Source organism: Lepeophtheirus salmonis, chromosome 8 (assembly GCF_016086655.4).
Source record: "Lepeophtheirus salmonis chromosome 8, UVic_Lsal_1.4, whole genome shotgun sequence".
In the NCBI taxonomy this organism is placed as follows: Eukaryota; Metazoa; Arthropoda; class Copepoda; order Siphonostomatoida; family Caligidae; genus Lepeophtheirus; species Lepeophtheirus salmonis.
This window is the reverse complement of record NC_052138.2, coordinates 4,737,770-4,881,948: the sequence shown is the minus strand read 5'-3', so window position 1 is coordinate 4,881,948 and position 144,179 is coordinate 4,737,770. Positions and strand designations below refer to the sequence as shown.

The window sequence follows — 144,179 nt, the reverse complement described above, 5'->3', positions numbered from 1 at the left end:
ATAGAGATTTTCAATGCATATTACTTTGAAGATTCAAATATCATTGTTTATCTTTGGAATCAAGTAGTATTCAATTCATGTATTAAGTCAATTTTATGTTGTAAAAATGATATATATTCGAGCTCCCAAGAAGGTGTTTCCTAATCCCAAATCAATTATAATATTTTTATTTAAAAAAAAAAAAAACATTTTAGAGAGATTTTCAGTAGATTTTATTACATTGATTAAATTATAATAACACTGTGTTTAATATTGACATAAAGTAGTATTATTCAATGCAAGTGTTAAGTCTTTTTTAGTATTCTTAAAGCCATTTGATGAATTTTCATGGAAATTTATGGGAAATTCCACCATTTTATTGGATGTCTAAATGGGGCAGACTATCAAAAATATATCCCTCCTAGTACTTAGTTTCATGATAAAGTGTAGTTCTATTAAGCGTTTGTTATATTCTCTGATCTCATCCCACCCCCTACAAAACAATTTTACTATAGATACACAATAATGGAGAGTAAATCCGGTACGAATGTTACAATACCATGTTAGTTCCTCATTATCCTTCCTTAGACAAAATACCCTGGTCTTCTTTTAAGGTAATCAAAAACAAAAACATTGTGCACTTTTGTACAATTTAAATGGTAAAATAGACAATGCGTTTTTGGCTAAATTGGTCGTCTAAAAATTCAGAAAACTTGTCAAGTAGGATGGTGAGAACCCACAGATGATGATTTAGCACTGAGGTATTCTACCAAAAAGTGACCAATATCGTCCAAAATCCTGATTTGTTGAGGAAAATAATTAAACAAATTGAGAAGAATCCTAGCCAATCGACGAATGCGATCGTTGACAGCATCGACACAGCGCCTTGTTAAATTACCCATAGTGTCATCATGAAGACCTACGGTAGCACAGCTATGTATGTTGCAAGAAACAACTTCTAACGCCATCAAACAAGGACCAAAGGGTACCTAAATCAAGGTCAATATCAAACCCTAATATTTATTCTAAAATATCTAATTAGATCTTTATGCAATCATATTTCTTATTTTAGACTGTAAATGAACAATTACAATGGAACAAATCGATTATATCTCTTTATTTTCTGTACTTTTATCGTCCCTAATCGATCTTAAACTAAATTAATTGAACAAATCAACCCATTTTCAGTGAATTTTAGTAGCCAAAGTTATATTTAATTCTGACATCAGTGTTTGTCATAGCTATCAAGAAGTATTCAATGAAGAGTTTTTGTTATAATTTAAACACTTAAAGCCATTTGATGGAGTTTAATCAAGATTTATTGGGAATTTGTTCATTTTATGTAGTAAAGATATGAAGTATGACGTCAGTGAAAACTCTTTATACCAACATAGATCATTCTTATTGACGTCAGAGATTGCATCATAAATTGAAAGCCGAAACCATGGTAAGGGCATAGTCTGAGTCGGTCATGTTGCATAGATATATTTCTGTCAACAATTTATCCTTATGAGCCTTTTGAGTGTGCCGCAAATTGCACTCCTTAAAGTAGCCAAAATTGATCGTCACTTTAAATCAATGATAAATTGATAGGTTTTATATATTTGAAAGGTGCTATCTCGGGGCGAATATAAGTTTTATTAATCAAATAATGATTTGAAACTATAGTTAAATTTCTTGGCTGTCTTAACTCATCCCAGTAATTTAAATAATAATCCTATAATTGACTTAAATATCCCTATGAAATATTGGGCTGTATGCCTATATCAAGTACATACAATAATAAATTGGGATTTTCTCATTTTCTTGATTTGTATTCAAGATCGTTTTTATGTTGACGTATCATTTACTTAAATAAATACAAAATTTCTTAATTTAAGCATAATTACGAAATATTTTTCGTTAAATGACTCATTATTTAACAAATAAAAAATGCCTTAATTACTTGGTGGTTATAAACCATTTGAAACTACTCATAAACGCCTAATTTGATAAAACATATGTAATTATAATAATATCTGCTGAGAGACAGGCTTCTTTTAACGACAACACGGCACACGTATCAATGGTGATATGTGGTATTTGACTTGAGTCAACGGTCAGAAAAACAAAAATATATATATTTAAAAAAGCAAGACAGACTTCTACTTCTTCACGGTTATCTTAATTTAGTGTATAATTTACCTACAAATGCTAATGTTCTTGAAACCAAGGTCAGGAGTATGCTTGGTAGACCATAATTATCCAAGTCTCATATTATATGTATAGAACCATATACATATATAATATTAGAGTGCTCCGTTTTCGGGTTGATACTATTCAACACCCGCACAAAAGCCTTTTCTGCTAGGGACAATCAAAAACAAACTTAGAGATAGTTTCAGGCCTTTCAGCCATATTTTTAGAGTGTTACGAGCCATTAAATGTATTTTTAAGTATTTAATTAATATGTTAAAAATATTGTGCATCTTATTTAAAAATAACTTTGGCATGGTTTCAGGCCTTTCATGGCCATTTTAGAGGGTTATGGGCTAGTATGTATTCTGTAGTATTTTGTTTATATGTTAAAAATAGTGTGAATCTTATTTAAACCGAACTTTGGCATAGTTTCAGGCCTTTCAGGCCCATTTTGGAGTGTTATGGGCCATTAAATATTTTAAGTATTTTGTTTTTATGTTAAAAATATTGTGCATCTTATTTAGGGGTACTGTTGTGTCAGTCCTTGTTAAGGACTGAAGACTGCGGTACAGTCAAGTCTGGTCTCATCCAGTCCCAGTTATCGCTCTTTAAAGAAAGTCAAATGATACCTCATGTGGTCATTGAGGGTTTTTCCTTCTTTTATTAAACAGGAGTTAAACATAACTTCTGTTCAACTTCGTTGGTCGGCAGTTCTAAAAACCGGTCCGAAGGACTGACACAACACTATTTATGGGATCTAAGATATGCTGAATTTATATAATATATTTATATTGGTAGCACCAGAACCCTACAGCCCGAGGCTCAAAGTTTTAGGCTTCTCATACCATTTTTAGTGGGACACAAACCGTTTTATTTTTTAAAATAGTATGTTTGCATGTAAATTGACCCTTTTTGAGTATCTTGTAACGTCCAAAATGTGATGCTATTTTATTTTTAATAAAAAAAATATTTCTCAAATTTGGCATTTATAAAAGAGAAAACATTGCAAAGGCCAAATTATATCATTATGACGTCATCAGGGGTGAACTCAGGATTGAAGAAGTGAGCTTTTTCACAAAATAGTCTTAGTTTTGCAATCAATTTAAAAAATCCTCAAAGTTGGGGTAAATGTTCCCTTGACTCTTATGCTTCCAACCTCACACGAATTTGCCTCGTACCACTTGTAAATACCCTTGATACAAATACCTTTTCTCCTGGGGACAATCAAAAATGTACTTCGTCAAAATTTGGGTACTCTCAGACCATTTTTGACATGGTACAGGGCACTTTAGTTTGGAAAAAAATCCTTTAGTAGTCGGATAATCAGTTGAAAAATTCAAAATAGTGCTTCGCTTTATTGTTCAACAACATTTCAACTATGGTTAAATTTTAATATGTTATGTTTGATGAAACAGGCAAACTGCTAATCGAAATTGAGCACATCTTGGGCCTCTTAAAAGTGGGACTGGATGCTATCAGACTGTACTTTACTGCGGTCCTCGGTGCTAAATAAAAACCTCCATAACTATTCCCTTAAATGATTAAAAACGATGGGTTTACTTATGCATCAGAATCGGAAAGAATCGTTTTTTTTAAGTATCGGAATCGTCTCAATAATTTTAATTCCACTGATACCTTTGCTTATTTAATTATATACATTATTAAGCAAAAAACAAATCTAATTATATTTTTTCAAATGGTCCACCAGTAAAAAGAAGTGAGGATCATAGTTTAGAATAACCTAAGTTCAAGACTAGGGACTCTTGTCCTTTGGGACAATAGATAAAATTATCTTTTCTTCAACTTTTATTTTAACATATAAGAAGTGCAACAGACCCGTATATAAATAATTCAGGGCAGGACATGTTTCAGGTCATGAAATCACGTTTATTAAAACAAGAAAATGACCTCTAAGGGATCCAGGCTTGGCCTTTAAAGTCTTTAAATAAAATCACGTTTTTAGCTACATTTTTATGATTCAAAGATATATTGTACCGTAAAATAACCATATAGACGGAAATATAAGTTAGTTACGATTGATCAATAACATATCAACATTTTAGAACTGATATATGTATTTTCTAGTGAAGCCCTAATTAATAAAAAGTTAAGCTGTAAAAAAAAAGAATATGATTTTGTTATTTGCTTATGTCAGAGATGTCCAACCTTTTCAAATGAGGGGCCATGTTGACTCTTGAAATATTTTAATGGGGCATAGAAACTACATATTAAATTAAATTTCATCAAAAACAAATTTATAAAAAATACATATTTATTTCAAATTTAGGGCAACTCTTATTTATTTAAAGCCAATTACAAAAAAAGGATAGTATGGCAACCCTGATCAAAAATCCTACGCTACATTTGATCGAATTATCTTCTATTTTCGAAAAGAAATACTTAAAAAATATTTTCTTCTTGGGTTTCTCAGACTTTTTTTTTTTCCTTTTTCTCATAATTTTTTTCGCTCCAGAGTAAGGATTTTTCCAAAAATACTACTTGAAGTGAAAAAGAGTAGTGGGAATCACCTAAACATTAAGTGGGCCTCATTGCAGGCCACGTGTTGGACATCCCTGGTTTTGTAATGCATTTTTACATAATAAGGAATCGGTATCGTTCATAAAGATAGTTTCGTAATTTGAACTGAAATCGGCTCAAATGATCTATTAAAAAAAATGATATATAATCATTTTAAAGTATAAACCCAATAATAAAAGATATAAAATGTTCTGTACTGCCACAAAATTAGGGATGAGAGACTACAAACTTTACCAAAGTCAGTTTTCTGGTTGTCTACAGCAGAAAAGGTATTTTTGCAAGGGAAGAAAAATATATACTCAAAAAAAGGACGCTCTAATATACATTGTAGACTCAATCTTTTCAAAGAAGTGGTATAAAAGGTATTTTGTAATCTATTCCCATTTTATTTTTTTACTTTTTTTTTCTTCTTCAATTGAATAATGTGTCAGAAAGTTGAGCTAAATAATACGTAAAAAACACAACAGATTAGAAGAGAGACTAATAAAATTGAAGCATCAGTATTTTGACATGCAACCCATAAAAAACCACCAGAGATGACCTTGAAAAAACAACAACCCCACAAACAATGACCATATAAAAGTAAGCAAAAGTTAACCCAATCAACAGCCCTTATTATAAGAAGTTAACCGTTTTTATTATATTTTGTAAAGATTTTGAATTTTTGCACTGGTTCGTTTCAAATCATGTTACTACAACTTAAATATGAAGCACCAATTACAGGGGCGTCCACAGGATTATATATATATTTGTTTTGTGAATTTTAAAATAATCCAAAAATTAACATATTTAGGATAAAAATCGTAGAAGTAAATTTTTAGGAAAAAAATTTCAACACTTAAATTGAAAATATGACCAGAAACTTAAATTTTTTGGAAAAAATTTCAAAAACCCACAGTTATTTCCAAAAAATTAAATTATTTGGTAATAAATTTCAAAAATTAATTTTGATATATTAAATTTTAGAAAAATAATTCAAAAATCCACAGCTATTCACTAAAAAAATTAACGAATTAATACTTATTCGCAAAAAATAATTTTTTTAAAAATTAAATTGCAAATATGAACAGGAAATTAAATTTGTTTGAAAAAATTGCAAAAATCCACAGCTATTAACAAAAATTAAATTTTTGGAAATAAAAAAAATTAATTTTGATATATTAAATTTTAGAAAAATAATTCAAAAATCCACAGCTCCTCACTAAAAATTTAACAAATAAATACTGAATCGCAAAAAAATAATTTTTTTTCAAAAAATCTCAAAATCCAAAGATGTTGACATAAAATTAAATTTTTATCCTAAAAATTTTAAAAATTAAATTCCAAATATATAATTCTTATGAGAAAAAGTTCAAAATTCAAAGTTATAATTAAATTTTTTGGGATTTAAAAAAATTGAATTAAATCTAATTTCAAATATAAAATTTTCTAGTAAAAATAAAAAATTATTATTTAGGGGGGCATACAACCCTTCCAGCCTAACCCCTGTGGACGTCCCTACGCTGGACTACTACACTTGGTTGCAAATTGAGTTCAAAACCTGTCGAGTACGCCATAGTAACATTGCCTATATCTAGTTCTTTGTGAATGAAGTGTTATAGGAGATGAGCCGCAGCTTTTTGGTACGTGAGGTGTTTGTACATACCCGTAAATTGTATGGCATTTATTGTTTCTTTGAATTAATTATTATTCTCTGTTAATAATTACCTATTAAGAATGACAAAATATCCACGGCATGGAAAATTTTGTTGTTCTATTTATGATAAAATTGTTCATTCATTTACAATTTAAAGTTTTTTTTTATATTATTGTTGTTTTTTTTTTAATCATGCATTGAGGGGTGAATTATTTGAAATCTCATTTCTATATAGGTAGTCATCCCAAAGGGGTTTTAACTCCCCAAGCTCTTTTGATCCCAAATTATAGACCTTAAGCAAACATATTAAGCAGGTAAATTGAGTCATAAATTAAGGAATTGATAGTAAAAAAGCCCATAAATATTTACTCCGCGTACAAAGTATATAATTACGGATTGGAAGACTATTTTTTAACCATAAAACCAGGTTGTTGTTTTTTCAACAAAAAATATACCCCACAAAAAAACTATGCTACTATTTCAATTCTGAATAAGAAAAGGGTTAACGTATACGTTGTTCCTATTGGTAGAAATGTAAATCGTAAACATTTTTGGTGTGTAAAAAAAGAAACTGTAATTAAGAGTGGAACCTTGACAATTTGAAGAATGTTTGAGTGGAGAGGAACTTATTTCTCATGACATTTCCTAAAATTAACTTTGAGGTAAAGAAAATAAACACAAGTTCCACTCCAAATCAAACAGGCCTCGATAGACACGCTACCCTGCGACTTGTAAAAAAGGATGGGCTAGTGCAGGGTGGTCTGTATCTAGCCATTTGGGCTAGGCAATGCAGTAGCTTAAATACCCTATAAACTCAGGCAATTTTGGGTTCAAATCATAAGGATTACCTAGTGTCAACGTATCATAGAGTCGAACAGACATTGAAAACAAATATTACGGGTGATTTTGTAAGTAAAATGTAATTTTTCCTGTCAGCTGTCGATGTCTCCACTTCTTTTCTCTTAATCAGTGTTCTGAACGTTGATTAACTTAATTCGAATTAGCCTTGATTGGTGAATGAATTATTCTCAAGATCGAGTAATACCATATTTTTATCTTATCCACTTTGACCAGAAGAGGATATTTTACATTTAAAAATAATTTTACTATTGTTTACAAGAATTGTCTTACTACTAGCTGCTCTTTCCTAAACTTGAATCCTTAGCATTTTTTAGCCAGGGAGTTTTTTGGTTGATGGCAAATTCAAGAATGTTTTTATTTATTTTATTAATCTGTTATTTATAAAATTTACTTCTTTAGGAGAAAACATATGAATGATTGAGTAACTACGTGTGAGTGTGCTCGAAGAAAAACGGAGAATAACACCGGGGATTTGTTTGGGGATTCAATTTAGTGGATTTCCTTTTCTACTTTATACAAGCTATTGTTCAAACCGGATTGAAGATTTGGTCGCGCTCATAAAAGAAGGAGAGTTGCCTGATGATTTGCTACGGAGTTATGATTATAAGCCCGTTTAAATTTGGAGTAGATTTGAAGATCGACATCCAAATGATTCTTGCAAATCTTCTAGTTTATTTCATTCTTCCCCTCGTTACAGCTGCTTGTAGCTGATTTAATAGAACGTCATGACAGCTAAGCTGCTCTCTATCATAACATTCTTCAAATTCTCAGGAGTTTCTTTCGATTTCTTTCTTTTTTTAAAGCTCAAAATTCTTCCAATCAGCATCACTGCTTATAACTCATCAGAATTACACATTCTCGTGGTTACATTTTATACTAAGGCTTTAAAGAATTAAAGAATAATGATAAAAACTGTAGGAAATATAAAAACTGTTCAGGTTGCCAAGAAATTTCGCACTCTAAAAAATGCTGCCGATTTACAATCCTACTTAAAAATACTGGCTAATTTCGTTTGTCTATTAAGACTTATATGTTTCTATAATTTAATCATAGAAACAATTCATTTATAAGATTTCTTAGACATCAACAAATAACGTTATCGTCAATCACTGATCACCAATTTTTATAAGAATAATCCAATCATTAGAGGAACAATGGACCATAAAAATTATCCAATAAATATAAAGCGTTTTTTTAAGGACAAAGTCGAGTCATCAGCCACCCCTTAAGCCCTAAAGCGTTTTCGCGTAACGTGTTCACGTGTTTATGTCGGCCATTTTGGGAGAGACCAAAGGTCAAACTGGACCCAGAGGAGTTAAAGAAAACCGCGCAGGGCAATCCTCTCTCCAAGTTCATGGGGGTCAAAGCAAGAAATCTCTAGGTTTCCCGACAAACTGTCTATAAAGCTATAAAAAAGAGGGTGTAAAGAGTTTGGTGAGGGTTAAGAAGCCACTTTTGTCACCAGCAGTGATACAAAACCATCTCTTCCGTTGCAAAATTATTTTGAACTCTTGTTGACCCTTTTGGCCCTCCTGAAGCCCTGATGTTAACCCCCTCGACTATAACCTTTTGTGTGCATGTTGAGGGGAAGACTTGCAGTGCCCGTCATTCAAACACCGACTTACTCAAAGCTACTGTCAGCCAGTACTGGTGCGTCATGACAGAGGACTACATCCGCAGCTGATGACATGCCTTCGCCCTAAACGCTTTCATTGTCGTTAAGGGTGACATCATTAATGATTAAGAGAGCTCAGATACACATCTATTTATAGTTTTAATTTTGTTGAAATTCTATTGTTTGTTAATAAATTATATCTTGTGGAATTTAAAAATTCAAATTGTTCAGACTTTTGTTGAACCACTCGGTATATATCAGACCCTACAATGTATGTATTACCTTATTCAATCGTTATAATGTTATTTCTAAGATATTCTTCGCTAATTATCGTACTTTTCTCGTCCTTAATTATCATTTTTTAAGATCGAATCTAAAGTCCATGAAATGGCTTTTCAAATGATAAAGACTTTACATCTATATTGAATCTACTTGATGCCAATAATAAACACTAATATTTAAATAAAATCAAAGTCATATGTAATGAAAATCTATTGATCAATTAAGGACGAGAAAAGTAATTTAATTATTAGAGAGAAATAGCTTAATCTTTCCATGGGAATAGTTAATTTTTAACCACAATATGGAAATAAGATTATCTACATTAGTTAAGCAAGGACTGTATGAATATTTGAACAGACAGTAATACTGAAGATGAAAAAAAAAAGATTAAATTTTTTCGACATCAATTTCATAAAATCTACAGCTGTTCACTAAAAATTAAATTTTGTGAAAAAAAAATTCAAATAAAAAATTTTTTTTTTGAAAAAGAAAAAAAAATCAAAATCCATATTTATTCACAAAAAATTACTTTTTTTTTAATAAAAATTCAAAAATCCATATTTATTCACAAAAATTATTTTTTTGGAAAAAAAAATCAAAAATCTATAGCAGTTTACAAAAAATTAAACTTTTTGGAAAAATAATTTTGAAAAATGAACAGTTATTCACACAAAATTCCAAAAATTAAATTTAAAATATTATTTTTTTTGGAAAAAAAAATCTAGTAAAAATCAAAAAATCCAACAATTGGGATGTGGGGTGGGGGGTACAGCCACTACAGCCCACCCTTTACAGACGTTCCTTATTAGGCAATATGAGGATATATGTATGTACTTTTGATAGAGGGTAAAGGTTTAAGCCCTTTTATTTGTTAATCCCAAATAGACATGATCCAATAGTTGACCATTTCTTTAATATTAATGAAAAAATGGGTTTTCATTGTTATAAAGCTTCTTAGTTTATTCCTTTTCCAAAATGGCCGACTTCAACAATCCTGACGTCACCGTGGAAACGCTCGATCATATCATTTCAAGCCAAATCGATCACTCAAAAACAGTACCATCTTTGATTTCTTTCCAATTTGGCACATAATTTAATATAAGGTAAAATCTCCAAATTCCAAAATTTCAACCTTTTTTGTCTTCCGGTTCAGGATTTAGAGGCTTCCAAAGTTTTGGCCTTGAAACCATCTACCCTATTTTTAAATAGCTGTATTTTGAATGTTTTTGAAGATATCGATCAACTTTAAAAACCATTTCATAGATAATTGTTTTACTATTTTTTTATATATTAGAGTATTAGCCAACAATATGAGTTTTTACCCATCAGGTCATGAGGTAAATATTTTGACCTCAAAAAAATAAAGCATGCCCATTTTCACTCAAGTTTTTTTATGTTAATTTGTAATATATCAAAAGCATATACAATAATTTTTAGAGGTGCATTCGATTTACTACAGATGAAAATGCGTGAATATATAATTAGTTTACATACAGGTTGAGGAATCTAAAATTTTAAAAACCATTTTCACTTCTCCATATTTTTATTTTGTGCCATTTTTATGGCAAACCTTTAAAACAAAAGTTGGTAATTTAAGAATTTTCTGGAAAAGCTGGAAGTCTGCCGGTCAGAAGGCAGCCATGTTCTCCCTGCGTAAATGCTGCACCTTCTTGGACGTGTGTGCCGGTGCGCCGTCTTGGGTAAACACATTGTTGCCAATGAGGGACGAGCTCTTCAACCATGGCAAGACATGTTACCTGATGACCTTGTAGTAGACGTCCGTATTGATTTTCTCGTTGGCATTGAAGAAGTAGGGAGCCATTTTCTGCCGTCGGACGAAATGACACCGAGGACCATGACCTGAGCTGGAGGTTGGCCCTGAAGGGTCCCTCGACCTGAGCTCTTGATTCAGCCAAGAAGTGATCATTTATACCATTCAGAACAGCGTCAACTTGTCGACTTGTGCACGGAGGCGATCGCAAAACCTCTGCCATTTTGCTTGTTGCTCGGGCATTTTTGATTGTAGAAAAACAAAACAAACATCAAATTGTAGCTTTTTGTTAGTTCTCTCGAATGGCGCCAAGTAAAAAAATTTCAAACTTTTGGAACTGAGGCTAGACAGCCTCGACGAGGATACTAATATTTGAGTCCTTATCCTGATTATACAGAAATTTTGGATTTTTTAATTTTTGAAAAAAAATGGAATATGTACCAAATTTGAAAAAAAATGAACTTGGTGCTGTGAAAAATGTCGGTTTTTTTTATTGATTTCACCTTTCACAGAACAACACTTGTTTGATATAAATTTTGTACGTTTTTACTCAAATACAACTTTTGAAATAATAAAGGATTAATGGATATGATAATTATCAGTTATGATCAGAGGAGTTTATCTAAAAGGGGGTTAAGTATTATAGGGGCGTCCGCAGGAGACGGCTGGAGGGCTTGTAGCTTTACAGATATCCAAATTTCAAAAAAAAAAAAATCTAAAGCTATGGATTTTTGATTTTTTTTCCAAAAAATATAATTTGGATTTATGAAAATTGTCTGGGAAAAAAAAATATATTTTTAAATAAGTATGGATTTTTGAAAAAAATTTCCAAAAATTTTAATTTTTGAAAAAAATTAACATTTGTAATATTTTTAAGGAAATTTTTTTGCAAAAAAATGTAACTTTATTTGAATAACTGTTGATTTTTGAATTTTTTTTCAGACTTTTGAAATTTTTTCCCAAAAAATTTAATATTTATAATTTTATTTTGAATTTTTTTCCCCAAAATAATAATAAGTCATGAATAAGTATGGGATTTGTAATTTTTTTGGAAAAAAATTAGAAATTCCAAGACGCCCAAAAAAAAAAAAAAAAAAAATATATATATATATTTATAATCCTGCGGACGCCCCTGTATTATGTATGCGTATAACAAAAAGATGCTGGACCTAAATGGGTATAATTATCCGTCATTTTATTCCACTTAATAAATCGTTGTTTAAAAAAAAGGAATATAAAAATCACAAATTAGAATGAGTTGCATTTATAAGTAGAGGAAATTGATTTTTCAACACCTAGGTTGTAATGAAGTGTGGAGCTCAGAGGGTGGTCCAACTCTACATAGCGCTATACTTACCTAATTATTGCTTTAAATTTATATTAATGAGTCACTTTTGGCAACTCAGCACATATATAATTAAGCTACAATTACTTGTCCATAAAAGGGACTATGTTATTTGAGATTCTTTTATTAACAAGGAATAGCAATTATAGAATGGATACCCAAACTTGCAGTAGTATTTCATTACGATTTAATCCCCGTTATTTTTAATTACGATATTTCATTATGCAACCAAACAACAGCTGAAACAAAAATAAACACGTTTTGTTTATTTTCTATGGCTCTGAGTGTTAAATTGGCTGGGCAAGTTTGTAGTAACAACATGACCTGACTTCATGTGGCCTTCCTCCAGCCATGACCTTAAGCACCCTGGAGTTTGCAATTTGAGATGTCTTGGAGAAAAATATATGCCACAACTCTCATCCAAATTTGGATTCGCTCCGAGCTCCCATCATGACAGCGTTGTACGCCATCATGGACGTTAGCAGTGGGTTAAAATGATAGTAAATAAAGGAATTTTTGCTTTTTTCAGTAAAATTTAATATTGATATTAAAATTGCATTTTGAAATTTTTTTACAAAAAATTTAATTTTCTGTTAATAGATATGAATTTTTGAAATTTTTCGCCAAAAAATTTAATATATGAAATTGTTTGTGAATAACTTTGGATTTTTGAACTTTTTTCCAAAAAATATAATTTTTTGAGAATAGTAATTGATCTTTGATAAAAATTACCAAAAAATTTGATATTTGTTTGTAAATAGCTGTGGATTTTTTGGACTTTGTATTGCAAAAATTTTAATAACTGAAAATTAATTTTAGAATTTTTTTGTAAATAGATTTTTACCAAAATATTCTATGATTGGAATTTTTTTCCAAAAAGTTTACTCGTGCAAATTTTTTTCAAAATTTTTTAATTTCGCAATTTTTTTCAAAAAAATTGCAAAAACTAAGCCCCTACCAAAAATATATATATATATAATCCTGCGAAAGCCCTTGGCCATGGACACAGCCTTCATCGACAAGAGATCCCAATCTGTTCATGAGCGTGTGTAGACCTTTATTGCTTGTGAAAGAGTATATATTAACCATTAAATAGAGCTAAATTTAGATAATAAACATATAAAAACTATTGGAATCCCTCAAAAACAGTTTTTATCCAAAGAAGAAGATTTTTGACAAAAATAAATGATTACTTTCTTAATGATTTAATGTGTAGCTTTTTCTATGTTTGAGAAAAGGGCCGGAACTGTAACTGAAATGATTTTGATTAGCCCCATGGGAGTAGACCAAAGGCTAACATCTGAAACAAGTCTACAGGGAGTTATCAAGGCCAAACATGCAGCTTACTTTTCCCAGTCTCTCATATAGGATTTTGTTAGTGATCAAAATGTAGGGCATACTTTGATATGGTGGGTTAATTTTTACTACTTAGAATTTTTTTTTAAATAGTCATTTATAAAGTAATTGATTAATCTAAACATCCTGTACAAAAAAAAAAGTGTATATAGAGTAGACCAACTCCATTTTTATTCACTGATCCTTCATTTGTAATAAGTTTGTTCAGTATACAGTTATTAGAGGGGGGATTTTAAATCCGGAATATTTATTTTCTAAAATTAATTCAGCAATTCTTAAATCTTTTTCTCTTACATGACGGGATCCATAGTAAAGTCAATCCCTCAAACCAAGCACCTTCAACTTTAACAGCAGCATCCAACCTGAACCTGCTACAAGCCTTGACGAGTAACTCCTTGTACATGTTGGTTACTGCCTCGAGAATGGTAGCCTCCAAGGAGTCAACAGTTTATTGTGCATGTTTATTGGACTGTGTAGGGTGTATTTGAGAGAGATGTTTCAAATCTGCCGAGATATGCGGCAACATTTCCTTTCCCCCTTTGCGCCAGGAAGTCTGGAGTGCGTTTTTTCCTCTCAGAATGATGATGAGTCGTCTTTGCAGGTGTTCACTACCAATCAAACTCCTTGAAAGCCTTGGCAACATTGTAAACAGTTGATTTGAGCAGCTTCGTAAACACAATAATCTCATTGGGCATACCACCAGTACGGAGGCATACAATAATGGCCGTACAGCGTTCATATTCAGATGATATCTCAAGGTTTTTATATTTTTGCTTATACAATTTTGTAAGCTGAGTCTAATGGGAACCCTTTCATTAACATAGATCTAAGGGTTGCTAAGATATTGATGGAACCGGTTCATGACGCTACACTTTGTCAAAAAAAAAAAAATGTCCCACTGATGACGTAAATCACAGGACCGCCCCACATTCTACGAAAAAATTTATTAACATTGACAAAGCATTAGTGTGCAGCGCTCAAAAGCTCAGAAACTTGAGAAACCTTTATTCAAATTCAAGCTAATTATCAGGCGTAAGTGGACGACATTGTAAGAAACCTCGTAAACACATGTCCCCTAAGAGAGTGCTTCCAAACTCTTCGTGCCCAATGCAAAAAAAAAAGACGAATAAAAAACTTTGGACACACCTATTTTAATTTGACCAATCATTTGGATTACTATAAGCTATTGTCCATAATGTATGGTTGTCACAAATCGTACGGCACACTTGAACTTACAATATATTGAATTTAATTGCAAATATAAAGAGTTGTCAAATTCAAATACACTCATACGAGCAAAAAAAAAACTGCTCATTTTTAAATGAGTGGGAACGCGTTCAGGATGTCTTGAGCGAACTAATGCTCAAGTAATTATTGAAATATTAAAACTTTGTCCAGTCTAACGGTTCAAAATGTCAAAATTTTCGTTAAAAAAAGTATCACTACATATATATATAGGTACGGGTTCGAAAATATTGATAATGTGATAACACTAATTTGTAACAAAGTATTTTCAATTGGTATACTTTTATGCATCTTTTGTGCAGTTCTGTTTGTTGAAGTATCTTCCATCAATGACTGAGTATCTATTCAAATATAAGTTTCATTCTATTTTTACTGACTTGGCAAGTTTCCCAAAGAACCTTGTACAATATAGAGTTCATCTAAGCTAACAAACGTAGTTTTGATGAACAATCCTTTCAGGGTATTTCATATATCACAGCAAACTACTATAATTACAGTTAGAGACCTCCCAGCTGTTATAATATGAAATCCATATTAATAAAACGAAGTTTGTATATCTATTTGAATGGTTGAAAATGTTTCATTTATACATTCGGCAAGGAAGTTGAATGATGGTTATGTTTTTGCCTCACTTGCTTCAAAAAATCATCATGGTCAGTGATACTTTGGACGTTATAGTTAGGGATGAGAATATTGTTTAAATCGAGTTGTGCGTAAATTTAAAAAAGATATATATTTTGCTAATATGGATAATCTTATTAATTATTCATCTTTGTTTTGAGAATTCTAACGTATTACCAAGCAAGGTGCACTATAGTTTATAGTAATATTTGTCAGTAGATATATCTTTTTAGTGATGGAAATTATATGTATTTGTATTTTGGGCATGTTAATAAAAAAGAAACCGAAAATTAACATAGTCATCCAGACAATTTCAAGAATATTTTAGAGTAGAGGAGCTTAGCTCTCATCACGTTTTGTTAGATCAGCTACAAGCACATCTGACAAGGAAGGAGCCAGGAAGGAGGGGGATAAGGAAATTGTTGTGTCTGACGAGGTCATGTGACACAAACTATTTTAAGAAGGGTCCAGAAGGCCGAATATGACAAGTTATTATATTCCATTAACAAATATTATACCACTCAGTACAAACTACTCTGACAGTTGCAAGGTAGTCAGCCTATTTATACTATAAAATAACAAGGTAGTACCTAGACATATATGTATACATATGTATTAAATAATCATAAGAATAATAAGGAGAAGGGGTTAAGAAAATGCGTAGGATCACTAGTGCATTAGAATGTACCGGAATGACAAAAATTGGGAATTCGGTATTCCCGGATATTTTTATTTTTCATTTCATTCCTCTAAACAAGAAAATACCCATTTAACGTCCAAAGATAAAAAAGAAGAATGGTCCTTTATGGACGCGTTTTGATTTCAAAATCTGTAAAATTTAGAAGTAGAGGAAATTTTGTTGTTGTTCAATTAAAATTATCGATTTGAATCGAGTTACAGAATATCATATATTTCATATTTGGAATTAGAATACTTATACCATGAGGTAAGTTAGAGAAAAATATTGTTTCAAAATATATATTTTATCTATAATACTTAATAAAATAAAATTTATGTAACTCGATTCAAATCGATAATTTTAATTAAACAACAACAAAATTTCCTTTATTTTGTAATTTTACAGATTTTCAAATCAAAACGGGTTCATAAAGGACTATTTTAATATTTAACGTTTAATGGTTATTTTCTTGTTTAGAGGAATAAAATGAAAAATAATAAATATCCGGCAATACCGAATTCCACAATTTTGTCATTTCGGTAGAGTCTATTGTACATACACAACAGAAACAAAAAAGAATATTTGCTTGAATCACTCCGATGTTGATCCCCAATTCTACTCTGAATCCAAGTGGAACTTACAATTATTACTTTGCAACAAATCCTCAGGGGTGCGTTCGGTCTTTTATGAGCACACACGAATGTTCAATCTGGTTTTGAATATATTTCTATGCAGTAGAAAAAGGATGTTCACTACTCAAGAATTAAATAGTAATGACAACAGCTAAGGACTAGAAAATTCATTCTTCAGATTACCAATTCTAAAAAACAAGCACTCTATAAAACACATTATACAAAATTGTATCACTCTGTCGTCTTCGAAGAGTTATAATATCTTTTACGACATTATCTCTAATCAATCATAGTTTTAGGGTTATTTTTCCGCAGATATACCGAATTATTCGAGACTATCAGAGCTACTACAAACTAATATTTTAGTATTTCCACAATTATGTCGGTTCATGATGGATTTCATTATTAAGAGTTACACTCTATGACACGAATCCTGATCCATAGGTCTATTCATAAATTGGAAAAACATAGTGAGACACAATTTATAATCATTAATTCCGTAACCAATCATTATTTTGTTTTTCATTAAGGGAAAGACAATGGACACTTACCCACCGTTCCGGCACCACTGCTTTAGGGCCGGTTTTAGTTTGAACAAGGGCTATGCAGTCGATTTCTTTCATCTATTTAGGAATAATTTATTTTTCATTTTTTTCTTTTAATAAAAAATATTAAATGACCTTTTTTTGGCCTTTTCTAATAAAAAGAGGGCAATCCTTATTCTATCATTATCATCATTTTTAAACGTCTTCTTTGTTTATATATTTACCTATTCCTTACAACACCGGGCCCCAATCAAAAGGTGGGCTAAAGGTAAGTTCCTACACTGTTGTAACTTTACAACAGTTGACTGACTGTAGGGGATATAACCCCCTCCCAATTTTAGGAATTTTTGATTTTTAAATGAAGTTATTTTCGATGGATTTTATGATTGAAGGGGGGCATATTGGTCTGAACATACGCCTCATGAATCAAATAAAGGTTCTAAGCTATACCTAAAATTCTGGGCTATCTTAAACATTGTTATGGGATTTTCTCCTTTTCTTGATTTATGTTTGAGACTGTTTTTATGTGGACGCACCATACATATATCTTCCTCAGATCCAACTTGATCTATATTCAGAGCAATCTAAAAAAAATTGAATATTAAAATGAGCTGGATATTATATGTAGCATCAGTGGTAATTTAATCATGTAATAAAAATATTATTTAATTACCAAATTAATTTTAATCAATTAGTGATGACAGAATTGACTGACTCTTTAATGAAGTATATATTTTTGTGTCCATTAGCAGGTGGTTTTCAGAGTCAATGACGTCTCAATATTTATGGACATGTAATATATATTATGCATTCATTGACTTATTCTTTGATCTATTGAGGATCAGATAATTACTAGACACAACTATGTTGTGTTCAGAGTAGAGAACAAATACTAAGTGGACTGACAATAGGATACATTAGGGCTTCAGGTTCCGTTTAGTCTTTTTGTCCCTTATTAGTGATATGATTGAACTTTAATCGACACAATTGGAAAAAGGAGAGATTGTCATTTTCAAAAATGTTTTTTCTTTATTTTCGACTGAAAGGTAAGAATATTTTTTACTAAAAACTACATGTAGTGTTCTCCATTTACGACCAACCGCTTCCCAATCCTCTCCCTGACTTTCCACAATCCTCCCTGACCTTGTATGCCTCCAAGACAGAGCACAGGGTTCTGATGATATTGTCCTGCAAAGTCTGCATGTTGGTATGATTGCTTAAGTTGGACACTGCCTCTACCACCGACAACACTTAGAAGTCAAGAGGGATGGGATCGGGGAAGAAGGAAGGCCACATATTCTTTGGGTAGAAGATATCAAGCCTTTTGTTCTGGAACCGATAAGCCTGATAAATCTTGGCGGTGTGTCACAGAACACTCTTCTGCATCAGGGCCACCTTCCTCTTCCAGTTTGGTCCATACTTTATAGTGATCCCGGAGAATTTTATGCATTAAAAACGGTACTATACTAAACTGATGGTGGAACCCGTTCATCATCACATTGTAATATAAATTAATTATTTTTTTTTTCGTTGGAAATAGCCACCCATTGCCAGGATTACAAAGCGGAGACGAAGAGGCACTTAGCAAAGGTAGCACGGACAAAGATGTCCACACCAACTGAAATGACTGTGTTTTAGACTAGATAATTGACAGCATCCCTAAGGAGCACCGCATCATCCTCAAGTGCCAGAAGCACCCATTGGCATGGTCAGGGCAGTTATAATGCCAGACAGGCAGAAAATATCCCTCATATTCATTAAAGAGGGAGTGAAGATCAACCAACACGTCTACAAGGTCATGTTGGTAGACAAGATCCTTTCTTGACTTCTGGACACAGTTGGTGGTACCCCTTACATCTTCAGCCGAGACAGGTACTCTTTCACAGTGCAAAAAGTGTGCCAGATTAGTATAAGTCCAATTTCAATGGCTTTTGCAGAAATAATATATGGCCTCATGTATCCCTGACTTGAATCCAAGCACCACCCAACCAAAGACAATCATAAGTGGGCCCTCATCCAAAAATGGGCCTATATATCTGAAGAAACTGTCCGTGCTGCCTCTGCCCAAGTGCCTCTTTGTCTCCACCATATAATCCGGGCAAAGTTTTTTTTTTAAATTAACTGATATTATAATTTGATCATTTTCATAAAATTTTATGTTCATTAATATTGAATTAATAAAATTACACATATATTGACGATCTTATTTAGGGATTAAAGTTATTAATTATTTAATTATCCAGATCTTAAAATCATGGAGGGAGGAAAGGGGAACACGAATCTTTGTCTTTTTTTTCTTTATTCTATGACCACTTTATGGTCAGGCAATGAACAATATTTCCAGTCGATTGACTGCGTATATATACCCCCCTTGAATGAGAGAACTATGTATGTTAATTAAATAAAGCTAGAAGCACTCCCTGGACCAATCCATTGCATAAGTACAATAAGTACTAATTTTATTCTGGCTAGGGTGGGTAGTTGCTTGTCTTAAACAATGGGACAAAAAGCATGGCCTTTTCTTTTTTATGAAATATGTATGTGCACACACACTCTGTATAACAACTACAGAATTGCAAAATGGCAGATGTTATTTCTTGAATCATCTCACAGTCCCTTTTCTTGATGGAAGAAGGATCTCCTTTTGTCCCCCTATTTTTTTATTTATATTTTATTCTTTCCTTTCAACGTGTTTTTCATTTCCAAAAAGAAAAACCCTGGGATCTTGGTTATAATATTCATCATCCTCAAATTAGTTAGGACTTGGATGGGAACTGAAACTCAATGTTTCAGTCTCTTCTTGGAGTCAATAAACCCTCACGCTTATATCTATCAAATAGCCTACAATATACATATGTATTTGTACAACATATTTTGATTTGCCCTTGGAAATTCGACCCCTGTCACCTAATTCTTCTCATTTTTAATGGCACAAGCGTTCAGTCACAACAGCAAAGACTCATAATATTGGAGTTACTTTTTTATATGAAGCCTAAGGATATTAAATATATATATATTTTTTTTTTTGGTTAATGAAAGAATATTTTCATCTTTTTACGGATATTCTAATGAATAATCATAATTCATAGATGTCTGCCTCAAAAAATGAAGAATTAATTGACTTAAAAACCTACCAGTACTTGAAGAATTAGAGTCTCATCAAAAAATGAAATTACCAACAGGTTATAGTTTATATTTTTATTGGTTTAATATTGTCCATCAATCAACCAATATCTCACCCTATGTACTTGTCATTTTTTTGATCAACTTGGTGGAATGCCTCCTCACTGGCGGCCAGATAGTTTGCACAACATTTTCCAGAATATTTGTAACCACAGATGCCGTCAGGGAGACTTTGCTCAGCCTGGAAACTATATCAACCTTCCTCTTGACCATATATTGCAAAGTCAAGAGGATTAAGCTAAAATAAATTTTAGGGTTAATTTGGCGCCGATATGGTCCTATTCAACCATGGAATCTATCCATTTATAATTATGAAGATAAATTTTGGCTAATTTAAATGCAATTTACAACACAACTAAAGGATTAATGAAAACAATTTATTGATATAGAAATTAACGATAATTATTCGTGGAAGAATACAAATGTAACAACACAGATTCCTTTTAAAAAACAAAACAATTGTGGATTAATTTTGTCTTAACGGCCACATATAAAGAAAATTAAGAAAAGGAGATATGGCCAATATATATTTTTATAAGCAAATATTTCATAGACATATTTTGATCAATCATTTGGGCCTTTCTGGGATAAGCTAAGATAGCCAAGAATTTTATCTATAGTTTAAAACTTTTATTGGGTTTATGGGTGCTATATTGGACCCGCTAAGACCTTTCACATAAAGTCCCTCAATTTCTAATTCTTTTATTTTAATGTGTAATTTGCGACACTTTCAAAAATTAATCCGCAGATTTTTTTTTTAATAAAAATTGTTCATTATTATTCCACAAAGAATACAAAAGTAATATCCCAGACTTCATTTTAAGAAAAACTATTGTAACATGATTTTTTGATGACATATGACCACAAAAGATACTAAACAATCCATTTTTCTGTGGTTATTGTTTTCCGTGGGCTACTTTAGTAAGGAGTGATAATTCACATATCTCTTGTTCTAAAAATAAAGGAAATGTAATAAGTTGCCTACAAAACTGTGGTTTGAAAAAACACTTAGATGTAACGATCAAGAGAGGTCCAACATCCCAACAAACGCGTCTTAGATGAAGGAATGGGAGTGTATGGAGCAGCTGCTCTTTTATAAGAAAAGGATCTTTCTTTCTAAAATAACAAAAAAAAAAAAAAAAAAAAAATCATGGTTGATTGAGGATTATTGTAAAAAAAAAAAAAAAAATATCCTACGACTTAAAATGAAGGTTTTACTTCCGTTTAGATCAGTGTTGAATGTAACATTATTTGATAAATGACTATTCTTAGAACTGTATCCTTTTTGTCAATATATATATAGTATAATATGAATGGAACACGTACCAAAATCTTTAAAAAAAAATAATGCCCAAAACAATTACAGGGGGCCTTGTATACTGCCAGGGGGATCTGCAGGGGTGGGCTGGAGGGGCTATACTTTATCCCAAATTAAGGAATTTTGTATACTTACTAGAATATTTTTGTTAATAGCTGCAGATTTGTGGTTTTTTCTTTATATTGAATTTTTGAAATTTGTTTCTAAAAAAGATTTTTTTTTTGTTAATATCTCTCAACTTTTTAAATTTTTTTCCAAAGCAATTAATATTTGAAATTTCATTTTAAAAAATTATCTTCCAAAAAAAATAATTTTCTGTGAATAGGTATAGTTTCTTGAATTTTTTTTTCAAAAAATTTAATATTTCAAATTGAATTTTTTAAATTTTATTCCCAATTTTTTTTTTTCTTTGTGAATTTTTTTTAGAAAAAATTAATTTTTGAAATTATTTTCTGTGAATGGATATGGTTTTTTGGCAGAATCCATCCTGACTGCCTACAACATCAAGAAATACATTACAACCAAAAAGAACCAAAACTTGTATGTCTGACTTCTGGCTATACCTCAATCCACCTGAACTTACCAGTTAGGGGTGTTTTGGAAAATAATGTCTGCCGCACTTACCATCCAAATTTGCATTAGCTCCGAGCTACGATCAAAACAGGGTATATGCCATGGATACGGCCTTCATCGTCAAGAGCTGTCAATCTGTTCGCCGCCGTATCAATGCTGTTATTTCGTGTTAAGACAATAACAGCCTTGATACAGAGGCTGTAGCCCCCCTCCAAAAGAAGGAATCTTTAAAAACTTAATAAAAATGAAGGAAAAAACAGGGATGGAATTGAAAAAATTATCATGATAAAACATATGAAATTTTTTTTGAAGTACATATTTCCTTTAAAAAAAGGTCATTCCAATGATTCAGACGCCCTTGAAAGGAAGCCATATAAAAAATATGGTTAAATGTAATATTTAAACATACCAGGCAATCATTGGTTTTTAATTGTCTGTTCCTGATACAATAACAATTACGTTTACATGCTACTACAAGTTTAGCCCATCACTCTAAGTGAAAATAAATTTTATTGATTACGCTCACTAGTTTTCAACATAATGGTTTAATATTAATAGTATGGAGGAGTGGATCATTTTAATTGGGAAGGGGGGTTCCATTTAATACGTAGGGCTAATTGAGCCAATTTTGTTGAAGTTGTGAGATCTGGAATTTAATTTATTTTCTTATTTTACATCAATGTTGATAAAAAAAAATGCAGATTTCATATAATGGGTTTTTTATTTTATTCCGAAAGTTGCATTATGGGAGAACTCCCTGTATTAGGTATCCATTCAGAAGAAGAGAAAGGAACAGAACGCAGGTAAATCCTTACAAAAATGGGGGTAACAATGGATATTCAATCCCTCTTGAATGTAGTTTTTATCTCACCATACTATTTTGGGCATGATGCTTCCTAGTAATGTTGTATAATTACATAGCACATACTTTTGATTATAGGGTGATCCTATTTTAATTTCCAACAAAGTGGGATATTGGCCAAAATGATGAAACTGAAAAATAAATAACATTTGATTTTTATTCTACAAAATCTGCTAAACTATGTGCAAATCCTAGATTATTACAAAAATGTACTTATAAATTTGCCCATAAATTTTCAGAACTGTGGGGGAGTAATCATAGCTATGGATGAGTAAAACGTAGAGAAAAATATCAATTTTATGATTTAAAAATAAATACGGTTGCTCCTATCGTTTTTTTGTTATCCCTAAAAAATAATTATATAAATATACGTATAATCCTGCGATGCCCCTGAAGTTCAATATTTCCTTTAATATTAATGAAAAAAGCACTTCATTGCTATAAAACAGGCTTTCAAAATGTCCGACATCCAAATATTGACACCACGTGAAAACGTTCAATTAAATGACAAGTTTTCAATAATAAAAATTTTAATATGATTTGGTGGATGACAAGTATGTATGAGAACTAAAAGTGTAACGAGTGTATCCCGTAATTATTCGAGTTGTTCTTGCTCGTGACATATCACTAATATGTAGGGATGCACCGATTCCAAATTTTCAGCCGACTCCGGTTCGGATACGGTTTTTATCAGGAATTCCGATTCCTTATTATTAATAAAATAATTTCTTAAGCAAATAATAAAATTGTTTATTTTTTTAAGGTTTAACTTTTTATTAATTACGGATAGGAAAAAAATTACATGAATTTATAAATAATAATTAGTTATTAATTACTTTTAATTTTAAATAGCTAATTAATTTATGGTTGGCTCATATTAGGGAGTTTGACGTTCAGCCATTGTTAGATATTTAAAGTCAACCTTTATATGCTTCCTCTACAAATTCAAATATGTATAAACCATTGTTCGAGTCCGAACTCGTGTCTTTTTTAATGTACCCGGTACGGATACTGATGACTTGAACTTGAATCAGAAAATATGGACTCGACTTCAGTTCTGTTATAAACAACATTATTTCAACAAACATACAAAAAGAAATATTTAGTGAAGAAGTTACTTAATAGTTTCAGAGTAAACCGCTCAATCTAACTTCTACCGTGAGAGACTTTTTGAACGACTCATCATGATACAATTCAAATATATGGGGCACTAACAATGGGATTATTTCTATGACAAGGAAATTTCTTGTACAAACCTGAAAATGGGTGTATAACCCATGTGCTTCGTTTTTTTAAATTTTTACACACGACGTCGTCTAGTCTAGATATTTTATTGATTTGTAACTGTAATTGGGTAGGGTTCTAGGAGAAAATATTTTTGCCGAAGGGCAACTTGCGGAGCAGACATTTTGCCGAAAGTTAATTTCGCCGAATGACTATTTTGGACAATTGGCCGGAAAATGATATTAAATTTATCGACATATACGATTGCATATTTTAATTCCATTTACATGATAGTATGATAAATCAGTGGCAGCTGAAGAATTTAACCTACTTTGTGCCCAGGAGCTCATCTGCACAACTTCTGGTCCGGGTCGTGTTATAGCATATTATAAAAGGGTTATAAATGCTTAGAAACGCGGTGATGGTTGGGTTTAAACTGCTTTGAGGTCCAACACTTCACCTGTACATCCTGTTGGCTAGGCATAATCAATTGCACGTCATACTTTCTCTTTCTTTATCCAAATTTGAGACTATATAGTTATAATAGTTGAAATTTGTTTTTTTAATATGGAAAAAATTGTGGGTTTATTATCTCACATTGAGTATTATATGGGGGAGGGACTGAGAGATGAGGCCAAGATACAAGAAAAAGTTGTAGCGCCTTACATAATGAGATAGGACCTCCTCCGGACTCATCCCTCAGTCTACGGATGAAATCCGAATACCCCACCCCATACTCTATAAAAGACAAAATTACAATCTCCTTGATATAATCTGACCTTTTATCTACTTTCGTGGTCTTCAAAGTGTCGAATATCTCGAAAAACTCGAGATCACTTTCCTCCTACTAAAATAATGTATACTTTGCTTTTGTTATTACCTTCTTATTAAAAGGTTGGGAGGATTACATTTCAACTATCCGCTGTCGCTGTCTCCAATTTGAGATAGAAAGAGAAAGTATGACATATGGACTAAATTATACAGTACACCTTCCGCAGGATTATATTTTGGGAGGGTTTGGTTTTTGGAATCTTTTTTTTTAAATCCATAGCTATTCAAGAAAATTAATTTTTTTGAAAAAAAATGCAAAAGTTAAAAATTTTTTTGAAAAAAAAAATTAAAATGAAATCTTTGGGGAAAAAAAATCAAAATCCATAGTTCTTCAAAGAAAATTATTTTTTTTTGTAAAAAATTTCAAAAACCCACAGCTATTTAAGAAAAATTGAATTTAAAAAAAAAATCCAAAAACCACATTTCTTCACAAAAAATTTTTTTTTTTAAATTCACATCTATTCACAAAAAAATTAATTTTGTGGGGAAAAAATTCAAAAATATTCACATAAAATAATATTTCGGAATAAAATTTTGAGAAGTTAATTTTTTGGAATTTTGTATATTGGGGAGGGCTACGGCCCTCCAGCACACCCCTTGTGGACGCCCCTCATCCCTGTAATTGTGTTTCCAAAAAATGAACTCAAATAAGTTTTATTGTTCATATAAATAATTATGCATATGTATTGGTGGAATCAGGATTATTTAGCCGATTCCGATTTTTCAAAAAAAGGCCTATTCTTGGCAATTCCGATACCGATTCCAATGCATCTGTATATCCCTACTAATAAACCTTATTAAACGTTACTTGAAGTATAAAGATTGCAAAAATCTTTTTTTCCCACGATGAGTATCTCTAAGGAAGTCAAGGATGTCTTAACAGATGGTGAATAAGGCATAAGTTACTTCCTTTAGCCTATATAATATACACATTATATTAACACCATTGTGCGTCAGTCCATTCTCCTTCTTCTATAAGATAGGGATATAAATAAACTACTTGAGGGTCCTAATATCCTTACTTGCATATTAAAAGGTGAATTAACTCAAGTACATGGATTTGTTAATAATAAAGTTCCCTCCCGGGACATTCACACTACAGAATACATAAATATTAGAGTTGGATTCGAGTTATAACCCGTGATGAATATTATATTTTAATTAAACCAATTATTTGGATTATTATATGCTATTAATGTATGTTTGTCACAAATCGTGCTGCACACTTGAACTTTACTCAAGACACACTATTTGTGAACCCATTAGCATTTAATATTATCTTATTTGCATCTCCTAATGTGAATTCTATCTAATCAAGCACAAATGTTACTTGTTGATATATACACTCCTGTCCTCAGCTAGCGTTGAGAGAGTATTTTCTTAAGGTGATATTTGAATTAAGGATAGAGGCCAGAGTTTAAAAGATGAAAACTTAAAAAAAAAAAACTTTTTTCAATTAATCAAATGTTTAATCGTGAAATACATAATTATAATTAAATTAGTAACTACTTTACAAATATAAATACATAGATTTTTAAATACAAACTACTTTTTTTTTGCTCTCTGTTTCTTAGATTTGAAAGGGAATATCTTGAGTCATGCCTCTTGCTCCGGAGTCTTATTGTTAAATTCAGTAATTTCGTTACCATGTATGAATTGAGGTTATTTCTAACTTGATCAAAAAATAACGCTAATGGTAAGAGTTCTTCGGTTAGTTACCACAAATGCGCCAAGAATACCTTGATTACTACATCTACACAAGTTTTATTGATTTGCATATAACTGATCAAGCTATTCACCAGTATGAGATCATTCAAAGGAGCTGCTGAAGGAAGTAGAGTTGTAAATTATTCAGATAGGTAACCAAAAATTTTATAAAAAGTGCAACAAACAATTTAGTCCAGTCACAAATATTAGATAACAAATTAAACTATATTTTTACTGAGCAGATCGATCTTTATAGCATAAAGAAGCTTAGACATCATCCTTGCTTTGTGTTGGGCACCAGGTCAGAAGAACTGTTGTACACTCATGTAGAGAATTACCAACATGACCAGTTCCTTACAATCCCCTCTAAGAAAAGTCTTAGAGGACAACGTGTTGACAAGCTGAAGGATATCTTCTTCTTCTCTATCTTCCAGAAATGGATAATTGAGGTCCTTGATATCACAACAAAATAATGATTTAGGCTAAGGAATAGTTAAATCTAACACTCAAATATTGACCAATGCTACTAATGAAAAAATTATGACTTGTGAATGCAAATTTGTGAATCAGTGAAACAAAAAAATGAAAACTTATGCAATACGTAGTAAAATTTGGCATATGTACTAGTAACTAGTAAGAAAATTTCCAAAAAAATAAATAAATTTATGAGCACAGCTGTGGATTTTTGAAATTTTATTCCAAAAAATTTAATTTTTCAAATTAAAAAAAATATATATAACAAAGCCCCCACATCAAAAAAAAAATATTCTTTCCTATGGACGCCCCTGATAGAAAAATGGTATTTTTTAACTATTATTTGAAATATGAAAGAATTGGAATCTGCATCGGGATTTTTTTATTCGTCCTATCACTACTTGTAGTGGTTCTGACATAGCCTTTTTTTAAAAAATATGTCAATTTCTCGGTCTTTTATTGTGGAAATCATTTAAGGCAATATTAAGTGCAATTTGTACATCCTCCAAAGGGTTAATAAGAAAAATTTGTCGATAGACATTGAGGATAATTTGTGTCGAAGAATGCAAATGAAATCCTTACTCAATTTTGAAAAAAAATATCATTCTAGCTTGCTTTTGTGTTGAAGTAGTGTAACCAATTTGACATAATAAAATTATTTATAAATTAATTACTATATACATATACAAATATTGACTAGCTTATGAAAGCCAGATTCCCGAAAAATTTGTTAAATATATTTCATGATGTGATGATTTAAGCTACAACAATATGTATTTATGATTCTCATTCAAGTTACACCAATTTTAAAATATAAAATATTTATTTATTTGCCACGAATTTTAATGATTAAGTATTACTTAATAGTTGATTCATTTCGTTATAAGGAGGCTTCAATAGTTGGTTCAAACCGCTATCAGAACAAATATTATGCTGACTGCCCAATAATTAATTAAACAGATAAATTGGAAAGAGAAAAAATGTTTAAGGATAGAATAAGTCAATTAATGATTGAGATTCAATGAACGATGGCAATGAACTAATCGTTTATATCGAATTTTTTGGAGCTCATATATATCTGTTCATGTCTTGAGTAAAACTCCTGAATCCAGAGGTTGTCTCGTACCTTATAATTATCAAGATATGTTTTTCATTGGAGTATGAGTCTATTGAATAATTAGTTAGTATTGCACCATGAATCATCATCAAATATATTTTTGTTTTTTTTTGGTAAATTGTCAGTTCGGCAATGTGTTCTAGAACCATTATATGTTGTGTCAAGTTTTAATTTGTACAAGTAATTGAACAGATTGCAACCCAAAAATTAGATGAATTATTTAATTGATGGATTTCTCAAAAAGAATAAACTATGAAGTACCCATGACGTATCAAGTGAGAGGAGGGAATCGACAGCTGACAACAAAAACTAAGTGTATTTTTGTTTTAGTAAAGTAACGCCGGATGAAGTATTTATTTCTATTTTAATGACGTCATCAGAGCTGAACTCCTATAAAGTGGACCGAATTGAAGAAAGGTTCATCAATCATTGTAAACAAATAATAAACAAAAATATTGATCAAGCATTTCAAAATGAAAATTGTAACTAATAAAATATATACTTTAAAGGTTGAAAATGTTTCCAAGAAGCGAGTATATGACGGATAGAGAATTGGTTGAAGCAAAGCGTCGTCAGTTATTGAGGTAAAGAAGTCATTCTAAGTCGGTACAAGTTAACATGTCTTATTTACAGAAATAATGACCCAGACCTTCGAGAACTCGAATCTAAACTTCAGCTAGCCTATATTAATAAGGCTAGAGCAGCCCAAATTGCGGAAAAAGAACTCCATCGAGTGACTCAGAGATCCAAGGCTCAGGAGGAGCTTCAAAAGGAGAGAGAAACTCTTGAAAGGTGCCTGCAAAAGGAAGAAAAATACCAGATAATGAAAGAATTTAAGGATAAAACGGAGTATAGAAAAGCTTTAACTCTTCAAATAATGGAGAAAAATGAACTGTGCCGTCTGGAATTTCAAGATTTCCTTGATGAAAAGAAACTAATTGATGACATTGTACTCAAAATCAAGAAGGAAGATGAAAAAAAGCGATATGAGCGACTCATTGCGAAGAAAGTCGAGAAAGAACTCATTGATGCATTTGTAAATACTCAAAAAGAACGTGAAAAACGAGATCAAGAATTCTTAGATCGTCAAAATCAAGAGATACAGCGCTATTTAGCTGAAAGGCAGGAGATACTCAATGAGAGAGAACGGATTCAAAAGGAAAAACGAGTAATTAAGAATGAGTCCGTTCTTAAATTGGCTGAACAAATCTTTGAGAAGGAGAAGGATTTGCTTGAAAAAGAAGACATATTGAGAGAGGTCTATGAAGGCCGAAAGCGGGATGAAGATAAACTGGCAGAGCACATGGAAATAGAAAATACAATACGACGTAAATTAGACTTATGCAAAAGTAATCAAATCGCGATGGAGCTACGACAAAAAGACATTGAACGCCAACGGCTGGAAGAGGAAGAGTATCGTCTTAGATGGATTGAAACTATGGAGCAAGAAGCCAAAGTTGAGCAAATGAATGATCAAAAACGTAGAATGAAGAGATTGCAACTTCGAAAAGAGGCAGAGTGTCATATGGAAGAGAGAAGAATACGTAGAATCAAGGAGAATGAAGAGGAAATGTTATTCTTAAAGACTTTAATGGCAGAGGAAGAAGAGAGGAATCGTATAGTGAACGAAGAAAGAATGAATTTATTACGAGAAAATGCATCCAAGCTTCTGGGCTTCTTACCTCCTGGTCTGCTCAGAGAATCTGATTTAGATGATTTGCCTTCTGAAGTCAGGAAATCATATTTTCAGCAAAGTAGTCATTGTCAGAAAGATCCATTGAGGAAACTGGAAGAATTTTATAACATCAATACAGACTGAAAACTTTAGCTCACTAATGTATTTACCAAAAATTACTTTATTATTAGGCATTATTTAGAGTCAACATATTCATTCTTTGTAGCTTACCTCACAAATCTGTTAATTAATGTACTCAGCTCATGGTTATCTTGTTACATATACAATACTATAATATAATCAATTGCAATTTTGATTAAATGATTTTATAAATATAGATATTTCTACATTTTTAAATATTTAAATCATAGTATGGACGACGTTCCTAAAGTTTCCATTTCTGAGACGCAACTTCTGGATCCAGTAGCCATATTAAAACAGCTTCAGCTTGACGATGAGACTGAAGGTCAGGAAAATGAGGTAATTATTACTTTCCTTCAATGCTATGTATTCTTAGATTGTATCTTAATATTATATATCTACATAGACATCTACGGAAAAGCCTTCTACTTCTATAGAAGCAGTTGCGAGTGGCAATGCTTTAAAGTTTTTTATGAATCAAGATTCTGATGAAGATTATTTCGATGAAAAGGAGGATGAGGCGTATATGGATGTTGTGGATGGAGAAGAAACTTTGTATGAGTTCAAAGATGATCCGAATGCCGTGAGGGAGCGTGAGTTAACAGATAAATACCTTGCTGGAAACTTGTCATTTAGTGACTTTGTTCGAGAAATGAATCAAGAAAGTGATGAAGAAGAGCTAAGTAGTGAGTTAGAGGAAAATAATGAAGATGAAGACGAAAAAGATGAGGAATGGATTCCGGAGACAAAAAAATCAAAAGTCTCTGAAATTGATGATCCAAATTCAGAAGCTGAAACGGATCATTGCACCCAGTTTGAAAAAGAAATGGATCAAACAAGTCGACAGCAGTTAGGGAAGAAAAAGAAACGAGTTGGTGTTCGAACTCGTCGTCGAAAACTAGACCCTGCCCTTCAAGGTCTTATCGGTGAAGCCAATCTTAGATTTGCTAGGGGAGATAAAGAAACTGCGATAAGAATGTGTATGGAGGTAATAAGACAGGACCCTACTGTTCCTGAGCCTTTTCAAACCTTGGCTGCTTTGTACGATGAGAATGGAGAGGCTGAAAAGTCTCTTCAATTCTCTCTCATTGCCGCACATTTAGCTCCTCAAGATCCTGAGGAATGGGCAAGACTTGCGGATTTGTCTTTGGAGCTAGGTGATCAAAGTCAAGCTGCAGCTTGTTATAGGAAAGCGATCGATGCGGAACCAGAAAATCCTAGGTATCATTTGGCAAGATGTGAACTCCTAGAGCAGCTCGGCGAAATGAAAATTGCTTTGAGAGGATATAAGAGGTTTATACAGGGTCAGGAGAAAAAAATCATATACGAGGATGTCTAATATCAAATTCTTTTTATATTTATAGTCTTAAGGGATGATCAAGGTAAGGATTTTCTTCATGGATCCAAGGAAATTGCTCGAATTCTGCATCAAAAAGGAGACGTAGAAGAGGCAAAAAATATCATCGAAACAGCTTTCAAAAAACATCCGGATTGTGTCAGTCCAGATGATGTTAACTTGTTTTTGGAACTCCTCATATCATTAAAATTGTATGAAGATACTTTGGATATTCTTTGTAGCAAGTCTATTGTTAAATTTTCCTCAGATTTACCCCAGAATGAATTGGAAGACCTTTCTCCAGAAAAACAACTACAATCCTTTAATAAAGTAGTCATTCCTGAAGACACCCCTCTTGATATCCGTGCTAAACTTATAATTGTTTTGATTAATTTGAAAGCTTGTCATTTGGTGAAGGATGACTTGTCAAATGAGCTATTAAATTCAAATGTGGAAGAATTCGGGGATTTGATGCTAGATGTAGCAGAGGCGTACATGAATCAGGAAAAATATGACATTGCGGAAGTTTACTTGAAACAACTAGTGCAGTCCAATGAATTTAATAAAGTTAATCAATCCACAGTCACGTTTGTCTGTCAAATAATTTTTTTATTTCTTTTTTTAAAGGCTGCAGTTTGGCTTTTTTATGGCGAGGCTCTATTCAAATTGGGACATCTCGAAGAAGCAGAAAAGGCTTATCAATTAGTTGTAGATCTTGCACCTCAACACTGCGATGCTCGTAAAACTCTGTCCATCATTCTTCATCGTTTAAATCGCCCTGATGAAGCCTTAAGCATATTGACTCAAGGTGGTAATTATACTTGATCTTTAGACTTTATATTTATTATAATTAATTTTAGATAAAGCGGAACTACTGGATTCGAGTCTTCTTTATGAGAGATGTCAATTGTTATTTTCCGAAGGGCAAACTGAGGAATTTATTGATAAAGCCAAAATGCTCTTTAATCGTCATTTCATCAACATCAGAAATAGGTTACTCTACTTTTACTACATGTTTTTGTAATTATCTATTCAAATATATGTATATTTAGGGATGAACTTCATGCCATTGCGTCTGCTAAAAAACTAGTTAGCAAGAATAGAGCCTTGTCCGAAGTGCGTGCCTTTTATCGTGAGCCAATAAAATTTGATGAGGGACCCTCCTTTCAGGAAGACAATCAAATCGAGTTGTCGGATGAATTTGAATTGTTTCGTAAATTATGCGTTCTTTTGCATAACCTTAAAAGGTATGACGAACTACAACGTCTAACATTTTCCGCCCTTGGATCACCACATTTCAATAAGAAGCTTGAACACTCTAAAGAACTTACTTTTTACTGCTTAATATCTTCTTTTCGCAATGGGGATTCATATCATGCGTATAATATTGTTCGCGAACTAGTTGTAAAGAATATTGATAACCATCGTGTATGGAATCTATTCAATTTAGTTATTATGAGGGCAGATGATGTGAGACACAACCGATTTCTTATGCGTCTCATGAGTCGTCATCCGGATAATCTTGCCCTTGGTATATTGAATGGACATAACTGTCTCGTTGCTGGGACTTATAAAGTAGTGCATGGTCATCATGACTCCTTTGGTATTAAGTATTAAATTCAATTTCTTCTTCTTTGTAGTACTCATTGGGGGAATACATGTCAGCATTCAGACAAGCCAAAACGAATCCCATGATTGCAATGATGTTGGGTCTAGCATACACGCATATGGCTTGCCAGAAATTTTCTGCTAAAAAACACAGTTTGGTCGTTCAAGTTAGTAATGAAAAAGTTCATTCCATAAATTTCTATAATTCAATATTATTATCATCATCTTAGGCCATTGCATTTCTTAATGTTTACATGGAATTGAGAGGGCCATGTCAAGAATCCTACTATAATCTAGGAAGAGCAATGCACCAATTAGGACTTCTTCCGAATGCAGTATTCTACTATAAAAAGACATTGGCTCTAAAGTCTGCAATACCGGAAAATAATAATTTTGATTTGAAAAGAGAGGCTGCCTATAATCTATCCCTAATCTATCAAAACTCTGGCAATGAGGATTTAGTGCGGCATTATATTCATAAATACATAGTGATTTGAAATATCTACAACCTACATTCTGTGAAATCTTATTCGAACTATCATATGAACCAAAAAAAACAACTCATGAAACAAGCAAAACTTCCTTCGTTTCTCAATTACCGTACATTCTTTTTTTGATATCCTCACTGAAGATTAAGGATGCTGATAGATTCATCATATGATTTGGAGTTCTTTAATGTACCTAAAAATATATTATCAAAGCTTTAAATACAAATTGTTAACTTCTATCCTCCCTCAATCCAACTTTATTGCATAATTTTCTCCTGTGACTAGGATACAGTTATTTCAAATCAGGATTAATATCAATTTTTGACTGACATGCTGTTACTTATTATTTAATATCCTGGGGTGTATGAACTATGCTCAACCTAATATTTTATTTATGTTATATATCATGGAGTCCTTCACAATGCATCACGGAGCACAAGGGCTCAGAGGAGCCCGGGTTTGAGCCATTTCCATAGATTAACAAAATGTGTCCTCAAATCAGCGTCATAGGATCAAATGTGATTATACCACTTAGTCTAAAAAGGTGCAATTCCCCCTATGGTCTCGGCGCTATCGTCCTCCTAAATTATATAATTGAATCAAGTCCTGATGCTTATAATGTCGAATTTGAACAATGTTATGTATTTGTCTCTTCTTTGGTTTCTTCTCTCTCCCCCCCTCTTATCTTATTATATTGTTCTTATTATTATTACTGTGACTATTTAAGATGTACGTAAAGTACAGTGTGATCATTTATCAGAATGATCACACCTGTTTGGATTATGATTGTCAAAGTAGTATGTAATATGTCCTTAATAAGAATAGATTAGTGTTTCTTATCAATCAAGCCTTCCTTCCTCCACGTCTTCTCTTCGTTTCTCTGGGTCGTTCTGGATTCATCTACCAAATAGCTTGTGTCTCTCAGCCTCGTCATAAATACAACACACAAGATGTATGTCTACAGCAATGTCCTATTCCATATTTATAGTAATCCAAATCTTTGAGGAAAAGTAGAAACTTTGATAGTTGACAACAAAATACAGGTTTATTTTTGTTAGTCAGGTAAGAAATAGTGTTGTGTCAGTCATTTTTTATTCGAGTCCAGTCTTAGGATCGGTCCTTCTGACTGTCAGTAGTGCTGGGAATTGTTATTCCTTTTAGTATCCTGAATCATTAAAAAGATTCGTTCACTGAATCTCCAATAAAAATAATTTTTTACCATTTTTCGGAATTATTCCAACTGATATCTGATAAAAAAATTAATTAATGATCATATACTTAATCATTCCAAATTTGTGACTAATAATTAAGCATTTTATCTTTGTAATTATGATTCCCATTCATATTATTTCAAAATTAAAAGTATTGGAGCATTAATCATCATCAAATATATTCATTTTTTTGTTCGGCAAAATGGCATTCAGCAATGTGTTAGTACACGGTAATTATCATAGCAAGATAATTAGAATTATCAGGATCTTTCTCGACAACAACGAAACATTCATCATATAATTATTTGCAAGGTTGTGCCGATTCAGGTTCAGCGGTCCTATCGGTCCCGGTTATTTTTTTTCAACGGCCTCTGTGCAGCTTTATCAGTCTTGGTCCGGTCTGGGTTCTTTTTTATATAGGCTCAGTTTGGTAAGAGGCAATTAAAACAAGGGGAGTCACTAGAAAATTCGGGGCCAGGAAAATATATTAAATAAAAACGGCTGCAGCTACCTGATACGCAGGGTGCGTAGTGCCCCAAGTTCCAATAGGGGCCACGAAAAGCTAAGTTTGCTTAAGACAATCTATTTTTAAAAGTGGGGATGTGAGGGGAGGCTAGGTGGAGGGCTACAAGAAGATGGAGAATTAAGGATTGCTTTCAGTCTACACATATGGGAGGGTGAGGATACTTATTACGGAGGAGACATGTTACACTGCTCATAACTTTAAAATGTAAAGTTATCTAATCATCCTTATACGATTAAATGTCTTCCTTTGTGTATCAAATCAACAAAAAACGCGGGTTGGCTAATGCTTACAGTTATAGATAATTTTGACACAAAAAGTAAACATTTTAGCTAAGTGTTTGTTGAGATATATTTATATTATAAAACATGAGATTTTAATTTTATATTATTAAATGGTTATAGTCTAGCATGTTGCTCAATTAATTAACATGCTTGTAATATATTATTAGTTTCAATATTTAGTTCACATCATTTATTCTGATTCCAACACATGGAGAAGACTTGTTACACCCCATTTTTTCTATATATACTCGTACTATATATATATAAATATATTATTTGTAATTATGTTTTGTTTTTTTGTATAATTTCATGTTATAATTTGATTACCAATCAAAGTAAATAATAAAAAAAATATTTTTTTAAATTTTATTATTAACTATTCTCTATTTCTTTTATTTGTTTATCTTATATAATGAATTATAAGTATTTACTTTATACTGACAAACTACAATAAAAAGTAAAATAAATTCAAAATTCAATAAAATAATGTTATTCATAAGTTATGTTTCTCTATTTGAATCGAATGTTAAAGTACCTAATTTATTACATAACAATAATTAAAAAGACCCAAGAACCAAAAAAAAAAAAAAAAAATTGGTAGCCTCCTGGGTTTGATTTAAAAAAAAGATTATGTTCGTTAGAATTACTCTTAAACAGGTATTGTGTACGGCAACACTCCCATAGTTACGCATGCTTGGAAGATAACCCAACAAATTACAAAGGTACCGAATAATCAGTCCAAATAAACAATCAAAAGATAGCTACGTAACAATCCTCTCAGTATGTAGCTAAACCAAATTTATGATTAATAATTTTTTTGCTGATGTTTTTTTTTTAAATCACAAATAATTTTTTTATTATATTAACCTTTGTAAATTAAACCCTGTTCAAGCCCATGTCAATAAACTAACCTACTCCTAACTTGCCTAAAGTAAAGATCGCTAAATACATGCAAAACAACTACATAATAACTTTAAAATTACTTTACCTCCAAATAAATTAGTATCCTGCTTCATTAGAAGGCTCATAAGTGTTCATTTGAATCGCGACAATAAGTGTTTATTTGAATTGCAGCAATCCAAGATAAATTAAGTGGCTAATGAAATCTCCCTTCCCTCCTAATTTTTAATTGTAGAATGGAGAATAAAAACTATTGCTAGGCCAAAAAAAAAAAAAAAAAACAGAGGAGGAGGTAGATTTAGACGTTTATTTTGGTACTACAGGTTCTGTTTAGATACACTCAAGTATATTTTTTAATTTGCAATTATAACTGACAAGTTTTATTTGAAACCAAAAAGATTTACAGAAATGTTAATTTTTGGAAAACGTTAATTAAATTAAATTTCAATTATTAAATTTTTCTAGGGAAAAGTAAAAATTTGTCAATTTTTTTTTGGGGGGGGGAAGGGTTATAGGCCCTCCAGCCCACCCCCTGTGTACATCCCTGAGTCCTCTTTTGGACGACCATGTTGTCTTCTTTTTACATCCTGAAAATAGCACCCAAAGAGAGAAAAAAAATAACTTTATAAAATATACTATGACTTCCAAAAATATTATTTCTATATATACATAATATTACATAAATAAGGCTAAAAAGCCAAGCAACTATTCAGAAGAATATTTCAAAACTCAATATCTCAAATAATAAAATTTGTATAATTAATTGATTAATATTGTATCATCAAAAACTGCCTGACTCAGTGAATTTTACAAGGAGCAACTTTTACAGCAAATAGTATCCTCCTTATCCTCGGATATTTCAAAAATATTATCACAATTATACGCAACACATGATCTTAATCCAGATGTCAAAAAATAATTTTTTTGGCACTTTTCGTAAAATTTTTTTTTAATAGATTCACATGAACTAATTCCACTTTGAATATCCATCACTGACAAAACTGTACCACATTCCTTTAAAAAAATAAAAATCAAGTTAATATGATGTTAAGGAAATTCAAAAACAATTGTTGGATCTGTATTATTAAAACTACATACTTTAATTGGGCATTTAATAGGAATATCAGTGAATGTGACCACTATTTGTAGACATCCATTACAAATATTATGTCCACATAGCTGAAGACGACAATTACTTTTTGTAGAGAGTGAAACTCTACAAAGAATGCATGCGATCTGGAAATACAATTCCTCAATGCCATTATCAGCGAATAAACCATTCATTTCCTCATCCAATGCACTTATGACATCATTCTGACCAGTTATTTGAATAATTTTCTTTTCAAGACAAATTACAATGTTATGAACACCATTTCGAATACTCAAACTCATTAAATTTGTTCCGTATTTTTTTATGAGAGTCGGTAAAACGCCTTGGGGCCCATTTCTTCCGTCAAAAGATAAAGTCAGCGTTTTACCCTTTAGTTCGTCAAAATATCTATTAAAAAATAACTCATAATTTGATTTTTTATTATTTACCCTTAAAATACCAGACATTTTGCAGGACGTGGGGTACCGCCTGGGGCACTGGGGAAGATTTTACTCATTGGAATCTTTTTATGCCTTAATTGCAAAATATGAACTTTATTTCGAGTTCTCTTCCGCTCAAAGGATAATCCATATATTTCCCCATGACTAGAAATCATGTTATAATAGAATATTCATTTTCATGTTAGTAGCTAATTACTTATTGAAAAAGGAATTTTGACAAAACTTAGAATTAGTTAACGCTCATTAAAAGTTTTAAGTTTTGAACATAAGGGTATAACTATAAGCTTTTATTGGATACCTATTGATTTTATATGCTATACTTTGGTGCTTGTATGTATGTACCTATATAGAATAAAAGCAAGGATTACCCGGTGTTGATCGGGCCAAGGAGGGAGCGGGAAATCCATAGGGATAAAATACATTGAGTGATGATTAATTATGAAAATCCAGTCTTTTATAAGCACATGTTCAATTAGGTTTTGATATAATTGAATTTATTTAGGAAAGAATGTTAACTACTCAGCAGGAATTAAATAATAATGATAACTCCTTAGGAAAAGAAAATTCCTTCTTTATATTACCAATTATAAATTACCGGCCAGCTACAAAAAGCACCGGATTTACATCATTAATGATAATGCTGAGCAGTTTACTTATACTTAACAAGTGCAGCTCCATCTAACCAATTAAAGGAATATTGTCAAAAAACGGGTCAAATGTTGGTATTTTAAGGGTTAAGTCAATCTTTTAATCACTTACGATATTAAAGCTTTCTTTGCCTTCTTTATTGACACTAATTCACCAAAAATTGTGAAGCTAAGACAGGGTGCTTTTTTTTCTTTCACAATAACAACACCGTTTATTATTTCTACTTGTCGTATTTGTTTAAAATGACCTTTCAAATCAAATGAAGAGCTGAACCCCTCAAATACAATTTTCACTCCTATAAGGTTACAGATTTGAGATTATACTATTTGAGTGTTAATTAAAAGTTAAGTGTATGTATGAACAGTGAGGGTGGAACTGCAGTGGAATTTCGGCTTGTCTTAGGATGAGGAACATTATATAAGATTTAATCGTAAATACATAATGAATATACAGTTTTATTACATTAAATTGAGTTCATATACAGGCGCATCCATATTTGGGCAGGGTCTTGTTTTTTGAAATTTTTTGTTCCCTTGCATAATTTGTTCGAATGACCTTTATTTAAAAGATAATTTCAAAAATATTTTTTTTTGGGAAAAAATATTAAAAATTATATTTTAATATATATATATTATTATTTTAAACATTACATTTTTAGAATTTTTATTTTTAAGTTAAATTATATTTTGTGGAGACTCGGTTTTTGGATTTTGTATAAAAAAAAAAAAAAAAAAATGCAAAAATTTGAATTATTAAATGTTTTTGAAAAAACTTAAATTATTTAATTTCTTATTAAATAATTGGAATATTAAATATTTTAGATTATTAATTGAAAAATCAATAGCTTTTTACAAAAAATTAAATTTTTTCGAAAAAAAATAAATAAATAGCTATTTAAAGAAATTTTTAAGAATCCACAGATGTTTACAAAAATCAAATTCCAAATATAAAATATTCTAGTAAAAAGCAAAAATTAATAATGATTTGGGGGGAGGGCTAGAGCTCCTAAATCCCACCCCTGATGGGTCATCTATATGTAACTTGTACAAGATGTTATTTTATGCAAGGGCGGCCTTAAGTCACTGCGGTCGCACTGGGCCCCATATTCGTTCATGAATTCGAAAAAATATTATTGAAAGACTGTTTAAAAATTCATCTTTAAAAAAAAGACCACGCACTTTTATTTAATAAAAAGTAAACTTATTTTTTATTAAATCAAACTTTCAATGATCCTTAACCAATTGGGGTTTAGGCCTTGTGCAATTTGATTTGTTAAGGAGCCCTCAATAGCTAAGATGAACCTTAATTTTATACACGTAACAGTCCCCCCCCCCCTCTACCCAAATTGAAAGAGTATCACTGATTATTATGAATATTTCAGACCTTGAATTAATCGAAGAAAAAATGTATCATTCGACAATAAATCGGTGAATGAAAAATGAGAAGTTGATTTGGAAGTATGTAATACGGAAATAATTGTACCATCAACGCCATCATAAAAGCGCATCTTGCTGAAAATTTAAAGAATATCAATTAAACAGTGAATATGTGTAAATATGACTTATTAACTCATGGCAACGTTCTAATGTCTTTTTTCTCATACGAGCTAACCATTTAGGAATCACAAAAACCTCCTTTACGGACAAAGTCGAAGACAAAAACTTCCATTTTTTAAATGATGCAAAATAGGCATTCCTACAATTATTGAATATCCTTTCACCGACTTCAAAAGAAGGAACATTGACTCTAAAATTCACTTTTGAATCTTCCTTAAAAGGCATCGCCACAACTTCTGCACCCTTTTAAGTAGAAATAAAATAAGAATTTAAGCAATTATCTTTTTGAAAGACTTACAATATTCATGTCCAGGTCAATTTTTTCCTGAAATGCTTTCACCACTTCATCAGTAGAGACATAAGTATATATACTGAAAATGATCCATACAGAAGTTTGATTTAAGCTCTTTGGATTCCATATACATTTTAAAACATCTGAATAATGTTCCAGTACAAGAGATCTAGCTTGAATGCCTACTTGGCTTTGTTTGAATGAAAAAAATGGTTCACCTTTACGCTTAAAAAAATCAAAGTCGATGCTATTCTTGGTCATTAATTCTTGAATTTCTTTAATGAGTATTTCTACTTTATCAGATTTATTTTTATGAACTATTTTGAAACTTAAATATGATTTTGAATTTAAGTGATAAATTGCGCGTCCTGAAGCACCAATCACAAGTAAATTTGAATTTGTATCCAATGGTATATTCATTTTTTCATTTAAAACCTCTTCTAAAGCAGCATTTAACAAATTTTTTACTGAGGGTATGACAATAGATTCGTTTTCTGGATGACACCATGTAGAAATAGATCCTTTATCAAGTGATATATCGATTTCAAAAAAATGTGTGATTCCTCTTTCAACAGAATTGATTGAAATTTTCATATTTAAATCATTTCTCAACTTTTTCAACTTATGGAGTACATATTTCTTTATCGTAGAGGACCCCATCATTGGATATCCTTCATATTTTCTTACAGTCTTCAACTCAATAATTTGATCCTTGATAAAAATATCGTCTTCGTCCATCCATTCACTTTTTACCATAGATACGTGAAATATAAACGTTTGTGAGGTTGTCAAAATTTTATCATAGCAAACGTACTTCAAACTACGCTCCAAACAGTAAATACTACTACTGGGATGAAGTTTCATGACATCACCATTTATACTGTTAATATATCCTGCTTTTGGATGTCCAGCAAAAACAGCAATTGACTTCTTGAATGAAGAATAAATTAATTTCATAATATCACCATACTTAGCTTTACTGCAACCGAATTGTATTTGTCTGTTATTTCGAGGAATTCGATGATGAAACTTAGTTTCAACAATTCTGAGATTATTCATAACAAATTTCAATACCTCATTCATTGTCTTATTACTGATCATATTTTCAAGGGCCCACATGCCTCGCCTTTTCATGGGAACTTCATACCACAATTTAAAGGCATCAATCATTGTTATGAAATCACCTTTATCATTACAAAATTTTAACTTTTTAAGTTGTGCTGCATCTAAGTATTCACCACGATGAAATATACTATACCCTCTAGAGACAACCCCACATATGATCAATACGTCTAATATCAAATCCTTGTGCAAACTTAATGTGTTAACAATCAAATGAGCCAATTTGGGAATAACATTGAATCTAGTCATTTTATTACCAATTTCAGTCATCAAGTAAGTATTAGAAGAGTGAGTTTCTATAGCCCCGAGGGAAGAAAGTGAATCTATTCCAACAGAAATTGCTTCTCTTGATGGCGGATCAATGAAGTCAAAAGTTTCAGGATTAGAAAATCCAAGATGAAACAATGTGAGTAATGCTTGATCCATAGGCAAACACAATATTTCCGGTGAAGAAGAAGAAATGAAATTATCATAATCATTTTTAGTATACAATCTGTAGCAAGTTCCAGGTCTGGTCCTACCAGCTCTTCCTTTTCTTTGAAGAGCAGAGCTTTGAGAAATTGAGGATAATGTCAATGCACCAACATTTCTAACCATATCATATGAAAACTCCTTATGTCGACCAGAATCAATCACACATGTTATATCTGGCAAAGTAACAGAAGTTTCTGCAATATTGGTAGAAATTATCACTCTTTGTTCTTTTTTTAAGACACCGTCCTTTGAAAACAACTTTCGTTGATCATTGATCTCGACCTTACTATGAAGCGGATAAACTTTAACATTTCTATTTGTGGACTTTAACTTTACTTTAAGAGTATCAACAGCCTCTTCAACTTCAGGTGGTGTAGCTAAAAAAGCTAAGACATCACCTAACTCTTTATTTTTAAGAATTTCCAATATTTTTGAAGTTGTTCGTGAAACGTAGTCCTTGGGCTGATTCGATAAAGGAGCTTCATCATAAATAACTTGAACAGGGAATGTTTTTCCAGGAATAGAAATGCAATTCACTTTGATTTCAGAGCTTGAAAAATAATTATAAAATATCGATGGATCAATAGTAGCAGACATTATGAGGGTCTTAATACTTTTTTCTCGTAAATGATTGCACTTGTTTAATTTCTTCATAATCCCAAGTAAAAGATCTGTAGATAAAGTTCTCTCATGTGTTTCATCTATAATCACTACATCAATTTCCTTCAAGCAATTATCTTCTCGCCACCTTGATAAAAGGCCATTGTTGGTAGTAAATACAATTTTTGACCGTCCAGGAATATAATTGGTATCCCACATGTTGAAATCAAAAGCAACAATCGCTTTCTTTGGATCCAGACCTTGGTTACGACATAAAAATAAAACAAAACAAAAAAAAATGACATAAAGGTACAGAGGTCCCCACATAACGCAGTATCAAACAACATAGAATTAGCATAACGTGGCGATACGAATTATTACGACTGCTATCATAGTGGAGTGTACTCCTCTCATAACGTGCGTTGCTCTGTCAATGAAAATATAAAGAGATTATATACTAAGACTTTTGTCCAAAATACATTTTTTTTACTTTGTATTCATGCACTAAGTACTTTTTTGGCCTAACTATGCTGAAAAATCCCAGAGAGGGTTGTCAAAATTAGACTTTGTAAAAAAAAAATATCCCGTTTTACAGGGTTTGTACTAAAATAGTACATTAATATTTCATATAAACCGGAATATTCATGTTCTTTAAAAATGCGTTATGCGAGGACCTCCTGTACGTGGTGGACAGATATTTTTACCAAGACAAGTATTTGTGTACTCCATTAGTCCATTTGCTGCTAATTTTCGTGGCTGACAACAATATATTACAATATCTTCATCATTTGTATGCAAAAATTGAGTTACGAGAGTCGATTTCCCAGAGCCCGTTTCAGCAACAAGTATTGTTACATCATTTTTCTCAATGGATTCTAAAATTGTACTTCTAAATCGGTAAATTGGAAGATGCTTTGAAAAAATGTCAATTTCTAAATTTAACTAATAAAAGTAGACAATAGTCATCAAATCATAAAAATCAAGTTAAAAAAAAATACTTTTTCCTCCTTATTTGGGGTATTCAAAGACGAAATTTCAAGAATACGAGATTGAAACTCTTCCATTTCAATTAATTTTGTCTCCAACTCGGCTTGAAGTGCATTAATTGTTTCCACTTTCCTCTCTTTCAATGACTTAGATAAAAAGTTCCTTTTCTTTTTCTTTTTGCCTTTAAGATCCAAACTTAATTTTTTAATACGATCTTCAATTGCTTTTATATCCTCCCTGAACTTATTTGATAGATCCTTGACTCTTTCTATAGGACCCATGATGAACACTTAGTTATAACTCAATGCAAGAAGTTTAGCTAAGTTATTTACAAGTTTTTTGTAAAAGCCAAGGGAGGGAAAATTAGTACTCCTTTCTGTTCCTATGCCATTATTCGTTTTTTAAAGTATGAAATTAGTAATATAATATATGTTTGTTACTTGTCAGTGTCCTTATTTAGGACTGTAGTTCCGTCCAGTTCAGTCTTGGCCCGCTCCGGTCCAGATCAGTCCTGCTGCAGTCCTAAAACTTATAAAGTTTGGTTCTAAATAATTTTACTTAAATATATTTCTCTTCTTTTTTTAAACCGTTCTAGTACCGCCAATTTATACCGTAAGTTACCCATATATAGAATATATTACTCAACCAGTTTAGTTATTCTGAAATATGAATATAATAAGCAATAGAATAGAAGCAAATTTTTGTATATCAAAAGGTGTTGTATTTCTTTGCTCCTTTGAGTGCACTCTAATTCGCGCATACGAACAACTGCAAAATCTCCAACTCAGCAACATAAGAACAAAAACAAGGCAACTCATCGACTAAAAGAACTAATTCACCATATTGATGTGAATCCCGGTATTTTTAGAGAACCGGCTTTTTCGGCTCCCAAACGGCTCTTCATATTTTTCTAGAAAAAATGGAATTTTTTTTTGCCCTGCTGCATAATTTACCCAAAAGACCTCTTTTTACAAAATAAATCCCCCCCCAAAAAAAACCGGTTCTCGTAGTTCACTTAAAAGAGGACCTCATAGAGTCGTGACGTTTGCAAACGAAACATTACTAATTCACCTAAAGAGCTTAATGCTTTGCAGATTACTCGTATTTCGTACATTCAGGTAGCAATTCACATGACTCATGTCATATAAATTATATGTATAGTTGATAATATTGTAGAGAAAAACGCGTGCAAGGAGGAGGGGGGAAAAAATACATATGGTATCATTGTTTAAAATACTGATGTGATTATCATCTGCCTGCTTTATTATGATTTTTGAGGGTATAACGAATGTATTTATTAGCAAAATGTTTAATGAAGATATACTACGTATAATTGACTTCGACGTTTTTTATCCGTTACAGTAGATTTGAAAACGTCACACTCCATGAAATTGTAATTCATTATGAACCTTATTCTCAGAATAATAGCTAATGAAACGACAAAGTAGAGTATTTCGCAATATATTTGAAGTTCAAAGTTTAAAAAGAAGGCTTAAATTAAATATAATCTACATACTAAAAAATAAACCATCATAATTTTATGTTAAATGTACAAAATTAAACAATTAGAATCATATAACTAATAACAATAAATTATAAATACAGAATATTGAATTAATAGATTGATCCAAATAATATTTTCTTGTTCGGACATGAATTGGGTTAAATATGTCATAACTTTAAGTTGCTAAACAAAAGCCAGACGTGGAGTTTAATAAAAAAGATTATCACCCTTTTTTTCTTATGTGGAAGTTGCTATATACAATTGTGCACAGAATAGATATATCTCTATCGATGGTATCTAAATAATTATTAATAATAAAGTAAATGTCAAAATCATAAAATTAGACAATAAATATAGTAATAAAAAAATGTTAGAAATAAATCCATCTTAAAGATTTAGAGCAAAAGCTAATTATGTAGTAATGTCCGGCGATATTACTCCCTATTAAGAGCACCAAAAAAGATTTTCCCCGTTATTTAGGTATGCTTATATAACAACATACTATTATCATGAAGGATATACACAATTGTTATTTATAATGCAACACCCAATGTAACTACACTCGTTGTTGTGACCATTTAAACAGTTGTTTTGCCTTTTATGAGTTTTCTGAACACCACTTCTTGGAGCCCATCAACCATAGCTAAGCCTTAAATGATAAAAAAGTAATATTTATTGACTATGTAATATTGGAAAACCTAATTATCATACCCAAGTCTTAAAGCGAAGTAAGTAGTCTCAGACAAACTAGTTGCAAACCATCCAAAGCTACTACCCCCGTTGTTGTGACCATTTAAGCAGTTGTTTTTACTATTTAATGAGTTGTGTATCATAATTCTTGATATGTTTAGCTAAAATAGAATCATATTTTATGGTTAGATTTAAAAAAGATTGAATACTTACTGTTAGATAGTACAAAATTCAGAGTTTAATTTCGATATTCGTAAATACTTTTTACTGATAACTTGATCGTCATTTGGTGTGGATGACTCAAAAGTTTTTTATATGTATTTCTATAAATGACATCAATATCAACATCCTCCATTAATTTAATGATGGTTCCTCGGGAAGGGATAGGTTTACTCGTGTATTTCTCCATAAATTTTTTGAACATAGATGATTAGCAATTGATAAGGTTATGTGTAATAAGCATCTTTGTGAGATCAGAGTTAAAGTCTGACTTGATGTATTCATCATTAACTTGATTTTTTAGATGAATATCCATTCTCTTGATATGAGATGAGAATAATGAGTGTTGTGTAATTCTAGATAGGAGACCAAAGGCACATTTTTTTCTACAAATCCGACAAACCATCTGTTTCTCATCTGGTAAGTAATTCCCAAATTCCTGGGCCTCCATTTTCATAAATCCAGACATTATTTTAGGCATTTTATTCAGTTCTCTATCGACTATCACCATCTAATATTATATTAATATTGAATAATAAAGGCGGGAATGATGACGTTCTTGATTGATAGAAGAAGATGTATATTATTTAATCAATGATGCCATAAGTATTTCTTCTTTTCTGCTCGCACCCTTTTCTATTCTTACCAAAATTATTACCCTTAATTATATGACATGAGTCATGTGAACTTTTTGATATTATAATTTGGTATTATAGCCTATAATACACCCTGGCCCACGGATTGTGTATGTGAACTGCTTAGCCCCTAGGCAGGTTAAATCCCTCCGCCGCAAGTTCCTTGAGTATCAAGGAACATTACGAACATTATTTTGACTATAAAGTTGGAGATCAGGACAAAAGCTAGGCGTATATTGTAAAACCTGCGTCAAAAATCTCACTGCGTGGACGAGTAATTCTGGTCATCTGTCTTCTAATTTACCCAAGTCATGGAAAAAGACTGTAAATCATATCATATACTGTTATTTTTGCTTGAAAAAAGTAGCAGATATTAAAAAATATGCACTAAACACACTGTAGTATATCCAAATTTGAAATTGGCTTTTAGACCAATTTCTCACAATCAAGAATATTCAATAAATGATTCTCCAAATCAAATTAAAATAACTAATTATCCCAGCAAGGACAAGAAGACGAATATAATTAAGTCCCTTCAAGTTGTTCAAGTAAACATAATTACCATGGACTTTTTTAAGGAACTGAATTTTTTTATCAAATCATAGACAACTTTCTGCTTGATCATAATATTTAAAAATATATATAGGTGTATGTTACACACATTGAGAGCGCTGTGAATACAATATAAATTTCAATGAAAATAGACTAGAGTATCAAATTGCTTACAATGAAATTGTATCATAATTCAATCTTAAACGATCAAAATGCTTAATAATGAATTGTTTAATAATCAAATTACACACAATAATTTCACCTGACAATATGTATGTATTAATGAATAATAAATGAGGTTAAAATGTCCATTGACCACTCTATTGGAAATTTTTATTAATTGCTCGGGCATTTTGCACATTGTCCACACTAACGTACATTTTGCACTTTGCCCGTAATATGAATATAAAATAGAGTTTGTTTTTGTCCTTCATTGCGTACCCACACCGTGGAACCTAGGAGGCTGAAATTTTGCATGGGTGCCTCTTTCGAACCTGGTCAGGCTAAGACAGGGGTGCAGATTTTTGAGGGGCTTATAAGGAAGGCTTATGCTATACCCAAAATGTCAAAATTGATTTACGTCTTAAAAAAAAACAAAAAACTATACGAATTGCTACGTTTTTTAAATTTATTCAAAATCAATAAAATTTTAGGCAACAAAAAGAAATCGGTGAGAATTACAATTTCCTTTTTTTTCAGGTGCAAAAAAAATGAGTTTCGAATAAAATATAGGATGTGTAAATAAAATAAAGTTTGAAAAAATTTGTCTGGAGATTTGTTTCTAAATAAATTTGACACATAGAAATTGATTTGTATCTAAAATATCTGTCATTTTCTGAATAATTAATTTTTATTTTTATCATTTTTGTCTCTTTTTTTTTCATCTAACGTTAATTTTTATTAAAAGAAATGCCACAAAAGGATGTATTTTAACAGTGCAATGAGTATTTTCAATTTCCGGAACATTATTTGCAAAAATGTTATTTTTTAGAGAAAATTATTCTCCATAACTTTTTTATTTTAGCAACGTACGAAAAAAATACAGGTAAGTTTGTATTTCTCTTTACAATGCCAATAACTATTTTTTTGCAAAAGGCTTTTTACGATTTTCTTCACCAATTTCCCTTTGGCAATTTTTTAACAAAAATAAAAAGGGACATCTAGACAATTATTTGAAGTTTATAACAGATTATATATTTTTTTTAAATTAATAATACTGCTACTAACTCTAAGGTTACAAGGTAAGAGGTTAAGGAGGTGGGGGGGGGGATTGCTATGATGAGACTTTGTGATTTACCTTACTTAACCGGATTGATATACTGTGATTATTATATGTAGTAGGTGGTAGCCGGAATTTATGGAGACAGTAGACTATAAGGGGACAACCAATCAAATCATTCTATACTGATCCTAAAAATATTGATAAAATCGGTAGTTCGAACCGAAACTTTAAAAAAAAAAGGAAGAATTGGGCTAATCTGGATGCAGGAAGAAAAAAAGAGATAAGAAGCAAAACAATAATATAATAATTTGAAATCGTATTGTAATTGTTGAATTCAAATCAAAGATTCTGATTGATTGGTTATTGTAAATCAGAGCAGTCGTCATGTGGTAGGTGGATTACAGATAGAAGAGAAGCCCAATTAATTTGCTCAGTCACTTCACCAATCCCTAGATCGAGATCAACTCGTCATTAGTTCCCTAGATGGATGAATGATCATGTTTACTGCCTACCTATGCGAGTAGCATGCATTGCTAACAGATGAGTTGTGAACACGTTAGGTAGTTTCTGATCAAATAGAACAGTTCAAAAGCAAGTTTTCCTCGAGTGAATTTCTATCCTGTGTCTCATATTCCATTAGGGTTCGTCTCCATCCGAAGATGCCTTGCTGTCAAGCAGTTTCTTTTTAGGAACACCAACTAGAGCGGATTTAATAGGATGTAAATCATTTTGTTCATTCCTTTTATAGGCGCTCATGTCAAACTGCATAGTGAACATAACAATAAGAACTGTATCTTAAGGACCTTCACACTGCCTCAGGTGTCCACAAGGTTTCCCCAAATTCCCTAAGTTTCTCATTCGAGGTGACTTTTGGCTTTGATATTTCTAATTAGTTGATTGTTTTTTTTTTTGTTAAAATTGATTTACCTGACCCGGATTCTTAAATGGTATCTTTATTATTACGAATCATGCATATATATTAAATCAAATAGTAACGCAATACAAATTCTAAAATAAATAAATATATATATATGCCATACGTTCATGGATCCTTTCTTCCCAGTCGGGAATTCTATGGGCGTAGTAGTATCATAAATATCAGGAGCTGTAGGTGCTTCTAGGAGAGAGAGTCACGGAATGAGATGGAGAAATAGGTACTAAATCAATTATATTGAGGGAATCGTTGTGGAAGGACATAAAAAAGGAACAAAATTCAATTAAGTAAAAGAAGAGGTGGTAAAATTTTAACAACTATTATTTTAAATAAATTAAGGAATTATTGACAACTATCATAATATAACAACAAGACACAACATACATATATATTATTGGGAAGTAAGTTTAACAATTTTTTTATTCTGTTTACAAGATTTTACATTCCCGTGCAACCTTTTCGAATTAATATTATCACTTATTTTTTTAGACAAATTCTTGGTCATAATATTGAAACATGGCAACAAATGCTAAAAGAATAAAACCATTAGAACAATTTTGATTAATGATAATTAGTTCGCAATCTATCATCTCACAACATCACTTCTCAATTGAATTGTCCAAACCAACTTGAGGAAAACTTTTTGAGAACACAAGTATCCGACGGATATAGATTTTCAACGATAGTCTCAACTTCATTGATTAAGTGGTTAATCATATCTTTCATTGGAGGAAAAGGAATACTCTTCATATGAGCAAGGATGTTAAGGAGAAGGCTTAGCGAGGTGATCTTTCTATTCGTCGTGAGGCGATTCACGCAGCTCCGATCTAGGTTGACGTTCTTGTGGTATAAATTGAATCAAGTTTAAGATAGTGTTTCACAAAGTGGGGATCGCAGGACTCAAAGGAGGAGTCGTGAGATAATTTCCAAAAGAAGATTATTATTTAAATTCTAATTACTTTGAGTGGCAACTTAAATAATGATGAATGTACATATTTTTTATAAGTCTCTTCTGGATCATTTTAAAAAGTATATCCCAGAAGATAATGTAATAATAAAAATAAACAGAATACGCCTCTTTTACCGCCACAGCTAACCATCGTTCGTCAGACATGGAAGATGCGCTTATAGAACTTTCATGTGACCTAATACTATAAACAGATTTTGATTCTAAATCACTTGAAGAATTCTTGATTTCTGTGATGAATGAGTACCTACTGGTAGCTAAATCAGCTTTCGATTTACTTATACCGTTTGGCCCAACTTATTTATGTGAGAAAACCTTTTCCGTATTAACTTATATCAAAGTCTTCGAGTTGTTGTATCCAAAGTTAAACCTGGAATAAACCTGCTTTGCTCAATGCACAGTGCATATCTGTCAAATTAAGATCTTGATTCCTTTATAAACCTTTTATGTTATTTGTTTGTGAGTCTTATTTTTGACTTTATTTACACCCCAAAAAACAGTATTTATAGTATTGAAAAAATTCCAAGTAGTATATTTATCGCTGAATTTGTATTTACAATAAATTCGTTATATTGGTTTTTTTTCAATCCATGTAGAAATAAATACATTATTTTTGATCAAATAACATAAATTATTTGCCTTTAGTTTGACCTTTATTGGGATTTTATGGCCTTTAAGCTATCTATTTCCATAAAATGTACTCCAATATTTTTATTCATATCCCAAAGAGATGGTTTGAGGTACGGCATTATTATATTTCTTTAAAATACCCTGTTGGAGTACCAATAGTATGATGAACTGGATCAGTTTTAGAGAGTTCAAAATACTATTCTAATGAAAATGAGGCAAACAAAGTAGCTTAGTTACATCAAAATGAAGAACTTTGAGCCTAAACTAGTTTAAAGAAAGTCTTACTTTCAATGGAACATAAATTATAATAATTATTATATTACAAGTTCAATTTTTATTTGTGCTTTTTATGAAGTATAAATTCTGTTTCACAGAAAGTATTTTATTTTATTTTTGTACGCCAAAATCTTACCATATTTTAAAACAAATGTAATTCTATATTAGTCCCAAAATGATGCAATATTTGTGGTATTCTGGGCTAGTAAATTTTTTTCAAGGCTTGTCAAATTCATTAAATTTGACTAGCACTGTTGTTTAGTGGCTAATTTTAACAAACGTCGAGCCCTGCCTATAATCAATATATTTTTAGTGGGACTGATGCTTATTAATATGAATGCATATTAATGATATGAACCCAAATTAAAGTTTTTAAACGGCTAGCATTGTTTTTCACATAATATTAATTCTTAAAGAGAAGAAATTAATTTTTAAAAAAACCTTTTGACTATGACATACCGAAGAAATGATACTTTATTTAGGAAAAATGAGTATAGGTGGAGGTTTAGTCTCCAACGAGTGCCCTTCTAGTCTATATTTAGGAATAGTGTATTTACGCATACATATAAATCTATTAATAATATCACTTCTATTTGAGCATGGTAGATGTAAAAATGGTTTTTAAAATTTCTGGAATTTTCTTTGTATCCATACAAACGAAAGCTTTTCCGGAAGGTAATTTCTTAGTGAGGACTCTGGCCTGGTCTCCGAGAGATCCAATAAAAATGGCATATGTGCAAACTTTATCACTCTTCGTTAAAATCTTGGCAAATGCTTCTGGAGAAATTCCATATCTATCAAAATTTGCATCAGACATGACTATTAAAATATTTTCATCATATTTATTTGAATTAGAGGAGAGGTCGTTGATTGCTTTAACCGTTCCTTCTAATGTGTGATCGCCCGTAAAGCAAAATTGAGAATGAGCTACCATATTTTTGAGTATTTGTAGTCTGTCTTTATTATTATTGGGTATGTCAGATTCCCCCATCATAAAAGGAAGTGCTGCTTCCTCTCCAGAATGACCGAAAATGTCATATACAATTTTACTTTCGTAACCCTGGAATGACTCCATTACCATAAGGGCCGATTCTAAAGTCCGCTCCAGTCGTTGATCATGTCCATTAAATCTATACATTGAACCTGATACATCAACTAGAAGACGTAACTTTTTGGGCTTCTCTTGAACTGATCCGGGTTCAGGATTCAAATCCGCCCTTTTCTTATATACATTTTTTTCTCCTGCAATTCCCTCTATAAGTCGGGTATCATCTAGTTCACCAGATGTCTGATGCTTGAGCCACTGGCGATCGAGAGCCTTTGCCTGAAGTCCAGAAATAATTAATCTCAGATTTTGAATTTGTTTGGTTACGCCAGATGAATAACGATCATAAAGATCCGCTTCATACGGACTCATTCTTATTTCGCGTAGTTTTTCTTCATAAGCTTTTCGATTCATTTCACGAGCAGCTGCTCTTACATGTTCAGGGACAGAGTCTTTAATGTCGTCACTTAGTTGATGAACATCATGTCCAGCATCAAGTCTATAAGGACCACCAATTCCTCCTAAGCCTATAAATATTTAATTAATTAATTTTGCAAATTTATGAGCGAAGCAATGTTGAACTTACCAGCAGTATCTCTTCCTCCGGTTCCTCCAGCCCAAGTATTTCCGCCCACATGAGGAGTATTTTCAGGATCCACTTTTCCATGTTTGGGAGAACTTAAATCTCCAACTTCATCTTTAGATATCGTTAACTGATGACGATTGCCAGCGCCCATCATTTTTTTCCAGTCCATGAGAGAACGATGTAAGTTGGCTAGGCCAGTTTCCCAAACACGAAGAGTGCCATGAAGATCTATTGTAAGGAAGCCCTCATTTGATGTTGGACAAAATTTTAAACTATTTTGTTTATAGGTTTGCTGATACCAATTTATAGAACTTGACGTGCTAAGACTTCTTGGTATAGATAGAAATCTTCGTTTATCGACTGATAAGTCAACAACTTCCAAATAGTCAACATCATCATCATAGATTGGATAATCTTTTGGAATGTCTTGTTTTGATATTGGACTGATGGTTTGTCCAATTTGGGGAAGAAATAAACTTGTGTTTCTAGCCATTTTTTTCAAGTCTGATTCACGGGGCCATGCAATTATTTCATTTTCCTCTGAACTGTTTAGTCCCAATACATTTTTAAATAGGACTCCAAATGCATCTGAAGTTATAAGAAGAGAATTATTTGATTTATTTTCATTAGAAGTCATTTTTTCTTCTCCGGAGAATCTCGTAAGTTCAGCAGTGTTAACAATTCCCAGTTCATATTCAGAGAATAGCTCAACTGAATCCATGTGCTCATTTTCATTAAAGATGAGGTATTTATTTTGGTCTGTCTTTATCAAAAATCGATTTTCTCCAAGGTAGTGAATATCTGATATTACGAATGAAAATTTGAATGTCGAAAGCAGAGGACATTCACTTGTAATATTTTGCAGCACCTCCAATGTGTTTCCATCAACTAAAAATCTTAGAGTTTCAGTGCTTCCATCATTAGATTTTAATAATTGACGAGTCGAATAACTTTTGCTGTTTTTTCCATTTCTAAAGGATTTTTTAATAGATTCATAAAAGTTGGACAACTGCACTTTCCATAAATTGTTTGTATGTGGATTAATTAGGAATAATGAATCTGGGTCAGATTCATTATGAATTGCCACAAATCCTCCTTTCAAAGGCGACATTTGTATTTTATTGAGGTGATTTGAATTTCCTTTAAAAATATTATTTAAACTTCGACGGACGAGTGACTTTTTGTCTCCAAGTCGATGCGAATATAGCCAGTATGGATTTTTAGTCAGAACGTGAACAACATCATTGAGAATTGAGCCATGTTCATCTTTATTAACAACTATATCAGCAGTCATTGCATGATCGTGATAGGGGAAAACCTTATAAGAGTACATTTCTGTGAATCCATAACCTCGAGATTCGACCACAACATCAAGGGGAATTTCGGAAGGAGCTAATTTTTGAGAACCAACGATAGATAATGTTTTAGAAGGCAGTTTGTCAATATGAACATTTTTTAATGGATTGAAGTGCCAAGTACCAACAGCTTTACGTTTATGAGGAAGAGAAATTAGGGGCGATAGTTTAATAACTTTGGATTCATTACTTATGGGTATTCCTAAGAGAATTAAATATTATGTTTATGTTGAATTGATATTTTTTTTTGATGTTCACATACCATGTTTTTCTAAGACTTCTTCCAAAGTATTTCTAGTTTCTTTGTCATAAGAATCAAAGTCAAAAACATTACGAACAACTGATGAGATACCATCATCTGGAAATTGCTCCATATGTTTAATAATATTGACAACTTCCCTTGTTGAATAAGGGTACTGAATAGATCCTTCATCAGCGAGATTTCGAAGCTCAGAGAATATTTCAACAAACTTCTTCAGAATTTCTTCCGGAACGTTAGGTCCATATCTCCGAAGCATAGACATTTCCGCATCAATGCTAGGATTTAAAATGGTATGACAACTAAAAAGATCCCCCATTGAACTAAAGAAATCATTTCCAAGAAAGGGAAATCCTGGACGATTTGCTAACACAATTGTTCTAAAATCTGGATTCAATTTGATAGAATCTGATCCTTCAAATTTAGAAATACGGCGTCCATCAGAAAGAATCATTTCCCCAGTTTCAATCAGAGTCTTCAGGATGCAAGTTACTTGAGTGGGTGCTTTATCAGCCTCGTCAATAACTAATACATAACCTGACTTAACTGCCTTCACTAAGGGCGAATCTTCATAAACGATAACCCCATCTTTAACTGAGGGGGTTACAGTCAAGCTTTGAACAGTAGTATCTCTATGGAGTTGTATGTATTCCCTAGGACGATTCAAAAGAGACAACATATGATCAACCACTTTATTTTTCCCTACCCCCTGATTTCCTACTAGAAGTAAATGCTCTCCTAATAGGAAATCCTGAAGTAAATTTTCTAGCACGCGTACATTTTGAGGAGTTTCATAGAATAAAGTTTCAGGTACTTTAGTATAACTTTCTGGCTTATATAAAGAACACGATGTTTTTCCAATGGTCAAAGTATCATTTGTAATACGAACTATAGCTTCAGAGTCAGAGTAAGTATTTCTAGGTAGAAAATTATTTTCAGACAATGCTTTCTTTAATGTCTCTTTGGGAAGAGTAGGAAGGAACTCTGACAGACATGTCTTATTCAGAGCTTCAAAAGCACTTTCACTGTCAAATTGATTCATACGGCGAGCAATTCTAAGGACTTGTCGTGTAGAAATTGAATTTGCTATTGATTGTAACGATATATCGCTTGAAGATCTTAATCTATGAGCGAATTGTAAGACCTCTAAAATATTTTTATTAGGAATTCCAGTAAGACTTTCCAAAACCTTCAATTCTTCCTCATAATTTAGAGGCCGCATTGAGTGATAAAGAAAAGTGGATAACATTTCTGGACACAACCATTGATTGTCTGAGGTAGGATTCTCTGCTATAGCAACTATTCTAAATGCAGGATGAATACGAAGCAATTTTGTTTCATCCACAATTGTTTGACCAAATTCCTTGACTAAAGCATCATATCGATCATGACGAAGAAGTCGAGATCCATCATATAATTGCACTTCCCTATCATGTGTTAATCTCTGAAGAATACCTAAAGATCCTCTATGAAGTTTATGAACTCCATCTAGAATAGCCATTTTACCAGTTAAAGCAGCTTGTATTAGGGGCGACATTTTCCAAACAGTATCGCCATTTTCTAAGGTGGTTCTTTGTTGAAGCAAATCTCGAGATGTCATATCTGAAAAATTAATGTAATTATTAATAATCCAGGGAAAGATTAATTTTTTCCCCACAAACCTTGATAGAGCATAATGGGTTCAACGTCGTAATGAAGAAGATCTGCAAATCGTTTAACTAAAAGAGATTTACCGCATCCTTTAGGACCTATTATACAAAAATCTCCAACTGAATGAGACGTCATCATTTCTGACAATAAACCTTCGTGATATGATATGGAAACAAACTTGGAACAATTTTTTTCCATATGATTACCGGTTGGAACACTAAATGACTCATTATTTAAGGTTACTCTTCCAAAATACTTATTTGCCTCACAACACACCTCATCAATTAAAACACTTTTTGAATTATTATCATTATTTATGTTAAAAGTGGCTAAAGTATCGATTACATGTTTTTGTAAATCATTAGTCAATATAATTTCGTAGGGATACAGTCGTGTAACCAGGCTATGAGGGGAAGTGGACGGTGCATTTGCCAATATTTGTGAAATATATTCCATATTTTCAAGAGGGAGATCTGGGAGGCCAATCGAGGACACTTCATCCGTCATTAGAGTATGTGCAAAGGAAAGAATTTGAGCGAAGACAGGACTACCTGAGCCATATGACTCAATTTGTTCTTTATATCCATATTGGTGAACATCTCTGGCTTGAAATCGTGAACGTAATGGTGGATCCAAAGGATGACCAACATATGCCGGCACAGGTAGACCAAGGGCTATAACACGGAAATTTTCACTCACCCTTACAAGATTTAGTAGCTCTAACTCATCTTTAGTGTGATTTTGAAGTAGAGTATCATATCGCGAAGACGAAATTAATAGTCTTCCATCTTCTAATTGCATTTCTCTATTCTCTAAGAGATTATTAAGAACAGGCAAGACGTTGCGCTCCGCCTTCTCAATTCCATCAAGCACCAAAAATCTACCTTTACTAGCAGCTTGAACGGCACATTGATCAATATATTTAGCAGTTCCAGAAATTATTTCCCTTCGCTGTTTTAAGTCGCTTTCCGTTGTATCCCGAGAAAGGGAAACATACTCAGCTTCTCCGTTAATTAGTTCAAGATACTGCATAACTAAACGCCGTCGATGAGATCCAGGGCGTCCAATCAGAAAAATATCTTGTCCTAAAATATCTTTTTGCATGATCCATCTGAGATCGTCCAAAGTCTTTTCAGAAATTTTACTTTTATCCACTGGTAAATATTTACTGGGAACGTAGCCTGGAGAGTCCTTACGTCTGGATTTAATTGAAACATCCCCAATTTTAATAACCGATGAACATTTCCTGTGGGGAAAGTTGGAGTGTATTATTGCGGGTTTTAACTTTAGTAGCCGATACATAGTTGCATTCCCTGAAAAAAAAAAAACCAACAAATTTAAATTAACACTAACAATTTGACTCACTCTAAAGTTGAAAATTCATAATTTTTCGTTGAAATAAGTATCATTTGACTAACAATTTTTATGTATTACAAAAATAGCTATGTTGCAGTCTCCGAAATATAAATAAAAGTATATAATAAAACATTGTCCATCTCATAAAATTAATATGAAAATAAATAATCTTTGGAGTTCAACATTAATAGGATTTAATCACACTCTGCATCCCGCCATCGATAATATACCCGACTACAGTCAAACAAAGGCTTATCTAATTTCAAATTCACTCTGTTATGCGCTTCACATAGCCACTGTGCAAAATCTCTACCCGTATTAAACTTTGGTGGGTTTTGTTTCAGGTCCAAGCGAAAGTCTTGGGCGCAATATTCGCATGGATATAAATTTGAGAGAGAAGTTAATAAATGTCCCAGATGGGACTTTGTGTCATTGTCAAGGGGAGACTTTTCAGGAAGATTTACACTTGTAGTATGTAGAAGGGTCCAAGTGGATCGTCCCAGCTCTGTTTTGTCAGGAGGACATTCCTTTTTTTTATCTTCTTTGAAGTTTTCTCTCATATGAGACTTGAAATCCGTACACGTTCGACAGGGCTTCTTATTCGTCCCAGACACATTAAATGTATGGGAGGCACTCTCTTCTTCGTCATCATTGTAATGGGAACGTCTTCGCACCATTTGTTTATTTGATGAACATTCGATGAAGAATGGAATTGAAATTTGAATGGAATAATTTAATAATGAAATAAGGAACAACTTCTTGACAAAGTCTTAATGTTGTTTTGTTTTGAATGAAAAACAACATAAAAATGACGTCATCTGTAACTTGTAATAATTAGAGATGTGAAAATTGTTTGATATCCTCGTGAGTATACATTTAAAAAAAGTCAAATATCCACATAGGAGGTGGAAGAAATGTTGCTGGACATAATTAATATAATAAGTAACAACTAAAAACAATTAGAAACTTATTAAATATGGCGTCTAATAATAATAGCCAAAGAGAGGGAAATTGTCTAATTCCTCGTGAGCAGTGTTGTGACGGTTCATATTTATTCAGGTACAGTCCAGTCTATCAGTCGTAAGGACTGTCAGTATATAGTACATATTACATTTCTAGGAAAAAATTTCCTTGATTTCATTATAATACAATATAGTACGAAAATATTATATTTTTTCTTAGTTAGTTAAATAATTTATTCTATTACATAACGGAGTAATTAAAAAAAGGGAAATATACACTCAATTACGTCACGAGGGATTAGGGTCACCAACTCTATGAAAAATAAATAAGGGACACCTCGCTGGCGGGGTCGGCCGACTTCCTTCACCTTTCTTGGGACTGTAAAAATTTTCCGATTTTCTGATTTTTTAACAATTTCACGCTGAATTGAATTAGATGCATACTTTTCAGGGACATGAACACATGGGAGGAAAATAAATTATTATGCAACAATTCACTTAAATAATAAACAAAATCAACTGAATAAAATAAGTATCTTTCTTAAACAGAAACCTAGATAGAAAGTAGAACATCTATCCCAAAGCAGGACGTGGCCTGGAAACACGTTTACCGTAAAATTTCATATAAAGGCATTGTTATTCATTTTCCATTGGCATTTTACTGACCATTTTTTAAAACTTACAGTATTACGGATCTAAGTACGTCTCGTTTCAGCTCATTACGGGACGGGTGCCTTTTTCTAAATACGGGACGATTCTGTTTTTCAAGGGACGGTTGGTAACCCTACGAGGGATCGATTTGACCTTCTTTAATTAAGGACCAATAAGTGGGACTGGACTGTGGTCCTAAATGAGGACCGACACAGTACTATTCGTGAGTAGTGTTGTGTCAGTTCTTATTTATTCGGTCCAGTCCATTTTTAGGAACGGCCCTATCAGTCCTTGGAACTATCAGTACCAATGTTTGTAGTAACAATGGTCAGTACTACTACTACTAGAACTGATTAAAAAAGAAGTAATAAAGTAGAATGACGTCATGAAGGACCGAACTTTATAAGTTTTTAGGACTGAATTGGACCGAACCGAGACTGAACTGGACGGGACTGACAAAATACTAGTCGTGAGTGTAAAACAAAAGTATAAGCTGACAACTTTGAATAGATGACATAATAATACATCTAATGTAAAGGATGACTTAATAAAGTTTAGTGCTCCTTAAGCTAACATGAGTAAACATGTTCTGTTTTTTTTAAATAGGTAGAAATAATAAGAGTACTAATATCTCGGAGACATATACTGTTTTTTTAAATGTATGCTCAGGAGGATTCGGACAATGGTTGCATCCATATTTATAGTCACCGGCTATGATTTATTATATAAACTTAAAGAATATTGAAAGAAATGAAAAAATAATATTGTTTCTCGGGTAATAAAGCTATGAACAATGTATCAACTCGTTTTATTCTTATGATAACTCCGTTAATATCTGACGCTATGAATATGATAAATTATATTTAACAGGTCATACTGGGGCCAATTAAAGTGATATTGATAGCTTATATTCTTGAGTAGCTCATCCCATCCCACAAATTTGAACATAAATCTCATAATGGACCAAATAATTGACATACCATATGTCTATGAATAATGATGAAAATACAGTGTAGAGTGGGTATGTAAAAAAAAAAAAACCGAAAACCAATATGGTAACCCTTACAATTTGAAGAATGTTTTGGGGAAGAGAAAGAATATAGCTCATGACGTTTAATTAGAGATCTCAGAATTAGATCAGCTACAATCAGCTGTGATGAGGGAGGAGCATGAAATAAACAAGGACATTAGTAAGAAATTATCCGATATCGTGGCCCAATTCTACTCTGAGTCCAAGAAGGACTTACAATTATAACTCCAGTACAAATCTTCAGGTTTACACTTCGTCTTTTATAAGCACACAAGAATGTTCAATCAGGTTTTAAATATAAGTGAATCTATTTAGGAAAGGATGTTCCCTACTCAGGAATTAAATAATAATGACAGCTGCTATGGAAAAGAAAATTCATCCTTCAGACTACCAATTCCAAGAAAACGGACCAGCTGAAAAACACACCATTATCAATATCAATTATGTAAATCCGGTGTGTTTTTTAGCTGATCCGTTAATTATAGACAATAAGGTTTAAGTCTTTTTATTTGTGGGTCCCATTTGGGCATCTTCAGGGTTTGAGCTGGAGGAATGTAGCCCTCCCAAATTAAGGAATTTTTTCTTTTTACTAGAAAATTTAATTTGTGAAATTGTTTTACCAAATAGTTTAATATTTGGGGGTTTTTTTTCAATTATTTTTTCTTTTGTGAATAGCTATTGATTTTTTGAAAAAAAAATATATTTGAAAAAAAATTTCAAAAAATTTAATTTTTTGTGAAGAACTTATACTTAAAAAATATTTTCAAAAAATTTTAATAATAAAATTATTTTTTTTTTCCAAAAAATTTTAATTTTTGGTTTTTTTTTACAAAATAAATCCGAACACCAAGCCTCCCCCTCCCCCCCCAATTATAATCCTGCGGACGCCCCTAACTACTTCTCATAATTTTAAAATTTCTTTGTTTATCCTCTCCCAAAATGGCCGACATCAATCACGCTGACGCCATATGAAAACGCTCAGTTATAGAGTATTTTACTCAAAGACGTCTCTTCATCTGTGTATAGAGACGTCCTTGATTTTAAATGTAGTCTCTTCACTAACTAATTGATATTTATTCAAAGAATCTCTGTAATTCACGACAAAAAAAGGAATTGATAGATTATATGATAGATTTGAAGTATATGTGTAAAAGTCTGGAATCCCCAATAATACGGAATCGTCTCAGGCTTAATTATAATCAATTGTAGGAATATAACAACTTTAATTTACATGAATTAAATTCATAAATGAAAGCTAGAGCAATTAGGTTAAACACGTTTACAGAGTAGTTTATTAATTATTTCGGCCGTGTAGAATGAGGTCAAATTAAATTATCCGAACATAATATATTATAAATATTATTTCTTTGCGATATAAGGAATATGCATACGTCATTCTCTAATTAAAGTCAGTTGAACATAATGATCCGGCATGTTTCTCTCAAGCTAGTATATAATATTATCAGAACTTTTCTATTCAATCATTGATGCTCATAATCCGAAGTTATCATCAATAACTAAGATACTGTTTATCTAGTGAATAAAATAAAAAGATAGCTAGGACGGAAGGACCGACTAATCGGTCCTTAGGACCGTCGAATATTAAAAAATATCGGACCGATAAACAAAATTACTGAAAGGGAGAGAGAGGGGGGAGACTAATTAGAAAATCAGTCTGAGGATCGATCCAGCACTATTTATTGATTAAACTTATATTCCCTTAAAAGTTAGAGCCTTACTTTCTCACTAACTATGACTAATTAATCCTCCTCCTACATTCTTCTGGCGATTTTATAGTTTTATGTGAAAATGATAACTTAGAATAATATAAAAAGTATAACATTTACCTGATCCATCACTCATTTTGTATATATTGAGATTTCTATGCTTCATTTAAGTTCATAAGTATATACTATTAAAAAAAAACTTGAAGAGATGTAAAGCCAAACAGAATTAAAACATTTATGCGCATTGATCCTGGAATATTATCAGTATAATATATACATATATATAAGCAGTATTGTGAACTTTATGTTTCATACCTTATACAATATATATCCAAAAATGAAGACTACATTTTGGAATCAACTTATACCAAAGATAGGGGATAATTCTTCTTTTACAGGGAGATGTTAACACACCACGACTTATCAAATAATGAATAAAAAAGAAGAAAGAGCACACCCATCAACAGTTTTTCCTTTTATAATCGCTATACATAGTTTTTCCTTTACAAACATCCCCTCTTTGGTGATCTATAAGAGGATGTTTTTGGTTTTTTTTTTTTTGTAAAGAATTTTTTTTTCATAGAAATTTGTTCAGTGGGAAGGAAAAAATTGTGACTGAAATAAAAATTAAATCACAAACAAGCATGTTGGTGGCAAAACGCTGGAAGAAACTTAATATGGAAGAAGAAGAAATCAATCCAAGAATAATACACTCAAACCCCTTTACAACATGGTCACAGAAGTGGTTTCGGTATAGGCTGGCAACATCCTCGATATACACCAGCAAGTGAAATAAAACGGAACATGAATGTTTTTTCTGTAAAGAGGTGGTAGAATCTTCCTTCCACCTATTTTACTTCCGTGATCGAGTGATACCTCTATTGTTGATGGTGGAGAATATAATTACTGACAGGTATAACATAACTCTAAGGGCGTCAGACTGGCACATTGCTCTTAAATTGAGAGGAGAGATTGACTATAAAGTCCAAGTAATAATTTCAAAAACACTAACGATTGTTATTACTTCGACTTTAAAGTCAATCTCTCCTCTTAGAACAAAAAAGGCTCCTCTTCCTGCAGGTTTAAACAAAACAATCGCAAGATTTATTGAAACAATGGACTTTTAAACTGGACAAATTTTACATTTTAGTTTATAAAAGGGATCGTTACCCGATCCTTTTAATAACCTTGGAATCTTTGATGTTTTTTATATAATTTTAGATAACTATGTTTTATATTGATTTGTTTTTATAATTTAAACTATTGATCTCTAGTGGGATTGTTTGTACATGTGAAAGGATAATGATAATAATAAAAAATTGTAAGTATAATGGGCATGTTAAAAAAAAAGAAACCGAAAACCAACATAGTAAGCCTGACAATTTGAAGAATGTTTTGGAGGAGAGCAGCTTAGCTGTCATTACATTTTATTAGATCGGCTACAATCAGCTGTACGAAGGGAGAAGGAAATAAACAAGGCTATTGGTAAGAATTACTACGATGTCTATCCTCAATTCTACTCTGAGTGCTAAAAAAGACCCAAAACCAGTTGGTAGGTACCCAATTCTCCCTGACTATGAACTTATGTTTAATGATTGTTGGGAATTGTTCGCAGCTTAACAATAGCTAATTCTAATTCAGCCAATCAACGTTCAGAACACTGATTAGGAGAAAAGAAGGATATACATCGACAGCTGATAATTACAATAAAGAGTAATTTTTTATGTCAGAGAAGTAATCTGTGATTAGGGGGGTTGCACAACAGGGAAGAAGATATTTGGCTCAATTGGTGTCGTTTTTAGGAGGCAGAGGATAAATATTTGCAAATGGTTAAAATTTGATTCTTGTTTATTACTTTTTTTGGAATTAAAATAAATTGGATTTAGATCTTTCTTTATTTTAAATTGACTTCCTCTTTTGCAAGAATAACTCCTCTTTTTTAATCCTGAAAATCGAATAAACTTATAAATAACCGGACATTTCATGAATTTATAAAAAGGTCACCAAGGTTTTGTTAAATATTTTTGTTTATATTTCATTTAATATCGATTTTATACCAAAAATAACATTTCTCTTTATTTTTAAAATGACTTTTTCCTTAAAAAAGGTCAGTCCTTTTTCTATTTTTAGGGTATTTTTCAAAAAAAAAAAAATCTTTGTATTTATAAAACATTTTCATTGACGTCATAAATTGTATCATAACTGAACACTATACCATCATGGGGGCTCATTGTAATAGTCAATTAATATCTACAATATGGAAATATGATTGTATAACGATGTAATAACATATCCTTAATACATCAGGATCAGCTAAGGACAATAAGGTTTAAGTCCTTTTATTTGTTGGTCCCATTTTGACACCCAATAATTTACTATTTTCCTTTACATGAATTAAAATCCAGTTTTCATTTTATAAAACTTGGTTGTTTAGGCCCTCAAAATCGGCTACATCAACAATTCTGATGTCATGTGAAAACATCTTATATTTAAATTTTAAGTGCCCCCTAATTAGACCCAGGTGACTTTGAAGTAGACCTACTTTTTTTATATTAATTCTTATATTTGAATATATTAATCCTTTAATATTTTCGTTTTTACATAGTGAAGTAATAAAATAATAAATTACATTTTGTAATTTGTTCTAATCATTACTCATTATATAATTCACCAACTACTATGAATACTATTAATTAGACAATATAACTCTTTAAGTGCTTAGGACATCTGGGATCAAACATGTATACCTATATATAATTGTATAATATGCCAGTATTTTAAATTACGCTTTGTCTGTTATGTAATAATCGTCAATCCAATATCTTTTCTACTAGTAAACACATTAGAGATATCCCATATAAATATTATTTACTCCGTACTCATCATAAAAAATAAAGCTCTGGCTTAGATGCCTCCAAGTGCTCTATACTTAATTAACATGAATATTTGCAGTTATTTGCAAAAAAAAAAATCATCTTTTTTAAACAAGAAAGAGAAGTTTGTTCAACCTTGAAATGATTCCTTGCCTTGAAGTTCATTTACAAGGATACAACATAATATAATATTAACTATTACAATATAGAATTACGGGATAATATATAGGTATTCCAACCTCCGAGCTAGAAGGTAAGAAGAAGTTCATATTAGATTCATAGTAATATTTATTTTTAGATACAAATTAATAATTATTTTTGAAAACCCATGACAGTAGAATAAAATTAATTATGATTTCATTTTATATTACAAAAATACATTTTTAAGGTTAAATAAATCAGCTGCAAGTTGTAATGTAAACATACTTATTCATACCTGTATCAGTATGTAATTTCGAAATGAGAGCAATAATTCGATATCTCTTAGTATATAAATATATATATATATATATTGTAATTTTATATAGAAATAAAAAAATAGATATGATATTTTCATCGTTTGACGTGTTTGACTTTATAACTCTATCTGTTAATCAACTTTTGGTAGATTGGCAATATTATTATACACAATTTCTTAAGCATTAATATAAATGTAGAAGAGTGATTTCAAGTTGGTTTCATTCCAATTCTTTAAGTTAGGTCTTAATGATAATTGTTTGTGAAGAATTCGAACTTACTTTTATAAATAAATGAATGCCCTTGGGGTAGTATTGGATGAGTTACATAACTCCTTGTCAAAAGGCGTCACTCTCATTTGAAATTAAAATCAGATACTCCTAAATAATAGTAGTAATAGATTATTCGGTTCAAATCATCAATGGATTAAATTATTAAGCTTAAAAGAAATGGAAAGGCATTCATAGCTATACTTAAAATTTGAAGTTGACACACATTTAAAGCTTAGTACCGCCAGCACAGCACAGTACTTAGTACTTATATATTAATTTATAATAGTACTAATGAAAAAAAGTACATATACACTGAAGGTCGGCCATATTTTCCTTGTGAAGCGTCAAGGAAGTGAAAGAAGAGAAAGAGAGAGGGAGCTGAGCTGAAGAGGAAAGAATACAAGAAAGAAAAAGAGAGTAAATCTAAGACAGCCAAATCAGCCATTGAATTTCTCTAGTTGGCAGAGAGGTACTTGAATGGCGTCAACAAAAAGGAAAAAAGTGATAGCAATAAAAAAGCCAATTTTGTTTTTTTTTAGTCTGTTCTTTTATTAAATAAATAAATAGTGTGATGGAAATCCGTAAATATCTTGGTAATCCCCCTGGATGATAAAATCATGGGCAGTATGGAAGAACCTCTGATTTTATCTACCCGTGAATTGCAAATCCTCTCTGAACTGGATTCTTCGCAATTCGGAATCCTGAAGCTTAAAGACGACACTGATCATCCTCGTTCAAGATGCTTGGCACTCAAGGCTATAAAATACTTGGAGCGGCTTCTTATGCGTCGAAAGAAGCGAATTAAGGACCTTGAAGAGGCGGAGTTGCCACTGAATCCCCGAATATATTGCAAATTAGGACATCTTCATCTTCTCCTTGAAGATTATCCTAAAGCTCTTAGTGCGTATCAAAAGTATTTATCTCTGGATACACGGAATTGGGAGGATCCAAACTTTCTTTATGGACTTGGCCTGGTTTATTTCCACTACAATGCCTACCCATGGGCAATAAGAGCCCTTACATCGCTATTATACGTCAATCCAGGCTTTCCCAGAGCCTCCGATGTTCATCTACGCCTGGCTTTAATATATAAAACGCATGGAAACTTCTCTTCAAGCCTTAAGCACTTCCGCCTTGCTGGTACACTAAATAAATCGATCTCCACGCCTTTCTTTGATTTCAAATATCTTATATTTTTGACGTGTGTCCATATATTTTGTAGCAATGATTATTTCAATCTGTAAATACTAGTGGCGTGACGATTTATTTAGTATGTTGCTCTTTAGGTCCCTTAAACCATTTCACTCGATTTCATCTTGCACATCTCTTGGAGCTACAAGGAAAATATACTTTGGCCAAAGAGAAATATGAATCTCTCCTTCAAGAGTCATCTTTATCGCAATCTCTTAAAGCGGATGTGTATCGTCATTTGGGATGGATGTACCATGGTGTGGAATCCCTAGGAGAAAAATCTGTAAGAATTGCAAATGCCATATCTGCACTACAAAAGTCAATTGAAGCTGATCCTAAATCAGGTCAAAGTCTCTATCTGCTAGGAAGATGCTATGCTTCCATCGGGAAAGTTCATGAAGCTTTTATAGCATACAGAAATTCTGTTGATAAATCTGAATCCAACGCGGATACTTGGTGCTCTATAGGTGTTTTATATCAACAACAAAATCAGCCTATGGACGCTTTACAAGCCTATATTTGTGCTGTACAGTTAGATAAGTTTCATGCACCTGCATGGACAAATTTAGGTATATTGTATGAATCCTCGATGCAGCCACAAGATGCTTTAGCTTGTTTTACTAATTCAGTCACAAGTGTGGCCCAGGGAAATAATAAAGCTTCCCTTTCCACTTCTCATGCAAACCTTCACCAAAGAATTAAATATTTGAAGACTCAGTTAAGCAACGCTCCTCCCCAGCCCTCAACTCCATCTTCTACTGGAACGACAACAAATAATTCTTCTGCCGCCTCTTCTACTAAACCTAAACAGCTTCCTACAGTAGAGGAGGCCTGGAATCTTCCTATAAGTAATGAGATGACGAGTAGACAACCCAATCAATCCAATGTGCGGAAACAAGAACCACCAGCTGGGCCAGTTATTAAACGCTTTAGAACAGAAACAGGTGTTACGTCAATACATGAGAATACAAGGCCTTCTTTCTATCTTACTAACCAACAAATTCAAACCCTGCAATTCCTTCAAAACCAACCCTCACTCCTACCTCAACAACAACAGCTTCTTCAACAGCTTCAACACCAACTGCGGCAAATGCAACAACATCAACAACAAATGAGACAGCAACATCAGTTATCACATTTGAGACAACAGCAACAGTTTAATGCTTCAACCAATTCTCTTAAGCCTGAGCTTCCAGTGAGCTCTGGAGGAGGAGGAGGTGGCGTTGGTGTAAATCATGATCTTCTAGCCGACTTACAAAATAAGGATTTAGGTAGTGTTAGTGACAAAGAATTGGAGGCATTAATATCTCAGCAAGATATTGGCTCTTTCGCTGAGAATCTGTTAAAACAGATTCAGGCAGATGGGGGAAATGATGATCATCACATGGACATTGAAATTAAAAAAGAAGCCAAAGATGAAGGTGATAAAAAAGATAGTACGGAGGAAAAGTCTTCCAAAGACACTGTACGAACTTGTTCCTTAGAAGATATCCCTGTTGAACTAAGTGTTGTGTACAAGAAATATAAAAAGTTAGAATTGAACATACAAATGAGTGCCGATGATATTGCTAAAGCCTGTAAAAGTGTGGGCCCAGGAACTAATAAAATTTCATCTTCTCTTATGCCCCTAAATCACTCATCTCCTCCTCGTCCACCGGAACGTCCAAAAGTCAAATTAACTAAAGAACAATTGTTGCCCCCTACACCTAGTGTTTATTTAGAAAATAAAAAGGATGCATTTTCTCCTCAATTGCAGGAGTTTTGCCTTCAACATCCTATTACAGTTGTACGCGGGATTGCAGCTGCATTAAAAATGGACCTTGGTCTATTTTCTACAAAGACTCTGGTTCAGCTTCATCCTGAGCATCCTATTGATATTTGGACTCAGAAACGACAAAGTGCGGATGACAATTTAGATTCATCAAATTCTAAACAAGTCTGGAAATGCTCGTCTTCGACAACTAAGTCCAGTATTAGTAAATATGCGCATTATCAAATGTCAACTTTTTCTGAGAGCTTAAAAGAAGACCGCTCTGGAAATAGACTTTCAGGTGGAGATGATTCTCCAAATGCTAAACGTAGTGCAAACATAAGAAAAAATACCCCTGGCAGTAGTAATTCAGGCTCTACTGGTGGTAATTCTGTCCTGAAGTTCGGATTCAATGTCGATTTGTCTGAACATCAAAAGTGGAGGTCACAACTGACTGAACTTATGAAATTACCGACCTGGGTCCGTGTTGTATCAGCCGGTAACATGTTATCTCATTTAGGTCATAAAATTTTCGGTATGAATACTGTTAAATTATTAATGAACGTTCCCTATGCTCGTATACCCGCTCACCAAGAAGATAACAATTTCTGTACCATCAATTTGAACATTGGCCCTGGTGATTGTGAATGGTTTGGTGTTCCTGAAGATTATTGGGGTGTACTTTATTCTTTATGTGAAAAGCATAATGTAGATTATCTCTCCGGCTCTTGGTGGCCCAATATGAGAGATTTAATGGAAGAAGAGATCCCTGTTTATCGGTTTCTTCAGCGACCTGGTGATTTAGTGTGGGTTAATTCTGGCTGTGTTTATTGGGTACAGGCCTCCGGTTGGTGTAATAATATTGCTTGGAACGTTGGGCCTCTAACGTATAAGCAATTCACATCCTCCATCGAGCGTTATGAATGGAATAAACTTCAATTTCATAAGTCGACTGTAGCTATGCTTCATCTGACTTGGAACATTGCTAGGAATGTTCGTTTTACGGATAAAAAACTATTTGAAGTGATTAAGTACACATTAATGCAGAGCTTAAGACAGATTCATTTGACTCTTGATTATATTAAAAAGATAAAAGGAATTGAAGCTAAATTTCAGGCTAGACAAAAGAATGATCCAGCCCATTATTGCTGCCAGTGTGATATTGAAGTGTTTAGCATAATGTTTGTTAGAGAAATGGATGGAAAAGTTTTAATTTTTTGCCTGAACTGCGCCAAAAGGCAAGGAAATGGAGAACTAAAGACTTTTATTTGTCTGGAAGAATATAAATTGACAGAATTGTATGATGTTTACAACAATTTTACTCTACATACTCCTCAACCCATTGTACCTTCTCCCTCGGCTTTGCCTCCAGGTCCTCCTCCGTCTATGGCCTCTGCAGCTGCAGCAGCCGCGGCTTTATCGCATCAACAAGCAACAGCCGAAATGGCAGCAGCAATGCAAGCAGCTATGAATCCCTTAATGTCTGCTGGAAGTATGGCTGCAGCCTTACAAGCAGCTGCAGCAGCGGGTGGAATGGGACAATACTCCATTCTTCCTCCTAGCTGACAATGGCCATATCTATACAGACAATAAAATTTGTTGTTAACTGTTTTAATAACTACTTGTTACACACGCATACACGTATATACACAAAAAAATCCACACAGAAACTCTTTTGGCATTAAGTGGACATTTTTATATAATTGTTGGTTGACAGTGACACCATTACTTTATTATTTTTTTTTTTTCCCATTTCAATCGTAGTACAGTGAAATGAGTCACTCATAGATAATTTCTATCCCGTTGGTTAATAATGGGGAGAGGGCTTCTATACAAAGCAAAAAGGACATAGAAAATACCTAGTATTTCATTGCTGAATCTCTGCTCATTCATTCCTTTCCTTCATATCAACGCTCATGAAATGTTTTAAAAGTTTGATTACTCCATCCAAATGGTGTTGCTATTGTTTTAACATTTTTTATATAATAGATACGCAATTAAGTTTTAACATTATTTTTTCACATATTATAATTGTGCAATTAAACTATTTATTAATTCGGCTTTTATGTACAAAGAGAAAAAAATATATATATTTTCCTCAACAGAAAAAAATATGAATATATTTACAACACAATTTTTAATTATCGATTTTTTTTCTGTTTTTAGGTTATCAAGCTTCCCTAATGTCACTGCCAGTGCAACTATTGACCTCTTTTTCATCACTTCACATTACCAGGTGAGTCTTGCTTCAATATTACAATGAGTTTTCCTAAACTATTTTTGTTAATGTCTATAATTATTGTATTATTCCAGTGTGTTTATGTTTGAGTCAAATATTGAAAGTATTATAAATATCATTAATTAGATTGAAATTCAAGAAATTAAGGATTTTTTTTCGAATTGTACACTACATTGCAATTCTACATACAATTTTCACTATTTATATAACTTATCTTAGAGATGGGTGTGTCTTTGAGGGACTCTGCCATTAATGAAGGCGAACACTCTCCTCCCGAGAAGAAAAAACTAAAAACAGAAGAGGATAGTGAGGATTATCCAAATGATCGACAGTACAGTCACTATGCTATCGTTAAAAACGCTGTAAAAGAAGAAGACTCTGAGGAAAAACCGGGTCCAGTTAAATTAACTGTTCGACTTAGTGACGGTCTCCGTCCCTGCCAAGTTAGGATTGTAAATTCTTCTGTAATCCCTAACGGAAGTAAAAATAAGACTATCAAGAAAGAATCAGAGCCAGATCCTCCACCAATCATGGATCTTGATTCCGAACTTACGTCACAAGAACTAGTTTCTCTTGTAAAGGAAGCAGGTCACAATAATGGGAACATCTCTACCTCAATTACTGGTTTGGAGAGTTATTACTTTCCCAAGGTCCAAAAGTCCTCACTTACCAAAGAAGAGCTATTACCAGACACTCCTTGTATTTATGTTGATTCGAAAGAAGAGGCTTTTTCTCCCCATCTATATGAATTTTGTTTGCAAAGACCTATCGTCATGATTCGTAACTTAACTGCCGTATGCGATCTAGATTTATCTTATTACTGTACCAAAGCTCTAGTTGATGCTCACCCTAACCACCCAGTTGAGGTACGACTTCAAATGGAGCAGTCCTCCGATGAAAATTGGAATCCTGCCATGACTGAAGAAGTTTGGTATTGTACTTCCTCAAGGTCTTACTCCACAGTATCCAAATTTGCTGAGTACCAGGCTGGTACATTAGAAGACTATATTAATAGTGTGCCCGAGGAACAAAGAACTTTTAATCCTTCCTCCAACCTTACTAAAAACTCTTCTAGGAAAATGATCAAATTTGGCACTAATTGTGATCTCTCGGATGAGAAAAAATGGACCCCTCAAATAAGAGAATTGAATAAGCTCCCTGCTTGGCTTCGTGTCATGTCAGCTGGAAACATGCTATCTCATGTAGGGAATCAAATCCTCGGAATGAATACGGTCCAACTTTATCTCAAAGTACCTTGTTCCAGAACTCCGGGTCATCAAGAAAACAATAACTTTTGTGCTGTTAATGTAAATATCGGACCTGGCGATTCTGAATGGTTTGGAGTTCCAGATACATATTGGGGTTCAATCCAACAGATGTGTATAGAAAAGAAGGTTGACTACCTCCACGGTTCCTGGTGGCCTAAAATTGATGATTTAGTAGAAGCTGGGATTCCTACTTATCGTTTTATGCAAAAACCTGGAGATATTGTTTGGATCAATGCAGGATGCGTGCATTGGGTTCAAGCTGCGGGGTGGTGTAATAATATCGCTTGGAACCTGGGTCCTATGACGTTTCGTCAATACAAATTGGCTATTGAGCGATATGAATGGAATAAAAAGGAAAAATATCAATCCATTGTTGCCATGGTGTCTCTATCTTGGAATCTCGCTCGCAACATCCGAGTGTCTGAAAAAAAGTTTTTCCGTCTACTAAAAAAAACTCTCAAACATAGTCTTCGTCAAATCGTCCAAACTTTGGAATTTGCCAAAGAAAATGAGTGCAAGATCCGATTTCATGGACGAAGAAAGAATGAACCTCCACATTACTGCGGTGTTTGTGACGAAGAAGTGTTCAACGTGTTGTTTGTAAAGGAAAATGAAAAACGCTACGTTGTTCACTGTCTGAGGTGTATCAAACAGTTTTCACCCAAGTTGGTTGGCGTGGTTTGTTTAGAAGAACATCATCTCAGTGAGCTATTAGACATTTTTGATAAATTTCAAATGGTTTCCTAAAAAACCATTTGTGGAGTTTGTGGTTGTCTAATAAAAAGAGCATTTTCTTCTTCGTACTTTAAAGACTATACTATAACTATAATTACGATGACTGCTCTAATGATGCAGATAATTAGTTATAGTTTCATTACTTTTATTAATTTCACTATTACTTTTCTTTCTTATTTTACTCTTTTCCCCTCTTACTATATATATATATATATTATATGGGTTATTCCATGATAAATTATCACAAGGAAATCGATTTAACTAAAATTCCCTATGTGCATCTGTTGACAAGTGACCAGCTCAGAAATGAAATCCGTAACTCAAGGCAACTCGTTAGTTTTGAGGCCTTACAGATGAAAAAATGAGCTGCTTTTTTTACAACGTAGCTCGAGATAAATAATTATTTTGAACACCCTGTGCGTAGGTTTGATTCACGGTTGTTCATAGAGAAGGAAATATAGTTCATGTATAGGGACTTCAAAGGCAATTATTCCTAGCTCAGATGGAGTAAATATAATTCTAAAAGGTTTACTTATATGTACTTAATCAGTGCAACTCCATCTGACCAATTAAAGGACATTAAAAAGTAGAAGAATATTTTGATGAATAGCGATATCTCGTAAAGCAAAGCAACTATAGATAATTACAATACCTCATTGAAAAGCTATTAGTTAGCATAAAAAAAGGTCATTGATAAATTTTAAATATATAAAGGTTTTGAATTTTTTAAACAAAACTGTAGATTAATAAAAAATCACCGAGTTGGCAATAATGATATAATTTGCTATAATAAAAAGCATAGCTTTATTTATATAGATTTTTTTGTACATTTATTATATTTTCATTGAAAAAGGTATGTTCGATGCTACCTTTTTTAAAATTTGGACTCTATAAATCCCACCATTATTCGTAACTCAATTAATATATCAAATATAAATCAAAATGCTCATTTATTCACCTTTAAGACCTCATTTGGATTGAGCTATAGATGCAAAATTTATCATAATATGACCCATATATATATATAATGAATTATATACCTACATCTAATTAAAAAGGGAAGTATTGAACCCATCACTGCCAACTTATCCCTATTATAATTACAAGTTATGTTACTCAGTGGATTTTACTTCTTTATTTAAAAAAAAAAATAATCTGCTCTACCCATCTTTTTTTTCCTTTCTATTTGTGTAAAGTAAATTTGATTTTATAAAAGCAACAGCTGCATAATTGTTTGTCTCCACTCCAAGTGTTTATTCATACATGCAATTAATTAATTAACCCTTTAACGACAACGTGTCACAATACACATCGTATGAAATACCATCTAATTTGGGCATACTTTATTTTCTTTGTAGCCCATTTGCAAAGACTAAGCCTTCTTATGCGCTTTCAATCATAGATAGACGCTGGAACGGTTATTTTTGATCATATTATTGCAAATTTACTCACACGTATTCATTCTACAAAAATAAAAAAAATAGTATGATTTATAGACTGAAAATCAAGGTTGCAAATATTTGACCAAAAAAATAATACTAATACATGTGCTGCCAGTCATTATTTATTCGTTTTAGTCTAGTCCAGTCTTAGGAACGGTATTTAAGGCCGTCGGTCCTTCGGACTGTCAGTACTAGAACTGATTAAAAAAGGAAGAAATAAAGTTGGGTGATTTTAAGTTTTTAGGACTGATATGTAAGACTGAACTGGACGGGACTGTAGTCTTTAGAAAGGACGGATTCAACACTACTCTTAAATGTTTTGTTTTACTTTATAAAGAACACCTAATTAAAAAAATCATATTGATATCTGCAATAATTCCACATTATTTCCGTCGTTAAAGGGTCGTCATATTGTTAAAATATGTATATTATTTTAATGATTGATTGATTGATTTATCTGACAAATAATAACACTGCATAACAATCCTATAAATCAGAGTTATGGGCTAAGAACAATTATATATTTTTTTGATTTTTCTGAAAGGAATATAAGAAATTAAGAATTTCTTCACTTGTCTACTGTAATAATAATAATAATATCTGATCCCTATGTGTCCATAATCTACTACATTAACCAATTTCACGCTTTTAAAGCGTTAGATATATTTACATATATATATATTTATTTATAAATAAATGTAACCATATGAATAATTAATTATTGGGCTCTGCTGTCAAAGAGCTCTCTCATTTAAAAAAAAATATATTTAATAATAATAATAATGTCCTTATATTAAAATTTAATTAATTATTTTTATTTACAAGCAGCTGTTTTTGACAATCATGTGATATAAAAAAAAGTGTTCAGTGGCCGTTTTATGAGTATTTGAGAATCGATGAATTAATGATGCTACAAGAGGAAATCCTTTTAGTTTTCCCTTCGTATGTTAAGAGTCATGTTTTTATTTACATCCGTGTTTATTTCGTCAGGATTGACCATAGGCAAAGTGTGTATTAGATGTCCACGAAATGAACACTGGAAATCCATCGATTTCTCTCATTCCTCCCAAACTTCCTTTTTAAATTTATTGAAATTATTAAATAATAATGAAGCTCTTTCCCAAAAGAAATTAATACAAAAACCACTAAAAAAATACTAGAAAAAGTAAGTCCATATACCAGAAGACTGATTTTGATTTCTCCCGCCCCTTCCCCTCCTTTCCCTTGAAAAACATTTTTGTGTGTGTTCTCCTATTTCAATAATAATTATGTAATTATTTCCCATCTATATTTTTTGATCTCAATAAGCACTTCCTCAATCCCACCCTTTTTTTATTATTATTAGAGTTATACTTTTATTTGTTTCGACTGATTAATGATGATAATTATGCTTATAATTATTATTATTATATATGAAAATGAAGTTTTTTTTTTGTAGGAAAAGCTGTAAATAATAATTAACACTTTATAAATACATAAAAAACAAGCACTTTTTCACTGAATTTGGCGCAAATTTCCTAATATACATTATAATATTGTAGATTTTTTTATATATATACCATATCGCTCAATAGTTAATTATTATTCTTTTTTTAGAAACATTTTATTTTTAATTATATATTATTCTGTTGTATTCTATTGTAACACCCCTCTAATAATAACTTATTCTATTTTAAGTTTTTTTATAATATTTTTTATTACTATCTCTGTTTCATAACATATATATGTATGTGTGAAGTAAATATGCAATAATTATATTAGGATCATTCTCTAGAGCCTTTTCTCGTGACGTCATCATATTTGAAGGGACAATCAAGTTTTATCAGGAAAGAAACCCCCCCATTTTTGTCATGAATATTATTAAGCAAAGTAATGGATGTCAAAATATGAGCAATTAATAAAAGAACTGCCCATACGAAAGTTATCTATCCATTCACTAATTGTATTATATATATCCGACCCCTAAAATCTATTACGATATGTTATAATATCGTTATTCAATCTTGTAAATATTACAATGGAAATTAACATCTATTTTCCTATAATTATTCTACTTTTCTTGTACCTAATCCATCAAAAAATTGTAACAAACGTACAAATCTATCCATTTTTAGTACATATTACTTTGATTTAATTCAAATACCAATGTTGGTCATTGACATTTAACTAGTATTCAATGCAGGTGTAAAGTCTTTTTGATTTATTTTTAAAGCCATTTGATGGAGTTTCATCAAGATTTACTGCAAAAATTTGTCCATTTTATGATTAAAAATATCAACTTTGAGCCCTTAAGATGACGTCTACTTCAATTATGATGTCAGTGAAAGTGTTCAATGTTAAATTACCATCCTAGAATATGATGACATTTAGTTAACTACATGAAATATCTTGGAAGTGACATTTAGAGTTGATAATTTTTTTTTTTTAAATGAGGCTAAATCTTTTTTTTTCTTTTTCTCGATTATATTATTTACTATTCAGAAAACCTTTCTCTATTGAAATTGATCTATACATATAGGTTCAAAAGCCTGTACTCTGCACCTCAAATTGTTGTAACTGTAAAAATAAAGGGTTTCTTCCTATTCATATTTCACAAGTATACAAAATATCATCAAATTATGAGCTGTTGTCATGAAAAGCTTTGGGAGTGATTAGTGAGTAATGATCCATGAGTTATTATTAATTATATTAATAATAATTTATTATAAAGACTTGAAATATATTTTTAATAATTGTAATTTATGTTAAATATTTATCGTCTAGTATAATTTTTTTTTTTTTTAATAATCTTAGTTTTCCTTTAATTTGTTTTTAGTTTAGGGTTTTTGTTTGCTTTGCAGAGCCCTACGTGTTTTTTTTAAGACGATAAATATTAATTATCCCCAAATACCTTTGTATTATACATATAGAATGTTAATAATTAATTAATTTACATATATGCATTTGATGTAAAGTGTATGACTTTTTATTAAGAATATATATGACACAATAATCTAAATTATTATTAATTGTTTGTAGTCAAGAAAGAATTAAAAGATTAAAAGGAAACGGTAGACAAACAATAAAATTCCTTCATATATTTTGATAAATACATTTATATTTCATGTTTTTTAGCTGAGTCATGCCCATAATATTAGGAATTGAGGGAAGTGCCAATAAGATTGGTATAGGGATCGTGAATGATGGAAAAGTTATCAGCAATCCAAGACGAACCTACAATGCTCCTCCAGGAGAAGGTTTTCTTCCTCGAGACGTGGCTAAGCATCATCAAACCGTTATTTTAGATGTAGTCAAGGAGGCTTTGGATGAAGGTGAAGTGAGTCCTGGGGATATTGATGCAATTGCATTTACTAAAGGCCCCGGAATGGGTGCTCCACTTTCTATCTGTGCACTTGTGGCTAGAACACTTGCTCTTTTGTGGAAAAGGCCACTGATTGGTGTGAATCATTGTATTGGGCATATTGAAATGGGAAGGCTTATAACGGGTGCTCAAAATCCTACTGTTCTCTACGTCTCTGGTGGAAATACACAGATCATTGCGTATGCTCAACAAAAGTACAGGATATTTGGTGAAACCATTGATATTGCCGTGGGTAATTGTTTGGATCGATTTGCTCGAGTGTTAAAACTACCCAATGATCCTAGCCCTGGTTATAATATTGAAATCGCTGCCAGAAAAGGAAGCAAATTGCTCACTATGCCCTACGTTGTTAAGGGCATGGATGTTTCCTTTAGCGGGATTCTCTCCTATATAGAAGAGCGAGCTCCAGGCCTCATTTCCTCAGGTGAATTTTCTCCAGAGGATCTTTGTTTCTCCCTACAAGAAACTATATTTGCCATGCTTGTAGAAACTACAGAGAGGGCAATGGCCCACACTGGATCAAATGAGGTTCTCATAGTTGGAGGGGTTGGATGCAATCTCCGTCTCCAAGAAATGATGAAAATAATGTGTGATGAAAGAGATGGGAAACTTTATGGGACGGACATGAGATTCTGCATTGACAATGGAGCAATGATAGCTCAAGCCGGCTGGGAAATGTTCAATTGTGGAATTACAACAAAAATGGAGGACACAGAGATCACTCAAAGGTATAGAACGGACGAAGTTGATGTAAAATGGCGCGACTGATTTTAATTTGCAATTTGATCTCATCTCCTTCCTATATAGTGTCTACACACATAATTTAAACACATTATATAGTGGTATTATAAATAATTATGGTATATAATTACTTAATACATTGATTTATTTTATGATAATATTTATTTATTTTTATTTAAATTATGGGAAGGAGAAGAGAAGGAATCAGACTAGAGATTTATATATGAATGTAGGTACGACAAAAGTGAACAGAAAATCATTTTAAATATAATATGAATATAAGACAAGATGTTAAAAACATAAAAGTAGGTCTAAAGACAACTCCATCTCCTCTCAACTCCAACTCTTGTGCGGAGAGTTCCTTCTCAAAGAAGTCGTTTTCCTCAAAAAAGTCATCAAAATCTTTAATTTCTGTCTGAGGCAACCATGGAGTGGGTCGGCTCCTATCCGTTTCTAATGGAGTTGGTTTATCAGATCCATTGGGAAGGATAGACGCGTATGAAATTCGGTTAGTTGTTGAATCGAGAGAGTTTATTATATTTTGAGGGATTATTTCCGAAACAGTGGCCACTGTACTTTGCCCAACATTATCATCAATGAAGGAAGGTGAAAAAGACGATACGACCGGACTCGTTGTCGAAGTTGTAGTAGAAGTGGTTGCTGACTTTGGATTTGATTCTTTGGTAGTACGAGGCCCACTTGGAAAGTAACCATCAAAGTCCTCGTGTCCTCCAGTTTGAATAACTCGCGGTTGTTTATTTTCTACACTGGTGGAACAGTCTTCAAATCCAACCCTGGATATCAAATTTCATTCAAGATCATATAATTACTTTATATTTAGTTAGTACTCACGCATCACATTGTTTAAGGAGGAATCCTAAGGCCTTCTCCAGAGTAGCTTTGGCAAAAGTGTTGGCCTTTGACTTTTCGATGGGATTAGGTGAACATTTCTGATTGCTGTCACATTGACAGTATTCTGTTTTCTTCAATACACAGTACTTGAATTTGGAGTGAGCACTGAAAATCATAGGGAGGAATTACTTAAGAGTACATTAATAATTAATTATTATTGAATAGAAAGGTCGATCCGAATTCACTTAATGCATCAACTGTGGAAATGAAATGCATAATTAGGGGATTCAAGAATACGGTAGTAGGTTTCAAGACTTTCTTCAAATTTACTTAATTGTAAACGTTGAGAACACAATTATAAATCTGGACTAAATGAATTGATGCATGTTGCATAACATGTTAAAACATTATAATTATAATATATGGTGATTAACTTTCTCCTCTTTTTATGTCATATCCATTGTTCGAAATACTCAGGGTTTTTTTTGTAGGACAAACCGTTAAAAATCGACTTAAAACCCAGTGTAGATTACTTTTAAATAAAAAAAAATAGTAATCTTGCGTTTCCTAAAAAATTGTTTAGAAAAGTTAATAAAGGCCTTTTATAAAAAAGGTCCTTTTAAAGAGTCATTTGGAGAAATAATATTTTTCCTATATAAAAGAAACCGTCATTCTGGTAAAAATATTAACTTAAAATAAAGGTCACTTCAACAATTAAAATAAAGGATTTTAAATTTATTTTTACATTTACTAAAGGCCCCGGTGTGGATGCTCAATTATAATATGTCTTATATTCAGAGGTGAGTACCTGTTAATTTTTTGACCGTTCCAGTATCGCTCATTCAGCTAATGTTGTAGGGTTCATGGGTCCGCTAACGTTTATCAACTAATTAAACTATTTTAGTGTAAAGATCTTTCAAATGACACGCGGATTACCGAGGAATCCGTCTTGGTCTGAGGTTCCTAAAAAGAGAGGAATGATTGAATATTCCAGTGAGGAAGGGGGTGTCTTTTTGTTGACCTAAAACTCTCTTTAGAAGGCCAGCATCCGCGGTGAAAAAAAAGAAAGAAATCTTATTCGAAAATGGAACCACTTAGATGGTCAGCACCCCAACTCCCACCAAGTCTTCATTATAATTTGTATTTATAGTCCTTGAGACTTCTTCCTCACACCTGACCTCGTGGAAGGGTTGCTAACAGGGCGACATTTATAAATCTATCCATTGGAGATTCGATTTTGTTGAGCCCATTAAGAACAAACTCAAATCATTATTGTAACTATACGAAGTAATGATGGGATTCATAGCGTTCTTACAAATGTATGGTACTCACTAATCACAGGGACGTCCACAGGATTATATTTTAGGTGTGGGTGTTGAATGATCTTTAAAAATTTAAATTTTGCTCCGCTGCATAATTGGATCGGAGGATCTTTTTTTAGATAAATCCTTCAAAAAATCATTTCCCCTGTTTTCTCATTAATTTTTTTTCTTCTAAAAGCCATAATTTTTACAATCCCTCCAGCTCATCTCCTGTGGACGCCGCTGAATCTGCTATTTTTTTAGTCCACTAATTAGCAATTAGCAGAATACATACCTCTGCTTAAAGTTAGAACTTATTGACAGAGTCATTACTATTTCCAAAAACTAAAAGGCCCATCATTGATCATTCTAATTACCAACTATACATTAATACTATCATTTAATTAGGATATATTCAAATTATATAAGGATTATTGCATTATCCTCATTCCAATACACCAACCCTTCATTTAAATTACTCAATTATGTGGCTATTTATTCTTATATTTGAGACGGGAAAAATGAAATGCCCCTAGGAAATTAAAAAAAAAAAAAATACCATAAAGAAAAACTCACGGACGGTGAGGCACAAATATATACATCGGATAACTGGAACACAGCATATATTTGTCAATTTATTTTTCTTATAATTACGCATAGTTGGTTGATCCGCTTAATCAAATAGGGGAGACCGGGATATGTTTTCTTAGTTTTTACATTTTCAATGATCATATATTGTAGTCTTCTATTCGACCAAATTTAATCCAGTAATTCTTCAATATCTTATCTTACAAAATATATATATATTTTTTTTAAGTGCAGGGAAAATATTATAATTATATTCAAATTCATTATTCAAATATTTACAGGGTGACCGCAGGATTATATATACAAGTATTTATAATAGTGATTGGACGATTAATCGAAATCGGAGAAACGGGTACATTTCTGGAATCGGCATAGTGAAAATAATGTTTAATTTCCGATTCCGATTCTTATGTATTATTATTTATTACTGGATCTAGGAAAGATCGCCTTGAGAAGTTTGCTGTGTGATAACTCCCCCTTGGGAAAATTGTGACGTCATATAATATGATTAGTTGCATGTATTGTCAAAATCTGTCTGTCTTTTCCAGCAGTCAGTACTATACATCAATTTGAAAATTATTGCAGTAGTGACGTCATGGGGCATGGGTTGTTGCGAGTTTTGACAAAATCTGTCTGTCTTCCCAAGCAGTCAGTACTATACATTAAATGGAAAATTCTAGCATGCCTGATTACATGATGGTCTAACCTGTAATTTATATTAACATTGGGTTATGCTATCATCTAATCAGGCATGCTGGAATTTTCAGTTTGATGTACCGTACCGACTGTTGGGCAAAACAGACAGATATGACGTCATATAGTATAACAGCAGAACAGTAAGAATCAAGGAAGGTGATATAATGCTACTCTTTTGTAACAATTATACTCTTTGACATCACTATTAAAAAGCATGGTAGAAGTCAAACATTTGTAGGAAAAGTCTTATGGTATAACATTGATTTACATTAAATAAAGGAAGGCGATTTATTTTATCAATTGTAATTCTTAGAAATTTACAGGAAAATTGTATTTTTAAGCTACTATTTAATAAATTTAAATAATCAGGATTAGGAATTTAAAGTAGAATCGTATCGGAATCGGCATCGGGAAACTTTACTAGATTTGCATTGGAATCGGCTTGTTTTTTTGAAAAATTTCCAAAGATTTGATCAAAATACTTTCTTTTAAAAAAAAAAAAAACCTGGTGGTATGTAGAATTAGAAAAAATCTGAAAAGGAACGTGGTAATCCTGACAATTTGAAGAATATTTGGGAGGAGAGCAGCTTAGCTGTCATGATGCTGTATTAGATCAGCTGCAAGCAGCTGTGAGAGAAAGAAACAAATTCTACTTGGAGGCTGGAATTACTCCGATGTCGATCCTCAATTCTATTCCGGGTCTAAGAAGGACTTACATTTATAAATAAATAAAATTATAAATAATAAAGATGTCAAATTTAGAAAATAAAAATAACCTTGTTCAATTTGTCACTCCTCCTTTCTAGGACATATTTCATACATCTCTGATAATATACTGCATTTATTATAAAATTGAGTTAAATTAAAAATATATCATACATATATATTTAACCTTTCTATGAGGAAAAAAAATTAAAATGGGTAAGATTTGAGCTCTTAAAGTTTCAATTTACAGCATTTATTTTATATATTTGATACATTTCTTTTACACTCCCGTCAAGTGCAAGAAAAGAGTGCGGGTCATATTCATTTCAGTGCTCTCTCCATGTACAACCTACCTCAGTCTCCCCTAATAATAACGGACTTCCCCACTCTCTCTTTGTAGTGTTTGTGACGTCATACATAACAAAATAGAACCTAGCTCAAGTGTTTCTTCCTGGCTACGGATATAAAATGCTGTCAAATTTGCTGATAAATTCATCGGAAGAATAATATAAACAATTCTTTTGGCATTATCATTTATAATTAAATTATTAAATATCATATACAATGGCTGAAGACTCCCGAGTGATCTTCACGAAAGGGGATGGGGATTGCGAAGATAATTTATGGGATGATTCTCTCCTCATTGCTGCCTATGATAGAGCAACCAAGAAAGGAGATGTGGTTAAGAGGGATTGGAGACTCGGGGAGAACGTTCGTTGTGACTTTGAGGGAGTGGAGTATGAAGCAGTGATTCAATGTCTGGATCATGGGAAGGGAACGGCGACTGTTCGCTACATTGGCTACAATAATATAGAGAAAGTCAAAATAAAAGAATTGAAGCTGAGCTTGGGACAAGATCAAAGGGATTTTCAACTCTTGGAGGCTGAGGGGGACGAGGAATCGTCTTCTCTACAAAACTATGAGGGTAATTAATTGTATATACGCACAACTCTATATAATATATATGGTTCATCAGTACAAAAACAAGATAGAAGGATTTTACTCAAAATTGAGACATGAGACATTTGTATTCTTCCACGAATACTTATCCTCAATTGCTATCAACAAATTTAGCTAATTAACCCTTTGGATACGCTGCAAATTGCACTCTTGAAATATTCAAAATTAATCATCTCAATATAAGAATGAGGAATTGATGAATTATATTTGTAAGGGGATATCAGGACTCAAATAGAGTCTCTTAAATCAAATAAAGGTTCTAAACTATAACTAAAATTCTTAGGTATCTATACTTATCCCACAAATGTCAATAGTAAGCCTATAACTGACTCAAATATGTCTATGAAAGTTTGGCTTGATTTGTATTAAAATAGTCAAAAATGATACCATATCGATGATCATCCATGGATGATTCAATTATTCCATTATCCTCATCCCATGTGCTGTAAATTCTTCATCTCATTTTTAGGATGCAACTTGTACAATCCATATGAATGAAGTAAAAAAATAAATTTGGTTGTTCTCTTTTTCTTGATTTGTGTTCAGGATTTATTTTATGTTGACGCACCATTTGAGTAAATTTTAAGCTTTGTATTCAAATTTGTGGTATGAGTGTAGATACCCATGAAGTTTAGATATATATAGTAGAACCTTTATTTGATTTAAGATGCTTATATTGACATTTCAAATATAATCTATCAATTTCTTATTCTTTTATTGCGATGATCCATTTTGCCTACTTTAAGTGCAATTTGTGGAAGTTCCATAGGGTTAATAAGAATAAAGGGGAAACTTGTGTTGCACCACAGGAACATCCCGTTCATATCTCATTATAGAAAAAACTGACAAACCAAACCAAACCGAGTTAAAACTGGTAAAAAACGGTTCGAATTAATAATATTAAGAAACAATATTCTGTTAATATGAATACTATGCATCCAAATTGAATTAAAATACCCTCATCTCAAGGAAAAAAAACAAAAATATGAACGGACGTCAAGTGAAGGAAACCCCATTTTATGCCCGAAAAATAAGCGCGAAGATACATTTATGCTATAATGTACATATATGAGGATCAAAGTTCCCAGGGCAAAAATTCTTGGGCCGAATATTTTGGTCACCAAAATATAAGCACAAACCTTTGCAAATAGTACAGTAATTTTTATGTGGGATATTGATTATTTTGATCTGCTCGTCAAGTTCTTCCGGAATTAAATATAAAATTAAAAAGATATATTTTTTTGTTGTTGAATTGTATAATTAATTATGAACAACCCTTAATTTATACTATTATCAATTCCTTAGGTGAGTCCTCTTGGAATGTGGGAGATCATTGTATATCGATTTATAAGGAGGATCAACGTCCTTATGAAGCAATTATTACTCATATGGACTCTCAATCAGCAACGGTTCGTTTTATCGGATATGACAATGTTCAGAGTAATAATAGCCTCACCGAGCTTCAACCTTCTAATGGGGAAAACGCGCGACATCTTCAAACTGAAGTAGCACTCAAAGAAAAGTTTAGTAAGAGTATGAACTTAAATCCCTCTCAAATCCCTCCCCCACCTCCTCCTTTAAGTTTTACTAAGAATAAACCAGAAAACGTTGCTTTAAACTCTTTGTTAATATCGTGGTATCAGGCGGGATATCACGCAGGATACCTTGACGCTCTTCAAAAATCATCCTGAACGTTCCTATTCAGTTTTCCTTCCCTTAGCTAAAAAAGGAGTAAATAAACTGATTAACAACAACTTACCAACAAATTTCTGAAGGTGTCGAAGTGGCTGAAGAAATTTTCTCCAACAAGTTTTGATAATAACGTCCGCAATGTTCCTGACTCGTGGCTCGGTCTCTAATACAATGTGCGTGTGTCATGTAATCTAGATTAAATGAAGTAAAGATAAAACTATTATTATACGAGTAAATTATATGAATCATCATTGAGTTATTTCAAACTTTTGGGTTTCTGTAATAGTAAATTAATTCATAGTTAAAGTCAATTTATTGGCCTAGTTTATTTTACAAGCAAATGAGAATGAAAGAGAGGATACAATTGCATGTTAATATGTATAGTGTAGTTAGTTCATATTATGTGGTTAATTAATTAAATGAGTTCAATCACTTTAATATAATTTCAGCAATGCGGAGAGAAAAGATTCTCTGGGATTTCCACTGCTGCAAAATAACGCCTTCGTGTTTTAATTCTTTGTGATACAGGGACCCATCGACCCGATTTTAGGTCATATTGTTCAACTACATCTGGATATCGATCGGTAGAGTGAAATCCACCAATGACTGTGGGCCTTCCGTTCAAAACTAACATATGCGCTCCTTGCCGAGGCTCCATCATTGGTCCTGTGTCTCTCCACTCCCCTGTGTTAAAGTCATATATTTCTGATGATGATAAGTACTCAGAGGAGTAACCTCCTGCGACTATGATTTGTGGGTTGTTATTATGATCGTCCTCTGAGTTCGGAACTACACCACAAGAATGTAAATATCGAGGAGTGTTCATTCCTTTCAACTTAGTCCATCCACGCTCCATTTCCGACGTGTTAAATAATTCAACATCATTCAATATAGAATTCCAAGAATAGCCTCCTGTTAAAACAATACTATTATGGCTCAATGGAATACTGCAATGATATGCTCTTTCGATTGAAAGTTTCATTTCTGGGATTAATTCCCACGTCCTTTCTTCGCTTTTTAACCTTTCTACAGCTCCTAAAGCGACCGGCTCTTCCTTACCATCTCTACCACCGAGTACATAAAAATCACCTCCCGAAATCACGGATGTTGCAAAGTGTCGCTCTATCTCTGTCGATCTGATTTCTTTCCAATCATTTAATTCAGGTACGAATTTCCAACAAACATTTAAAACAGCTGTTTGATTATATCCTCCGCAAGCAATAACGGATCCATCAATCCAATTTGCTACTAAGCCCTTTCTTGGTGCAGGAAGTGGCGCAACATTAATATTTGAACAAGGGTGCTGTTGAGGTGAATAAATCTCTACGTTTTTTAATAATCCAGACTCTGGATTCCAACCTCCGATGAGCATTGCTATAGATTTAACACAATTCAACCATTCTTCATTTAACCAAATTCCATCCTCGCATTTTGTTTTTGAGTTTTTTTCAGGGACATAACCCGGGAAGCACTTTAGGATACACGTACTTCCAGAACTAAACTTTCTATTATGTCTGCAAGCAATATGTCCATGTTTGACATTTTTGGGAGCTCTTTTACAGGAACGATATCTATTCTCCGTTGGTAGTAATGCCTGAAGTAACTGGAGTTCCAACTTATTCTCCACTTCATCTGTAGTAGTGTCAAGCTTGCTCATCTTTTTTAATAACTTATTGACGAACAATTCTCTTTTCGGTATTTCTCTTTTATTTTCTCTGTAAAGAGCCGAAAAGTCTGGTTTTTCTTTTGAAGCTCTCACAAAAGGTGTCAATGGGGATGCGTTTTTTGTATTTTTTTTCTCATACTTTGAAACTTCGGGGAGATAGGCGGATTTGGAATCGGAAAATATATGATCATCCTTTTTATATGGTTGTGGCAGAGGCTTTGAATTGTAAGGCAACTTAAGCGAATGGTGTGGGTTTTTTGTCGAAACATAAGGACTTTCTGTAGTTTGGACTGTAATGTGCTTTTTCCTATATTCTTTATCATATTCGTCTCGATCTTGACGCAATAAGTATTGCTGATATGTCAAGAGAGATTGCGGATTTGGTCTTCGAGGAAGCTCCTGATAAAAAAAAGGGTCTTGTGCAATTCATGTTTGTTTGAGAGAAAGCTTTAAAAATGTGCAGTTATTATAAATTTAATTTTTCAATTTACGGAATAAATAATATCCTTTAAAAAAATGGGTTGCACAAGACCTTCAACGTAGATTTTTTGTCCCCATCTTCGGGTCCATTTCTCAATTTGTATTTGTATCTTTCATCTATTATTATTTCATCCTTTGGTGGTCCTGGTAAAAATTTGTACTTATAATTTATTAATGAAGTGTCATTGCTGATTTTACTATGATGCACCTTCGTCATGGTCAAAGTCTCGCCATTGATATAAGTGTTCAAGTCTTCCTCATCCTCATTACTTTTTATCAAGCTTGAAAGCCCCTTGGACAAGACTTCCTCCATATCTAAATCACTTGATTCCGGATTTTCAATCATTTCTTTAAATCCTTGACCCATGGATTTTGGAGGAATTTTATTTTCACAAGCCAATTGTTGAGGCCTTAAAGTCCATGCAGCATGTCGACAGCGCATTTCATGCTTAGGATGACCATGACAAGTATGAAGACAATATGTACCTGCTGGAACACGAGATGTATAATCTCTTTGTGGTGGCCAACAAATTATATCTCCATCTGATTTTCCAAGTGCTTGATTCAAGGATGGACACATGCACCTTTGATTTTCACCCGGGATTTCACTCCATTTCCCTTCTTCACATGTATGAAAGGCCATATGTGCAGGGCATTTAAAAATGCACCTCGTTCCATGAGGAACTGGCTCGTCCATTGATTCAATTTGTGGGAAACAGAACCATGTACCACCAAAGTCGCCCCCAATGGGTGTACATGGTTGAAAGCTACGTCTACAATATTTGGGACCAGAGTAATGACAGTCTCTACAAGTATTGTTGTCCTTACGGTTGCAATAAGAATATAAAAAACATGATTGGGGAAAGGCGCCGTTCTCATCGTACCATGTAAAATGTTCACATCCATCTTGCTTTTGGCAAAGCATACGGCACACATCCACAGTCTTGATGTTAGTGAGTGTAATTATAAAAGTATTGCCATTTTAAAGAGATCAAGAGCGTATTTGCTTTTTCATAGAACATTTAATATTTGATATTGTTTTCCAAAAAATTAATTTCCTCTGACCAGCTGTGGATGTTCGAAAAAAAATTCCAAAAGTTTAACATTTTAAATTTTTTTTAATTAATATTTGTAAACAGCTGTAGATTTTTGAAATTTTTTGGGAAAGGATAAGGTTTGATGAAATTTTTTTGAATAGTTGTGGACTTTTGATTTTTTTTTTTTTGAAATTTAATATTTGAAATTTTTTTCTAAAAAAATTTAATTTTTCACATTTTTTGAGATTGACATGATTAATTCATCTATCATCTAAAATTACTAAAATGTATAATTTACTACTTAATACATCTCTTTAAAATAACAAGACCTCTATTCCATCCGGGTAGGATCGAATTAAATTCCCAGCTTCAGCCACGCATGCATAATTGTGCACGCAATTATCGTTTCCTTGGGTTTGAACAATCAGGGAAAATAGTAAAAGTTGATAAACACTTGAAATAACCATATCTTTTCTTTTAGATCCTTCTACTTATCACTGTCATCACAAACTGAAATTATTCATAATTATTTTTTTTTAGAAAATATATTTTCTTTCTTAAATTGAGGGGGAAGGAGGCCGTGTGGTGAGTTATATTTCTTCTTTTTAACATATAAAAAAGTGATTTTGTCTATGTCCATATGGTTCTTAATTAAGGGTGATTATTACGCAAGTGTAAAGTGTTTTAAAAAAATTAAAGATACTTTAATTTGTATTTACATCCTGATAATATGTATAATCATTACCTGAAGAAAGAAATCCTGACCATATGACTATAAAAATTCTTAATGAGTTCCTAGAGAAAATTAAATGTATATATTTTCTTGGACTATGCTTAATTTTATCTTTTTATGCGTGAAAGAAAGTCAAGGTTATAAATTTATAAACCACATTTTTGCTTGTTTTTAAAGAAGATATTGCATATTAGAGGTCTTCAATATGCTTTAATTTGTCCTAAGGTTAGGTTATATCACTTTAAGAGACTGAATATTTTGCATGTGCTATTTTAACTGTGTTTTCCCCCTATTAATAATGTCTTGTATCATTCCACCTTAAACTTGAAATACAATTGGAACATCTAATTAGTAATAATATTAATTATATTATAATGATTATATTCTTGTTTCCTTTTAGATTTACAGCTCAATGGCGTCGTCCACCATGACGACAAGTCATGTCACAAAAACGATCCTTTCTCCTCATCCTACGAAGGCATTTCAGCATTTAGATATAATGAGACGTGAAAAACGTTTTATTGACATTGAACTTCTTGCTGGGGAGGCTCGATTTCCTGCTCACAAAGTTGTTTTGTGTGCATGTTCTCCTTACTTTGATCGGATGTTTCGTCCTGAATTTCAAGAAGGAAGTGGTACTGTCAAAGAAGTTAGTTTAACTGATTTTAACTCAGATACACTTGGACTTTTAATTGAATTTATGTATACTGCCAAAATCACTGTGAACGAAGAAAATGCACAAGACATTCTGGCTGGAGGCAATTTACTTCTTTTACCAGTAGTCATTGAGGCAGCTTCGGAGGTATTATCAAAAATGCTGGATCAATCAAATTGTCTTGCCATTCGTTCACTAGCATCCGCGTTTAGTAGGAATGATTTGGAAAAGAGAGCAGAAAATTTTATTTTGGAACGATTTGAAAGTGTTTGGACGAGTGAGGAGTTCTCTGAGGCATCATTTGGAGATGTTAAGAGTCTGTTATCCTCAGATGATATTATTGTAAAAAGCGAAGAAACCATTTGGAATGCAATACTAAAGTGGATATGCTTCAATGAAACAGAAAGGAAAACAAAATATTTGGAGGACCTTGTCAAGCTTTGTTTGCGAATTCCACTTCTTCCACCCTCTTTTGTACAAAACAAAATCCTTGAACATGCATTCATTAAAAATGCATCAGGGTTATACGATCATTTTAAGACATCGGTATGTAAAACAACGACTTATCGTGGTTCCAATAAACTACTTTTTCTCCAATGTGGAAATAATTCACCTTGGCTATATACACAACCAGTTCTGTATGACTTCAAACAGACAAATTGGATGTCACTTCCCGGCCCATCACCTCCTATGAAGTATAGAGAGGGTTCATCTTTTGTATTTTTTGAAAATACCATTCTATCGATAGGGGGCGAATTTAATCTAGAACCTGAAAATAGTTTGGGCGTAAATCCTCCAATGGCACCTATTGTAGGAGCGCATCATGAACTAAGACTCGACTATGAAGTTTACTCTCTCAAATTGGACGAACGAGAGTGGAGCAGACATTCTTCATTAAACATTCCACGCAAACGACACCAATCAGTTATAACCCATGGAAAAGTGTATGTTTTGGGGGGATGCAGTATTGACGCCACTCCTGTTAATAGTGTTGAGATATATAGTTCTTCAGAGTGGAAAATGGGTCCCAATATGCTCAAACGTAGAGTATCACATGGAGCAGTTGAACTTAAGGGAGAACTATGGGTACTTGGAGGCTGGGACGGTCAAAGAATTGTTAAAACAATAGAGAAATTAAATATCGAAAACAATAAGTGGGATGAAGTTCCTGTCAGTTGGGATGATAGAGCCGTTGGAAATCCCATACGAATGAAAATGGGAGTTGCAGTATTGGATGACAAAATTTATACAGTGGGTGGATGTTTACAAACGTTGGATCCTTGTTATTCCGCACATTGTTTTGATCCTATCACTAAAGTAAGATTATATTTCATTGGAATGAAAAATTATTTAAAATATTATTTTTTATTAGGAGTGGACCAAACTAACAAACATGAAATACTCTCGAAATAATCCTGTTTTAGTGCCATATCGAGGAAAATTATATGTATTTGGTGGAGAAGGGAATTCTCAAGGTCTTATTGAAAGTTTTGATCCTCATACCAAAGAATGGACAGTATTAACCTCAAGAATAAAATATTTTGCCAATGCAGCATATGGGGGGACATTAATTGATAAACCCTGGGACTGGGATATTGCTGGAAGAGCGGATGAACGCAGACTCACCGAAAGTGGATCAAATCGTAATATGCAAATAATATTATCAGGCATTGGACTTGATGTTGTTCAAACAATGAGATCTCATAATTTATTTTAGTTTATCTTTGGATATACGTTTATTTGTAAAGAAGATTAATTTATATATTTACTGCGTACTTATTTGCTAATTATAATGCATTAGTTAAAATATTTATTAAAATCTGTCAATGTAATATTAGTATTTATTAAATCTCAATATTTGATATTAAAACCGAAACACTAAATTCAACTAATAATAATAATAATTAATTAATCAATAATTCAAATAATAATTATTATGTACGTCAAAATAAGTTGCCGAATATCCAAATTACCTTTTTTATAATCCTCGTTGGTACACATTCTATGAACAACATTAATCGAGTCTCCAACAGCACGATTGAAATCCGTTTTTTCTTCATTATTCAAACAATTGTCGGTGTATTTCTTGACACAGGCTATGAAATCGGACCATGTTCGAGGAAAGAGATTGCTAAAAAAATAATATCAGTTAGAACTATGATTTTTTATTGGACTAATTTAATCTTTCAATAAATTGAATTATCCGTTTCTTTTAAGACAATTTTACACGCCTTTTCCAGCCTTTAATCACTGATTGTTTAGTGTCAGTTCTTGTTTAGGATAGAGGACTGCAGTCCTGTTCACTTCAATCTCGGTCCGGTCCAATTCAGTCCTAAAATTAAACTTATAAATTTTTTGGTCATTGATGACGTCACTCCACTTTATTTCTTATTTTTTTATCATTTCTACTACTGACACGTACAAATGACAGTCAAAAGGATCGATCCCAAGGACTGATAGATCTGGTACTAAGACTGAAATGGACTTGAGCGAATAAATAAGGACTGGCACAACACTAATAACTGAACAAATAATATCGAATATTTCAATAAACAAATATTTTAATTCATTAATATTTTGTGAAAGGAAGCCTGGTACTTTGTATTGCGATTTTTATGATATGGGGTTAATTAATTAACAATGAGAAAAGTTGTAAAATGTTAAGTATGGATAATTTATGAATTATAAAAAGTACAAATACAAACAACTTTTTCGTTATACGGTAGGGCTGGGATATTCCTTTTTGACCAGATATTATGTTCTTATTTGACGATTTGTTCGGGAGGTGTTGATTGACTCAAATAAATGTCCCGTAAAAGATTAAAAAAAACATAAATATTTTCTTAAATAAAACTAAGATTATTTTTTTTATGGATTTTTTTTGGAAATCAAAAAATGTCATCCTATTCAGAATGTTCTTAAAAAAATTGATTGAGTGGTAAGACTTTCACAAGGGATTATGTCATATCTAGGTATATGAAAATTTCCAACATTTCTTTTTGATTTACCCTCGTGAGGATTGAGACAATTTTGACATCCTTAGTGAGGGGTGTCCGCAGGGGGAGGGCTGGAGGGGCTATACCCCCCCAATTAAGGAATTTTTATTCTTACTAGAAAATGTAATATTTGAAAAAAAAATCAAAAAAATTTTAGATATGAAATTTTTTTTCCAAAAAATTTAATTGTCTGATTAGCTATGATTTTTTTCAATTTTTCTCCGAAAAATTTAATATTTGAAATTATTTTTCAAAAATAAATATTTGAAATTATTTTTCAAAAATAAATATTTGAAATTATTTTTCAAAAATAAATATTTGAAATTTAATTTTAGAATTTTTTTTCCAAAAAATAGTCAGTTTTTTCTGAAAAGCTCTGAATTTTTTTTTGTCAAAAAATTTAATTTTTGACAATGGCTATGAATTTTTGAAATTATTTCCTAAAAAATTTAATTTTTGACAATGACTATGAATTTTTGAAATTATTTGCTAAAAAATTTAATTTTATGTGAATAGCTCTGGATCATTGAAATTTTTACAGAAAATTTAATTTTTCAATTTATATTTCAGAAAAATTTAATTTTTTAATTTTTTTTCCAAAATTTTTTTATTTTTGGATTATTTTTTCAAAACAAATCCTAAAACCAAGCTCCCTCCACAGAATATAATCTTATAGACGCCCCTGCTAATTATGAATAAATTTGTATAAAGTATGACTTGCCGTTATATAAAAATTTAGAACGTTTGGGAGGAGAATAGCTTAACTGTAGGACGTTTTAATAGATCAGCTGAAAATAGTTGTACAGCAAAGACATAGACAAGAATTACTCCGATGCCGGTTATCAATTCTATTCTAAGTCCAACAGAGACTTACACTTATACCCAGTTATGCTGATCGGTGACATTTTTTAGATCACCCCTTGTGTTTTTGTTTTTAATTGGGAAAAACTTTATTTTCCACAGCTGTTGTCATTATTATTTAATTCCTGAGAAGTGAACGTCCTTCTCTACTACAAACAAGCTCTCATTGATGTATACAAATCCGGATTGAACATTTGTGTCCGCTCATAAAAGACAGAGATAACCCTGAGGATTTGTTGCGGTGATATAATTGTAAGTCCTTATTGGACTCCGAGTGGAATTGAGGATCGACATATGAGTAATTCTTGTATTGTTCATTACATAGTAAAGCATAATTTAATGTATGTTACTTTTATAAATATAATGAGAATTTAGTTGCAAAAATAATGATACATAAGTTGTTGTCGTTTAAAATATGATTTCCAGTCCTAATAGTTCGTAGGGAGTGATTAACTTACTTGCAAACATGGCTTATTTCCGCTTCAGTGGATGGAAATACGTTTTGTGAGTCCTTAATCAGAGGTTCAGCCATTTTGATACATTTTTGTAGGGATTCATTGGTTGTTTGGCAATTTTGACATTTTGTTGTGTTGATACAAATAAAGCCTGTAAGTGTAATTAAGATGTTGTTAGCACATGATGTAAGGAGTACAATACATAACTACAAATATATATTATCCGCAAGGTTGTGTGACAGTATATAGCTTGGGCACTCAACATAAATAAATTAAAAAGGGAATTCCTTCTTAATTTTCAATTAAATCAAAATTTATTCGGCTCTCTATGATAGTAACATATACTTTTATTTTATATTTTATAGTTGTATTATTTTGCCGCAAAATGGCGCCACTCTCTGTTGCTTTGTTTACAAACTAATAATAAGCTTTTTTTCTGTAACTAATTGGTTATCTTTCAATATATCGAAATATGAATTAATTTTAATAACTCAACCTTAATTAACTATTGAATTAGAGTAAGTGTTCAGATTTCAATTGACCAACCGATTAACCGATTTATTTCGGTCCATATCTAGAGAACTATTTTCTTCCCATTCATAATTTACTACGAGCTTTATCAATATGATTGATGCAATTCTTTATAAGGAAACACACGTCATCAACAATTCCTTTATAGAATCAGTCTAGACCGAGTTTTAAATGAGACTGATATTTTTGCAAGAGCGATTCAGAACGAACTTCTTCGTCTTCTAAACATCATAACGGTCTCAAACCGATCTAGGATTTTTAGATCAAACCCCAACACTAAATTACATATTTTACTGCTTGCCGCATGTCCTCTGTTTAGTTATTCTTATTTTTGTCAGGACATCTTGATATTGCAAACGGCAAGGATTGTTCATTCACCTTTAAGGCGGATTACCAACTCTATCATGCAAAAAAAATTCTTGCCCTTTATTTACTTTCATTGTCAATTTTCTTTTGTATTTTCATGGTATATAAAACATATTACTTTTCGTCTTTTAAGCACTTTATACAATTTTTTATTTACTTATGTATGATTTAAATCAGCTGACTCTACGTATTATGAACTCAAAAAAGGTATACATAGTATTTTTTATAATAAATTATATCAATCAAGGCCTTCGTTTTTTTGTGTTATTTCATACTTTGTCACTGATAGTACACAATTTGATAAGACTATCTATTCAATGTAGCATAATAATTAATAACTATTCTCTAGATAATAATTAACAGTTGACAACAAGAAAAAAACGGAAGGCTATCATCTGCCATATGTTTTTTAAAATGGTTACTCTCCCTTTTGATATTCGAGGTTGAGAGTGGATAAAAAAGCTAGTGTCCACTCTTTGCCTAGAGTCCTTTATGTGTATTAATCACGGCAAATCTCACTAAAACAAAAATTTAATATATACTAGAGTAGTTGTGTGCGGCATTGCCCGGGACAATAATAAATTAAAAATTATTCTGCTTGATATGAAACAAAGAGTAAAGAACGTAAAATCTTAAGAATTATTCTCTCTGCAAGTTGGTTCGCACCATTTTTTATAAGTAGATGAGTAGATTTCCCCTGCGTTGCCTGGGACATTAAGAAATTAAAATGAATTAACTTCTGCTTTTTAAAAAAGGAGATTATAAATTCTCAGAGGCGTCCGCAGGATTATATATAATTACCATTTTTTTTTTGCAAAAATCTACAGCTATTCACAAAAAAAAAAAAAAAAAAAAAAATTGAATTTTTTTTTCAAAAGTCAATATTTATTCCCAAAAAATTAAAAAAATTATTTTTTTGGGGAAAAATTTCGAAAATTAAATTTTAAATATATTTTTTTTTTAAATTCAAAAGTTCTTACCTATTCACAAAAAATAAAATTTTAATGACTCAAAATCTGATATTTAAAATTTTAATGACTCTATTCATATCACTTAAAAACATTCATATACTACTCAAAATTTATAACTATTCGATGTCTACTCCATTCCTATTAAATTAAATTATATCTGATAATCAGGTATCTGAGGAGTAATTCGTTGAGACATATATATTGCCTATTAATATTATCTCGCTAACACAGAAATATAGATTGTATTTTGTTGTCAGCTGTCGATGTTTTGCTTTTTTTCTCCTTATCAGTGTTCTGAACATTCAAAGCTTGATTTATAATTAACTCTTTTTAAACTTTAAACAGTCATGAACAATAGTTCCATAATTAGGAAGAATTTGCTAAGACCCAACAGATTTGGAGTATTTTTTCTGTTCTTTTCGGATGAAAGGATACGTGATACAATAAAAGTAACGACGTGGCAGAGGTTAGTATTTTTGACAACCCGTCCCACTCACAATAACAAAAGTTAAAGTAGGACCCCACCCCATGTCTAATGTATTTTTTTAGATTTTCACCAATTTTTTGGATTAGAAAAATATGGGTTTGGCCATACGTCAACACAAATCCCGTGTTTTTTTCCGATTGCATACAAAACTTGTTGAATAAGAGCTGTACTGTAAAAAAGCAGAAGTCTGGATTTAAGTGTTAGATTCTTGGCAACCGTTAATTTTAGAGAACAGTTCAAAAAAAGTTCTGAAGGTATCCTTTAAGGACACTATTTTTTTTAGTGGAAACCTTGATCGTGTAAGTAATTTCAATTGAAAGAGTAAAAACCATAAGGATTAGTGGAACGGATGGCTACAATCCAATTTTTAGCGTTCAGCGTGGATTGAACGTGCGGTCAGCTGAAAAGTAGTAAATTTTGTGTTCTGCTCACAACCCAGTTCCCAACAATTAATTAATCATATTACTATCTAGTTAACCTTATTGTATTAGTCAGCCTTTCTTCCCAAAAAAACACAAAAAAAAAGAGGCCCAAAATCATCTTGTAGTTAGTCAAATAGGTCAATCATACCAACTGTTATTTATATCTTAAGTACTACTAGACTATTGTTGACAAACGACTGTTAGATAAGAACTGCACGCCCCAAATGCCTGAAACTTTGCTGAGTAGCTGTTAACGAAGTAACGTCATGCTATCGTTGGGATGACTCGGTTAACAATCACCGATTATGGTAACGTTTCTCTGTTGTATTTTTTTTTTCGATAAACGTGGAAACTCTCTTTTAATAGGCTTTCTTAAAAATAAGTATTTCAGCAAATTTGAGCAAGACTAAGTATCAGTTAAAACATACTTTTTTTTCCTGATATTCTCTTAATATTCTGTAGATAATTATCGTCAATAAATAATGGTCCTAGTTTACCACTTTTTAATTATAAAACATAGACCTCATGAATAAAACATATGTATTCGAAATATGATCCATTTATAGCAATAAAAAAATTGGTCTTCATTTTACAAATAATATATTTTTTTGTAATCTCCTTATTTCCTGGAAATACATTTACAAAACCATATTTTAATTTATATCCACATTGAAATATTCGGTTTTATTTTTATCATCCTACTATTACATACGATGATGGAACAGGAGCATTAACAAACAAATTAAATACTTTATTCTACTTTGGAATCAATAAATGTCGACGGCCTTCATATACTTCATGCTCAATGAAGTGCATTTACAAAGTACGATGGCATACTATTAATGTTATGTCGGTCTTAGTCCAGTCCCATCTTAGGACCGGTTCCAAAGATAGGTCTTTAGGACAATAAATCCTTGGGACCAGTGTCCTTAACTGTCGGTCCTCGGAATTTTCTCTACAAATGTCGATAGTTTATTAAAATAAATGACAGTGGGTGCCAGGCCTTCCACCCCCGTCTGGAAGCCATAATTGCCACTAAGGGAAGGTACATTAATAATTTAGGGAGCTGAGACGCACATACGCCGTGTGTAGAAAAAGTAATGAGACCTTCTAAAAATGAAGTTTTGAATAGGTGTTGTTGATTAAATCTTAAAGTTCCGCTTATTTTTGAATAACTTTTGATTGAAGCCTTTGATTGATGTACATGTTGTCAACACAAATTATGTATATGTTGCGATGGGGGCAATAAGAGCCATAATAGGCAATTTAATCTGTGCCGGTTGGACAACCTTGGACATCATGAAGGCGTTAAACGTCAGAAAATATGTTCTGTCGGGTCAGAAATCGTTTGGCTGGTGGGGATAACTTAAGTGACAAACCCAAGAGTGGAAGACCCACTAAAGGGAAGCCTGAAGACATTATGGATGCCTTTAAGGTCAACCCAACGATGTAGATGTTAGAGTACACCAATAAGAAGAAGGCGCATCGGTTTACTGTGGGCAAGGCCATCTGAAGGGCTGGAGGAAGGTTGCTTAGTAGAATTGAGAGGCCACTCCTGTCCCAACTTCAAAAATAACTCCGTCCTCAGTTATGTAAACAACTCTTGAATGATATGAAGCACAACAAAAACCGGGTCATTTTTTTCTCTGATGAAAATATCTTTACCGCTGATTCAGTCTAAAAACAAGGAAAATTATCTGGTTTTATGCTTTTGCGACGCTGACAACAGCATCAGGAGAGTCACCAAGACCAAACATCCGTGATGATGTTGGGTGTTGTTGCATCAAACGGAGAAAAAATGCCTCCAATTTGGTTTCCTATTGGATACCAGTTACCTGTGCCCGACTACTTGATGGAGTTGAAGAAAAATGTGGTTCCATAGATCACCAAGACCATGAAGAAGTCAACAAAGACCATATAAGTATTTCAGCAGGACAGGGCTCTGGCCTATATTGCTACTACTGCACAAGAGTACATGGGTAGCATTATGACCTTCTGGTCCAAGAACCTTTGGCCCCTTCAGACACCAGATCTTAATCCACTGTATTACTCCATTTGGTGGTAATTGAGAATAAGGCCTGCAACGTCCGCCACCCGAATATTGATGTCCTGAGGACCTCTGTCCAGCAGTGGAGAATCATGAAAAAGGAATACGTTGCCAATTAGTGCAAGGGGTTCCGGAGGCGGTTGGAAGCTGTCATTGAGGCTACTGGTGGTAGATTCATAGTTAAAGTGTATTGTTATAATAAAGAAATATTATAAAACAATATTTTCTATGTACAACATCATCTTTATCAATTAGGAGTATTTTAATGACTACTTAGAGGCAGGTCTCAGTACTTTTTCTCGGCCTGGTATATTAATTTTGATGGAACTCTATAGTTAATTCATAAATTATATTTTGTTGAAGTCTAAAATTCAATGTTTTCATATTTGAATGGCCCACTAGTCATAACGGAATAATAATAATAAAAAAGGAAAAACATGCTCAATGAAGTGACGAAAGAAATAATAGCCAAAATTGACCGCCACAATAAACGAACAAAAAAAAACCCAGATTTTATTGTTAAAAGGGATATATCGGTGCAAATGTAGGTCTCTTTAATCTAATAAATGCTCTAAACTATAGGCAAACTTCGTGGGTATCTTAAAACTTCCCGTAAATTTAAATATAAATCCTATTACCAACCTAAAATATTCTATGATATATTACTGTGTCTATATTTTTGAAGTAAATATAAATAAATATCTATTTATTTTTGTTCCAGATTGATTTATTTTGTTTTATTTCTAGAGTGGAAGGATCCGAAAACGCAGTTTTTCTAATTTCAGAGGTGTTATATAGAGAAAATGATTCATTATTATAAATAAAAATCAGCGTGAAGAAGATCCAGTTCGTTACTTAGAATAATAAATCAAATTCTCAATTTCTAACAACAAAATCAAAAATAATTGATTGTTGTCCATTGAAATAGAATCCCTATATTATCAAAAATACTAACTACTTAGTTAATTATATAATTACACGTCATGCTATAAGTATATTGTTAATCTATCTATACAAATAATAATAATAGTGATGTCTGGGCCTAGGCAGAGATTCATATTATGACAGTCCGGTATGTTAAAATAAAATAAACCGAAAATAAAGTTGGTAATCCTGACAATTTGAGAAATGTTTTGGAGGAGATCAGCTAAAATCAGCTGTGACAAGGGAAGAGTGGGAGAAGGGAATAAACAAGGACATGGGCAAGAATTACTCTGATATTGATCCCCGATTCTACTCTGACTCTATCAATGACTTACAAAGAATAACTTTGGTACACATCCTCAGGGTTAATCTCCCTCTTTTATGAGCGCATACGAACGTTCAAACAGGTTTTAAATATAATTGCATCTATTTAGGAAAGGAAGTTCACTACTCAGGATTTTAATAGTGATGACAACTGAGGAGGAAAAGAAAATTCATTCTTCAGATTACCAATCCAAAAAAAAACAAAAAAAAACAAAAATGGGCCAGCCAAAAAATACTCACGATTTACATCACTATATGTAAATAAGTATACATAGGTATCGATGATGAAATCGGCAATATTGAACATAACGGTGTTGATAATGTTCGAGGCTAAGCAAACGTATAACTCCCGATATAACATGCATCATTTATCTTATATATATACAAAAGAAACATATTTATCTTCCTCCTCCGTTTTTGCTGCCTAGCAACAGTTTTTGTTTTCTTCTGTCTCTATTAAAAAATAAGAAGTGAAGGGTAAATTGTATTAGACAGTTAATCGTCTTGGATGAACATTTATGAGAATTCTATCCGTTTAATAATTTTTCAGGTAGCAATATGAAGGGGAGATTGCATTAACCAGTTAATTCGTCTTGGATAGCTGCGATTCAAATATAAACTTATTGTTGCAATTCAAATAAACACTATGATCATTCTAATGAAGCATTGGATATTACGGAGGATACTAATTTATTTGGAAGTAAAGCTATTTTAAAGTTGTTATGTACATAGTTGTTTGCATGTATTTAGCGATCTTTACTTTAGACAAGTTAGGAGTAGGTTAGTTTATTGACATGGGCTTGAACAGGGTTTAATTTACAAAGGATAATATAATAAGCATTTAAAAAAAACATGAACAAAAAAATTATGAATCATAAATTTGGTTTAGCTACATACTGAGAGGATTGTTATGTAGCTATCTGTTGATTGTTTATTTTGACTGATTATTTGGTACCTTTTCAATTTGTTGGGTTATCTTACAAGCATGCGTAACTATGGAAGTGTTGCCGTACACAATACCTGTTTAAGAGTAATTCTTACGAACATAATCTTTTTTTTTTAATCAAACCCAGGAGGCTACCAATTTTTTTTTTTTTTGGTTCTTGGGTCTTTTTAATTATTGTTCTGGAATAAATTAGGTACTCTAACATTCGATTAAAATGAACAAACATAAGTTATGAATGCCATTATTTATTTGAATTTATTAAAATATTTGACTACCATCTTTTTATGTCCAAATGCGTCCCCGCCCCATGCGTCCGTGGAACAGGCTGGGTAATACTAGTCATTTTATACTTATTTAAAAGTTCTCTTCTGACGAATAAATAACATCTTATTTGTCAATATTTTTATCCGTTTCATTATAGGGGCGTCCCCAGGGGGTGGGCTGGAGGGGGCATAAGTCCCAACCCCAAATTAAGGTTTTTCTGCTTCTTCCTAGAAAGTCTCATTCTAGAATTATTTTTTTTTCCGAAAAATTTAATATTTGAAGTTAAAAAAAAATCCAAAAAAGTTTACTTTTCAATTTTTTGTACCAAAAAATTATATTTTTGTAAATAACTATAGATTTTTTAAATTTTTCTCAAAAAAATTTTATATTTAACATTTATTCTTTCAAATTTTTTGGATTTTTGAATTTTTTCCCAAAAAATTAAATTTTTTGTGAATAACTGTAGACTTTTGAAATTTTTTCCAAAAAAATTTACTTTTATGGCACTATCTGTGGATTTTTGAGTTTTTTTTTTCAAAAAATTAATTTTTTTGGCAATAACTGTAGATTTTTGAATTTTGATTTAAAAAATATGTTTTTTGTGAACAACTGTAGATTTTTGAAATTTTTTTGAAAAAAAATTAATTTTTTGACAATAACTGTAGATTTTTGAATAGTTTTAAAAAAAAAATTTATGTTTGAAATTGATTTTTTAATTATTTTTGAACAGCCATGGATTTTTTGAAATTAAAAAAAAAAAAGTTTAATATATTTGAAATTTCTTTCTAAAATATTTTATTTTTGGATTTTTTTCAAAAAAATCCAAAATAGCTCCCCCCCCCTCTCCAAGAAATATAATTCTGCAGACACCCCTGATCTTGCAATAATATAGGCAGGATTTACAGCTATATCGATTCTCAATTCTACTCCAACTCCAACAAAGACTGCCACTTATAGTTCTGCAACAAATCTTCAGTCTTACTTTTCGTCTTTTACACACTCGTGATTACTTTATACTTTTAAGATGTGATGAAAATCGTGGTGTGTATTTTGTGGATTTTAAAAATAAAATCCAAAATGAACATGGTAACTTTTACAATTTCAATAATATATTTTGGAGGAGATCTGCTTAGTTTTTATGACGTTTATGACAAAGGAGGAAGGGGAGAAGAAATAAAAATCCTCAATTCTACTCTGAGTCCAACTAGGACCGTAACAAATCCTCAAGGTATTTCTACTTTTTTTAAGAGCACACACGAATGTTCAATCAGGTAAGGAATAAAATTAAATGTAGCAGGAAGGAATGTTCACTACAATGAATTTAAATAATATTGACAAGGGCTAAGGAAAAGAAAATGCATTCCTCAGATGACAAATTCCAAAAACAAAACAAAAAACGGACCAGCTACAAAATAAACACGATATACATGACTACTTATAAGTTATCTCTTCAAAAATAAAAGAATTGTGATGAAGGCTTCAGCTAGTATTTACAAAAATAGTGGGATCTTCAAATTTCACATTTCTTTCAACTCTGCCCATAGGTATAGAAAAGGACGGAACAAATTTTGCACCCAATATTTGTCCGAGACTATCATTTCTTTAAAACATTTTATTGATGACTTTATTTATTTTAGGAAAGAATTTTCTTCGTGGCGCTACTTAAATATAAAAGTCAAATATTTCCCAAATTATTTGTCCAAACATTGCTTTGATCTAAAAAAAATTTCAGAAAAATTTAAAAACTAAGGCCCCCCCCCTCAATTCCTACACACACAATATACACATATTTATTTATTACGGAAGGAAGTTAGTTTCCGCTCTGGTGACAAGGAACAATTAAACCCTTTGTCAAAGGGCTTAAGCACTGATCTACCTACGCTTATCTCACATCATCTAAAGATGACATCATCTTAATAGAAACCATAATATGTCAGCATGATTATTTTTGTTATTGTTATGTGAATATGAAGAGTAGGGGATTCCGGGTAGGGTTTTTGATGTTCTAGGCCAGTGATTTCCAACAGTGACGCTGTAGTATAATGTTATAAGCTCCATGAGGTTGTCAAGATAATTAAAACTTAAGACTTAATGTATTTTCTAAAAAAACAACAACAGCATTATGACCCTTGGGGTCATTGGGAGCAACGGAAGTGTCATGAACCAAAAGAGAGGGTGAATGCCAATAGGTACTGTGAACTCCTGTTTCACCAAGTGATACCTTCAATCAAAGCTGAGGGCAATGGTCTCGAGTTCCTGTTTCCACAAGACTTAGTTCTCTCTGACAGGGCCTGCAAGACCCAAAACTTGGTGAAAGAAGAGAAGGTGTCATTTTGACATCCCTTCACCTGTCACTTTAAATCCTCCCCCCCCACACACAAACACAAAGACATCGACTCCTTAAAGGCCTCCATCATCAAATACTTTGGTAGGATTTTTTTTTTTTTTCAGGGGGGTTCCATAACGAATGATTTTCTTTTTTTAAATAAATCCAAAAAAATTTATTTTTCCTCGACTAACCTTTTTTTTAAAGAACAGAGTCCTTGAACTTTTTTTTTTACTTTAATTACCTTTTTTATATATATACATATATAGGAAAAATGAATTTTATATTTTATAAATTTATATTTTTCTTAATGCCCCTTTTTAGAAAACAAATCCTTAAATTGATTTGGGGGGGTCTAATTTTATTTTTCCATAAAAGTAATTTTTTTAAATTTCTCCTTTTTTTTTTGGGGGTGGGGGCTGGAGGAACTGTAGCCCCTCCAGCCCCCACCTGCGGACGCCCCTGAGTACTGGGGCAAAGTCTCCACTGCAGACGTGGTCAAGAAATCCTTTAGGCCTCGTATCGAGCAAATGATTGGCGAAGATAGTGGACACATTGAAGGAATTTTGTCTTTTGTAATATTAGAACATTAAAATAAAATTCCAGACTTCTACTATCTTCTGTTATTGATTAAGATGTAATTAAATGTGGACCGGATTTACCTGAACGAACCCGTAAAAAATAGACGGCTACAACTTTTTTAATATTTAAAATTTAAGACAGGCAAACGTGGCATTTGCTTACTCCTATAAGAATTAGTGATAATGATGAATAATTTGAAGAAGGTTGTAGAGTAAAGCAGCTGAACTGTCTGAAGGTTTAATTAAATGCTGCGAGCAGCTAATAGATGAAGAAAAGAAACACAAATCTCGACATTCCGTATCTTAAAAGGACATCTTTAAGATTATAACTAGAGCTTTGGAAAAGATAAAAAGCACTCTTCAAGTTGCAACTAGAGATAAATAGACCCAGATCCGAAGTACCCAAGAAAGGTATAAATTAATTTGTATTTTCTGAAAAGGTCGGAGACCCGATTTGGCTTCGGGCACTTGAATTTTTAAGGATAAAAATAAAATCCGAGGGATTATCCACGTTTTAAAATAGTTATATTTATAGTTGGGTCCACTGATCCACTGATTTTCGGGCTTTTTCTGTTTCTTCTCAGAGGAAAGGTTGAGTGATACAATAAAGGTAACAACGTGTCCATTGTTATTATAGCAATTACTCAATTAATAACGAATAAATATATTCTAATAAAAATAAGATTGGGTTATTTATTGATTTTAACCTTAATCAGTTCTCTATTTTATTGAGTTATGAAACTTGGGTAAAATGCTCCTAAAATTTGAGACAACTATCTAGGGGTTTCTCAACAATTTATCAGATTTTTTTTGGGTGAGGATGAAAACTTTTTACGTAAAATAAGGGTAATTTTTTTTTAAAGATTTATTTTCTTTAAAAAAAGGTAATTCGGGCAAATTAAGCAGCTGAGCAAAAAAAAAAAAATTAATGTTTGAATTTGTTTCCTAAAAAATTATTTTTTTGTGAATAGCTATGAAATTTGATTTTTTTTTCGATAACAATTTAATATTTGGAATTTCATTTAACAAATTTTCTATACAAAAAAATTAATTTTCTCTGAATAAATATCGACTTTTGAATTTTTTTTTTTAATATTTAGTTTTTGAAAGTTTTTCCAAAAAATTATATATTCGAAATTTAATTTTTCCATTTTTTCCCCACAAAATTCCAAAAAAACAAGCCTGGATCTGGATACGAAAGCTTGGGTACCTGAAATATACTCAAAATGTACGTCCAAACATTCAAACACACACATGGGTACGTCCTATCTTTAGTTGCAACTACAAAAAGTATCACACTCGTCCAATATCATATTTTTGTACAACTCTACCAATTAAATATATTAATGAAATTATTTTTCCTTAAAAATGCACACTCACTTTCATTAAAAATAAAGTATGTTTAAAAAATTAGCGAGATCTCAGCAAATCTTTAAGTTATTGTAGAACAACTTGGGAAAAGGAAGCACGTGATAATTTGTGTCATTATTCAAATTAACAAATATTTTTTATTCATTCGATTATTATTGTAAAAGAATGTCAAATGCTTCATTTGAAGGATGTTTCATTCGGGATTTAGCATAGAGTAAGAAATATATAGAGATGACAAAGGGATTTCTATTGGCAGTTCGGTATCGTAAGGCTGTAGTAAATTATAATCAGTCTGCTGCAATGAACGGCAGCTATATGAAAGGGATATTCAGTAATACCCTGGGATGCAACTACCCCTATATACCATGTCAAAAAACAACAAAAACAAAAAAAGCACATAAAACTTACAATCGAATAAAAATATATCTCTCCTAAACCTAAAAGATGAGGGGGTTAGCATCAGGCCTGTAGGGTAGCCAAGAGTTCAAAAGAACACAAAAAACTACTGCAAAATAGTCTTGCAACGGAGGAGATGGGGTTCTGTCATTGCTGGTGTTCAAAGTAGCCTCTCCACCCTCAGTAGGCTCTTACCTTCCACATTTTTTATAGCTCTCTGGACAGTCTGTTGTGAAATTCAGAGTTCTCTTACATGGACCCTCAGGTACTAGAGGGCATTGACCTCGGCTGTTTTCATTAACCCCTCTGGGTCCAGTTTGGCCTTTTCAACAGAGCCCTTCTTCCTCTTTAACCTTTTAGACATGCTGACGGTGTAGATGGTGCTTGGATGCATGAGTGGACATTCACGTTCACCTTCAAGTGTCATTTTTTCCACTTGTACATAAGCTAAAGAGATCAGTTTTTTTATAACTAATTGTTTGTGCTTTAATATATCGAAATATAAATTAATTTCAATCCCTCAAACCTCCTTAATTATTGAATAAGTAAGTGCTCAGATTTCAATGGACAGGTTGCAGTAACATAATGTCCTTTTCTATGATGCGTGGCAATAAGAAGGATATATAAGTTATAGTGGCTTGGATTGGTTTATTTTCAGAGGTGTTATTCTAAAAAAAGTCAATGAAATAGAGTTCGTCCCTATTATATATGTAGCTGTTAGGAAACTGCGTTTGCCGTTGAAAGTAAACATTGCGATAATATGGTTTGACAATAAACGTTATAAAATCACACTAATTGGAATAAACCTTCTGAGTTTTTAGTTGTGCAATTTATGAAAATCAGTTAATTCCTTCAATTTCTAATGTACAAAAACCATTTTTTCAATTCATTTTCAATATTTCAAATTAGCAAAACTCTTTGAACGTAAATAGCTTCCCAGATAATGATGCTAATGATATTAAATTGTTGTCATTGAATCATCCGGTATCATAGAAAAATTTTACGTTGGTGAAATATGTCCAAATTACCTATTTGAATCTGAATTTAGTCAGTAAGTAACAAGATTTTTAAGAGTTTTGGAAGAATTACCCCTTACTAATTATATAATTAACTAATCATCCCCAATTATAAAATAAGACATACATCCACAACATCTCAATTAAAATTTATTTAAAGAGGAACAAAAAAATGAAAAAATCACCGAGTATTAAAATGCCGAATGTCGGTGTATTGACAATGAAAAATAATAAAACTTTTCTAATTTATACATCATTCTACAATCTTATTTTCATAGGATACTATTACGATTTCATCAAGATTGATTGAAAATATATTTATTTTATGTAGAACTAATATTAAATATGAACCCCCAAAATTCAATTATGATGCAGTTTATTACGTCAGTGAAAACGGTCTATTATATCCATAAATAAGTTCTTAATAGGTTATAGAAAGAAAAAAATCACATGAGTCGTGCCAATTGGTATAATGGCTTTGTAATTTGTGTCTTTATAGTTGTTTTTTTCTCAATGTGGTTTGCCATTAATTTTACATTAAAGAGGCCTAAAGAGCAAAAATTAAAATATGGATAAATTACCTGTAAACAAAAATGAAACAATCACTTTTCATAATTTGATAACCTCTTAACATGAAAGAAGCCTTCTGTATATTTTCTTGTGTACAATATTACATATACCTATGAGGGATCTAATTGTCACGTAATCCCAAAATGACGCACACACGTGAAAAAGTAGTAATTTAAAAAGAAAATTCGATAGGTAATAACTTTCTGCAAATTTGGCCAATAATAAGACAGCTCAATATAGTTGAGTAATGTTAAAGCATAACCTGCTCAAAGTTAAAAAAAACAATGAATAGAAACGCGCCTGTTAGCTTGAGAAGATTTATCAGTCATAACATGAAATATGCTCAATTTATTCAACAAAGGCTTGACGGTCATTTCTAAAAAAAATTAATTCTAGAAATATGATGTAACCTGCTTTAAAAAAATATATATAATGTCATTTGATAAATCACATTATTAGCGTATTTTATTACACAACCTTTCATACAAAAAGAAACAGGAAAAATGATCCAAAACCATTTGATAGTTAGACAATTCTTCAAAACTATAGATAATTGTCCTCAGCTTAAAAGAAGGGCTGATTCTGTTTTAATCAATCAACGTTCAGAGCATTGATTAGTAGAAAAGAAGCAAAAATAGCAACAGCTGGCAACAAAACCCAGTATATATTTCAGGGGCGCCCGTAGGATTATATTTTTTTAAAGGGGTGGGGCTTGGTTTTTTGGAATTTTTTGGAAAAAAAAAATAAAATATTTGCTTATATAATTTTCTTATTAAATTTTTTTCTTCTAGAGCGATAATTTTACAAAAATACCTTCATTTGGAAATGGATTACAGACCCTCCAGCCCACCCCCTGTGGACGCCCCTGCCTTGTTGGTTTAGGGAAGTTACGCCGTGTCTAGTATAAGCTGCTTGAGTTACTCGTTTTCTCTTTATATTTTTTGAAAAATAATATTAATAGTAATATTAAACTGTGTACCAGGGGGGTAGCTGGATTTCATCATTGGGGTGGAGGGTGTGCGGTGCCCCAAAAATTATCAACACGGTAATACAATTATACAAATTCTTCACTACTATGGTTAGAGTTTTAGAAGAGCGAATTTTAATTCAACCAATCAAAGTTCAGCACCCTGATTAGGAGAGAAGAAACCGAAAAATCAACAGATGATCACAAAAAATGCAAAGTATTTTTGTATAAGCGAGGTAACAGCATGACATTGTTTCATTTCCCCTCGCAAGATGTCGCTTTTTATGATACGTCAGAAGACGTCACTACATTATTTTCCCTTAAGGGTCATACATTTATGACGTCCGCATAAACAATTAGTTACTAAACAAAACAAATCTGAGCCCTCTAGCTTTCGACGAATTTCCATTCCTGCACTCCAAGGAGTTGGGCATCTTCAGGACCAATGTCTACGCCGTTAGCAAGTCCGAATTGTTAGAGAGGAAGAAGGGCTTTGTCAAAATGGCCTAACTGGACCTGGAAGAGTTCAAGAAAAACGGCTCAGGCTAATTCCCTCAAGTCCATGAGGGCCTATGCAAGAGATCTCGATGTTTCACACGTAACTGTCCAGAGAGCTATCAAAAAAGTGGGTGGAAAGAGCTTTGTGATGTGGGGAGAGGCCACTTTTGATACCAGCAATGAAAGAAACCCATCTCTTCCGTTGCAAGACTCTTTTGAACTTTTATTTGACACTATTGGCCCCCTACAGGCCTGTTGCTAACCCCCCTCGGCTCCTCTTTTTGGGTGCTATTCGATAGGAAGGCCTGCAATGACTGTCATCCAAACACCTAGGCCCTCAAAGCCACTGTCAGCCAGCACTGGGACACCATAAAAGAGGACTACATCCACAACGGGTGTCAAAGCCTTCCGCCATTGCCTGGAAGCCATCATTGCCGCTAAGGGTGGCTACATTAATGATTAAGAGAGCTCAGATATACATCCTTTTATATTATTAATGTGTTGAAATCCTATTGTTAATTAATAATTTATATCTTGTTGAAGGCTAAAATTAAAAGTGTTTAGATTTTAATGGACCATTTCGTATTCACTCATACCGCAAATATGAGTAATAAGCCTTTAATTGACTCAAATATAACAATTAAGTATTGGGATCGATGGACAATCCTATGTTCTAAAAAATGAAGAGGGATTATCTACTTTTCATGATTGTTTTTATGCTGATGCACTCCATAAATGTATTTATAATAATATTCTTTGTTGAAACTCAAGCATAAACAGGAATGGAATGAAATCAGTGCTTTGTTATATTATTGCTTACTTATGATATAGTTGTTATTTGAACCACATTCGATTAGAATAAATCAGTGAGGAAACAAAAATCAAAAAGTCTTTTGGAACCACCGCAATATTTAGAGATTACCATAATATCCCTGAAAATGATTTGGTATAGGATCATATAAATTATATTTGTAGACAACATATATCCGTGTACATTAATCTAAAAATGAATTACTTCAACAGGTGTCCGTTGTTAATTTACTATTCCTATATATTCTTGTACATAGGTAATTGAAGCGTATATCCATTTATTGTCGCATGAAGACATTTTGACTACAACGACAACAAGGTGGATATATATAATAACTCCATATGTAGATAGATAGATCACGATATTAACTTTAAAATTGTACTGTATTTCGATGTCAGGTGACCATTCCCCTTATCATTGTTCCGAACTTAGAAAAAAATACAGAGCATATTTTTGTCAGCTCTCGATGTTTTTTTTCTTCATAATCAGTAGGCTTTGATTGATTTTTTTCTACAAAATGAGAAAAAAATAGGCGCTAAAATTTGAAAAAATGACGAACCAAAATATCAAAATTGAGAGATTTATATTTAAAGAAAAATACAGTTTTATAAAAATAATTTTACGTAATTAGTGTTGTTTTATATTAATCATAATTTATTCATAGATTGTACTATACTAAATCGACAGATCAATATTTAAAAAAGATTTTCTTCCCATAATTTTTGCCTTCGATCAGTATTGGTAGTTTTAAACATACGAAAAGACGTTCAATTAAGTAGGAAATTAGAAGTTGGCTAGATCGTTAGGAGTATTTTTTGATGGAGGCATTTCATTTTCACCACAACTGATATTACGTCCAACCTTTTGCATAAATGGAAGATCAATTTAGTGCAAATGTATTTCTCATTTGTTGCAAGATTCAATGGGGGTTATTCAACAGTCAATTTTGGGCCAAATTTTTCCTTCCTCCAATGGACTATTCTCGGAATCTGGCTCCCTCGCCTATACGATAACGTAATCGTAATCCTGATTTCATCATATACATATTTTACAACCAAAAAGAGAGCCTATTGAAGTAGGGTTTAAACAAGTATATTTTTCCTCAAAATATCATCAAAAGCTGTTCTGTAATCTGACTAGAACCCGAATTTCCTCTATTTATTTCATCCCAGTTTAGAAAAATGAGAAATTTTGGCAAAAAAATGGTAAAATGAACATTTTTTTTTCAAAAAAGGTCAAAGTGAGCAGTTATTGAGTGATTGAGCGATCGCTCACAAATCCTAAGTCTAATAATAATGGTCTCATAGTCGATAAGAATCGGCTGAGAGTTAGTAAAATACCAACTGATTTTGAGCCTCTTTTTTTCTTCTCTGGGATACAATAAAAGTAATCACGTGGATTGGTTTAATTCGAATAAACTATTTTTAAGTTGCTCTCAACATTTATCACCAATTATTCAGGATTAAATCCATATTTGGGAATAATTGGGTACCAAAAAATGATTTTGGGACTTTTTAAATATTTCTTTTTGGATGTAAGGCTACGACCTATGGCTCATGTGTGATTTTATAACGGTCCTTCGATGGCTCTGCATTACGCAGCAAATATCTGCATTATACTTTGACGCCCTGCTGATGCTTTCCACCACTAGTATTTAGGATCATCAGGACGGGCTGTCAGTAGGGTAACATTTTGTGGTGGTTTTTTAGATCATGCTATGCCCCACTGCATTTTTTAAATTGCCCAATAGAGCGGGCATTTTACATACATTTTACTAGGCAATTTGCCAAATGCCCGATTTTCTACATTGCCCGTGACAACTACATTTTTTTACAGGCAATGTATTACATTTACCAAAACAAATGAGGCAATGGCGTTATAAAAAAAGAGTTACTTAACAAATTTGTTGTGCTTGCTCTACGATTTTCTTGTTGCTTAACTTTTTCTAATAACGTTGCTCAGGACATATGAATGGTGAAAAAGACTGACCGATTACAAAAAATACTCAAAGGGGAAAAAAAAGACGGATTAGGAATGCAGTCCTAGGACTCATCCAACACAGCCTATTTCCAATTAATGTCAAGGCATTTGTTTATGGTATTTATGAAATGCTTTCGTCAATGTCTTTTTTACTCTATGTGCAGTCTATCTCTGCCAAAAAAAGTATTTTTTTTTAACGCTACTTTCTCCCCAACTTAGATTTAAAAAAATCGGATTCTAAAAGCTGGATGGATTCTGATTAATTTTATTCAATAAAAATCCCTTCCTTCCTCGATTGAAGTCTTTAAACGAGGCTGAAAGCTCGAGAATACCCTCGCCACTTGTTTCCTTTGCAAATACTATAATTCCTTCTTGCTCCGATTTATAAGTTCGTTTTTGCTGTTGCAAAGGGGTTCCGTTGGGTTGTCGTTCGATCAAACCCTACATACAAAAAAAAATCCAACAGATTCAGATCTGGCGAGTTTGGAGACCAAAAGTATGGCGAAATGAAGTTGTCAAAATGGCCTTGAAGCCATTTGAGGTTCTTTTTTTTCAAGATGTGGCGGGGATCCGAGTCTTGTTGCCACATTTAGGGACTCCCATTGGCAACCATGTCGATTCAGAGCTTCCCCTCGGTCTCTAGAAATCGTTTTGTTGTGTCTCCCAGGGCGAATTCCAGGGTATCCTCTGTGCCTTTTGCAAATATTTGAAATAACAAATTCGTCAATGGATTCAATTTTTTTCAACTGATGAAAGTTTGAACAAGCTATTTAACAAAAAAAAACAACAACTCAGCAATCTAAGTGCCCGCTTTTTCCTAAAAGATAGATCCAAAGAGGAGGTATATATAGCTTGCACACCCTGTACAAGCTAGCTATCCAGGAAGGGAATTCATATAATGTAATAATTATTACATTGTAACATTTTTATTGTTGGATGAAAGTGAAATACAAAATATACGCTCAATTGGTTTTGGTTTCTAATTATACATTAGAGTCTCGTGTGTTTCTTTTTCACCATTGGCTCCAAAAATATAGTGATAGGTCTTTTCTTTTTATTTATTTAAAAATAGTTTATTCCATCACCAGTACTTTTGACATGAAACAGAGGCATAATGGGAAAAGGATTGAGTCATTTGCTATTTGCCTTTGTTTATAGGTAAATAATTATATAGAAATATATCATGGACACATTCCCAAGAAACTTTTAGAGCACGTCGTTACACTTTTTGTACCTCGCAACCTTTCTTCATCCAAAAAGAATTAAGCAAAAAAAAAAAAAAAAAAAAGAGGATTCAAAATCAGTGAACAGTGAAGTTAGTAATCTTGGGTTTCGGTCTGAAAATCCTTTACTGCTATGAAACCTTATGATTTTTAATGAACCAAAATAATTCAGCCCATTAAAAAATATAAAGAACTCGACGTTTTAGCAAATTTCTACGACAATTAATGACTAATTCGGACTTTTTAGGCGTTTGTATTAAAAAATAAAAATCTGTGATTTTTAATGTGGTTTTTCCTATTATTGTTTTTTTTTTCTGTTACCATTGTCAGATATATGTAGGGATTCAATTATATTAAGTTAGAAGGTTTGTTTTTTGTCAGAATTATAAATAAAAGTATGTTTATTGGACCTTAAAAAAAAGTAAAAAAAAGACGAAGATTAGTCCCTACCTGTATGATGATAAAATCTGTCTGGATCGTTTTCATTTGAAATTCGGTCTAGACCAGGGATGTACAACCCGTGGCCTGCGGGTAGAAGAGGCCCACTAAATGTTTAACTGCGTCCTACTACTCATTCTCACTTCAAGTAGTTTTTATATAGTAAAATTGTGACAATATCATCAAAGCGTGTAGAACGTGCATGATACGGTCAAACATTGAAAAATATTTCCTGAGGAATTTTTGGAGAGGGGGAAAATTTAATTAGAAAGCAGAGGGAAAAAAATCAGGATTTTTTTCTAAAAAATTAGTTCATTCGATCAAATTAGGCAGTGGAGCAAAAACCAAGCCCCCCCCCCGCCTTCCAGATTGTCCTTGAAAAATTAGATTTGACCTTTTTTTATATATTTCCTCCTCAATTTCGAATAAATATGTACTTAATAGAGGCCATTTTTCATGAAATTCAATTGAATAGGTTCTGTGGCCCATTAAAATATTTCAAGTGGCAATGCGGTCTATTATATTAAAAGGTTGGACATCTCTGGTCTAGACTAATATTATAGACGAATAACCTCATGTGTTTTTTTTAAATTGTAAACATCGACGTACATTGAAGTTGAATGTGTTGCATAAATAACATTTGTACCACTCATAAATTGGAATAGATGAGAAAATCGGTCCATAAATAGAGACCCTTTTCAAGTCGATACACGATTTGAAAACGATTAAATTTCCGTCTACATACAGTCCAAAATCACAGTCTGGACTGGGATATGAGTCCAAATCGGTTTAGAAAAAATACCTTTTTAAACAACTGAAAAAAATGGTGTCGGACTGAGTCACGAAACTAACTGTTTCATCCCTACTAATGACTAAAGTGTTGTTTTTTCATGTTATAGATATCTCAAAAGTCTTAATTGTGCAATGCTTTGGTTCCGAGTAAGTTGATCTACAACACAAATTCACTGGTATTAAAATAATAAATATAGTGAGACTGAAAAAATATTATAGAGCTGTTTGAAAACTAATTCAGTCTTTAAAAGAAGTTTGGTCTGGACCGGTTTGAAATAAAAATATGGTATGTATCGGTCTCACAAAAAAATATGGTAAGGATCAGTTTAAAAAAAAACTCGGAGTGAATCTGTCTCCTTTAAAAATAGTATAGTTGGATTCTATATATGAATTGTTGATGATGTCAGTTGTATTTCTAAATTGTGGAGATCGATCTACATCAATGTCATATGAATTTAAATGTGTCCCTTAAATCATATTTAATTGCTCTATAAATAACTACGCAACTTCCTTGAATTCAAAAACTGAATTTTGCGTCACGGAAGAAAAAATTGCTTACGTAACCAAAAAATGATAAGATGACTAGATGAAAATCGTGTGTATTTTGGGCATGTTAAAAAAAAGGAACCGATAATCAACATGCAATTTGAAGAATGTTTTGGAGTGAAGCAGCTTCACTGTTATGGCGTTTCATAAGATCAGCTACAAACAGCTGGGCCGAGAGAGAAGGATTAAATAAGGATATTGGTGATAATTACTCCCTCGCCAATCCTCAATTCTACTATGAGTACACAATGTCTTACAATAATAACTCCAAAACGAATCCTCAAAGTTATTCTCCGTCTTTTATGAGCACAAAAGAATATTCCATCAGGTTGTGAATATAATTGAATGTAGTAGGAAAAAAAGTTATTCTTCATATTACAAAATTTAAAAAAAAAAAGGGTCAAATAAAAAATATACACGATTTATATCTCTAAAGATGATGCTGTCATCTATCTTAAGGAAAAGAAAAATCATTCTTCAGGGATTTATATCACTACTCATATTCTCCTCAATCTCCAAGCCTCTTAAGGTCCATAATAGGAGATGAAAAATGAAAAAATATATACAGGGTGCGGTTTTACAATTAAGAATTTGTTAGATCAGGACATCAACCTTTTTATTTCTTAAATTAATAGAAATATTTACAAATCATCCATTTATATACAAAACGTAGGGACCCTCCTTGAACCTAATCATTCAATCCAACCATCCTCAGCCTCAATCACAGCCTCCAACCTGGCGTGGATCCTGCTGCACGCCTTGATCAGATGATCTTTATTCATAATGTTCACAGTCTAAATAATGGAGGCTCTCAGAGAAAATTGATATGAGTACGCTTGTTGGACTCCCTCTTTAAGACGCCACCCACGAAATAAACCAAAGGATTGCAGTCCCGGGAGCTAGGGGGCCAAATTTCCTTAGACCAGAACATCTCTAAATTGTATGAAAGCCAATTTTGTACCAGATGGCTGGTATGAGTGTGTGCGCTGTCGTACTGATAGAGATATGGTCTTCCGGCTGCAACCTGCTCCAGCCAGGGTTTGCCCGCTCACTTCTTTGCCAAGGGCCAAAACGTCACAAAGGAGGTCCACTTCGAGGTCATGAGGGACGTTTGCCAACCCTGGATGGAGCAAGTTGTAGCCGGACGAGCATATCTCACCCGCTCATACCAGCCACTTCAACGTGGTGTGACTTTCTGTAGCCTGAACGAATATAAGTATAGATTGCTTGAGGGTGCAGGTTTCCCGCTTTGTGATTATGATAATAGGGTTGAGCAAACTAAAAAACATATTTTATCCGCAAGGTCCCGTGACAGTATTCAATTTAGAAATAAACAAATATGTAAACAACCACCCCATTATAAAATATAAAAAGAAATTAGCTGGGGCATGCACAGGGTAGGCTGGAGGTGCTGTACCTAACTCACCCTAAATTTAGGGGTTTTTACAAGAATTTTTTTCGACATTCGGGCAAATTATGCAGCAGAGCAAAAAAATGGAAAATTGGGATTTTTTTTTCCTAAAAATTATATGTTTTGTAAATAACTTTGAATTTTAGAATTTTGTTTCCAAAAAATTTTCTATTTCAAATTTAATTTCTTTTTTTTTTTTTTGAAAAAAATTTAATTTTTTGGGGTTTTTAATTTTTTTCCCAAAAAAATTACTTTTTGAAATTGTTTTCCAAAAAAATATTTCTGTTGTAAATAGCTATGAATTTTTGATTTATTTAAAAAAAAATTACTTTTAGGAAAAAAAATCCAAAAACTAAGCCCCCAAAAAAAAAAAAAAAAAATATATATATATATATATAATCCAGGTGACACCCCTGACTACAAAGATAACCCACCCTCATGAGCTGTGAAAACAAATCTCGAGATTCATATATTTTATCCGTTCTACGATCACCACATTGGGAAGAAATAAACCGTGGATGAGATATTGAAGGTCTCCTAGAAATTGTTATACTATCATGACACCAGATGCAATCCATTCTTTCCCAAGGCGGAGTTGGTAGTACGGATAACGGCTAAGAGTCTTGAGTTATACTTGGTTATTATCCTTCTTGGAGTTGTATTATTTCCCCGCAACACGGCGACACTCTCGGAAGGGAATTAAACAACGCTCATCCACTGTGATTTTTTAATTTAGAAAATGAAAGAATACCTTCTCTGAAAGTCCTTTATTTACTTATTTAAATGTGTAATAGATGACGTATTAGAAAAATCATCTTCTCAGTACTAAGCATGACGTTTCTCCTTACGGAGAAAATATTTTTAATAAATATAATAGTACACCTATAGGTAGTTTCATATAAAAATGTCGACCCTAGTATTTATGCTCGACTGACTCAATTCGTCAACTTTCGTTCACTTTTAAACTTTCCAAATGAAGTATTCAAACTTTTATTCAAGTGAGATAAAAATATAAATATACAAAAACAGTTTGAATTGTATTGATATGTGGTGCATCAAGATAAAAACAATCTAGGAAAAAAACCAAGAAAGGGAGGAAATCCCATTGTTTATTTTTGCTTTTTAATATGTGTAGCACATGAACCTGAGAATTCCCGGGCTTAACAAAGAAAACACCTTTTTTTTCGTTCAAAATTGTTTTTTTTTAAATTATTAATATAATTTACCTTATGGAACAGAGTCCTCATAAACTCTTTTGAAGGCTTTGCTTAGATTGAACAGCATTTTGTCAAGAAGCAGTATAGAATTAAAACATGAAATTGTTTTTGATCCATTGTTTGGAAATAACAAAAGTACCGTCACACATAGCACAATAACTCAGAAACTAAATAACAGATTATCATCATATTTTGACAGCTGCCTCTTGAAGATAGTTACTAACTGAAACTGAGGTGAATATAAAAAAAAGCACCATCTATACGTGAAGCCCATATGTTTTTAATGCCAATATTTTTACAGTAGATGGCTTGAGTAATGTGTATCTTGCTTTGTATAGTTGCCATCGGCTTACGCTAGATGGCGGTAAAGAGATAAGATTTCATATTCAAAACTTCTTAGACAATTTTGTGATGGTTTGACTCAGATTTTTTTTGAGCGGGCGTCAAAGTTGGACACCAGGATAGTAAAAATACGTAATATTTTTCAGTTTTTCCTCGAAGAAGGGGAAAATGCAAGCCAGGCGGCTAAAAATGTGTATAATGTGTATGGTCCTGATACTATAACAGCTAGTCACGTGGTATTTTGGTTTTGTCGATTATGTTCCGGTAATTTTGAGGTCAAAGATGCACTACTCTATGTCAGGCTAATTGTCGATGTGGATAAAATAATGGAAATCCTCAAGTCCGACCGTCATGCAAGAAATGTTTTGATTGTCAAGGATATAAACATTAATGGGGGAAAATGGATTGACTAATCCATTAAAAATAACGAGTTTCTTTTTACATTACCTAATACATACTTCTCAATATTTCTTGGATAATATTTCGTCCAATTATGGCCTTTATCTTCAAACTTGTAGTATGAATTGATATACCCAATATTTTTAACTATAGTCTCGAACCTTTATATGATTTAAGAGAGTCTGAATTTCTCTGTTTTTAAGTATGAATATTAAATATTATAATTTTATGATGGCATATAGTAAATAATACTTATATTCTTGTTTTTGGAGTTAGAACAATTTGGCTCTTATCCCTCGAAATGAAATCATACTCAAATTCAAGCTTGCTTTTCGATATTTTTTCTCACAGATTTATGAATGATTCACAAGGGACTAAAATTTAACCACTTTTGAATATTTTACTTTTTCACTTCAACTAATGTATATATTGCAATTTATAATTATGGCTCTTAAACGTTTCTAATCCTGAGTCTCCCATTCTGGATACTGACCGCCTTTGTAAACCTAGAATGAAGTCAAATGAAAAAAAAAATAGCTACACTCTAGAGGTCATAAAAAACTGTGAATTGGCGTTGGGTTATGTTGCCCACTAGCTGCTCTACTGGTGTATTGCACAAATTGTGGGCAGAAAAAGTAAATTGAGTCTCGAATAAGGTTTCCTTTACCAATTATGTATAATGATTTGGTGGTGGGTTATGAACCTACTCCGGGCCATACTGACATATTTTTTTGTACTTTCAAACCCTATTTTTCTAGAATTATTCATTACTAAGAAAATAGAAATGAAATTAGAAAAATTGTTTCCAATGCAGAAGAAACACTGACAAAGACGAAATTCTGAGGAAAACGAAACTTTGACCAAGACAAAAAACAAACATCATGACCAAGACGAAACTTTGACGATGACGAAACTCTGAGAGGCGAGACGAAATAAAAGATATCTATGACGAAACAATGACGATGTCTGACGAAGACAAAAATTATGACGCAGACGAAACTCGAACAAAGACAGTAGCTGACGGAATGATGAGGAAGACTAAAAAAGACAAGACAAGACGAAACTGAAAATAGCGAACAAAGTTAACACTGGTTCCGGGGTTCTACTGTTTCTAGGATTGCACAAACATATAATTTTGATGTGGTTGATTGTCAAAACTATTGTATTTTTATTGTCAGTATTGATGTGTAATTAAAAAGCAAAAACCAACCATCAAATTATTCTAGGAAGTAAAAAAATATACCTAAATATAATTAATTTTATTTTGTCACAAAATGATGATTTTGAGAAAAATAATCCCAGTTCTTTATGCTGTATAAAGACAAATATATACATTAAAGTAGATAAAATTACTCAAGCCTATCCCCTCAAATTGGTTTACCTACGTTTAATGGAATTGAAAAATATCTAAGTAAACTACGGAAAGCTTCGTAAACAAATCATGAATTAATAGTACATGAATCAGTTGACTCTAAAGGACTAGGTACATAGATAACTAAAACTTTTGTTTCCATGATCCTGTTAATTGTAGTTGTATGTGGTTTTGTGAGATAAGACTTTTCATACAAATCTTTCTGTCATTGTGCGATGTGAATAGTAGTAGAAATGATTGTAACGAATATATATTAAAAAAGAGAGATGATTCGAACTTGATAAGGGGGATTAGGAGGAAGAGCCAGAGATGAATATTAATAATTGCAATAGAGCGTTTTTACACCATGATGTCATCATGGTTGATGTTTGCTTTTTTGAAGGGCCACCACTATCAAGTTTTACGACAATGAAACTCCTTTTTTCATGAATATTAAGGAAAATAGTGAACTATTGGATATCTAAATTCAGTGGCGTCCGCAAAATTATATATATATAGGAAAATAATTTGAAAAAATCGTTTGATGCTATCAAAATGTGTCCGACAAATAAGAGGACCTAAACCTTACCTTACTCAAAAATATATCCCTCTACAGGGGCGTCCACAGGATTATTATTATTGTTTTGTTTTTTGTTTGGGGGGGGTTGTTTTTTTTCAAAAAATTCAAAAACCTTATTAACAAAAATCTATAGCTATTCACCAAAAATTTAATTTTTTGAAAAAAAAAAAAAAAATGTAAGGCTATTCACCGAAAATTTCATTTTTTTGGAAAAAAATTTGAAAAATTTAATTTAATTTTTTTTTTTTTTAAGTTTAAAAAATCCATAGTTATTCATCAAAGATTAAATTTTTTGTTAAAAAAAATTCAAAATCCGTAGTTATTTTCAAAAAATTAGTTTTTTTGTTATTTTTTTCAAAATTCAAGAGCTGTACTCAAAAAAAAAATTTGGAAAATAATTTCTTTTTTTTAATTTTTTGCAAAAGTGTCAAAAACATAAAGCTGTTCACAAAAGATAAAATTTTTGGAAAAAAATTACAAATATTAAATTTTTTGAAAAACATTTCCAAAATCCATAGTTGTTCATATAAATTAAAGATTTTCAAAAATCCCTAGGTATTCATATAAATTATTTTTTTTTTAAATTTGAAGAAATAATTTAAAATTGAAATATTAAACTTAAAAAAGAAAAAAAAATTCTATTAAAAAGCAAAAATTTGTTAATTTGGTGTGGGGAGGGGGAATTTACGCAAAATAATGATTAGTGCTGTATTTTAATATTTATTGACAAAATAAATAACATTTGTCTACTTCAATACTTTGAACCACATGTGCGATTTGAAGATGACATCGTAGGTCAATGAAACTTTAAATTATGCTATTTTTATACCATATGATAATTTTTCCGAATTAGCTAAAATAAAAATTGAAAACAAACTGAAGTTAAAACTTTGAGTAAAGACGAAAAAGTAGAAATTTTTAAAATTAAATTAAACCTTTGCATTTTGGCCCTCTAAACAAGTTTTACAGTATACCAACCACCATTGAACTTTGTTTTTTGAGTTTTTCTTTTTTTTAAACTCAAAACGCTATGAATAAAATCTATAGTTATTCACAGAAAATCCAATTTTTTGAAAAAAAATTAAAAATTTGTTTTTTAAATATTAAATTTTTTGCAAAAAACAAATTAAAAAATCTATAGCTATTCACTGAAAATTAAATTTTTTGGAAAAAAAAAATATAGAGATATAGCTATTCACCAAAAATTTAAATTTTTTGGAAAAAAATTTAAAAAATTAAATTTCAAATATATTTTTTTAATTAAAAAATCCATAGCTATTCACCAACAACTATATTTTTGAAAAAAATTAAATTGAAAAAATTAAAATTATTGAAAAAAAAATTCAAATTTTTAGTTTTCTAGTAAAGAGCAAAAAATCCTTTTCTTTTGGGTGGGGGGTTACGGGCCCTACTGGCCTCCCCTACGGACCTATTGCTTAGTTTTGTAATCAATTAGACTCTTAAATGTCTTATAAATATGTTGTTACATCGTTAAACGATCTTATTTCATTCCACATCATGTGTAGGTTCAAATTAACCATTACAAATGAAAGAATAAGGTCTCTTATAAATATTTTACTTTTGCCGTCCCTAATAATGAATTCAAAAATCTCAATATGTAAATCGTTGAGGCATGTAGCGAGAAAGCCTTCCTAAAGTGAAAAATTTTCAATAGAGACTAAAAATAGAATAGATGACCATTTTGTGTGCCTAAACAAGTTTGATAACATTGAAATCCTTTTTTTTTTTTTAAATATAAAATTGAAGGAAAATAGTGAACTATTGAATCATGTCAAAATGTTATCAATAAATAAAAGGATTTAAACTTTACACCCTAAAAAAAATATATCTCTCTATTGCCTAGTTTTATTATATATTATCTTAGTCTAAAATGTATTCAAAATATGTGATTACATCGTTAGAGAATCTTACTTCCATATTGTAGATCAAAATTAACTATAAGCATGGAAATAAATATATATTTTTCTCCATGTATCCTACTTTTTACGTCCCTAATCGATCAAAGAATAATAAAAATAATACAGATTTATAGATTTTCAGTGCCTATTACTTGGATTATATTCAAATATCACTGATTTTCATTGGTAGTATTCAAGGCGGATGTGAAGTTTTTTTTTTATATACTCTTAAAACCATTTCTTGAAGTTTCATCAATACTTATAGTCATTTTATGTAGTAAAAATATGAACGGTGAATCCCCAAGATGACGTTTCCTTCCATTATGATGCAATTTATGGCTTAAATAGTTTGCAATATACTCTATGTACACATAAATACACATGACAAATATGAACATGGAACTCCATAAATCAATCAGTGAATTTCGCAAAAGCAAGTAACTATGAGTTAACATAAAATGAAACTTTCTGAATATCATGACTGTGTTAAAAACAAAGTGATCCTTACCCAAATTCACCCACAATATGATGGCTTTCCAATTAGTATAATAATTCCACATAGTTAGATAATTTTCTTTTAATTTTTGTTAAACGAGCGTTTCTTTATTTGTACGAATAAATATATATTTTTATATAATGATTTATAATATAGGATATGTCACTTATTGCTTGGATAAAGTGTAACGACTGGTAAAAATATTGAATAGTTATGAAGAATCATTTTTTGCCAAAAATACAACAACCATTGATTGTATATAAAAAGCGCGCGCCATAATTTGAAAATGTTTCCATCAGACGCAAAATATGGTATAAATAAGTTGTACATTTCTATAATATTATAAACTTACATTCATGACGGTACAATAGAGTACGGATATAACATTATTTTGTGAACATTCATAACATATAAATAGTGAAAAGTGTATAAAAATATAGAGGACGTATGCCCAGGCGCAATAGAGTAAGGTATATTTTGATGATTGAATGATGATTAATGATATTATGATGATAGTAAATGCTGGATGAAGTTGCGTGATTTTTAATTCTGAATGGATTTCCGATAATTCTTTACATTAAAAGCAGATATCGTCCTCCATCCTTTAATTAAGGAAAGAAGAACGTCACAGGTGGATATTCCAGCACGAAGAGCTGCTTGATGAAGTCTCAATGATAGGCGCATGATGATTTTGTTGTTGAATAGTTGGGGATTGGAGTTGAACTAATTAAGTTTCCCGTTAGGTGCTCGTATTATATTTATACGACTCTGGATGCAAAATACACTAATAATCACACACAAATTATAATAAAATGAACTTTCTTTTTTGCTCACGGTTGCCCAAATGTTCAAGAAAGGGAAGGAAAGGTCTGGGTTTTTTACTAGAGGATTATGGTGAATAATTCTAATTGTTTGAGCAGAGTTAGTTACAATATCACTAAGGTCTAAGAGTAATAATAGGCGTCTTTGTCAGTTCGCTAATAATAATATTCTTGTCCTACTTTGCAAATATTATTATCTGCTTTTCAGCAGATATATCGGGCTCAAGCCGTCCATACAGCTACAAAAGGAGTCCTCGAACGCGCTCCTTTTCAATTCGCAGTTTCTTCCTTTTCTGTAAAACTATATAGTATAGAGAGATTTTGACCCTTTAAATAGGGTATATATATATATATATATATGTTTGCAGATAACTAAAGTTTAGGTAGAATATATATATATATATAACAACCTACATACTATTATAAGTTTCCAAGAAAATGCATTTAAAGTCAAGTTATTTTCAAAAGGAGAGCTATATGTAATTCATATTATTTGAATGGAAAATTTATCCTGATAAATATAAACAAACTGACAACAGAAGAGTGATTGCGTAAAACTAAACGAGATTAAACAATCACATTTGATGCGTCAACATAAAAAAAATATTGAACGAACCTCAAGAAATGAGAAAATCCCAATTTAATTTGGGATTTGACCTTATTTCATAGACATATTTAAGTCAATTATGAACTTATTACTCAAATTGGTGGGATGAATTAAAATACCTAAGAAATGTATTATAGTTTAGAAACTTTTTATGATTTAAAATACTTATAAGGGCCACAGTATGGACTTTTCTAAATAAAAACCAACAATTTTTCATTATTTTATTTAAAAAATAAATTTTAGCTACATAAAGTGCAATTTACGACACACCGTAATGGTTAATAAGAATAAATACTTGATAGAAATTGAAGATAATTCGTCAAAAAACACGATAATTCGGCAAAGTATACGAATATAATCCATACTAAATTTTGCCCATGCATAAGGAGTGCAAAAGTTGTTGGAGTACTAATGACGTATATGAATAAAAAGGAATTTTCCATCCATAGACTTGAAGGAAATCTTTTTTTTTTTGAAACTACAATCTCAAGGAGAAAATATTCTTTTCATGATATATTTACTGGTTAGGTTCCGCTATAAATATAGTGGACATGTCTTGAAATACTCTGTATTTGTACAATACATATATTATCACAACTATTTTTGAGTCATCAAGGTAAATTTTAAAAACAGCACATAATTTACTGCGTAGTATATTTATTTTAATGCCCAAACTACTTCTTTATTTCCTCAGAATAAGAAGACGCCAATTTGTCTGCTATAGAAATGGAGGCGTGCTTCTCCTTTTCCCCCAATTGCTCTAAGTGTAATTCTTCACGAAGCAATTGTCTCTATAATAATTAATAATATTCATAGAGCTGATAGTATTATTTCGGCGTGTCGTGTTGAGACATTTTAACACTACTATGACTTCTATTTAAAAAAAACAACTTTAAGCCCACGATATATAGTAGTCATTTGCTGCTAAATTTACTAAAAATGTCATGAGCTAATTGTAGAGTCGTAAATCCTAAGCATTTTTTAATATTCAAGTATTTTTCTAGTTGGCAAACTGAACAGTCTTTATTATTTTCTTAATCTAACATCTAAGTATTTCAAAGTGTGCACATTGTATGCTCATGATCAGTGATGTAATTCGTGTAGATGCTAACACGTTTTTGTTTGTTTTTTTGAGTTGGTAATCTGAAGAATGAATTTTCTTTTTCTGAGTTTTTGTAAAAGTTATTAAACTCCTGATTAGCGAACATCCTTTCCACCTACATTCAATTATATTCTAGACCTTATTAAACATTCGTGTGTACTCATAAAAAAAACATAAAGTAACCTTGAGGATTTGTTGTGGAGTTATTCCTTGTAAGTCCTTGAATGGGGGGGATCGGCATCGGAGTAATCCTAGCAAATGACCTAGTTTATTTCCTTACCCCTCCTACTCCCTTATCATAGCTGATTGTAGCTGATCTAATGAAACGTCATGACAGCTCAGCTGCTCTTCTCCAAAAAAATCTTGAAATTGTCAGGGTGTCCATATAGATTCTCAGTTTGATTTTTTTAACATGTCCAAAATATACACGATTTTTATCACTACTCATGAATGACGGATTAACATCGAGGAATTATAAGTGTAAAGTCCTTGGGTGACTTGGAGTAGAATTGATGATTGAAAACGGAGCAATTCCTATTTATGTCATGGGTTGATACGGAGTGGGGTTTGTGTTTCTTTCTTTGATCTCATAACTGCTTGCAGCTAATTTAATGTAGGCATTCTTCAAATTGTCGAAGTAACCTTTCATAAGTCCTTGTCAGACTCGGAGTACAATTGAGGATTGACATCGCTGTAATTTGGCTTTGATAAGGAGGAAAAGACTGAGAGATCAGCTCATTCAACAAAATCTTATAAAATCCAAACTAAAAGGTTAATAACTGGCTTGGAACGATCAATTGACACGTAACAGACACACCAATTGCTAGGATGGCCAAGGACTACAACGTTAGCAAAGGGATCATGAAAAATTCCCTCAGGATTGGCATGCATTTCTTATCTAGGGTCAGACCCTCAAAGTATCTGCTAACAGAGCAGAGTAAGGTAGACAGAATGAGCAAAGAGAGGGGGTTCGCACGTTGTTTTTTTCTGGACGAGAAAATATTCGCCATTGACGCCAAGCAGAATCGTAAAAACGATAGATGGATCTGTTCGGACCACGATGAGGTCCAACCAGCCATGAAAACAAATTATCCGGCTTCAGTGATGGTCCTGGCGGTCATCAGCACGGAGGGATAAGTTATGCCTCCCACTTCTTCCAAAAGGACCAGAATGTGACCAAGGAGGTCTACAAGGACGTTCTCAAGGACATGTTCATACAGTGGATGAAAGAAGCTACGGATGGGAAGCCATATACATTACAGGAAGACTCATGCCTGCTCATAGGACCAAGATTGTCGAAGAGCTCTTAGTACAAAATGTACCAGATCTTGGACCTCCATTTTATTGGCCAGCCAAAAACGCGGACCTAAATCCCTGTGGTTTTTACCTTTGAGCAGGGTAGAAAGGATCCCCTGCAAGAATAATTATGCCTCAGTTGAAGTCTTGAAGGCCTCCATCGTCAGTACAATGAAGGACATGGATCCGCACGAGGTAGCAAAGACATGCAATGAATTCAGGCGCCGTGTACAGATGGTGATCGAGAACGAAGGCTCTCATTATGCATAATCACTTTAAACTTAATGTGGTTTTCAAATGTATAAAAATAATCTTTCTATGTCCTATACAAGTCTTATTATTAGCCATTAAAGTTATTCTGCATTTACCTTGTTCACCCTGTATACAAAAATTAAATTTTAATGGGAAAAAATTAAAAACGGTAGCTGTCCACAAAAAATTAATTTTTTACCAAAAATGTATTTTAAATAAGGAATTTTTCAAATATTAGATTTCTTGGAAAGAAAAAATTCAAAAGCTCACAGCTATTCACAAAAAATAAAAAAATTTGAAACAATTAATGAAATTTAATATTTGAATTTTTTGAAAAAAAAAATTCAAATATTAAATTTTCAAGTTAGAAGCAAAAATTCTTTAATTTTTCTGGGGTGCCTCAGCCCATCCCCTACGGGCGCCCTTGAAGAGTCTACATCTTGTTTTTAGTAGTTCAAGGATGTTTTATGATATTATACAAATAGATACTGTAACGCCTATTGGCGAATTTATTTATCAAATATAACCTTGATTTTGACACGTTTAAGCTACACACAATGTACCTTGTAGTAAGTACTGTTATATTATTACAATTGCTACTGTTAGTTAGAGTCACTTATATAAACGATAACAATCAAAATGATATATTGTTGGTAATTAACTTTCTACACTGCATGCAAAATACATGTTTTCATATGTATTTGTAATACAGAGAATGACAACATTATTATTAAGCCATCAGATTTCAAAATCATTTATCTAATTAAAATTGCCGATTATAGAGCGTTTTCATAGGAGGTTAGCATTCTTGATGTCGGCCATTTTGGGGTCTAAACAACGCATATTTGTTAACAGTAAATATAGGACCATTGGATGTCAAAATAGGACCAACAAATAGAAGGTTTTTTCAACAATTTCAAAAATCCATAGATATTCTCAAAAAATCATTTTTTTTGGAAAAAAATTTCAAATATTAATTTTCTTGTAAAAAACTATAACTATTGACAGAGAATTAATTTTTTGGAAAATAATTTCAAAAATCTACATTTATTCAAAGAAAATTTAATTTTCTTCAAAAATTTAATTTCAGATATGAAATTCTTTTAAAATAATTTCATATATCAAATTTTTTCGAAACAAAATTCTAACATTCACAGCTATTAACAAAAAATTAATTTTTTTTGGAAAAAAAAATTATAAATTCATATTCATTAACAAAAAATTTCAAAAATCTATATCAATTCACAGAAAATTAAATATTTTGGAAAACAATTTCAAAAATGAAATTTTCTATTATTAAATTTTTGAAAATAAAATTCACAAATCCACAGCTATTCACAAAATAAATTCCATTTCAGATATGGGGAGAAAAAATTTAAAATATTAAATTTTTTGAAAAAAAGTTTACAAACTCCACAGCTATTCACAAAAAGTTAATTTAAGAAAAAAATTATTTCAAATATTACGTTTTTTGGAACAAACAAAAAATTCCTTAATTTTGGGGGAGGCTTCAGCCCCTCCAGCTCACCTTTTGCGGATCACTCTATAGATGTCGGTAATTTTTTTGGACAAAACAGACCATATTTGTTAACAATAAATATATATATATATAAAATAGAAAACTATTGGATGTCGAAATAGCAGCAACAAATAAATGGACTTAAACATTACTCTGTACCAAAAATATATCCCTCTTATGCCTAGTTTTATAATGCAGAGCACAGCAAGATAACTTCTTTACTTTAGAATGCCTGGCAATCACGCTGTAGAAGTGTTAGGGTGGTGGGCATGGATTCATTCTAGCCCCGAGATTCAAAATTTTCTTGGAAAAACAGTCAGTTTCCATCATGTGTTAGATTAGTGAGGAACGTGCATTTGCCGTCGAACATAAATATTACCAAAAATGAATGCACAGACTATTTGATCAAATTAAACTAATTTTAATTTAGATCCTGAAATTAGTATTGTTGTGATGTATGAAAATCTGTTAATTGCTTCAGTTTCTAATATATAAAAACGATTTTATCAATTCATTTTCATAATTTGAAATTTGTAAAGTTATTTAAACGGTAATAACTCCACGAATAACATGCTCAGAGAACTGAAATTGATACTATTAGATCTTATGACATACAAGATTTCTTAATAGGTACGGTTCGAGAAGTAAATTGCAAAAAACCTTTTTTGCACTAATTTTGTAAAAAAAAAGGTAATAGCATTTATTGGAATTGTAAAAGAAACACAAACCTACTAATATTTTTTTGCACTTGCAAAAAAAAAAGTTATGAAAAATAATGTTGTCGAAAAAATAACCCTTAATAACTGGGTTTTTTTGCAAATATTGCAAAAATTATGTAAGAAAATATTCCCGAAATTGAATATAATTCATTGTACAGTTAGAGTCTCAATTTTAAGTCCAAAATGTATCGTTTTGTGGCATTTCTTTTAAAAGTATTGAAAATTGACGTTTGATGAAAAAAATTGAAAAATTATTCAGAAAATGACAGATATTTCAGTTAAACATCAATTTTAATTCCATATTCCATTGGAAGTTCATTTTTTTGCACCTGAAATAAACGAAATTGCAATTTTCACTGATTTCTTTTTTTACCCATTACTTTTTTGATTTTGAATAAATTTAGAAAACGTAGTTATTCCTGTAGTTGTTGTTTGAAACGCTAATCTCTTTTTGATAAATAACTCAAACCCCTATCTAGTCTCCATGAGCTGCAAAAACGGTTTTTGTGTTTTGGGCAGAGCATAAGCCCTCCTTATTTGACCCCCACCCAAAAAAAAAAAACCGTCTTAGCATGTCCGAGCTCAAAAGAGGGGCCTATGCAAAATTTCAGCTTCCTGGGTTCAACGGTGTGCGAACATATAAAGGAAATCTACACACACAATCTCACTTTTATATATGTAGATTGTCATAATATATTCTATATAGGCAAAAAAAGAACAAGAACCGAGATAGATAATCAATATATTGCGCTCCTGGCTCGACTTTGTCGGCTCCGGTTCTAGCAGTTCAAGTACCGGAACCACTTGAACCGCAAGACCACTGAGGACAAAACCTTGCAAACTACAAATGATTTAATCAATTTCTGAACCATGATTATAAAAATACGATATGTTTTTAATTAAAAGTTGCATCTTGTATAAAATAAATATGTCTCTAAAAAGTCTCAATGAAAAGTATTTTAAGGAAGAAAAAAAATTCAAAAATCACTGGGTATTAAAATACTGTATTTACAAAATTTGTAAAACATGTTTTATTGCCTGTTGGAAAAAAAAGGTTTTATAGTCACAACCTGTATATAATAGTTATTATTTGAATTATTTATAACTGTCGAGTTCGAATAAATAGATATTAAGTCCAGTTTTTGAGCATTGAGTCAAGACAATTTCGAGTAAAGATATGAGTCAGAGAAAAATATATTTTCCTTATTTTAGTGATATATGGTGCTATACAAAAACGCACTTGGTACTTCAAAAAAATCTGATTCACAAAAAATTAAATTTATTGTATTTTGTTTTAAACCTATAGGTCTTGGAAAAAAGTTCAAATATTAATTTTTTTGGAAAAAATATTTACAAAATTTCTTAGCTCTTCAAAGAAAATTTAATTTTTTAGAAAAAAAAAATCAAATTTCAAATATTTTTTTGGAAATTTTTTTAAAAATCCATAGCTGTTCACAAAAAAATATCAAGAATTAAATTTTTTTGGTAAAAATTTCAAATATTAGGTGTCTTGGAAAAGAAATTTAAAAATCCATATCTATTCAAAAAAAATTAAATTTTTTGGAAAAAGAAAAAAAAAATTAAATTTCAAATATTAAATTTCCTTGGAAATTTTTTTTTTCAAAAATTATAGGTATTTAACGAAAATTAAATTTTATAGAAAAAAAAATTGAAAAACTACATTTTTGGAAAAAAAATTCAAAAATTAAATTTCAAATATTAAATATCTTGGAAAAAAATTTAAAAAACCTATTCATTTAAATTATTGTTATTATTTTTCTTTTTGTAATTTAAAATTTATACATATTTTTTTTTAAATTTCAAAAACTAAATTAAATTTCAAATATTAAATTTTTGAAAAATTTAATTCGAATATTAGATTTTCTAGTAAAAAGCAAGCAAAAATTCCTTGATTAAGAGGGGGCTAAAGACCCTCCAGCCCTTCTCCTATGGACCCTGACTAGTGATAGGACGATTAATCAGAATTAGTATCGCAAAAATAAGATACATTTTCCTATTTTCATTACCTTAAGCAAATCATTTTTCATTCCCTTTAGCAAATCATTTTTCATTCCCTTCTAAGAGATGGGCATTATGAAGTTGTATTCTCGTCGGCAACCAGTTATAGAACATACAGGGTGATAATTGGATTAAATTGGACTTTTTATAAAGCACTAGCTCTTAATCTTGTTCGAGGTAATGCACCTCATTAATTTCATATGAATATTCACCAAACTCTTCTTAATTGATCAAGTAGAGCGTGTCATCACAAATCATGTGTGTTTTGACCTCCGCCGAATCCCAGAGACTGACTCACCGAACGCCTAGGGTTCGTTTCTAGGGAAGTTTTTGTGTAAATGAAGTTATGCCTTGCGCAAAGTATTACCGTATCTTTGTTTCCATCCTTTGTCATTGCTGACGTTTATTGCTGCAGAACGAAAATTTATGTCTACTACAACCATATTATGCCGAACTGCTAATCAAAATCCCTAATTTATTTATTTCTCTATCATGGCGTTATTTCGCTAACAGGTCAGCAAAACGTGGACTCGAGCGATGGATTTAGAAATACATCAATAATTTTATATTTTCAATAATAGGCAAAAAAATAATATTACAAAACATATACACAAGGTTTTTACGAAAAAAAATAAAAAAATCACTCAATATAGCCACCTTCATTATCAAACACAGTCTTTACACGTCACCTGAAGGCCATGCAGGAGTTGACGACAAACTCCTCTGACATGTTGTCCCATGCAGCCACTATGGAGAACTTCAGTGAGTTTACATTTGGGTGTGAGGTCCTGTTGTTTTCCTCTGTCAGAAGGCAGCGTGGTGTCCTTGTAAAAGATACGAATCTCAAATTGTGCTTTATAACCCTCCTGATGATCCTAGGAGCCACAGATTCGTTTGCTGGAGGATTCATCGACTTAGTAGGATCCTCCATTATATTATTCAACAAACTTAACAAGAACCTTGTATCCTTCTTTAAATTACCCCCTCCACTTCCAGATATCCTGGAGATGTATTTCCCATTTCTTTCATCTTGGCCAACTTAAAAACCAGGCTCCTAGAACACTTAACAATGTCTGTAATCTTCATTACATCAACACCACCATCTAGGAGATCTGAGATGTGCTGCCTTTTTCCTTGATGATGAAATGACCAAATGATTAGTATAGTTTGTTTATGTAAAAAGGACGGCAGAAACAGAATATAAAAAATAATCACTAAGCCTTTTCATAGTAACGAGAAAATAAAAATTAACAGTCAACGTTTTGTTGCCCTACGCTGTAGTGTATTATGCTGTCAGCTGTAAATATGTCTGCTTCTTCTATCTTAATCAATGTTTTGAACATTGATTTGTTGAATTATGATTAGTTCTTGACCCGTGAGTGATACACATGGATGATGAAATAAAGAGATGTTCGATAAAGTCCCTACTAAATAATAATTGTTTCCTCCATTTAAAGATTTGTGTAAGAATGATGTGTTTACTATTATTCAAGAAATATTACATTTTATAATTTTACAGACCTATTATATAGTCACGCTACATACAAAAAAAAAATTGTAGTTATTAAGTGTATTTCAGAATACTAAAAACATAAATTAATATTGTATATATTTTTATTTTACCCTATTATTTTATATCCTCTATTACTTTTTACCAAGTAAACCATTTTTCACTTTTTTACTTCATGATGGATAGGAATGGTATATCCTAATTACACGTTAATGAATCATAGTAGTGGCCTTAGTTGAGGTTTGAAGAAATGGAAGACGCTCTATCGATAGAAAGAAAGAAATATTTATTGATTAATCCGAAGATGGTTGGTAGCCTCATATTTCTCTATCGTATCTCCTGTTACTATCAATGGAGATTAAATAGCTCCCAAAGCTGCATCTCTTTCCTTGAATTCTTCTCATTTGGCCTAAGTCTCATCTTATTGACTAATATATATTATTAATATTAGTTATTGCGATATTAATACTGATTCTTTCATTCTTCGTAGACTCCGCCTCAACATCCTTCTCAAGCTGGAAATTCCCAAAGAATCTTATCAGGACAAACTACTTTAAAATATCTCTATCCCAGATGGTCGGTAAAATCATCATGCTGGACTATCTCTTAATCAATGATCTCCTTTGCATATTTCCTGAATTTACTCCATCATTCTTCAGACCCCTATTTTCCCCTCTTGAAACTCTGTCTCTCTTGATCAAACTCCAATCAAGAGGGTTATCGAGGCAACCTTTTTTCGATCATTGTTCATTGGAAAAAGCATCAGGCCTGGAGGAAACCGTGTTTTCATTACTCTTACGTTGTAGAGTACGACTTTTTATCTCTTAATATTTAATTTATTACTTTTTATTTAACGCGATTTTGCATTTTTTATCATTAGTCATTAGTTATAATTCATATAAAATAAATATTTAATAAACATTCCATAATCTAATGGGAAAAGGGGGTTGTAGTCTACTTAACTTTTGTAGAAAATACACATAATCTCCCACAAATATTATTTATCTTATCCCTCAAAAATGGGGCATTACAAAGTTCAATCACAAGCATTAACGTGCCACAAGTCAATGAGTCCTTTCAACATAGACTCATCCTTCCAGATCCGTGATTTCTTACTCCTTATAAATAATAAATTATAAACAGTACAAGATTACAGATTACTTTTTTGAAATTTGTTAATTATTTCATCACTATTTTCCTTTTTGTCTTCTTCTCTCTTAGTTAAATAATTAATCTGATTGAAGTACAATTGTAAAGTTCGAACCGATAATAGAAAATATAAAAAGGCGACAAAGTTGTCATGCGGCAAAATGTAATCGAGGAAAAATTACCAACGGAAAAAATGTAGGGGTGAAAATTACCTAGAACCGACGAGAAGAATTGGTTAAGTACCAATGGATTCTGGGCTATTGTTCTGTTCCTTTTCGGAAAAAAGGCTATGAAACAAAATCAAAATTAACGATATACTATGACACAGCATTTTTAAAGGGTTGGTATACGGAAATAGACGGATTTCTTAAAGAAATAACACTATAATTTATAATATGTATTATGGTTTTAATTGCATCTTAGAGAATTAGTGGTCAAATCAAATGTACATATATTACAACATCTCACAATCCAAACGTTTACAATCATATTACTGTATTCAAATGAAAAAAATCCGTATTTTTCATTTCGTTTGGTTAACCATATTGGAATTTGAGCCAATGTACAATATCGTTGTATTTATAATCATCATTTAAAATAATATTGTACTATAAGGTAAACATGGATTTATTAAGTCTTCCTGAATATTTTTGAAGTGTTTTTGCTCGCATGTCGACTTAAGGGCGTGGACATATATTTCCAAAAATGTGTATAGATGTTAGATGTATTTACCTGCTTCGAAGAAATGGAGTCTGTTAAAAATTCATTGAATCTAAAACTTAATAATAGCCATTGTTTCAATACTAGAGATGTGCTGCAATCGAATATGATTTTAAATGGACAAAGAGAGAATTGCTCTTGCATATTAACGCCCATGAGGGGATGCATGGTCAGACACATCTTGCTTCTTATATTCATCAAAGTATCACATAGACTGAACCAGGGATGTCCAATCTTTTAATATCATGGGCCACATTGTCACTTGAAGTATTTTAATGGGCCACAGAACCTATTAAATTAAATTTCATGAAAAACGGCTTTATAAAATAAAACTATTAAATACAAATTTATATTAAAATAAGGTCAAATCTAATTTTTCAAAGCCAAACTGCTAAAAAAAGGCCAATCTGGCAACCCTGTTCAGGGGCGTCCGCAGGATTTTTTAATGAAATTTTTGGCAAAAAAAAAATCATCTGCTGCATAATTTGATCGAATGACCTTCTTTTTTAGAAAGGAAATCCTTAAAAATTTTTTCTCTGTTTTTTGATTATTTTTTTTTTTACAGGAAAAGTATAATAATTATGTTTGAATTCATTTATATTTAATTTATGGTGCATTTAAAAAATATTTTACACCAAAGATAGGCAAGCATTCTTGCTTCTGAAGGATAAATTAACACCACAGTGATATATTAAATAATGAACAAAAAAAGAAGAAAAACCACAAGCAACAACCGTTTTTAATTTTTTTTCTTCTAATTTTTAAAAGTAGTTTTTTCATTACAAAAATGTCAACTCTAACTAACTATACAACCTCCATGAATTCACGCATTTAACTGAATTAACAAGGTTAACATATATCAATATTAATAAAGCAAAGTTTGTCTGTATGTATGTAGAAGTGTCTGAATATATTAAACTGAGTCACGGGGTGCACTGTATATAGTGCTCCCTGATGTATATCCTAGATTGCTCCAAGAAATAGCAATGTAGTCGTATTAATGAAATATGGGAGGAGTGTGCATATAGCATAAATGTATATACAGGATGCAGTGTGCACCCTGTATATTATGCTCCCTGATGTAAGTCATATAAATATATTTTAAGTACGATTAACGATTACGATTTTTAACACAATCCTCAATTACTATTAAGCGCTTTGATAGTGTTGTTATATTGCAGGATTTAATTCTAAGTAATACGCCTTTTAATAATATTTTCCATTTTGATGATATAATGCTCGGAAATACGAGTTATTTAAGGCTTTACTTTTAGTCCTCTATTATAGCAGGGCTAAGTTATAGTAGATTATACTTTATTTGACATTATTCTAAGGTCAAATATTTGTTTATAATATGTAGTATATTAAGGACTATACTCTTGTGTAGTGTTGAGTCCGTTCTTATTTATTCGGTAGAGTTCAGTCTTAGACCGGTCCTTCAGACTGTCGATCCTTTAGACTACCAGTACAACTAGAACTTATTGTAAAAAAAAGAATAAATGTATTTGAGTATCAGGAACAGAACTTTACAAGTTTTAGGATTGACATGCAGGACTAAACTTATCAGAATCGAGATGGACGGGACTGCAGTCATTAGTTCTGAAGGCTAATCTTGGGGTATATTTATTAGTAGATTGTTGTCTTTTGGGTTCTTCTATCACGTCGTTACCTTTTTGTATCACGCAACCTTACTTCCAAAAAGAAACAGAAAAAAGGCCCGAAATCATCTTTTAGTTAGCCAAATAAGTGCATCGTTGTTATGTGTTAAGGTGGAACGTAATGGTCGACAATTTAGTAATAAATAGGAAGTTGTGGACGAGTAAGTAGAAGTACGGTTTATTCTCGAGATGAAAGCAATCTGTACTAAAAGGTTAAAATGATTACGTACGAATAAAAAGGATAATACTGTGAACATTTATAAAAACAAGAAAAATCTCAACCGAGATAATGATCCCGCCCATCTAATCAGGGAAACATAAAAAAAAATACATGACAATAATACCAACTGCTATTTATCTCTTAATTACTCCTAGAATATCACTGTCGTTTTCTTCCTCCATGAATTTTAAAATGAATTTCATAATATTAAAACCCTACGTAGTATTTTATTCGATACTGCATTAAAATATTACTTAGTAACGTTATATTAAAAGCGTAGGGATGCATTTGTATTCATATATGATGGCCAACATTTCTTAATAGAAATAATAACATGGTCAATATATGCATGTATTCTGGGAGACGAGGCAATCGACAGCTGAAAAAACCCAAAAAAACATCCGCAACGTGGAGTAACAGTCTGGAACTTTTTGCTTTAAAAATGGTGCATGAGGAAAAGAGTTTTTACAATCCCCTTAAAGGGATTGACACCGTAGCTTGTAAAAATAAGTCGGGTTAGTTCAAGTTGACCTGTATCTTGATCGTTTGGCCGTCTCTATTTACTATAAATTGGTGTTTCAAAGAAAATATATTATTTTACATATTAAAACATATTTCTTAACGTATATTTGTAGTTTTTTGACTGTGGTATAGAAAAATGCTTTAAATGGATTTTCCAACAATTTTCATTTGTTCTTAGGGAGGCAAATTTGTTAGTCTCTCAAATCAAACCAAACCAATAATTTTTTAAGCCGCATTTTTACATGAGTTTTATATGGAATTTTCTATTCTGCTTTGTTTCATATTAACATTATCTATTGCAATGATAGCTTCATATTATAAAGCCAATTTTGAATCTAAGAGAAAGCTTATTCACTTCCTTTGAGTGTTTTGCAAATATGTGTTGAAGTATGTGTAGGACTCGAGGTCATTGGTCAATTAATTATTATTTATTAAAATTGACTATTGTACTAAATTAAACAAAGAAGGATTGTTCACATCGAAACTAAATCAAACAATTCTTTTGTTTTGTCTAATAAAAGTCAAAGATAAAAATTGAAAGGTAAAATGAGTAGTTAGTTACTAAAGGACCAGTCCAGTTCCACTTGTAGGTTCTTCAAAAATGTAAAATTGATATATCATAACGTCATTGAAGGTCTTTTTACGTTTTTTTTATTCTGTTATATAATTATAAATGAAAATAAACTTTCTAAATATGTTTGTTTCTTACTCATTTTGATAGCTGGGTTAAATTTTGGTGTGTAAGTGAGGGGAATACGATCATTTCAAAATAAAGGACCACTCGACTTAAACTGAAACTGTAATAAGGGGTCTATCTACAGTTAGTAGGAGAAGAAGAAAATAGAAAATGTAGCTTGTTATTAACAAAAAATCATTAATAATTATTTATCTTTATTTAATTTTCATTTACATTTAATGGAAATTAATCCAAGATGAAGTAATCAGTGCACCTTTATTATACAATACATTGTATAACAACGTTTTTTCCAATCCTCGAAGCACTTCTCATAAGTACTTTTCAGTATAACCTTGAGCTCTTACAGCGATGCAATCTTTATCTCCTCAATCGTAGCAAATCTTGGTCTTTTCATAGGTCTATCTAGTTTTGGGAACTAAAAAGGTCACATGGGGCCAAATCTGGTGAATATGGTTATGGTGTTTTTTTGGCCAAAAAATATACCACAAGCAAAGATGTTGAGGAGCTGCATCATCGTGATGCAAAAGCCATAACCTGCTTTTCCACAATTACAAACGTTTTCTTTGTATGCTTCTCGCAAGCGGCACATAACTTCAAAATAATACTCTTTATTGGCCGTACGGCCAATTGGGAAGAACTCATGATGCACTAATACTGTTGTTAATGTGCTTGTACGCCCAGAGCGAGGCTCGTCATTGGCAGTTCCCTGGCCATCTTGGAAGAGTTTGCACCAATTATAATTTTTTATACTCAAAACAGTTGCAATGTACGCCACTGTCAATATTAAAAGGGCACTTAATTTCATTTTTACACAAAATTTATACAAATTCTTTGATCCATGTTCTTCAATGGCAAAAAAATCGTCGAACACGACAAATACTACTAACCGTTATGCCTTTCACAAACAAACTAAACATTGAAAAAGTATTGGCACAAGTGTATTGTATCTGAGGGGGATTACTTTGAAGGGGACAACATAAAATTGATGAATAAATTAATATTTTTTCCTAAAAATACAAAAGCACCCTACTTTTTGAACAGATAAGAGACCAGTAATAACAAAAAACCGAAAGAGTACTCTTTATATAAATGCACACGCCCGCAATATTTCATTAATACGACTGCATCCTTATTTCTTAGATCATAAAATGTTATAATATTCATTTTAAAGCACTATTTACACTGCATCCAGACAAAATTTGAATTATGAATATAGATAAATCTACTGAGTGTTGCGTCAGTCCACATTTATTCTATCTAGTCCCGTCTTAGGACCCATCATTAAAAAAGAAAAAATAAAGTTGAACAAAGTCATCAAGGACCGAAAACGGATATCCATACAGATAAACTTTGATTGGGTATCCGGTATAAGTTTCCCCGCACGTCATACTTTCTCTTTCTATCTTGAAATTGGAGACAGCGACCGAGGAAAGTTGAAATTCAAGTCTCGCAACCTTTCAATAATAAGGAAATAACTTCGGTACGTCAAGTGAAGAATATTTTGACGGATGAAGAGAGGGAACTTGACTTTTTCGAGTTATTCGGATGATTACCACTTCGAAATTATATAGAAGGTAATATTGTTTTGAAGAAGTTTAAATTTGGCTCTTATAGAGTATTCGAAGGAGGGTAGGGGGTGAGTTCTCTCGGAGTCCATCCGTTGACTGAGGGATGAGACCGGAGGAGATCATATCTAATTATCTAAGACATTACGGCTTTTTTCTTATATCTACCATGAATCATGACAGTAGAATTACTTTCAGGAATACTTTGCATGGGAGTCATAGTTTACAAATTCGTAGTTGCATTTTTCTGTAGATCAATAAGAGTGAATTCAATGCCTAATTGAAGTATTGTACCCTTACTTTACAGTCTATCATCATTATCCTTCTTCAAACTTAATTATTTGCTACCTAATAATAAGTCTTAATATTATATTATATTAATTATCATTTGATTTTGTGATGATTTTATCAATCATAATTGTTGGAATAAGTTTATTGGTAGGATTCTACATACCATCAAAGGAGCTTTTTCTGTATATTTCTATACCCTAACAATTATAGTAAATAAACAATAACTAGAAAATAAACAGGTCATTTATTAATAATGTAATTTAAATTAAGTTACTTAAATAAAATATATGAACAAATCAAATTTTATCATATTGACGCTTGGTTTACAGTCTATAATTATGTCTCCTGTTCAAACTTAATTATTTGTTTGTTACCTATATGATGTTGTGGTATAATTTTATACATCATAATTGTTCGAACAAGTTTTGAACTTTTTACTGGGAACAACTGTCATTTCTGACGATTGGGGAACCTATCGCAACCCCGGGAATGAGTTAGATATGTCACACTTTACTCTTGGTCAAAACCATTACTTTGTCAACCTATTAACTGGAGCTCATATTCAGACGATTGAGTTTTTTTGGAGTTATTTCAAGGGTAAAGGTTAGGATTTATGAATACCTCTAGAGAGGTTTTTTAGACATATCTCAACGAGTATATGTGGAGGAAGTTTCTCAAGTATATTAGTCCTCCTTATAGAATTCTTGACGACATTATGAATCAATATCCGATATGAGGTTATTTCTTGTTTTTCATTTATTTTTTTTTAAATTCTTGAATAAAATAACTTGAAAGAGTCGAGATCCTTATCCGTCAAACCTTGCGTTCCTTCGCTTGACGTACCGAAGTTATTTCTTATTATTAAAATGTTGCGATAATTTAATTTCAACTTTCCTCTGTCGTTGTCTCCAATTTCGAGATGGAAAGACGTGTGTGCAAACTTATACAGGATACCCCTTTGATTTATTAATATAGATAGCGTATGTAGGTTATCTTTTTTCCAACCACTTTTCTCTCTTGAAGGAATTGAGAAAAAATGACATTTCCTTCTTTTCTTTTATTCAACCAATCACTTCTTAAATATCACCTTCGTCTCAAATAAAACTTATTCCTGATCATTCCAGGCTCTAAGATTCTATTTATGAGCCAATTTATGTGTAAGAAAAAAAAATCAACATGTGATAAGAGTATAAATCTTTTTTTTTATTAAAAAAAATTGTGAATTTAAAAAATGTAATTATATCTAACATTTGATCCTGAGAAAATACAATGCTAAAGTTAAAAAAATCACATTTTTTAAGGTTTTTATTTGATAAAGAATAAACCCTTTGTTTTTTAGTCAAAATAGTTTATTTGCTAATGGTTATTTTATTTACAAAAGTTTTTTAGTTTTTTGTAATTTGTTTCTAAGAGTTCTAGTTCAAGAACAATATTGATTAAATATTGTTTTTTTTAAATTACTCGAGGTTTAGTGTTCATATTTATAAAATTCCGTGCAAATTGCTGTAAAAGGAAATAAATAAACATTATAATATACAAGGACGTACACCTATTATAAATTCTATTTCGAATTACTTTATTAATGCTTTAAATAACTCCAGAATTTACTAAGACTTGTCGATAGACAAGTTAAAAAACTAGCCCTCTTTTAACCATAATGTAGATGCATACTACGCTCGCTAATCCTCATCTTAATTCCCTTTTTTAATTCGTATTCAATTCAACGTTCACCCTTTGAACGTGAATCAAGTATTTTTAGAATCTTCATAATATAAGCAGACATTACAAAGTCTGGAAAGAGTCAAAATATGAATTTGAAAAGGGGATCTTACGCTATGTAAGGAGTGTTTCTTCCCATAAATACCTCAATTATTAAAATCCATTGGCTATTTACTGAGAAATCCGGAGATTCGTGGTCGAAAAATTTAATCCATCTTCTCCTTGAACTGCACGTACTAAGACCTGGTTTCTTAAGACTGACGTATTAAATATGATGCACGGAGTTTGTTATTATCTCACTCAAATTATCATTTTTTACCTAAAACGTCGAAGCCAATTTAGAGGTTATTTTAAGTTATTAAATGAAGCTCTATATTGCGACTTTTTCTTGAATTTTTGCAATGCCAATATAGTTTAAGTCCTTTAGAATATTATTAGGGTAATTTTTTTGTAATTTTTTTTAAAGAAAAATTCATAAAGTATTTGATTTAAAAGATGTACATATTTATGGCGTTTTATACGCCACGAAACTACTTATCGATAAGGGATTAAAGCAATTTAATACGTGGGGGATGAAAAAAGATTAAAGCATTTTTTTCTAAAAGGTTTAAAATAGAGAATAAGGAGTAGAGTTAGAAGTTTGAAATTTATATTGAGGTTTTACGATTTTATGAAGAAAATTTGCGAGAAACCTTATTTTAATATTTAAAAAAAAAAAAATTTAATCATGGAACCAAAAAAAAACACACGAAACAACAGGCTGTTGCACGGCTATAAAGCCCAGGAACAGTGCAAGGAAAAAATGGCAGGAAAAAAAAGGAAAAGTGTGTAAGTGGAAAAAATGACAAGATTATTTTAAACTGATCTAATAACTATTACTTTTAATAAACAAACACGACAGCAGTTCCAATGGAAGAAGTGCTAATCACTTAATTCCCCATTATCAATTAGACATGATGGATTATTTATATTCGAGAAGACTCTTGGATTGGCGGACAAGCATTTGCATAATATTAAGCAAGAGCAACGATTTTCACTTCGTTATGATCCAGGATATGTCAGAAGAAGAGGTAGTTTGCTGTGGTGCGACAAACCACTGAGAGGATTCGGGGTCTGGTCATTGGAGAGTGTGAGGAAAACCAGGCTGCATTACATAATTATCTAAAGGACTTCAATTATCGAAGTTGTTTATATAGGACTGTGAATTCATACTTGCAATGTATCAAGCCAAGTTATGAGAACCATAAGAAGTGACTTATAAGCTCTTTCAAAGAAAATGTATGTGTATTTTTCTAGATTATACAAAGACATTTGAATATGAAACTACGTTTGTAATAAATAATAATCGTCGAGTGTGATATTTATCTTATTTTACTTATATGAAAACTATGTGGTTGGGCATAAAACTATAGCCCAGTTCCTGTCAAGTGCTGGTCCCAATATCCGATTTGAAGTCTAAAACATGGGAAGTATCCGTTAAAAATTTTACCAATTAATAGAGTTTATATTCAAGTGTATTTTGTTTATTAATAAAGTGGTTTCATTGACCCTTTATCTTGTTTTGAACTCGAGATAATATTATTATTATTTTTTTTTTTTGGGGGGAGGGGTTAAAAATGATGTAAACGACACTTTTTTCTATAGAAAAAGTTAGTAAGTTACTCATCATTCATAGTGATAAGGAATAACATAGAAATTTATTCCATATTTAATTATTAAAAAAGCCATATTCAAAAAATATGCATCTTCTAAGATTTTTTTATCGATATATAGGTTGACGTATTAAATAAAACTTCAAGTTTTTTTTTGTCATATTGTTCTTGAGATAAGTGATCGAATGGAATACTAATAAAAAATGCAACCATCATTCAAATCCTATTTTATTAAGGTTATGCTCATAAAATTTGAGACAAGTATCCGTCTAATTTTGTTTTCGGACCTGGATCCGAAAGTTCTGGTACCCAAAAGGTAATCCTAAACCCGTGTCTTAAGATTAAAACTGACCCGAATCTAATAAAATGTAGATCTGTTCTATTTTTAGTCTGAACTCGGTCTCAAATATTATATTCATGGGCGTCAACAGGGGCAGGGATAGAGGGGCTGTAGCCCCCCCCCCAATTAATTCATTTTTTTATTCTTACTAGAAAATGTAGTTTAATAATTGATTTTTTTTTTCAAAAATTTTTATATTTAATATTAGAAATTTTTTTGTATAAAATTCCAGTTTATTTTAAACTCTGAACTTTTGAAATTTTTTTCTAATAAATTTAACTTTTTGAGAATAGCTATGGATTTTTGAAATTTTTCTCCGAAAAATTTAATCCTAGAAATTTTTTTTAACAACTCTGAATTTACAGAGGAGGCCTTCCTCAAAAAATAAAATTTTTAGGAATTTTTTTTCAAAAATGCAATCTTCTTTTTATCTTGAGCAGCTATCACCATGATGACCAAAACCAAACTAAAGTTTGTTCCTACAACTACGTTTCTGCCAGCAAAAAACGATCCTTCATGACACAGCTGCATCATTTAAAAATTGCCGTCACACGCAAGTGCCGATTTAGTATCAAGGCGATGTTCATCTAAACTTATTTTATATTGAAAAAGGGACCTCTTCTGCAGGTTACCTCTTAAACCCAGTAAGTATTTTGGAACAGTTCAAAATTTCGTCTTACACCCTTTTGCAGTAAGGATATTTCGCCTTTATATATAAACAAATAATATTTATACATTGTTATTGTTTATTTTGATTGAGATGGATATTGGCTTTTGAATTTTTTAATCAAAATATGAATATTTATTTCTATAAAATGGTTGTTTTCTTTTGGAATAATGATGACCCTAAAATTTCAAAGCATACTATCAAAATCTCACTATGTAATGAGTTAAAACCAGAGACATAATACGTAATTTGATTAATAACCATTAGAATTGAGGATGTGCTAATCACTTCTACTGTCGCTGTGATCAATTTGCATTCGACATAAATGATTATTATTACAAACAGTCATACTATGAGGAAAGATCTGGGATTCACAATTCGTTATGATCCAGGAAGTAT

General features: G+C 32.0%; 11 protein-coding genes and 1 long non-coding RNA gene across 19 annotated transcripts; 8 read left to right on the top strand and 4 right to left on the bottom strand.

Moving 5' to 3' along the window:
* The first annotated feature begins 28,985 nt into the window (after positions 1 to 28,985).
* Positions 28,986 to 34,059, top strand: LOC121122525 (general transcription factor 3C polypeptide 3). The gene is made up of 10 exons (XM_040717546.2): positions 28,986 to 29,003; positions 29,082 to 29,156; positions 29,206 to 30,727; positions 30,795 to 31,692; positions 31,753 to 32,291; positions 32,352 to 32,532; positions 32,585 to 32,717; positions 32,777 to 33,299; positions 33,365 to 33,499; positions 33,563 to 34,059. The coding sequence occupies exons 3-10, from the start codon at positions 30,620 to 30,622 to the stop codon at positions 33,827 to 33,829; spliced, it is 2,784 nt and encodes a 927-aa protein (XP_040573480.1). The 5' UTR covers positions 28,986 to 29,003; positions 29,082 to 29,156; positions 29,206 to 30,619; the 3' UTR covers positions 33,830 to 34,059.
* LOC121122527 (meiosis-specific nuclear structural protein 1-like) lies at positions 29,110 to 30,391 on the top strand. Its single transcript, XM_040717547.2, has 2 exons — positions 29,110 to 29,156; positions 29,206 to 30,391. The coding sequence occupies exons 1-2, from the start codon at positions 29,110 to 29,112 to the stop codon at positions 30,389 to 30,391; spliced, it is 1,233 nt and encodes a 410-aa protein (XP_040573481.2).
* Positions 34,060 to 37,031: 2,972 nt separating the features above from the next.
* Positions 37,032 to 44,705, bottom strand: LOC121122524 (uncharacterized). 2 transcript variants are annotated; one of them, XM_071890723.1, is made up of 11 exons: positions 44,409 to 44,705; positions 43,980 to 44,350; positions 43,686 to 43,923; positions 41,600 to 43,241; positions 40,792 to 41,530; positions 40,507 to 40,736; positions 40,321 to 40,448; positions 39,049 to 39,232; positions 37,837 to 38,236; positions 37,503 to 37,752; positions 37,032 to 37,260 (listed from the first exon to the last, which is right to left on the bottom strand). In XM_071890723.1, the coding sequence occupies exons 2-10, from the start codon at positions 44,247 to 44,249 to the stop codon at positions 37,546 to 37,548; spliced, it is 4,038 nt and encodes a 1,345-aa protein (XP_071746824.1). In that variant the 5' UTR covers positions 44,250 to 44,350; positions 44,409 to 44,705; the 3' UTR covers positions 37,032 to 37,260; positions 37,503 to 37,545. The 2 variants fall into 2 exon arrangements, with proteins under 2 accessions (XP_071746824.1, XP_040573478.1); XM_040717544.2 differs by having other exon boundaries at positions 40,792 to 43,241; positions 44,409 to 44,490; positions 44,556 to 44,676.
* A 297-nt stretch (positions 44,706 to 45,002) lies between these two features.
* On the top strand, positions 45,003 to 51,325 carry LOC121122529 (uncharacterized). The gene is made up of 2 exons (XR_005865808.2): positions 45,003 to 50,125; positions 50,214 to 51,325. It is a non-coding gene; the product is annotated as an uncharacterized lncRNA (long non-coding RNA).
* Positions 51,326 to 52,053: 728 nt separating this feature from the next.
* c12.2 (von Willebrand factor A domain-containing protein c12.2) lies at positions 52,054 to 58,917 on the bottom strand. Its single transcript, XM_040717543.2, has 4 exons — positions 56,504 to 58,917; positions 54,846 to 56,444; positions 53,229 to 54,785; positions 52,054 to 53,169 (listed from the first exon to the last, which is right to left on the bottom strand). Exons 1-4 carry the CDS (start codon positions 57,792 to 57,794, stop codon positions 52,187 to 52,189), a joined length of 5,430 nt encoding a protein of 1,809 aa, XP_040573477.1. The 5' UTR covers positions 57,795 to 58,917; the 3' UTR covers positions 52,054 to 52,186.
* Positions 58,043 to 58,525, bottom strand: Alr (Evr1_Alr domain-containing protein Alr). The gene has a single exon (XM_040717549.2). The coding sequence runs from the start codon at positions 58,523 to 58,525 to the stop codon at positions 58,043 to 58,045; it is 483 nt and encodes a 160-aa protein (XP_040573483.1).
* Positions 58,918 to 65,894: 6,977 nt separating the features above from the next.
* LOC121122909 (Utx histone demethylase) lies at positions 65,895 to 70,926 on the top strand. 2 transcript variants are annotated; one of them, XM_040717987.2, is made up of 2 exons: positions 65,895 to 66,959; positions 67,106 to 70,926. In XM_040717987.2, exons 1-2 carry the CDS (start codon positions 66,437 to 66,439, stop codon positions 70,324 to 70,326), a joined length of 3,744 nt encoding a protein of 1,247 aa, XP_040573921.2. In that variant the 5' UTR covers positions 65,895 to 66,436; the 3' UTR covers positions 70,327 to 70,926. The 2 variants fall into 2 exon arrangements, with proteins under 2 accessions (XP_040573921.2, XP_071746817.1); XM_071890716.1 differs by having other exon boundaries at positions 66,276 to 66,959; positions 67,091 to 70,926.
* LOC139906235 (lysine-specific demethylase 6A-like) lies at positions 70,925 to 76,201 on the top strand. Of its 3 annotated transcripts, none has more exons than XM_071890722.1 (3): positions 70,925 to 70,996; positions 71,074 to 72,970; positions 76,041 to 76,201. In XM_071890722.1, the coding sequence occupies exons 2-3, from the start codon at positions 71,221 to 71,223 to the stop codon at positions 76,055 to 76,057; spliced, it is 1,767 nt and encodes a 588-aa protein (XP_071746823.1). In that variant the 5' UTR covers positions 70,925 to 70,996; positions 71,074 to 71,220; the 3' UTR covers positions 76,058 to 76,201. The 3 variants fall into 3 exon arrangements, with proteins under 3 accessions (XP_071746823.1, XP_071746822.1, XP_071746821.1); XM_071890721.1 differs by lacking the exon at positions 76,041 to 76,201 and adding an exon at positions 75,273 to 75,441; XM_071890720.1 differs by lacking the exon at positions 76,041 to 76,201 and having other exon boundaries at positions 71,074 to 74,333.
* A 1,364-nt stretch (positions 76,202 to 77,565) lies between these two features.
* On the top strand, positions 77,566 to 78,573 carry Tcs3 (Probable tRNA N6-adenosine threonylcarbamoyltransferase Tcs3). The gene has a single exon (XM_040718867.2). The coding sequence runs from the start codon at positions 77,566 to 77,568 to the stop codon at positions 78,571 to 78,573; it is 1,008 nt and encodes a 335-aa protein (XP_040574801.1).
* Positions 78,574 to 78,673: 100 nt separating this feature from the next.
* Positions 78,674 to 122,930, bottom strand: LOC121123737 (uncharacterized). 3 transcript variants are annotated; one of them, XM_040718865.2, is made up of 6 exons: positions 122,748 to 122,930; positions 94,227 to 94,374; positions 91,885 to 92,042; positions 85,408 to 85,531; positions 79,399 to 79,563; positions 78,674 to 79,340 (listed from the first exon to the last, which is right to left on the bottom strand). In XM_040718865.2, the coding sequence occupies exons 1-6, from the start codon at positions 122,797 to 122,799 to the stop codon at positions 78,803 to 78,805; spliced, it is 1,185 nt and encodes a 394-aa protein (XP_040574799.1). In that variant the 5' UTR covers positions 122,800 to 122,930; the 3' UTR covers positions 78,674 to 78,802. The 3 variants fall into 3 exon arrangements, with proteins under 3 accessions (XP_040574799.1, XP_071746818.1, XP_071746819.1); XM_071890717.1 differs by lacking the exons at positions 78,674 to 79,340; positions 79,399 to 79,563; positions 94,227 to 94,374; positions 122,748 to 122,930 and adding exons at positions 87,539 to 88,429; positions 88,853 to 89,033; positions 92,143 to 92,269 and having other exon boundaries at positions 85,531 to 87,405; XM_071890718.1 differs by lacking the exons at positions 78,674 to 79,340; positions 79,399 to 79,563; positions 91,885 to 92,042; positions 94,227 to 94,374; positions 122,748 to 122,930 and adding exons at positions 87,539 to 88,429; positions 88,853 to 89,033; positions 89,269 to 89,384 and having other exon boundaries at positions 85,531 to 87,405.
* Smn (survival motor neuron) lies at positions 83,107 to 85,576 on the top strand. The gene is made up of 2 exons (XM_040718868.2): positions 83,107 to 83,613; positions 84,954 to 85,576. The coding sequence occupies exons 1-2, from the start codon at positions 83,253 to 83,255 to the stop codon at positions 85,337 to 85,339; spliced, it is 747 nt and encodes a 248-aa protein (XP_040574802.1). The 5' UTR covers positions 83,107 to 83,252; the 3' UTR covers positions 85,340 to 85,576.
* On the top strand, positions 88,337 to 91,806 carry LOC121123736 (kelch-like protein 2). 2 transcript variants are annotated; one of them, XM_071890719.1, is made up of 3 exons: positions 88,337 to 88,439; positions 89,657 to 91,228; positions 91,284 to 91,806. In XM_071890719.1, exons 1-3 carry the CDS (start codon positions 88,434 to 88,436, stop codon positions 91,626 to 91,628), a joined length of 1,923 nt encoding a protein of 640 aa, XP_071746820.1. In that variant the 5' UTR covers positions 88,337 to 88,433; the 3' UTR covers positions 91,629 to 91,806. The 2 variants fall into 2 exon arrangements, with proteins under 2 accessions (XP_071746820.1, XP_040574797.1); XM_040718863.2 differs by lacking the exon at positions 88,337 to 88,439 and adding an exon at positions 88,972 to 89,108.
* Positions 122,931 to 144,179: the final 21,249 nt, after the last annotated feature.

Bases quoted from the DNA above. Each gene is read 5' to 3' on its own strand.
- LOC121122527 (XM_040717547.2), top strand. From the start codon at position 29,110: ATGACGGATAGAGAATTGGTTGAAGCAAAGCGTCGTCAGTTATTGAG. The intron at 29,157-29,205 runs GTAAAGAAGTCA...TCTTATTTACAG, and splicing joins AAGCGTCGTCAGTTATTGAG to AAATAATGACCCAGACCTTC.
- LOC121122525 (XM_040717546.2), top strand. From the start codon at position 30,620: ATGGACGACGTTCCTAAAGTTTCCATTTCTGAGACGCAACTTCTGGAT. The intron at 32,718-32,776 runs GTTACTCTACTT...ATGTATATTTAG, and splicing joins TTCATCAACATCAGAAATAG to GGATGAACTTCATGCCATTG. The intron at 33,300-33,364 runs GTAGTGCATGGT...TCTTCTTTGTAG, and splicing joins TCGTTGCTGGGACTTATAAA to TACTCATTGGGGGAATACAT.
- LOC121122524 (XM_040717544.2), bottom strand. From the start codon at position 44,249: ATGGGTCCTATAGAAAGAGTCAAGGATCTATCAAATAAGTTCAGGGAG. The intron at 40,449-40,506 runs GTTAATAAGTCA...TTAAATTTTCAG, and splicing joins ACATTAGAACGTTGCCATGA to CAAGATGCGCTTTTATGATG. The intron at 38,237-39,048 runs GTAAGTGATTAA...ATTTTTTAATAG, and splicing joins GCAAAGAAAGCTTTAATATC to ATATTTTGACGAACTAAAGG.
- c12.2 (XM_040717543.2), bottom strand. From the start codon at position 57,794: ATGTATCGGCTACTAAAGTTAAAACCCGCAATAATACACTCCAACTTT. The intron at 56,445-56,503 runs GTTTGTGGGGAA...TTAATTTTTCAG, and splicing joins ACCCATTATGCTCTATCAAG to ATATGACATCTCGAGATTTG. The intron at 53,170-53,228 runs GTAAGTTCAACA...AAATATTTATAG, and splicing joins CGGAGGAAGAGATACTGCTG to GCTTAGGAGGAATTGGTGGT.
- Alr (XM_040717549.2), bottom strand. From the start codon at position 58,525: ATGGTGCGAAGACGTTCCCATTACAATGATGACGAAGAAGAGAGTGCC.
- LOC121122909 (XM_071890716.1), top strand. From the start codon at position 66,437: ATGGGCAGTATGGAAGAACCTCTGATTTTATCTACCCGTGAATTGCAA. The intron at 66,960-67,090 runs GTACACTAAATA...CGATTTATTTAG, and splicing joins TAAGCACTTCCGCCTTGCTG to TATGTTGCTCTTTAGGTCCC.
- LOC139906235 (XM_071890720.1), top strand. From the start codon at position 71,221: ATGGGTGTGTCTTTGAGGGACTCTGCCATTAATGAAGGCGAACACTCT.
- Tcs3 (XM_040718867.2), top strand. From the start codon at position 77,566: ATGCCCATAATATTAGGAATTGAGGGAAGTGCCAATAAGATTGGTATA.
- Smn (XM_040718868.2), top strand. From the start codon at position 83,253: ATGGCTGAAGACTCCCGAGTGATCTTCACGAAAGGGGATGGGGATTGC. The intron at 83,614-84,953 runs GTAATTAATTGT...TCAATTCCTTAG, and splicing joins TTCTCTACAAAACTATGAGG to GTGAGTCCTCTTGGAATGTG.
- LOC121123736 (XM_071890719.1), top strand. The intron at 91,229-91,283 runs GTAAGATTATAT...ATTTTTTATTAG, and splicing joins GTTTTGATCCTATCACTAAA to GAGTGGACCAAACTAACAAA.
- LOC121123737 (XM_071890717.1), bottom strand. From the start codon at position 88,990: ATGGTTATTTCAAGTGTTTATCAACTTTTACTATTTTCCCTGATTGTT. The intron at 88,430-88,852 runs GTCTTGTTATTT...ACTAACATCAAG, and splicing joins CCTACCCGGATGGAATAGAG to ACTGTGGATGTGTGCCGTAT. The intron at 87,406-87,538 runs GTCTTGTGCAAC...TTTTTTTATCAG, and splicing joins ACAAAAAATCTACGTTGAAG to GAGCTTCCTCGAAGACCAAA.